This window comes from Gymnogyps californianus, chromosome 20 (genome assembly GCF_018139145.2).
Source record: "Gymnogyps californianus isolate 813 chromosome 20, ASM1813914v2, whole genome shotgun sequence".
NCBI classification, from domain to species: Eukaryota; Metazoa; Chordata; class Aves; order Accipitriformes; family Cathartidae; genus Gymnogyps; species Gymnogyps californianus.
This window is the reverse complement of record NC_059490.1, coordinates 6,506,508-6,647,525: the sequence shown is the minus strand read 5'-3', so window position 1 is coordinate 6,647,525 and position 141,018 is coordinate 6,506,508. Positions and strand designations below refer to the sequence as shown.

General features: G+C 41.6%; 4 protein-coding genes, 1 long non-coding RNA gene and 2 other non-coding genes across 11 annotated transcripts; 5 read left to right on the top strand and 2 right to left on the bottom strand.

Moving 5' to 3' along the window:
• Positions 1–26,313: 26,313 nt before the first annotated feature.
• On the top strand, positions 26,314–59,163 carry MYO1C (myosin IC). Its single transcript, XM_050908850.1, has 32 exons — positions 26,314–26,358; positions 35,567–35,722; positions 36,350–36,465; positions 39,878–40,076; positions 41,004–41,084; positions 41,860–42,039; positions 42,240–42,338; positions 42,573–42,686; positions 43,234–43,305; positions 43,597–43,716; positions 43,949–44,031; positions 44,746–44,851; positions 45,239–45,319; positions 45,717–45,808; positions 46,881–46,975; positions 47,202–47,248; positions 47,531–47,611; positions 47,798–47,903; positions 48,439–48,556; positions 48,779–48,892; positions 49,073–49,149; positions 49,315–49,383; positions 49,820–49,904; positions 50,117–50,276; positions 51,058–51,141; positions 52,889–52,982; positions 53,091–53,146; positions 53,648–53,783; positions 55,349–55,419; positions 55,856–55,953; positions 56,234–56,333; positions 57,463–59,163. The coding sequence occupies exons 1-32, from the start codon at positions 26,341–26,343 to the stop codon at positions 57,487–57,489; spliced, it is 3,135 nt and encodes a 1,044-aa protein (XP_050764807.1). The 5' UTR covers positions 26,314–26,340; the 3' UTR covers positions 57,490–59,163.
• Positions 59,164–59,755: 592 nt separating this feature from the next.
• YWHAE (tyrosine 3-monooxygenase/tryptophan 5-monooxygenase activation protein epsilon) lies at positions 59,756–85,476 on the bottom strand. 2 transcript variants are annotated; one of them, XM_050908870.1, is made up of 6 exons: positions 85,321–85,476; positions 72,513–72,712; positions 66,744–66,850; positions 65,707–65,913; positions 64,744–64,880; positions 59,756–60,670 (listed from the first exon to the last, which is right to left on the bottom strand). In XM_050908870.1, the coding sequence occupies exons 1-6, from the start codon at positions 85,382–85,384 to the stop codon at positions 60,618–60,620; spliced, it is 768 nt and encodes a 255-aa protein (XP_050764827.1). In that variant the 5' UTR covers positions 85,385–85,476; the 3' UTR covers positions 59,756–60,617. The 2 variants fall into 2 exon arrangements, with proteins under 2 accessions (XP_050764827.1, XP_050764828.1); XM_050908871.1 differs by lacking the exon at positions 85,321–85,476 and adding an exon at positions 78,944–78,962.
• A 2,761-nt stretch (positions 85,477–88,237) lies between these two features.
• CRK (CRK proto-oncogene, adaptor protein) lies at positions 88,238–106,183 on the bottom strand. 4 transcript variants are annotated; one of them, XR_007767545.1, is made up of 4 exons: positions 105,940–106,183; positions 97,467–98,002; positions 94,404–94,569; positions 91,553–91,602 (listed from the first exon to the last, which is right to left on the bottom strand). XR_007767545.1 is itself a non-coding variant. In XM_050908861.1 (3 exons), the coding sequence occupies exons 1-3, from the start codon at positions 106,181–106,183 to the stop codon at positions 91,465–91,467; spliced, it is 918 nt and encodes a 305-aa protein (XP_050764818.1). In that variant the 3' UTR covers positions 88,238–91,464. The 4 variants fall into 4 exon arrangements, 3 of the variants coding, with proteins under 3 accessions (XP_050764818.1, XP_050764819.1, XP_050764820.1); XM_050908861.1 differs by lacking the exon at positions 94,404–94,569 and having other exon boundaries at positions 88,238–91,602; XM_050908862.1 differs by lacking the exon at positions 94,404–94,569 and having other exon boundaries at positions 88,238–91,602; positions 105,955–106,183.
• A 4,353-nt stretch (positions 106,184–110,536) lies between these two features.
• Positions 110,537–131,261, top strand: NCBP3 (nuclear cap binding subunit 3). Its single transcript, XM_050909103.1, has 13 exons — positions 110,537–110,689; positions 112,446–112,511; positions 114,763–114,868; positions 115,857–115,982; positions 118,319–118,447; positions 120,710–120,783; positions 121,704–121,812; positions 122,576–122,675; positions 123,002–123,108; positions 124,233–124,518; positions 125,312–125,469; positions 127,277–127,441; positions 127,966–131,261. Exons 1-13 carry the CDS (start codon positions 110,537–110,539, stop codon positions 128,199–128,201), a joined length of 1,815 nt encoding a protein of 604 aa, XP_050765060.1. The 3' UTR covers positions 128,202–131,261.
• A 798-nt stretch (positions 131,262–132,059) lies between these two features.
• On the top strand, positions 132,060–134,471 carry LOC127024469 (uncharacterized). Its single transcript, XR_007767557.1, has 5 exons — positions 132,060–132,192; positions 132,918–132,941; positions 133,450–133,527; positions 133,780–133,834; positions 134,280–134,471. It is a non-coding gene; the product is annotated as an uncharacterized LOC127024469 (long non-coding RNA).
• On the top strand, positions 133,235–133,309 carry LOC127024626 (small nucleolar RNA SNORD49). The gene has a single exon (XR_007767574.1). It is a non-coding gene; the product is annotated as a small nucleolar RNA SNORD49 (small nucleolar RNA).
• Positions 134,133–134,206, top strand: LOC127024630 (small nucleolar RNA SNORD65). Its single transcript, XR_007767578.1, has one exon. It is a non-coding gene; the product is annotated as a small nucleolar RNA SNORD65 (small nucleolar RNA).
• Positions 134,472–141,018: the final 6,547 nt, after the last annotated feature.

Genomic DNA, 141,018 nt, shown 5'->3' with positions numbered 1-141,018 from the left:
TGCAGAATTTCCTGGGGCTCCTGGCTAGTCTGCCTCCGGTATTTCACATGTACGTGAGATGAACTAAGATGCGTGTTGCTGCACGGAGTGGATGGTTACCTGAGTTCACTCTGGCTTTGGGGAATCACTCCAGAGTTGGAACTTCACCCTGCGTCCTTCTCGGAAAGACAGGCTTTTGATGATTCCCACAAAGAGGCGTCGGTGGGGAGGGGATGGTAAAATTATCATCAGTGTCCGAGGTTTATCTGTTGTGCGTCTGGAGGAGACAGGTGCGTCTGTAATTCTAAGCAACAGGAACGCCAACCGATTTGGTAGAGAAGCTTATCAGCAGGATGCTGTTGTCCTGAACAATGTAATCAGTGCGAGCGGGTTCCTGCCTCCAGCGCCGTGCGCTCCGGGACGGGCGGAGGGGGCGAGGATGGGTCACGGTGCTCCGGAGCCCGGCGCCCCCTCTCCCACCCTCCCCGCCGCCGGCCTGCGCGGCGCCGAGGCGGGAGACGGCGAGGAGGGAGGGAGGGAGCTGCCGGGCTCCGCGGCCGCGGCCCGCCCCGCGGAGCTGACGGCAGGTGAGGGCGGAGGCAGGGCCGCGGCCTCACCGCCCGCACTCCGCATGCCCGGCGCTCGGACATGCTCACTAGCGGCGCGGCGCGGGCTCCCGTGGGCAGTCGGCGCCGAGGCGCTCGCGGAGCCGCCGCAGGGCCCCGAGCCGCGCGTCCCGGGGTTGGGGGGGGCGCGGAGCGCAGGTGAGCGGGGCGGCGAGCCGGGGGGGGGGGGGGTTGGAGCGGCGTGCCCGGGGGAGGGCAGGGCCGGGCCGGCCGCTGCCCGACGGAGGGGTGACGGCGGCCGCGATCCGCCGCCCCGTGCCCGCCGAGAAGACGCCGGGGCTGGGGCCACATGGCCGCGGGCTGCCGGGCGCGCGCTGCCGGCTCGGGGGCTGCGCCGGGAGGCGAGGGCGGCACCGGACGGCGCCCCGAGGAGGGGCGGACAGCCGCGGCTTAGCCGTTCCCCCGAAGTCAGCGACCTTCCCGGAAACTCTAAATTTCCACGCTCGGAACAAATGACCCTTTCACAGCAGCCGGCATCCTGGCGGCTGCACGGCGTGTCTCCGGCAGCCCGGAGGAGTCCCTCCCCTTCCGTAACGTTACTAAATACACTCCAGTAACGCTTCCCTCCCAAAGGCAGCGAGCTCCCCGCGGGCTCCTGCCTGGGACGGGGTGAATCCTGCCGAGGCTCGCGTGGGGAGCCGGAGCTGGAGTGAGAAAGGGTGTGGCTGGGCGTGGGGGCAAGAGAAAGACTGCTCCTGAGCTGAAACGTGGCCGTGTCAGGGAGGTCTGCCTTATTCCTCTAAAGAATGGCTTTCTGTACATACCTCACTTGTTTTATATGTTCTCGTGCTGTTGTGTGCTTCCTGGTGATACGTCCTGCCGTGGATAGCATTTATGTTTATACTGGAATGATTCTTCCTTGTTTGCCGGTGCTTGCACAGGTGCCTAAAAGCACTTCATGAAGAAAGCTCGGTATTTTTAGTCCTCTCTTATAGGTGGAGATGTTGTGAAACACTGTAAGTTCTCCAGCTTAGAACACAGGTCTGCATTCCCGCTAACACTCGAGAGTCCCCATTTATTGTGCTACTTTCTATGCCAGTTTTCCCCTTTTCTAATATACCTGGAGTTAATTGCTTTAAGTGACAGTGATTTATGGAAGGAATCTGACTCTGCTGAATGAGTGTCTCATTCTAGTCACTTGAACTTTCCAAGTAAGCTGGCTTGATTTGCATCCTCGTGTTTGGGAGGATTATAGAAGAAAAATTATTCTGAAATACAATACAGAGATTATTCTGGTATTTATTCTTTCTGTGACAGTTGCTTGAGGTGGAAGGCTTCTCTGGAACTACTTGTAGATGGCAGCTGCCTAGTTTTAGAAAGTGATAAATGAGAAAATTTGCTTGGTTGGTGGGACAAGCCATGAAAGCAGAACCACATCTTAGAGTAGTTGGGAAGAAAGGCATTTTTCTTTCATCTCCTTTTGGAGCAATAGACAATTACCAGTTGTCAGCACCTTTTCAAAACTCTTTTAGAAACTGCCTCAGGCTTGCAGAACTGATGAGTTCTTCATTTTTACAGTAGGCCCTGATACGGCAACCACTGTCATAACACTTAAGGATTTTCAGTTTTGATACTGCATATAATCCTGTGTTTTAGGGAGGGCTTGTGTAAATATAAATCTTGTCTTTTGTTCTGCCTGGGAGGGACCAATGGAGTGCTAGACTGTACGCGTGCTATCCCAATTTATCATAACATAAAGGATAGATTTTTTTTTTTAAAGAAAGTCTGAATCGTAATATACTAAGGGAATGAGAGATCCCATGTGAGTCAGGATCCAGAGTGTGCAATTTCTGTTCTTTTTTGCATAAGCAAATAGCAAAGAAACTTGTGGTTTACGATACATCTTCAGAATTTATAATATCTGTAAGAGAAAAATTATTCAAAATTATCTATAAGACAAAATTATTCAAGCTAGGTATAAGACTTTTTTCTTTTTTTTTTTTCTTTTTTTTTTTTAAATTTGATCTAAGCCCACTGGAGGAAGAACAGTAAAAAACCTGGGGGCCAAGAATGCTTAATAACAGATTAAATATGGTGTTTCTTTCTGCGAAGAAGCTCAAACTCTGTGGATGCCTTTATGCAAAGGGAAGATAGCCTTAATCTTTTTCCAGTAGTATTCAGACGTTTGGCATTTTTCTATTGTTTGTAGTGTCGTGTTGCTTATAGGACCTAGCCTTACTGTGTTGGGAACTGCATGCTTTCTGGGAACTGTACAAATTCCCCTACCCCTGTCAAAATAGTCTGCACCAAACGCAGGAGAAACAAGCTGCAGCAGCTGGCCACAGTCACAGAGCAACGTATAAACTATAGCTCCTGTGCGTTTCAGTCCATTGCCCCCCCCGCCTCGGCCGAGTGCTCTTTCCTGGCAGTTTTGAATAGTTCCAGCATGCAAAATGTAGAGGATCACTAGGCTAGAGCACTTTGCCTCCCAGTTTGAAGGAGTAACGGGTGAGGACTGTTCACAGGGTGCTTTTGAATAACTGATGCCTTCTGTAGGACAAATTTATATTTGGAAAATGCAATGTGTTACTGGTGCTGCAGAAAAGGAGGCGGAGAGAACTTAAAGTACGGCGGATTTTCCTAAGGATGGTGTGTCCGACTGCCCTTTGTAAGTGATGCAAATGTAACTAAATCACTTGCCCTTTCATACAAGCTAAAGAACCATTTAGAAGGGCATATTTGTATGTTTCTAAAACGTTGCTTTGGGGAAAACCATTTGTATTGTGCTTTGGCTTACCTGTATTGATGACAGTCAAATGTGGTTAACTTTTCAGAACTGATCCCGGTTAAAACTGAGTAGGCAAAACAAATAGGTAATTTGTCTGGAGCAGCTTCCCAGCTCAGCTCTCATTGTGTGAGCACATGAACATCTCCGCCTGCACAAAGAATACGATGGCACAGGAAGAAGTGGCTGGGATCAGGTGGGGACTGCTCCGTTGGTAGCAGCAATGCTTTGTACTGGCATAAAGCGGTTGCAGTTATAGCATGTGTTTGTTATATACTGCTTTACTGCTTTATAACCAACTCGTGAGTGATGTGGTTGGCTTTGACTAGGATTACTATCCCTGAGTTCGACAAAAACCATCCATCTAACCTTCTCTCATCTTTTCTAGTGGATGAGGTTTGCATGGGTTGTCTTTCTGTGAGATTATAACACAGTTATTTTTCTGCCCGGAGGGAGCCACTTTTACTGTACCTCTGTCTGGATTGAATGATCTCTCTGCTGGAAAATATCCTGCTATGTATTTTGTGCCCTCCTCTGCATACTTTACTCCTTGTTGATGCATTAGTGAGGAAGGTGGCCAGCTCTTCCCAGAAAGCATTAATAAAGATGTAAGCAAGCAGTATAAGTAATGTGAAAGGGTAACAAAGCTTGTTATGACAGAAGGTTCTGAGTGGACAAATCTCAAGTCGTTTGTTGCAACTGAGTCATGTTCTGTGGGGGTGGAAGGTCTAGTATTCTTTAAAGCCCTGCCCTGGATTGTTTAAATACTCTTTAATACAATAAGGAGCAGCAGGGCCAGTACCTTTTCTGTTAATATATGTCTTCAGTGTAGTCTATCCTATATTAAATTCCTGTACTGGAAGGCGATAAAGGTTAGTATTTAGAACTCCTGTGACATTCATGCATGCATGGATAGCTCTCCCTGGCAGCTTTTTTCTTTAGGAAAGCACTTGGTCGCATGTGAATGACCAGCTAGCTGTTCTTCCCTGGGACACTTGCAGCCCTTTAACCAGTACGTTGACCTAGGTCCAGCTTGGCCACCGCCCTTCCTGTAATTCATTTTAGCAGCTGATAATAAATGGACATAGATTTTTAGCATTTGGCAGTACCTTTGGAGTGCTACAGTGTTTGCCTTCTAGGCAGTAAGGTCCTGGAGCTGGAAGATATGGCAGCCTACAGTTACTGGAAAGTTTTGTTACCAAATGGGCAGTGTCATTGCTGGTGGCAGAGAATGTTACGTCAAAACGTGTTCTGATTTTTGCCAGGAATGGATAGTCTATGAATGACAAAGAAATCCTCCATCCATGCGGTCCTAAACAGATTTTTTTTTTTTTTCTTTCTCCATAAAAGAGCTTTCTAAAATCGCTGCTAAGCAAAAAGATACATGTGGACAAAAACACAGTTATGATGGCATTCAGCCTGCTGTTTGGATGCAGACTGGACCTTATAAGCTATAGCTGCTTTAAAAGGCCATGCCTTTAAATTTATTTTGGTAATTTTTTCTGGAGGCACTTTTCTAGTAAAAGTTTACCATGGATATTTGACTCTCTATTTCCTTGCAGTGTTCTTACATCTGACCAGAGATTTCACCCTTACAAAAAAGTAATATAGAGATGTGGTCCTAATCTTTGAGACGGTGCATACTCGTAGCTGGAGAACAGCCTTTGTAGTGGTTTTAAGACTTCAGGGAAACCTTTGCGTCTTAGCAGCTGAGGTTGCATTTCATTAGTTAGAGTGATCTGTGGTGCCTTATGCCAGCTGACAATCACCAGGTGTATTTGGCCATTTTACTAATGAAGAGGAGGATTATTGAAGGAGCTGTAATTCAACTAGAGAACAATGTTTGTCAGAGGATTTCGGTGAGCTTACAATTGCATTTTTTTCTTCATTACCATATACTCAATATTTTATGGTTGTCTTTATGTCTGTTCTCATTACCACCTGCTGCCTGGTCTAGTTGGGATATTCCTGTCCAAGAGAGAATCATCTTTACTTCAGAGTTATAACGACAAACTGAGAACAGAAAAGAGGGTAAACTCAGCTCTCTCGCTGTGCTTATTGTTCATGGCTGAAGGGTCCAGTTAAGTCAACGTCCAGTTATATAATGAGGAGATAGTGATCTGTTTAGCTTTTTAGAAAATTAAATTCCACTGAAACAGTATAACTGGAACCGTAGAAGTAGGAGGAAAACTATTTTCCATTCTGAAGTATGTCTTTGTATAGTGTTGTGAGTTTGGTTTTTTAAACTTGCTAACAGTAACTAATAACTTCTACATTATACAGTCCACACTGAGTCATTGTTTACTCAGGGAAATGACTTTCAACAGCCAGACTTGTTTGCTAACTTTAATAACTAAAATATGCAGTTCCACGCATTACAAGGCAGCACACTATAATCAACATTTTTAAAAAACAAAACCCGATACATATTTGCAACACTACACAATGTTGCATTATAAGTAGTATTTCTGCAGTTCAGGTTTTGATCTGCAGCAGAGGCTGATGTGTCCAATGGCGCAGTTTTGAGAAGAGGGAAGATTATTGCACAAAATTGTTGTTGCTTTTTTCTAGAGTTTTATTGAACCTTCCAAATTAGAGACCAGAAAGCCTTGTTCTCTGTCCACACATCTTGTTGTTTTAAATAACAGGTTGTCTTATACTCTTAGGATTTTTGGAGTCTGTTCAGAATTGCCTCTTCTGCATCTTGGGAGGGAAAGCCACACCTTTGCACCAGGAAGCCAGGAATTCTCTCTCTGACAGAATTGGAACTTAGACAGCAAAACAGGTGTTTCTTTTGCCTTATTTTATGTGAGCACTGAAGTTCAGTTGTGAGCAGTTTTCTGCCTTTTCTTGACTGTTTGTCTGCTGTTTTGTGTTAGTACATTATTTTCTCATGGATGTTACGGGTAGCTTTCCTGCCCACCCCTTACGTCTATTAAGATTTTAGTAACAACCAGGGTTTGTATACCTGATTGTTTTTTAGTGTACTGAACAAGCAATGCCAAGTGCACACAATGCAATATAATAGGGTTTCTCCATCGGTTTGTTCATGCGGGAATGAAGCGGGGGCGGCTAAGCGTGCCTGACTCGCGTGGGAAGGGACAGTGTGGGAAGAGTTCTTGGACTGTTAAAATGTAACTTTTGAAGATATTTCAGATCTTCCTTTTGAATTTATGCGTTTCTGAATTTTGTGGTCAGTTCTCTTTTGCTTTGCTTCAGAGCTACTAAGTACCACGTAATTAAAAAGATATTGCACTTTGGAAGAGAAGATTCAGAGCAATATGATTACTGGAAAAGCATAGTAATGTATAATGAAGAACTGCTTTTATATCTGTTGCACCTTTCCAAAAACAACAAACAAAAAAAAGTACCTATCACATTTCTCAAGTAAACCAAACACTGCATTCTGGATAGTGTATTCAGAATGTATATTTTTGATTTCTCCTAAAGTCACAAGCTTTTTTGGCCACAATTTTGTTTGAAAATAGAAAGGAAAACTTAAGGTCTGGTGTGAAAATGAGGGCAAATACAAAATCTGTGACGTCCAAAATCCCCACTTTATTTGTGCATGGATTTGTTGCTCTTGAAGCTGGGGGAGGGGATCAAAAGCAAGTTCCGCAGAGAAGTACAGAGTGTGTTTTTGTGTGCCTGATCTGTGGGAATGCAGATGATTTCTAACTTTAATCTTGCTGATATTCTGTTCAGAAAGCTGGTGGATAGGAACTGGTAACAGCAGCTTATGGAGCCGTTATCAAAGCTAGAACATCTATTATTTGTTTAAACAAGCATGGTGGGGGTTTGCATCACCCCTAAACCTTATGGAAGCGTTGCTCTGAAACTCTGATTTTTACTGTCTCAGAATTTCTCATGTTTTATTTTTGTACCTCCATGAACACAATTAACTGTACAGTCCTATGAGAGTCCTAGCAGGATTTGGAGTTACTGAGAGAGCCAGCATGTTTCCTTGGGCATAAAATCATGCTGTTATGACTGCAGGATGTCTAGATGGATAGCTTGTTTCTGGTCAGCTAGGGTGTAGAAGGAGAAGTCAAAGTATGGATGCACATATCAAGGTGAGACACTGTTGATTGGGTAGCGAATGTACAGATTCGTAACCGTAAGGGGATTTGAATATTATGTGCTGGCTGAAGGGGTGGGAGTCTGAAAGAAAACTAGAGGCTGAAAATGTGTGGGAGGCCAGAAGGAAAAGTGGAGGCTGAAAAGGAGTGGGAGACCACAATGGTGTGGGAGGTCAGCAAGAAAAGTAGAGGCCAAGAAGAAGGGGAGGCTGGAAAGTTTGAGGGGGATAAAAAGGTGTGGGAGGCAGAAAAGGTTGGGTGGCCAAAATAAGCCTGTATCATAGATCCGACCGATCTTATTTTGCTCTCCTTTTTGTCTCTGTATCCTCCTGAAGTAGTGGATCCACAGACTATTTAGCTGAAGAAAATTAAAGCTCAGCCTTATGAAATAACTTAGGAACAAATGCCTATTATCTTGGCTCTCCTATTTCAGTTGGTGCTTAGTTTCAGCACTTACAATTTTGGTTTCCAGCAGAAAGCATTTCTTTAAATTGTTTGAAATCTTGGTTGTTACAGAAGTACAGATGAGCAGTAGCGCTGCCTGTCAGTTAGATGTTGGCTACCTTAAAATACTATCCTTTAAGATCACCAAAAAGATGTCTCCTCAATTCACGGAAGAAACAGTGCTCTCATGACTGCTTATGCAGGGATTGGAGAAAGCTAGGAGCAATTTGGGATAATGGAAGGGATAACTTATATACTTTTATGAGGTATTTCTAAAACAGGTGTGTTAGAGTCCCTAGAACATTTAAGAAAAACATGTGATGACATAATGATGCAAGCAAGGTATCTTTTCTTTTTGCCTGATATAATTAAAGAATACATGGGTTGATGGTTATGGGCCATTTATATATTTGGGTAAAGCTTTCAGACATTGTTTGTCTCAAGTATAAACTAATCTGGTTTGAGATAATTGTGTCCTGATACAAGGAAGAAGTATAAAGGGAGAGCAAACCAAAAAAGAGTCAAAGATGAGCTGCTTTTCCCAGAGGTTACAGTAGACAGTGACCACCTTGAAACCTTTCTCTGCTGCGTTGGTGAGAGCTACCAGAACAGGGGACGTCTGGTGCTGAGAGCCTGGCAGGTACTGAGTGTTGGGAGTGAGGGCTTCTGTGCTGCTCTGGCAGCTTGGTCATGAGGGCACCATGTGAAGACGAAATGTTGCAAGAGATGTGGAGTTCTGTATGTGAAAAACTTGCAGAATGAAAGGGGGTGTTTGATCTCTCTCTTTAAACTGAAACCTGACCGGTTGCCAAGTGTCTGTTTCTGCTCTGATGATTCCGTGTCTAGGCGGGGACATAGGGGAGCTCCTTCCAACCTTAAGCCTTGAATATATTTACCTGGCAACTGCTGCTATCCAAACCACTTCCTTAGTTCAGCTTGCGATGGGAGGAAAATCCTGCAAAGTGGCTCCGTGTAGGATGAGAATGTGAACTATGTCCAGGCTGAAGTCCATGGAACTCAAAAGCTGCGCTCATGTAACTGTTTACTTTTTTCTAGAGGCTTCAGTTAAGTTGGCTGTTTGTCATTGAACGCGTTTTGCTGAAATACTGTCTGCCATCACATTGCCACCTGAGTGGAAATGGGGAGTGGAAGAAAATCAGTGTTGCTGCAGGTTGAGTGCATGTGTCCGGAAAGAAATCTTTTCCCAGCATTGTACAAGCATAACTATATGCTATAACTTTCCAAGGAAAAGTTTTGTTGTGACGAATTTTGCTTTTTATTTTGGATAGGCTGGAAAGGTAAATTCTGGTATAAAGGTCTAAAAGTAGCTGTCAGCTTGGTACCTGGCCTTCTGTTTTGAGCAGTGAATTTCTCTGGTTAATCTCTCTAGCGCTGTGCTGAACTCTCGAAAGTGCTTTTCAGGCCATACTTTGACTGGCCCCAAACCAAATTAACTTAATTGCAAACCACTTACCTGAACTGATGGTCAGTCAACACAAATGTGACGCAGTGCTCGTTAGAGTAGAAAATCGATCCGTGTTTAGTGTGGGCTGGATTGAGATTTGCAGGTTGATAGGGAATGGGAAGGTTCATTTGGGTCAGTAACTGGCAGAGTGATCAGTGTGTGAAGTGAGCTTCCCCCCTCCTGCCCTCCTGTGTGCTTGCAATCGGAGTCCAGCATCATCAGCCCTCATTTCTAAGGCATCTGCCAAAAAGTGTCAGTTGTTCACAATCTTGTTGAACAGCAGACCAGTGTATTAGCTAGGCATATTTCTGCTGGCAAATCTGGTGCGACATATATACCCACGTGCGTCAGGTTAGGTAATTTATATTGCTGATTTCCTGATCATGGAACGCTACAGCTGACAGTCTGTAGCCTCTAGTGTCGTTCCTGGGCTTGTCCTGGAGGCTGCTGGTGGTGATAATATACGTCTGTCACTTCTCAAGGTTTTAAACGTTTGGAGGCATGTATATGTGTAAAGGGTAGGGGACAAAGCAAGCGGCCAGAGAGTCTTAGAGCTTCATCTGCGTCACTCTCAGTGAAATGCCCTTTCTTTACTTGTCTGCCAGGAGGATGTATTCCCCCCGTATCTAAGATAAGCTTATACTGACACGAAGTTCTGTTTAAGTTGGTTTCGCTGTAGTTCTCCACTCCCTGCCTTGTACCTAGCATCCATTTGACCCTTTGGTGAATCAATTGAAACAAAGTTTGGAGAACAATGATGAAGGAAAAAAAAGTTTTCTGTTTGTTTAGTTCCCTGAACTGTCTCATCACAGAGCTGAACAGATCCCAGTCCCAGTACAGAGAAGGGAGAGGGCCAGGACAAGCATAGCTGGGGACAGAGGATGGGCTGCATCACGGTAATGTCAGCTGTCTAGGTCAACTTAGAGCAGCCTGGGACTGCACTCTGGCACCTCGGAGGACACTTTCTGTGCTCTTTTCACCTTGGAGAAGTGTCTGTAATGTAATGCTGTGGGAACGATGGCTTGTGTAGCCATTCTCTTCTTAGGCTACTGGTTTTTGATCCTTTAAGTCAGTGGTAGTGAGGAGAAGTTTGAGTTTGCTAGAAGGTTCTGCAGTCATACTGGGGGACTTTTGTGCCCTGGTGTGTGGGCTGATTGGCACTAAAACCTCCCAGCCTGTGGATGTGGAGCTAGGCCAGCTGTTTGGAACATAAATGGTAATTAGTTGTCTTCTAAATGTTGGCTTTATTAAGATTTACAAATAGAATACACTATCTCCACTTCTTGTAATGGGGAATCCCAAGCTATAATACTTATTATAGCTCCTAAGCAGTACAGTAACCATCTGCCAATGCAGGAGTGCCTGCGTTGCTGTTGCCCATTAACGTGGTATCAGGTCAGGAATAGAGAAGCACTGATAAATCCTGGTACAGACAGCCAGGGTAAACACGCTTAGACACTGAGCCAAGAGAAGCTGGTGTCTGTTCTGCTTCTTGTCTAAGCAGCACGCGGAGTGGCTGGGGTTCAAAGCGGGGAGCATAGCCCGAGTAAGAGGGGGCCAGTCAGGCACTGATGTCTGGTGTGTTTTACTCTCTCTGGAGCAGATATACCTCTGCCGCTTCCGAGAGCATTGCTGTTTGTGGAGGGAGGTTGGGAGAGCCAGTGCAAGACAGGGAGGCAGGGAGGACACCCTGCCCAGCTGAGGATGCAGAGATGCCCACTTTTGCACTGCTTTTCAACAGGTGTAAAGGTTCAAAGGACTTTTGGGCCCTGTGGGACTCTTCAGCAAGGTGTATGTGTGGGGTAGTAGGACAAGGTTACTGTGTTGTGGTATCTGAGCATGATGTTGTGATCGACACAGGCAGAAAGGGTAAGGGAGAAGGAATTCATTTTGCTGCCAAAACCTTTCGTGCGAGAGGTTGGATCTGGATGTGTGCCCTTTCTGGGCATACATGCTGGTTCCTCCAATTTGTAGCTGCTATTGCTGTCACCACCAGTAGTGGCACCCAAGTAAACAAAATTTAGGAATGCCATCCTGCAATAGAAACTTCAAGAGGCTATTTCTAGATGGAATTGAAGCTCCATGTGATTTAGTGGACTGTAGCCTCATTGTGAGGGTAGAAGGCAACCGAAAGTGATTTGAACTGGAATTCTTTAGAGTATTGTTGCTAACGCTGTAGTGGGCAGCTGGATTAAACTATTTTGGAGCTTTACTCCTTTTTGATACCTTACTAGCTCTCTTGTTAAAGAGGCTTCATAACAAGCTAAAAAAGCTTGTCAGTTGCTAGTGCAAGCCCCTATTTTTACATGCTCTATTGATATTTTTTTTTCCCCAGAAAAGAGATATTCTGGCAAAAGACAATTAAAGAAACAACTTTAAAATGTGTATACTAAACACAAAGATTATCACCCAGCAGGTAAGCTGGAGCAGCAGAGGCAGTAATGGGTTAGCACTTGGATTAGTGAATTTTGCAATAGTGGGGTTCAGCTTTGCAGGGAAAGGTAGTACCTGCATGTAGCCACTCCTGTGACCCATCAGCTGTTCCAGTAATTCTCCAGAACGTGGAATTTGTCAGATCACCAGACAAGTGTGTGCTGCCTATCACAGACACCAGGAATCCTGAGAATGTGAAGGACTCTCAAATTCCAGTTCTGTGTGCTCGCCTTTCCCCTCCTCCTCTAGGGGCTAGTGGAAGCAGGAAGGGAGGTCAGGCTTGAAATACAAAGTCAAAGAAGAGGAATTGGTGAATATATAGCAGATAACGCCCATCACTCACTGTACTTTGCCACTCCCCCCTCCCCCCCATTGTGGAAAGTATGATTAAAGTCAGCCGCTCCGCCCTGACTGTCTGAACCATACATACATGCACAAATGCCAGATTCTCTTCATTCCAGGCTGCTGACTTCAAGAAGGACTTGCTCTGACAAGCTGGAAATGAGGGCTGGCAGCTTCGTCTGCAGCTCAAAGGCTTTATCTCTCTTAAACACTCTTCCTAACATTTCCCACAAATACTGTTCTGCTGGTAGGAGCTGTTGTATACGCAGGACGCCATCAGGCACTTATGAATAAAGCCTTACGTTGTGTAACTCTCCTTAGAACAGGCAAGGAAAACTTCATAGAGCAATTGGCATCAGGCCCACAGCAGAGCTTGCTCTCCCTGTGCTTCAGCCTCATTATTTGGGGAGTGGTAGGGAGAGTCAGCTCAGCCTTTTGATTCTCTTGTCCCCCTACCAAGAGCTGGTGTTCTTTCCTTCACAAAAATTCTACTGTCCAGCCTTCATCTCCCACTTTGAATATTTCCATCAGCTGATGATGCATTCATCTCCAGCTTCCACAGCATATTCCTGCGCTTCATCACCTTGGCCTCTTTCTTTCCTCTCTGAACTGAACTCCCACCTGGGTATCCCTTCACTTCTTCCCCACTTCACCATGGCAAGCACAAGTTGTCTGACTTCTAGGATCATTCTGGCCCCACCTTCAACTTCTGTTTCTCTGATCTTGCCTCCTAGCATTATTGCTTCACTGCTGCTTCTGCTCAGTGAAGGATGCCAACTGTGTCCACCTGTTAAGGTTTTTTTGCATGCGCTTTTAAGCTGTCTGCTTATGCTGCATATGCAGTCTTTCACTTAGAGTGTTTGTACTCCCTGACCTATCTCAATCAATTGATGAACTCAGCCTTCCATAAATGCTTTCCCAGGGCGAAATCTATTTAAGAGATGTAATAATGGTTCTAGAAGGCATTTGTGCCAGTAATTGCAAGATGGCCGAGCTCTTCTTTGGATGTTGTTTTTATTTCAAAATGAGTATTAGAGCAAGTATATTTTTACATTTGTATAATATTTAACACGTGAAACTGAGATAGCTTTTAGCTTGATGCAGTAAGGCATGCGCCCTGATATAAAAATTTACCGTGAATCAAATTTGAGTAGTCATTATGGTTGTGACATGATTTCTGCTTAAAAAGGTATCTTTGATGTCATCATCATATTGCTTCAGAAGCAGCTTGCCAGTGTTATTTCAGGTTGTGGAGGGTGTGTACATGTATATATTTTCTAAAAACCGTAAGACCTACCAGTATGAAATGTCTGCTCAGTACTTCACAGATTTCATAACTGACTGTTAGTAGACAAAACTTTTTTTTTTGGTCTGATTTTTGAGGGAGGGCTGTTTTCACAGGGGCTGTGGCCTTGACTTATGGCCATATAACTAATCCTGTTCAGCAGCAAAGGGATCCCACCAGTCTCAGCTTCAAATCTTCTCTCCTGACTGCGGGACTGTGCTTTCTGGACATAGTGTGAAAAAGATAGGTGAAACAAAAACTCTCATTTCCCCTTATCTAGCTTAGTATGTGCAAAGAGCATGCAGCTCTGAAGCAGCGAAATAAGAGAATTAGAATCAGTGTTGTAGTGAGGATTTTGAACATGAAGCTGTCATGAAGAAGTACCCATAGCATTTAACCTCTGTGTTTTATTCATCCTGGAGCAAGTGTAATTTAAAGTGACACCTCTATAATTGATGAAGTATCTTTTTACCATTTGTTTAATTACCAGTTTCAATGCCTAGAAAGCAGTGGATCAATAATTTACAGGCATGAACTTCCCTGTGTCCCTCTGTTTTTCTAGTTCAGCCATGCAAACAATAGGTCCTGAAACAAACCCTCAGGTTTTGAGGCTTTTCTTTTTCTTTAGGTGATTTAAAAGAGCTTAACCTTTTTTCCTGCTGCAGGTATACTCCAATGCAACTGAAGCTGATGGCAGAGCTCCCACTCACCTCGGTGAGGCACGGTTAATCTAGGGCTTGCCATGCACACTGTATCAGCTCTCATCTTTTTGCAGTCTCCTCTCATTATTGTAGAGTGGCTAAGGCTGGGCTCATGTTGTTGCTACAATAGCAAATGGTGCTGCCCTGGCAGTATGAGAGCTGTTAGAACAGAAAATTTAAGCAAAGGAACCAAAGCTGCTGCCTGCATTTTGTATGTATTTCTTACCTTAGAGTCTTTGGTAACATGTGCTGATTTTCTATGGGAGATACCTATTCTTGAGACTCTTGGACCCTTCTTTCAGGGAAGAGCTCAGATGCCCTCATGGCCCTGGTTCTCTCACTTTCCCCAGGGGGGACTTAGAGAATCTATGCCTGTCGAATCAGAGGAAGGACAGTGTTTACCTCCCAGCGGGATGAGACTTCTGACAGTTCCTGTTGTTGTCCTAGCTACCATGGACAGTGGGATTTGCTCAGACAGCATCAGAACAAAAGATATCCAACTTCCATGACATCTCCAAATCCGTGCACTTCTAGGAGGATGTGGCCTTATGTGGAAAGGACTCCCACCTACGCACTGGTAGCCTCAAGGTAGCAGGATACCTTTCACTTTTTTGAGGATGTGCTCATTATCTGCATCAGCACAAGTGGATGCTTCCCCTTTCCTGTCTCATTCTTAGGGGTGCTGGTCGTCATCTTCTGATGGAGAACATGATGCTGTGGGACAGTTGCTATTTCTGTTAATGTCACAACTGTCACAACCAGCTGATTATACCCAAGTAACAGGAGCTGTGGGAATTCCTTCAGGATCTCTCGTTTGAGTTGGAGATCACAGCCCAGAAGTTTTTGTTTATATGGTAGATGTAAAGGGTCAATAAGAAGATTGGTGGGCCTGCTTGTGACTACCTATTTTGTCTGCCTCAGCAGGATTTATGCAGTTTTTCAACCATGCAATGTAGGACTATAAGTAAATCAGAGAGAGAGAAAGGCTTTGGACCTAGCCACAGCTGGGGAATGAATGTTTCCATTCACTGCACAGGCCCATGTTTATCCAGATGTGGAACATGCATTCCTGAGAACCACAAAGGAATGGGCTTCTTGATTATTCTTTAGTGTGTATTTTGTCTTTGTTTTTGATTAAATCTGTGTCCCTGATAATACAGGAAAATCTTCAAAATGCTGTGAGCAGGATAGTGGTGTTCTCCTGAGTGAGCAGGAAGTTGAAACCATGTCTTGGAGATGAGATATTCCTCACACTTCAGAGGGTGCCTACTAAGTTGCAAGCCAGTGATTTTTTTTTTTTTTTTTTAACATCATTGTGATTACTTCTTCTTTTACTTTAAAAAATCTTGATTTAATGTAGTTTTGATTCAATAGGAGTATCAATTTTTGAAATGTTGGAAAACAATATTCTGGATCATTTGATGCGTGTTAGGTGATGCCGGTAGATGTGGGATGTCCTTCTGAAATGATGTCTGTATTCTCCAGGCATCCTGGAATACTTTTGCCAACACGATGGCAACTCATCATTCCCTGTTTACTGAGGATGTATCTATTTTAGGATAAAAATGCTCGCAATTCACAAAAACATTAAAGACTTTGTTCACTGTGGGATCTTTGGGGTACTGTCAGACTGGTCAGAAGGAGATTACCTCAGACGATACCCTTCATCTGGTGGCTTTTACCCTCCTTTTCAGAAGCAACAGAATAGGCAGGGTAAAGGGAAGCAGTTCAGACATAAGCCAGCTGCAATATCATCTGCCCACGTGCTCCTGTTGGTTGCCAGGCCTCAAGCCTGACACGCTGCCAGATAGCCAGTCTGCACTGTGTGTCTACTTTTCTTTCGTCTGCTTTTGGAAACTGCTTAGGCCATTTCTTTTAGCATAATCTGGAATTTCTACAGATCATTGGATATTTTTATTTTGGGTTCATGATCTAGTTTTACTCCAGACTGTTGTTGAAACTCTTTCCTTAAACTTTTCATAGGGGACTTATGCCATCACAATAAATGTAAAATGCTCCTTGTTCCCTTACAAAGAAGGGTTTGAAAGAAGTTCAGTACCATATGTGTTCCTGATAGTTTTATTAGAATTTATTTATAACTTTTCACTGTCCCAAAATAACTGCCTGCCTTAGGCCAACAAAGTCAGTTTGGGACAGAGGAAAAAAAATGGTGGAAGTACAAATTGTGCCTGTAAACTCTACACTTATAAATCATCAATTAAAAACTACTCGTTTGAATGTCTAAAGCATTGAATGTGCCCTTTTTCTGGGCTCACAGAACTTGGCTCCACTTGGTAGTTTGCTTACAGCATTGTGAAGTTTGCATTAAAAAAGTGTCACACCCAGAAGGAAAATAAGACCTTGTTTCTCCCAGGTATCACCTGCTTCTGGCATCAGAATGAAATGTCTCAAGAATGCTTGCAGGTTGGCGTGGTGGTTTTTTTTTTCCTTAAGGAACCTATAGACATTACATGGAACAAACCTGTGACAGATGCCATTGTACCAATACAAAATGTTGCTCATAGCAACATTTCCCTAAATCTGGGGTACAAATTGTACTGATATATACATCTTTACGTGACTATAAACTTTCCATACTAGGGATTTTATTATTACGCTACCAGGAGTGGGGAGTAGCAGTAGTGGTTGGGGCATCACTCATGTACAAACTATTTTATAAAAACCCTAGAATTTCAGGAAATATATTCCATATGTGATCTTCTCTCCTGTGCTTTTCAGGAAGGTTTTAGCCATTTGGCCTTTATTTTTCTGACATTGGAAGCTTGAATATACTCATATAATCTAGATATTACCTGTGCTCCAGTCTCCACGTAGCAGAAAAGTTCATGGTTTTGACAGCAAACTAGGAGTTCAACAATAGCTTTATTCAGACTTCACGAAAGGGAAAAGCTTCACGTTAACTAAAAGAAACAATTTCATTTGGCTATTTTGGAGGGAGGTATTTCCTTTTTAAACTATTTTTCACAGTACCAAATGGTCTGGGTTTGGGTGTGGTTTGTTTTAATGCAAAACTGCATTGATGAAAGTTGTGAATTAAAAGAAAAAAGGACAGCATAGGACAAGTCAGTCAAGTTTAGTTGTTTCCTGTAAAGCAGTCTGATATAGTAGATAAATCTGTTATTTGGATTTCTGTAAAATGATATGTGTTGACACAATTAAGATTAATGTCATTCAGATAGCTTTCCCTAGGTTTCAGAGTTAACCCACTAAGGAAAATAAAGCAGCTTAAACTTACTGTTTTGGTGTCAGCAGTACTAAACAGACAATTCCTATATTTAGAGAAGAATTTTACGATTATCATTGGTGGCATGGGGGGAACTTGGGATCCTGTCAATATAACATTAGTAGGGATGGTTGATCTCTGCTTCCAGACTCCTAGTCTCATACCTGCGATTCTTCTCACTTTTTAGAGCCAAGACAAATATCTTATTTCTCCTGGAGCAGACTTTTTGAAACTGAACAAACAACTTACTGCATCCTTTGACTTGGCATGTAAAATAAGTAGAGAAGACAACAGCGTTAGGGCCCAGGTTTAAAGTTGAGACTTTGTACTGACTTAAATGCACAGGGAGGTAGTTCACAAAACGTTGTTTTTTCCAAAATTAATTAACTTTCAGATACTACTGATCACAAGCAATACCAGCACAGACCATCTTTCTGAATTGCTTTATAATTGTTATGGAGCAGTTATTACATGAGAAAAGAAGCATTAGGGTATTTAATATAAATGCTTTCTTGTAGTTGGTTTTCTCTAAGAGTCATAGCCGCTTATGTTAACTGGTTCTGAAAAAAACCTGCCTGTTGCCTGCACTTGTTTTCCCCCTCACTGTGCAGGCAAGTGAAGTATTTAACTGGACAAAAATTAAAGGTCAGTTTAAAAATCTTCAGAAATCAAGATGTCCCTAAAGATAAGTCAAATATGAAACATCCTCTTGGGACAGAATTGCTATATGCCCTGGAAAGCTTAACACGCCCTGGAAAGCTTAACACACCCTTGAGTGCACACCCTTTTCTGGCCAGGTAGTATGGGGACAAGGGCAAGGTATTGAGCAACTGGTGAAGAAGGTACCTGAGAGCCTGGTTACACTGGAGCAATCCTCTGGAACAGTATAGGGAATTGTAAATCTCAGCCATGTTCTCATCGGGACTGTGAAGCTCCTGATGCTGTGACGTAGAAGAGTGCTTCTGCTGTCAAAACTCTGTCTTACTGTCTCATCAATTAGTCCTTCATAAGGGTAGCCTAGCTTGCTTTTTTTACGGCTCCCAGCCTAACTTTTCTGTGGCAAACTGACCGTTTCAGCTCAAGGAGGTCTTACCAGCTAACACATTGAAAATCTTGGCTGGGATTTGGCCTCGAGTTCCTCTAGAAGCTGTGCAACTCTGCAGGGGCTGCATTTGTAGACAGAAGGGAGAGAGGATGTAGCAGGCTACAGATACAAAATTATTTGCACATTTTGTCACAAACATCTATTGCTGTCAGAAAAAAAGTCTGGGTGATAAACCTGTCTAGGAATTTATATTGTACTCATTTCCGTGGCAGCTGTAGGACTGTGTCAGACTGTGTGTGCTCAGCAAGCTTCTCTGCACTGGGAGCTGAGAGCTTCTGGCCTTATCCAAAGACAAAGCAGAGATGGAAAGATACCCCTCACTGGGGATCACAGGGAAATGTTCCAGTTACATCACTTTATCCAAACGAGGTCTTTGTGAGCATTGTTGTAGGAACTCCCTCTCATTTGTATAAGGAGGAGGAAAATGTGTCTTTAACTGGGCTTGCAGGTTTTGTGTCTGCTGAAGTGATAGTAAAAAGTGTGCATTGGAGCTACAATTACAGCTCCAGACAGAAGTCAGTCTGACAGTTTTGCTGAGACGTACACAGCTTGTTGTAGCTATATGCAACTGTTTGCTGCTGAAACGTTGGCCTGCGAGACATTAATGCATACAATTATGTGGGAACACTTTGAAAATTAAGTGAAATGGCTCCTTCCACAGGTGCCCAACATCTTTACAGTTTAAAACAAAATGAGTAAGAGAGAGCTGTCCAGTTCACAAAACGCAGCAGCAAACCATTGTGCTCCATGGATCTAGTGCCCAGGAAGGGCAGGCAGGGGAGCTGTCAGCCTTCCTTCTGCATTAGGACTGGCCACGTCATGCTTTAGGACGTGGCTTTGTCTTTTCCTGCCCTTTCCGCATCAGAGACGTGCTCAGCCTTGCTTTTTAGGCACTATTTTGTAGATTTTAAAGTCTATTCTTTTTCCTCCCATGAAGAAAAGCAAGGGCATGATAGAAAAAGGACATAGCAGCTCTAATTTGTACACTTAGTTTTCTGTTTTGGGCTGTGGGAGAGGCCCCTCTCTGCTCAGGAGAGAACAGTCACAGGTTAAATGCTGTCCATCTCTATGGAGGGGAACCTTAGGTTACTGCATGCTGCATTCCCGGAGAATACTGATGTGTGAACAGCCCTGCTCTGCCAGTTGTGTCCCTCCTCAGTGCTCTTCTATGTTCTTCTTTTCCAGACTGCAAACAGTTTAGTGCTGATCTGGCCTTATATAGCAATTTCCTATTATTAGAAACATTTCCTTGGGATCTTGCTCAGGGAGTAGCAGAGGGAAATCCTGTTTCCTTCATCTAACATGCAGGCAAAGCACCAGTGTTCACTCTTTCCTTATCTGGTGTCGATAGAACAAGGAGTTTTTGTTATGATATGCTTTCCAGTCTTAATCCCTTTCTAACACTAAGCCTCTTTTCAGAAATGCAGGAAAAGAAATTTGAAGGAGTAGGAACTGTCAGCCACCAATGTGAGCTGTAAAGCATTGTCTATAGCCTGTAAGTTCTGCCTGTTCTTTCTCAGCCATGTTTTTCTCTCTCAGATTTAGTTGTCGTAATGCTTTGGAAAACCAATTCTCTTTTTCATGTTGGCTTGTGTGAAAAATAGTATGACGGGATGTTTCACCTGAGTCTGCCAGGGTATCGATAGAAAGCTAATGGCTGTGTTAAAAAAGAGGAACAACTTTATATTAAGGAGGGAGAAGGTTTTGTTTTGCATGCAATGAGAACGTGTTTTTAAAGGAGAGATTGGTCACTGAAAGCACAGAGATATGCACGGGCTTTGAACACTTAATTTTTCCTGTGAAAACATTTTTTCCCCTTAAAAGGAAGATGTAGGTCCTGCCACTGGGAGTGACTGTTTAGAAAGTCAGTTGGGAGGAATGCGCATCAGCTGAACTGAGTCAGGCTGTTTGTATTAACAGCTCCGTCAAAACGGCTCTTCTTGTTCTTGCCACAGACTCTGCAGGGGAGCTGCTTAAAATGATTGTATCAAAGTAAGGGCAAAGCGATCAAACTGAATTAACTGTTGTTTTTAAACTCTTTGCTATTGAAGTTAGTTCAACAATTACTGGTGGATTCAGAACGGGTAGAGTGTGTTTGTAAAATCAGCTGAAGAGGCAAGTGTCTTGCAGTCCTGTAAAACAACAAGCAGAGCCATAACACAGGGCAGCATGTGAGTGGGACAGAGTGAGGGTAGCCACATGCATGAGACAAACTGGCATCATATTAAGGGCATCTGGTAACTATAAAGTGGGACTTTGTTCTGATGGTCGCTGTCAAAGCCAGTCATCCATTTCTGTTTCACTGGTTCAGCAGAGAGCAACAACAAGGAAAATTTATCTTAATTTGTTAGATTAACCCAGTTTCGGTTTGCACTCACGTCATAAACCCGGAATTATTGTGTGTGTGCGGGAGCCATAACTAAATACAAATGCTGCATGCGTGCTTTTTAATCTGCCATTTCTCAAAACACATCTGTCATCAGAGGTATCCAAATAGTGAATACCACTTACAGAGAAAGTGTAGGAGTCCAAGGAGAGGTGTGCATTTCCATCTTCATTTTTTGTAATATTCCATTTTTTTGTAATATTCTTGTTTATTTGTGAAAGATTGAGCTTGAGAAGAAAACAAGTTTAGTGTTCTCACTGTTGAAGCTTTCTTGAAACAAACAAAACCAGTATTGACAGTTTTAGGCATTACAAAGCATAAATTAGAATCCAAAATAATAATTTAAATATTCTTTGTCTTCTGGTTTTTGAACCCTTTTGGCCACACCTAAGATTTTGAAGCTTTTGTCTATAATCGTGCAAACACATTCACACAGAATCGGAGAATTCGGAGAACTCGTGATGTCATGAAGTTTGCAGTAAAGTTAAGGAACTTTACCATCTTGAGGCACCTTTTGAGTGAGTATATTGGGCTTTTGATTTTACCTTTATAGGTCTGTAGTTTCATAACTGACCAGGAATGTTGTGTCCCCAGGGACCAATGTCCTATGTCCAGGCTTCTGTTCCTAACTACTTGTATGGGGGACAGCTGGCTACTCTCTGCATGGGGAAAGACAAGATGCATTAATACAAACAAAAAGAGGGTAGAAACCAGACAATTCTTAGCAGAGCTAATGGCATGGGGAAGAGGTTCTGCCTCGTTATCAAGCCTGTTACGATATGTAGGGTTGGTTCTTTGGCAGGGCATTGATTTATCCAGTTATCGTGCAGTCAAATGTTCATCCTCTGCTGGAACAGGGCTTTTTTCCTAAGCAGTGGGCCAAATGTCCATCAGAACCTCCAGTTTCTGCTATAGGATGTCTTACGAATGCAAGGCATTTTAATCAGTTTTAGATCAGTATAGTCTGGACAGCAGGACACGTGATAGCTTAAAGAAATTTCTATTTTTTGTTTGAGACGTTCCTCTGACCTGTAAGAGGAAAGGCTCTCAAATTCCTGGTCTGTTTAGGGTGGTTTGTTTCCCATGGTATCTTTGCCAAGTGCTTTCTAATTATGGACTGTGTGTTATTCCGTAGTTCTTTTGCAAGGCAGGAATAATGAATATTATAAAAATCCAGAAAAAAGATACGCATTGATAGATGAACTTGACATCTTTTGCTTTTGAAATAATGCAGATGTGATCCACGTTGATTTTTTGAATAGCATAAACCCAAGCCAGCATCTCTTACCTCCAGATTTATATTGTGCAGTGGAATCTGCACAGCAGAGGAGAAGACTGGTTTGCTGATGCCGGTTTCATGGGGCCAAACTCTTTTTTTCAGGAGGGCCACTGCTTGCGGGCGTAGCTTAGCAAGTCACGCACTGCTCTGTGAGCCTGCCGGAGCAGGGCTGACAGGAAAGCTTTCCAGTCCCCTTGCTTTGAATGTGAAATTGTGTGCAGGGAATCAGCTGCTTATCAGCAACGAGCAGAGCAATCCCTGTGCTCTAATCCAGGGTTTGTATGAGTCACTTCTAACTGGTGAGGCCTGGAAAACTTGATTCATACCTCTGCCTGTAGTTGCCTGTAGTAGTGATACAGACCTAGCCAGCCATCCTCAGCAGAAATCACAGACAAGGGCTGGGCTCTGTTGCTGGAAAGGAAGAGCCTGGTTTTATCACCTTAATAGTCTGGGATCAAGATCTTTTAAATGAAAATTATGTTGGTTATCTCTGCTTTCCAATTTTTATTTTTTTTTTTTGCCTCCCAATTTAGGCTAACCCACATGCAGGAATGTTTTCCTCGCCAACAAGAGCTGGGCAGTAGTTTGACTACAGAAAAAAAACGTTTTGAGTAAAGGTCTTCCCAGTGAAAAAATAAATAAAAGGGTTCTCCTGCATAAAAAAGCCAAGGGAAATGTGTAAAAAAAGTACTTCTGAATATTGGGCTCTTGTATATTCTCCTCTTACGTGGCATTTTCAGTGATGAGATGTGTTCTGAGAAGTGTTAGGAGGTGTAAACTAGGGCAAAGGTGAAGTTGTTAATGTGAAGATAACTCTGTGCTAATACATAACTTAAAATTGTAACATGAGTTTTATTTACTCTGTTGTTTGGGTACAACTAGACTGATTTGAGAAATTATGATGGAGAACTGACATTCTCCTCCTGAAGAATTAGAGCCGCCAGGCTACAGCTCTATTTATACTTGGAAAACTGGCTCAGGGCTTGCCGTTGTGATTCAGTAACAGCTAATGTGGCTCAATCTGGGAAATGTAGCTTAGATTACCTTTGATCTTACCTGTGCTCCTGCACTGAGCAGGGCTTTGGAGTATTGTCTATTTCTTTCAATGCTCTGAAATAGACCAATGCTGAACCCACCTCTGAAATATGTCCTGAGGCTGCCTCCATTAATAATTCACCTAACTCCTCAGTTCGTTGGCGATAAGAAGTGAATAAAAATCATGCCAAGTAGTTGTGCAAGAATTGAGAGGTACTACGAATAATTTTTCAAAATGGGATCTAATGAGGGCAGAAGAGCTGCTGGCACCACAGCTCTCTTCAGAAGCATTATCCAAGCTTCATGACAAATCCTTGTAACCACTGGCACCTTCTTCCTGTGACGAATGACATCCACCACAGCGCAGGATCTCGGGGATCAATGCCTTGGGTTAGAGCTAATTAGAGAGGAGTGCTGCACCGAACCACTGACAACATCTGCTACATTTCTTGGGTTTTAAATAGCTTCCTATCTGAGTAGTGGCCGTGCACAGGCTTGTTTTACTTTAAAAAGCTTTAAAGCAAGTAGCTTTTTTATTTAAATCTTTTTACTTTAAAGCTTGACTTTACCCTTTCTGTAATAGAATTTGAAAAGTATGCGTTTTGATAAGAAAAAAACAAAAAGCAACAACCTTCTTTAAGCAGAGCTCACTCCAGATAGTGCCGGTCATGAAATACCAGCAGTCGAGCTTGGGAATGATTTCATGGCTCTGCGTGTTCAATGGTTAGAGAACCTGCCTTTTGGTGCTGCAAAACTTGGGTGATGACTGCCACGAGGGACCACTTTAAATGGATTCCAACAACTGAGATGCTTGTAAATGTTGGTTCTGGGCAGATACGTAGAGTAGGGCTTACTCAGTAGTGCTGCATGCTGCCTGGGATGCTGCAGTCATATCTGATCTGAGACTAATACACCTAAAAAGGCTCTTTGGCCCTTAGAGAAAGAGAATTGGTTTATTTCCGCTTTCTTCTGTTATCCTATGATCATGAGAAAAGCCTTCCCCACTTAAGAAAAGAAAAATAATATCCTCCAAAAGAATTTTATGATGACAAAAGGGCATTATTCAGTTTGCCACCTCTGTTCACCTGCGTATGGTAGTGAACTGGTGATGATAGCTGACATTCAGTGTGATAGTGACTTCAGTGTGATACCTAAATTTCAGAAGTATTTGAACAGATGCAAGAGAGAGTCTGCAGTAGTCTCTTTTCAGAAGATGATGCACAGCAGGAAAGATTATGTTCCCATTAATTTTGATAAGGTTCTCGTGGAAAATTAGGTGTTGTTTGGATCAGGCTGTTGTTTGCTCAGTGCAGATGTGGCTGCATGCGTTTAGAGCAAATGACCTCTGAAAATTCATCTGATGAGTTTGTCGTGTTAGACTAAGTTTGAGACCTCCTAACTGCAGGTGCAAGTTAGGTGTTTTGCCTTGTGTGTGTGGGCAGACCCTTGCACGCTGTGGATAAACCTGCATCTAGTTTGTAGCCATTCGCCGTGCTCTTGGGTAATTGTAGAGTCCCATATTACGGATCACTTGGAGAGGGGTCCGTTAGGAGGGTGGTATAAAGGAGAAATGGGTGGCAATATGCTTTGTGCAGATTGTGATTATCTGTGTCGGGAGACTTGCAGACAGAAACCCATCATCTTCGTTAGCTGCTATGAGTCAGATCAAATGGCTGACTAATTTTTTAGTCACTGATGCTTGGAAATGGAAGGCCCTCTGGCTCAGGGCAGAACTCATTTGCTTCAGGGGTCTGCCTGGCCTCCTGTGCAGCTGCCAGACAGCAGCTTTGTATGCTCTTAGGTGAACTACTTGTGACCTGAAATACCTGAAGGGTGGTATACTTTGGCTGGGCCCTGTGCTATCTGTAACAGATACGTAGCTTTATTTGCTATACCTGTAATTAATTTTAGGATGGACACAGCTTAGACCATTGAGGAGCAAAATCATTAATAGAATCATAGAATAATTTTAGGTTGGAAGGGACCTGTGGAGATCTCTGGTCCAACCTCACTTCCAAGCAGGGCCAATTTAGATCAGGTTGCTCAGGCATTGTCTGGTTGAGTCTTGAATAACTCCAAGGATGGAGTTTCACAACTTCTTGGGGCCCCTGTTCCAGTATTTGACAACGCTCATTGTGAAAAAAATTTCCTAATCTCTCATTGGAATTTCCCTTCTTCCAGCTTGTGTCCATTGCCTCTCGTCCTTTCACTTTCCACCTAATGTTAGCGAAGGCTGCATATACATTTTGATTTTTGTCAGAATGCCCTTATCTCTGGGTGGTGGTGGTTTTTCACACTCTTGGTGTAGCTATGGCCATTGATTTTTTTTTTTTTTTTTTTTTTTTTTTGAGAGACCAAACCCTGATGGCCTCACAGACAGCTAAACATGCTACTTCTCTTTGCAAGGGCTGGAGGCTAAGGGCAACAGTGACTTGACTGTGTCCTACTAGGAAGGGTCTTACTTGGTAGCGCAGGTTATTTTGTGATAAGCACCTCAGGGACCTCCATATAGAATGGGTGTTTTGAGGGTGGATGTCTCAAAACGTTTCAGGAATAAAATACTGCTGAGCCACTCTGCTAAGTCCTTGCAAAGGCAGAGAAGGCAAACTACATCTTACCCCTGGACTCTTTGTGCTCCTCGGATTTGCTGAGAGAGTGACTACAAGTGTAATTGTAAGCCCAGGAGATTCTGCTGTGGTTGGGGTGAGTTGGGAGTGGGTTCGGGGAGCCCTCTTGATGCTGCTGCTGCTGCTGTTTCAGTGCAAAAACTTGCCATAATGGAGCATATCGCTTCCTGTCCTGTTTGCTGTGGTTTTGCGTGTTGGGCTCTGTACCAGGTTTTCCAGCGCCTGTGATTACTTTTCTTTCCATTTTTCCCTGTCATTGGGCAGCGGGGACTCCGCAGGCAGGCTGCAGGCAGAGGACAGCTGACTTCTTTTCTCTTGGACTGCCTCTCATGATCTGTGCAAGTCGGTCTCTCCTCGTTGGGAGGCGAGGAGTGTTCCTCTCCCTCTCCTTGGAAAACGCCCTCTCCAGGATGCTCCAGTAGGAGCTGGTGGGAGGGAGGGAGTTCTGACTGCACCGAAAATGTCGTGGAAAAAAAAAAAAAAAGGGCAACTGACAGAAGAGAGAACTTGTCCTCAGATTCCTGCTTTTTCCAGCAGCGTAAACTAAGTCTCTGCAAGTGCTGCGGGAGCTGGCAGGAGGCAGAAATGAAGTTCAGAGGCGCGGTAAGATTTATTCAACTATTTTGGTGGTTTTGCAGCTTTCAGATGTGTATCTAGTCTGAGAAGAAGGGAGATAAGTTTTCAGGGTTTCAGCAGGAAAGTGAAATGTTTCTGCCTGCTTTGCGAAAGACCCCTTCATTGGAAAGCTATGTGAAAGGGGTTGAAATAGGATAAAAAAACCCCAGGAAATACATGTTTTGAGGAGGAAGCCAAGGTGGGAGTTGAGAAAGTGGGAAGAGAGGGGGAAAGCTGTGCTCTGCGTTAGGGGAGAAGAAAGGGTGGAGCTTTTGCTTGGGTAGAAGGGGCATGAGGATGTGAATGTACCGTACTGGTGCTGGGCTCTGCTTGTGTCCTTCCCAGGGACGTGGGCTTCTTTCTCTGTTACTGCCACCCTAGGGAATGGCAGGAAATACCTGCTTAAGGACTCATTGCCACTCAGTTCCTCCAGGGTGTATTTACTTTAGCAAAACTTTGTCCATGTTTTAGCGGCAACCAGAAAGCCTGGGTCTGCGTACTGCATAGCAGGACAACCACCGGGAGCTGAGAAAAATGAGTATGTGGCAAAAGATAGAGAGGACTAGGATTGTTACCTGGAAAAAGAGATGAGTAAGAGAGGAGGAAAAAAAATATATATACAGTAGTGCTACAGAGAAGACAGATCGTGAGCTCCCTTTTTCTATGTTGTAACATAGGAAGAGGGACATTCAGTTAAGTTGCCAAAGAGATGCAAAGATTATTTTCATACAATGCATAATTGGGCCACGGAATTCACTGACGCTGGAAGATGTGGAGGTCAAGAATGAGGGAACGTTGTAAAAAAGTGTATGTGGGCTTTTGACTGGATAAGAATGTTCAAGGCTTTAATTGGTAAACTTACCAAATTTAGGAAGAGAAGGATTGAAAACATCGTGTCTGTAGACTTAAGCAATTCTCTGACTGTTGAAGAAGAGTTAGCATGGGGCTGGAATATCCCATAGCTGCTCAATCTAGAGATCCTTGCATGTTTTCCCGAATAGTCTAGTGTTGACCACTGTCTGAGAAAGGGTCTTAGTGATGAAGGGAAGCGCAGAGCTTCTGGAGGACCTGCCTAGTCCCTCCCTGTGGCAGCACATTTGAAGGTGGAGATATTAGTGCTCGAGAGGCTTGTGCTTGGTTTTCTGTTGGCGTGGAGGATGGTGGAGCCAGCAAACCTCTGTACAGCAGTGGATATAGAGAAAGGTTTTTAGATGTGATACGTGAGAGTGTGATAAGCAGTGATGTTGTCTAGGGTGGTGCTTGATACTCTCTGAGAACATGTGGGTGTGGAAGTGCCCTTCGCGTGCCCTGGGAATGCACTGGAGTGCTTGTTCTGTTTGGAAAGTTTTACTATCTTTGAAAGACATAATGGTCTGAAATGGTTGTGTGGGGCGTGTGGAATCCAGCGGAGAAGGTGGGAACGTATGGTGTGGGGAAGGGCAGAGTGCTGCAAGAGTAAGAGTGTGAGACCCGCAGTATTGGTAGTGAGAGAGGCGAAAGGATGCGTGCGTTTAGACGGCACTACAGCAGCAGTTATCAAAGAACGGTGAAGAAGGGCGCAGGGTCAGCGCCCCATTGCTGCAAGCGGGGAGGCAGGGGGAGCAAGTGCATGCCATGATTCTTACCTGTAGGCCAGTGTTTGAGATTCTGCTCCCCTCTCACATGCTCAGTCTGATCTGGAAGTCAGTGGCAAAACTTACTTGGAAGGGCAGTGATCTGAGTTTTTGCTTTTTATGCCATCTGTTTGCCTTCTGAAGCTACTGTGGGATGCGCAGGCCTGTGACCTGAGGTCACAGGTGGTACTGCTGTGTATACTGTGATCAGCAACATCTTTTAACTAGCAACAGCTTGTGTCGTCCGCTCAGGAGCAAAAATGTCAGCTCCCTAAATATAGAAATTCAGTGTATTTACTTTTCCAGCCTTGGTGATCTTTCTGGTTTGCGTAGTTCATTTTTATTACTGCTATTTTATATTTAGCTTGTTGATTGAAATATCAGCATCCCCTCTTAGGGCTAAACATTTTTCTTCTCCTTCAAATCAGTTCTTGTAATTACTTTTTGTTTTCACTACTAATTGCCTCTCTTTTTTCCTAACTTACCCCCCCCCAAAGTAAAGTCTAGAAAATATAATTATGTTATAAACATTGGACAAATGATATTACCTGCTTGCCATGCAAATCTCCATGGCTTTCTTTGGTTTCTGGTCCATCATAATTTGCATTTCTAATTTACATTTGAGCTCCTTAGATATGGATTCTTACTATTCTAAATGTTGCAAGTGTCAAATGTCATTGATTATTGAGTCATAATTAATTGCAGCAACATCCACACCCTGCATTATGGTTTTTCAAAAGATTAAATTTTTGCTTTCACAGTTCTAACTCCCCATGACCTACATACATTAATAGATACTTAAAATAATGCACACAGTGTGATACATTGCTCACATTTCCCATTCTACTTTGCATTTTAGGGTGGGAGATTAAATGGTTCTGTAGCTTGGAAAGTGAGGGAGGCAGAACTTTAACTTCTAGGCAATTTGCTAGTGGGGACATACCAAATCTTTGTGAGAGCAGAATAAGCTTGCTTACCCTATATTTCCGATTATTTCATGTTTTAATGTATTCTGGTTTGTCCCTGCTTAAAATATGGAAGACTTCAAAATAAATTGTTTACAGAAATTAGTCAAGGAAGTAGCAATTCTCTCTCCTTAATAATTTTTTGAATAGTGTATTCTATAGTTAAATCCATTCAACATGTGTTTTAGGATCGGGAGGGAAGTATCAGAGAGGGAGAACCAGGTTCTGAGCATGGGCAAGTGCTCCCTGACTCCGGACATTCCTTTGCTGGCGATGTATTGCTCTAAAAGAAGCAAGAATAAAAACTGATTCTGCTATAAATGGTCCTTGAGTGGCAGCTGCTGACATGGTAACTTTTTTGCAAGTTGAAGTTGTTCCCTTTAACTCTACTAGTCTGTGTCATCAGAGTTGTTATCTGGTTCTGATCCCGTTCGATCTGACAGTTCTGATTTTTCTCAAGTTGTCTGCTCAGAACAGCTTACCACCTTGTGGGACGTACTGGATTCTTCATTGGGCTTACATAATTAAAAGCAAAATAAAACATTTCATTTTGTTACTACATTTTTTCATTAAACAAGTCCAATACATGAGATTTGGGTCTTGTAAATTATTGTCTGAGCTCAGATGGCTTCAGAAAGCGCAGATAAATCCATGTGGTTGGTTGCAGAGGATTTTTATGTGAGATATGGAGCTGCCTCTCAGGGAACCCTCTTTCCAACCCAGCTGTTGACTAACAGAGTTTTCTGTGTCCAAAATGTGCAGCTAACTTTCAGTGTGGCAAAAGGGAGGAGCATCCTAAGTGGCTGCAACTTCAATCCGTCAGGGATTCGCTGGCAGGCGGCAAGTGCTTGACTAAGATCCCTTGGTCCAGGTCCACCTCAGTTGTTTTCATTATTGCTTTCTCCATGTAAAAGGAAAGAGGAGCTATCCCATTCTGCACCTCAGGAATTGAGGCCCTGGATAAAATATTTGATTTTGTCTGCTCTGCTGTCTAGCCCATGCCGTGTCCAAACCCTTTCCCAGGCTGTAGAGTGGAGTAGAAATCAGAGGAATTTTTTTTCCTTCCTGCAGCTTTGGCATGGCAGTGAAGAATGTCATACTGTCCAGGAGACAAATGTGTTTTAAGAGCCACCTCCCCACAAGAAGTTCGTTCTTCGTTCAGACTTCTTATTGTCTTCCAGAATCTAATCTGAATTTCCCTTCCCACTCGCATTTGATTCTTGCCTGTTCTTCCGTTCCCGGCTTTGTAACTATTTCTGGAACCCACAGATCAATCATCTTTCACTTGATACTGAGATAAAGATGCCTCCTTCTTTCCATATGGCACCCACTTCCTGCGGTCATTTTAGTGCAAGTCTCCTGGTCTACTGAATGGATGCTAGCTAATTTGTAAAAATGCATTGTCAGAGGAAAATACTAAAACATACATTTTAGATGTAGACTCAGAAATCTTGTTTACATTGTGTGACTTTTCTTTCTAAATGAGATGATTATAAAGCTTCCCTGCTCCATATGATACCATTCACTTTGAGAGCTCCAGGTGTTTTAACATGCATCACTCATGGGTGCTCCAGGAAGGAGTGAGAGTTGCCTGAGCTGCCAGGCGCTGCCTGTTCTCTCAGCAGTCAGCTGCATTTGTGTGTCTGGAATTGCTGTGCCAACACGGACCACTCAGGTACCCCTCTGGGAAAATCAAGACTGGGAAATTTTGGTGTAAAAGACTCCTTCCTACACACATGTTGGGCTACTGGGTATTGCATGGCCATAGACCAGCCGATGGACAAAGCAGTGGTGAGAGTTTCTTACTCAGTTCACATCAGCCCTGAACTCCCGTGCTTGTTTCAGAGTTGCCCTCCATCTTCTGTCACAAAAGAAAATTTCCCTGATGTGCTCAGACTGACTGACTCAAGTACTTTGGATTTTGTTGTGCAGAGAAAAAAGTCTTGGTTTTCAATTTTGAGGTGTACTAGATCTCCAAGTCCTAAGCAGAGGAAAGTCTTTATCATACTTTGGCGCTTAGCATCATTTAAAAGAAAAATATTTGTTTACGTCTTCACAATAGCATGTCAGAGACTTAGCAGCTCAGTTTAGGAAACTCTTTGGTATAGTCTTGAGTGCTTTTGTACTCCAAGGAGCTGTTTGTGAAGGGCATTTTCTGGTCTTGTTGACTCTGTTGTATGAATACAAAGGAAGGCAGGAACCTCAGCCAATATAAACCTGGCTCTGCAGGCTGCATTCAGCAGCACCAATTTACACCAGCTGAAAGTCTTTCCCAAAATTTAATCACACGGAAGAAAAAGGCATGTGGAAGTAGTACTGCATTGGTAATTGCACTGGCTTGGTCCCCACCATTCAGGAGTGATGGCTTTTCCTTTCCTGGCAGCGAGCCACTGTTGTGCTGACGGCTCTGGAGAAGAGATTAAAAGCAAAGAGTGGGTTAAAATAGTGTGGGAACGAGTCCCTTGGACCTGTACCTTGGGGTGGGTTTGAGAAACGCAGTGGCGAAAGTCAGCCTGTACTCTCTCAAGCAAGAGTGACCATTAGGACAGTGATTTTAGTATGGGATGAAAGGCAAGTTTGAGAGAGAAGGCACAGGCACCCCTAAGCCCACAGGCACCAAGATCAGATGGAGATTGCTCAGATTTTTGTAATTCCCTGTTTGCAGCCTGTGCTGGGTGTGGCATTAGCATGGTATATCCTACAAAGATTGGGATCCTTAGCCTGGTCCTCCTTTTGATTCCTATAGGCAGGGTGAAGTTGCACATGGCAGAGCTAACCTACCTACCTGTTCCTGTCAGAAGGGCACCCATGCTCCCTTTCCTCCTTGCCCTGGGTCTGACACTCACCTTGATCCCGTGGTAAGGTGATTCAGCTCACTATGTTGACAGAAAACTACCAGCTCCTTTTTTCCTGGTCATTGTTTTGCTGGCTTAGTGAGTTGCATTGGTTCAGCTTAGAGACAGGTAATTGCTTGCATTAACACGTGCCAGGGAGGCAAAGTCCAAAGGAGGGGACGTGTTCCAGTTTGGTGGTGTTGAGCCGTTAGACTTGCCTCTTAGGTGGTAGTTTCACAAGCACTTAAAAACGGCAGGAACTGGGCCTGCTACTGAAATGCTTGCTCCTCCCCATCTCCGCTGGGGTTCCCAATCTTGTGCCGCCGTATCTGTCGGCCATTGTGAGTGATTATGTGTGGAACCAGTGTGGGAAAATGACCTGGATTAAAATAATAAAAAAGAAAAAAATCTGAGTTAGTGTTAATCCGTGTCAGGTTTCCAGTCTAGTTTATTGCACAAGTACTAGAGCCACTTCGAGCCAAAGGATGCAGCTGCACAGAGGGCCGGTGGGACAGCCCTTTCGCCCGTGTTCTCACTGTCAGAATGGCTTGTCTACCACTGTGCTCTCTTAGCAGCTTCAGGAAAAACTGATTTTCACAAGGAAGGGTCTAATCAGACCCTCACAGCCTGTATTCTCCTAATTACCTGGAATACATACTCCCTGCCACAGGGCTTTCAGAGCTGTCCAAGCTGATCTCTTGCATAGCACAGAGCAGAGGATGTCGTAAATGAACTATACGTCAGCCGGAGGCGTTTTGGCAGAGATAAATCTATCCACTGCAAAGACGCTAAGGGAGCCAGTCCTGTCCATGGGCAAACTGCTTTTATGTTTAATAAGCTTCACTGTAACATATTTAAACCCCCAGACTGGGTTTTCTAGTGTTAATTTACAGCCACCAGATTTGATGTCTGCCTGCTAACACAAAATAACTAACATTTTAGTTATTTTAATTTATTCAGTGCCTTACTGTCACACTCATCATTCAGTAGGAACATACGGTCATCATTGTGATGATTTTTTTTTTAAATAGTGTCTTCTTTCCCCACTTTCTTCCTTCTGCGTTACTGTTGTTTCCATTTTGCAAAAAGGACTTATTTTCACCTCCTTTTACGTTGTATCTGTTGAAGTTACTGGCAGTCAAATAGTTAATGTTGACATTTCAAGTTGGTGGTAGACTTGGACATAAGCAATAAAGCAAATGAGCAAATACTGGCACAGAGAAGTGCATATTGCTCAGCTGTGGTTTATGACTGACATTTATATTCGCATTGAACTTAGGCTTGGGAGGGTATAACACTGATTAAAGTTTATATTCTGGAGAATCTTGACTGCATCACGTCGACTAGGTAATGTAGTCACATTTAATTATTGCTGAAAAGTTGCAGTTAGTTTGTTTGGTTTGGTGTTTGTTTTTTTTTTTTTAAACTGACTGAAAATTTCAGGTAGTTATTTTGTCCTCACGGAGAGAGCTTGGAGTTGAATGAGAAGAAAAAAGCGTGGAGGAAACTGAAAGCTACTTAGCCTTAAATGCCTGTCCCAGAGGAGGTGGCTGAAGTGCAATTTTCTGTGTTGTAAGTAGGATAGATTGCTTCTTCCTTAGGCTGGATCTGTACAGCTGGGATCAGTTTGTCCTGAGCTGGAGGGAGTGGCTGATGAAAGAGCTGCTGAAACTGCTAAGTGACGTTTTCTGTGAAAGTCTTTAGGATTATATAAACTTGGATTAACTGTGCGAGGGTGGAAGTTTCTCCTCAGTCATTTTTGAGACAGCTGTGTTTTAAAACTGTATTCATAAACTTACCCACTTGAAAACTAGTTATTTTCTTTTGATTTTGCCTTTGTTCCCATTAGCTTGTCCAAAACCTGCTCCAGGATTGCACTGCTCTGATAGAAGGATTCTAATTTCTAGGCAGAGTTTATTTGTATGTGATTTATCTCCATTTCTTTTGCCAGTGTTGTCCTTTATCTCACCACCTTCCTTCTCCAGGGCTTCTCCCTTTCTCCTTCACCTTGGTAAGGAGGGTGGGAGAAGACAACAAAGCACTTTGCTGAAGGTGTGGAGGAATTGGCTTGGAAAGTTTTGGGCATTTTAAAAAGATTACTTAATGACAGTATCTGCAGAATTCCTCCCAAACTGGATCATTCAAAGATTAGAAATCAGGCCTTCCAGACCATGAGACTAATTGGAAAAAATAACAAGGGAAATTAAAATGATGTTTCTTTGTGATGTTTGAGCCATTAGAGTGGATGTGGATTTCAGATTTCCAGGAGGAACTAATTTTTCTTTCTGAAAGCTGGTAGTTTCATGCAATCACTTATGCCCAGGCACTGGGCTTTTGGGAAGGAAGCCAATTACAACTTGCAGAAATAGGCAAAACTGCATTTGTAAATGATTGGTAAGTCTAAACAACTGCAGACTGAGGGAATTTGCACCCGTTTGGGCCCAAATTTATGCTTCAATGGGTCTTGCCTTTATTACTACTTAAAAAAACTTAAGGTAAATTTTCTTCTGACCAAGGTTGTACTTATTTTTTTTCCCTGCACGCCATCAGTCCCTGTGCTCTGACTACTATTATAGCTTGAGAAGGAGCAGAAAGGAACTACCTGACAATGTGAGTCAGCAAAAATCATCTACATCATTGTGCAGGGTTTTTGGGCTGGACGACAGTGTTGCAGCAGGGGTCCGGCATTCCCGGTTTGTAACACTGCTGCAGGAGAGAGTGCCTGGGTATTGCTATTAGTGCGTGAGCCTGTTTAGGAACAAGCACCAGTGGTGTTTGTGTCTGTGATGGCAACATCGCAGAATATAACAACAGATTCTCTGAAATGCATTAGTGCTTTAGGGAAGGGATTTAGGAGAAGGGTGCTTGCTGTGAGGAGTTTGCAAAGTAAGAAGAATTTAAGAATATGATAAGGAAATGCAGACAGATGTGAGGCAAATGGTTTAATACGTTGTCTCTCCGGTCTCTGATTTCTGTAGTGTCTCTCATCTTATATGCCTTGTACATTGTCTGTCCGTTGTGTAGAAATTTTCCCTCCAAGTAGCGACTGAGTCACTTGGTGCACATTTCCTCTCTCTGTTTTAGTACGTGAGGTTGAGTGAAGTAAGAAGTCAGCAGACCTGGTTTTCCAAAGATGGTTGTGTCTGAACCACATCACATTGGAAAAGTAACCTTTAAAAGAGGGTCAGGGAATAGAAATTGCTTGATGCATGGGACAGATGTTAGTGGCACAGTCTAAATTCAGTGGCATGGGCTGCAGAAATGCCCACTTCTCATTAGTTCTGAATTTTCCCAGAATTTTCCCATTGGGTATCTTGCTAAAGCTTTTAAATTGGTCAGCAGTGTGAAGCTGTTTGCTCATGAGATGAATCATCATTAGTCATAAAAGATTCCTTACCTCGAAACGACTTCCCGTTAAGAGAGAGAAAAGTAGAGAGAACACATTTCAGTCTCACTCCTGCTAAAGGATGCCTAGGAAAGGAAATCCAAGTTTTATTCTCTTTACGAAATGCTTGTTTGATTGATTGATTGAAAGTTATTGGAAATTCAGCAATAACTTTTCCCTAATGCTGGCTTGTCTTCTATCAAAGCAATTAGTACAAACCAATTGATAAAGTGTTAGTATACAATGACTAGCGTTTTCAACAGCAGTAGTGGGGTTATTCTGATATCCTCTCCTGTTTATAGGTTGTCCATGGGTGATTGTGGTTAATGGTTCTTGTGGACTCAGTGAGCTGCGTACAAAACCACAGATATCTCAACCTTCCTCTGCTTCTGGTTGCAGGGAGCGGGGACTAACGGTATTCGGCTGACCATGGAGAGTGCTCTGACAGCCCGCGACCGTGTGGGGGTGCAGGATTTTGTCCTGCTTGAGAACTTCACCAGCGAAGCGGCATTTATTGAAAATCTACGTAAGCGCTTCAAGGAGAATCTGATCTATGTGAGTAGCAAAGTGACAGACGCCAAAGTGTTCATCGGTGACCTGAATTTGAGTGTTTGCTGCAAAAGGCATACCATAGCTTTGCTCTGCAGTTGGATTTGGAGATGGTGGTATCAACTTTAACAGACCATAGTTGCTTGTGTCAGAACTAGTCTGGGATACTGTCATGTTAACAGATGTAGGGACTCATTGCAGTGCTCCAGTTGAGGTCTGCTGCCATTCATAGGTCTTGCCAGCACTGACAATCCAACTCACACCACATTCTTCCATTTCATGAATTCACTCTGTGGTGGGCTTTCAGCGACCCCAGGCTTGAACTTGATCCTAAATGGTATATCAGAAATAATCCAGTATTCTTGCTTGTTGGAAGCATTAAAACCATTTGCAAGTGCTGTATATCCAGCAAGGATAACATGTCTAGCGTAACTCCCGCAATGTCATTCTCACTGTGTGAAGAGGTCGCTTCTTCAGCGCCCTTGGCCTCTTTGGAAGCCCTCAGCAGCATCCCCAGTACACCGGGGCAGGCAGCCCTTGTCAACAACATATGGCCTTCAGAGCCATCTGGGCTCTCGGAGAATCTGCTGCCAGACCTTCTGTAACCTCTCTGCTTTGTGTTCTCTTTTTCAGACGTACATTGGCTCAGTTCTGGTGTCTGTTAATCCATACAAGGAACTGGAAATCTACAGTAAACAGAACATGGAGCGATACCGTGGTGTCAGCTTCTATGAAGTTTCTCCTCACCTGTGAGTGGCCTGTGGGTAAACAGTGCAGTTTGTGCCATTCCCACACAGGCGTGTGCAATAATGACATGTGAAAACAAGCACATAGGACTTTGCTTTGTCCCAGATGCAGCACTAAAAATCATAGGGATATAAAGGATCCTTCGGAGGGTGTGGTGTATGGCTCTTTCTATTCCTGTTCCTCTCTCCAAAGAGGATGAGTTGCCTTTGCAAGAGCAGTATTTGGAAAGGGAGTTGGTTCCTTCCTGGCTGGAGGAACAGAGCTGCTTACCCAGCCCTGGCAGGACAGGAGTTCATTGTTCCAGGGTTACTTGGGGTCTGCGTGTCCGGGCTGTGAGTTTCCCCTGCTGCTACATCGCTCATTCAGCGTAGGGCTAACTAGGGGAAAGAGTGTGTCTATATGTGTGGTGGTTTCTTTCCTACCTCTGCTGTTACTGCCTGACCAATGTTTATCTGGTATTTCCCTTGTTGCTAAGATACCGTCAGCCTGTTGGAACAAGGAATGTATTTATTTACATGGTCTGGCCTGGTGAGCATTCCCAATTTCCCATTTTAAAAAAAAAAAAAAAAAGTTTGAGGTTTAAAGTTATTTTTGAAAGCATTTGAATTTTTTTGTCAGACTGAAAGAGAAAGACGACTGAGAGCTGAGGACATTTGGCTCCAAAATGTTTTCTTTCAGGACTAAGGGCCAAATTCTGAGCACCTCTTGAAGTTTTTCTTTTTTTTTTTTTTTTTTTTTTAAAGAGGTCTTGGAAGAGTAACTGATATTATTTTTGAGCGAACTATTTGGATTGTTTCTTATTACTGGCACATAGCCCAGGAGAGTAAGCAAAACAGAATGCGCTGCAAGCACAGAGAGGGAGAGAAACACCGTTACTTGGGAAAGTCTGAACACTTGAAGTTGTATTTGTTATGACAAAAATGTGATCTTTACAGTGTTTCAGGCTTTTTGTGTGGACCTATATGGGGGACGATTAAACCTGAAAAAACCTGCATTCAGACCTGCTAAATTCTCCCCTTGATCTCGATGCGTCAATACATCGTGTCTGTCTGCCCCAACTAAGAGATCTGCCCCAAGAAAGTAACTGGCAGTGGCTTAAATCGGCATCAGGCAGCTCCTGGTGAAGCAACTGAGAGGGTGCAGAGGTAGCAGCTCCGGCCGCAGGCTGTCCGGCCTCGCCCCCAGCCTTAACTCCGCTCTCAACTTCTTACTTGCAAATTGTTGTTGCTGCATAGGTTACCTTCAGTCCTGCCTTCCAGGCAGAGACCTGGCCTAGATGCAGCCACTTTGGCCTGTGATCAGGGCACTCTTAAGAGCTTCGTTGTCCTTAGATTAGAATTTTGTGACTCTGGAAAATCGTTGGGACTGTGGCTATCTTTTTATTCGTGTGCAGTAGGTACAGGACTGAGCATGATGGCAGTGCTCACGTATAACATGAAGCGCTAAGCAGGCATGCTTCAATTCCTGTATGTTCTACACAAAGTGACTTAAATCACAAAGTAGCTGATTATTTCTTAGGCTGTTCTCTTTTCTTGTTTTAACTGGTCCCGTAAGAAATTGTAAAACCTGCAGCTCTTAACTAAACCCTTGAGAACTGCGGTACCAAATACCACTGCTGCTCCAACTGGGAAAACAGTATTTTTTTGTTAACTGTTTTTATCATTCCATTAAAAACCATTACATTATTTTATTATTTATATTACATTATTTTATTATTTATGCATTTAAAAATGTTCTGAGGAGCACTGAAATGCTCTGTAGTGTAGTGCTCTGTGCTTCTCCTTTTACAGTATTTCAGGTGTCTTTTTTCCTCTTTCTCTTATTCTAAACTGATTCTAGAAAGCCAAAATACTTCAAGATTGCTATTCCAGTGTCGAAATAGTTTAAGGCTAGGCCTGAGCGCTGGGTTCTCTGGGAAGTGCGTCACATGTGGTCATTCAAAGGAGAGGAGTTATCCCTATGGGCTTGAAACACAGCATACTTCCCAGAGTGATCTGTCACATCCTGTCCTATTTATAGCCTGCCAAGGGGTTCGGAGATGGTGACTGCAAATGGGACCATAAACGTCTTTAAGTAAAGTGATTCTGTATGTGGTATGCATGACTGCTAGCTTTCTGCTTGAACTTACGGTACTATAAAATCACCCAATAAAGGCATGCAGTCTGGAGGTAGTTCTTAAAATTTAAACTAAATTTACATTTATTCAACTGTTTTCAAAATACTCCAGAGACAGAATTGGATGGGAAGAGAAGGACTTGATGACTTTAGTGGGGTAGCATGCAGTTGTGTTGCTAGGTTGCTCATTGGTGTTGCCTTAGCACCAAGTATTAATAGACTTGAGAAGGCCATGGCTGTTATTTTCATGTGATTATTTCTAATTAATTTCACAGCATGAGAGTTAAAAAAAAAAAGCAAAGCTACTAAAAGCTTGTCAAATGTACAAAGACAGGATATCTGGTTGATCACCACATGTAAGACGGCTGAAAATATTGTTATGGAGGTCGTCTTGAATGAGTGCATTTTGGAGGGCTAACGCTCCTCTTTTATCCTCTTCCATTGCATCTATGTGGTCCTTCTTTTCCTCTTTCCCTCTGTAAGCAGTTGCCAGCATTGTCAGACTCATCCTCCTGCTCTCTGGTGTTGCAAAAATGCGTGTGATTCTTGGTGTAAGATCCTGTCTGGTCTATCGCAGGGAGGAAAAGAGAAGAGAAAGAAAAAGCAGGAAAGGAAGAAGCAGGGCTCCAGAGCCAGCAGCAATAAACCCGGGCTGTATGCAGGCAGGAGGAACCATCTGGTATTTTGGGTAGCGGTTGGCCTAAGTTGGATGGTGGCTTAAGTAGCCTGCAGAATGCTTATCAGTTTGTGCTGGCTTATCTCGTTCTTTCTGCGATCCAAGAGAAGCTGTGAGAGGTTGGGCTATTCTGGAGCCGCCTTATAGGAGCCACCCAGATAGCAAAGTGCAGTTGTAACCTTCTGAGTGTGTCATCACTTAAAAGATAAGCTAGAATAAAGATCGATGGAAAACAAGACGTTTCCTGAATGTAAAGCTTTTTTGTCCCGCGGGACCAATGTTGAGAGATCATGTATATTTAGAAAAGTAAGTTTATTTGCACCATTTAGTCATCTTCTACAGAAACTCTTCTCGTCAGAGAGAGTCAAAAGAAAAGTTTTTAAAGGAATTTAATAGATTTGGGCTATCACCACTTGGCTTGCTGGTTAAGATGTGTATAGAGATGTCAGCAATCTCCTGTGTCATCACCAGCGTGCAGAAGCAATATGCTCTTACCCAGCCCATAGACACATACATCTTTTTGAGGTGTCTCTGGAGTTCACACTGTGGGATAGTCTTAGCTGAGGAGCCTCTGCCCTTCACTCGTGGAAACAAACTAACTCCTGGTTATCGTTGTCCCTTAGCTACGCTATTGCAGACAATTCATACCGCTCCCTGCGCACGGAGAGGAAGGATCAGTGTATTCTGATCTCTGGGGAGAGCGGGGCTGGCAAAACGGAGGCCACCAAGAAGATCCTGCAGTACTACGCCGTGACCTGTCCAGCCAGTCAGCAGGTCGAAACCGTGAAGGACCGCCTGCTACAATCCAATCCCGTCCTGGAGGTAACTCTAGAGCCTGCAGCACGGAAACTTGACGTTGAGTCATACCAGCAGCACTCGCATTTTCCAGCTGAGGGGACGGGGGCAGCTGGATCCCCCAGGCATGACTGAGCTGTCTGCGCAGAGCAGATAGCGTATCCTGGGAACACTGGTTCACGGCATGTGGGCAGATCGTTTGCACTGCACACAGGGGAATCCCGGTCTGCTTCCAAGCCAAAGAAATGGCCATCTGCTGCTGAACTCACTTGGCCCTTTCCAGTCCACCAGCAGCAATTCTGGAGTGGCTGGGCTGCAGGGAGAGAGAGGCGTTTGGCGTGGGAAGAGTTCTGGTGCGCTGCAGAAGTTTGCAAAGCCAGAAGCGGATGCATCCGCTGTGGGCAGCGTTGCCCTCTGATAAATGCATTTGTGGGTGCGTTTTCTAGTGCTGTGGTGTCCTCTAGTGTCCAGTCCCGAGCTGTCTTTGTAGTCTCCTTTGGTAGTTCCGCTCTGTACTCAAACGTGTGCTGGGCGCCCGGGAAAGGTGTGCTCCCCGTGAGAGGGGAAAGCCTGGCCGGCCTAGGCCTGTTAGGATAGTGCCTGCTGTGAGCGGAGCTGCAGGTGACTGTAAGCAAATAGCTGTGATGAAAGAGGAAGCTTTGAAAAGACTGTCAGACATAACATATGTTGTCAGCAGTGAACTGGCATTAAAATAAGCTTGCTGGGGGGGATGGAAATGTTTTCAGAGGCATGCTCCATCTGCAGTGCTTGCACTGGGTATAAAGATCAGCATTAAAGTTTGGGTAGCAATCTGTTTCCTTCTTGGTTTCTGTTGCAAAAAGGAAAAACCTAGGCTTTAATGGCTGTAAATAAACAACTGGCAGCTTCACCAAAGTGTTTATAAATAATCTTATTTGATACTTATTTATTTTTCTCTAATCGTTTTCATTTCAGGCCTTTGGAAATGCAAAAACCCTTCGGAATGACAACTCCAGCCGATTTGGGAAATACATGGATGTGCAGTTTGATTACAGGGTAATTTAAAATCTGTTTTATACTTCCGAACTGGTCCCGGTCATAGTAGGTCTCTGTTGCCTGTGCTTTCTTGTACTGATGGTGGGCGTGGAGTGATCGTTTTGCATTTCCTTGACGACAGTGCCAGCAGAGGCTATGGTAGCAAAGTTTGGTTCCGGAGGATTTTATAGAACACGCTTCCCTTTCTTTCTTCCCTCATTTCTCTATATAAGGAGACAGTGAGATTAAATCCTCTTATTTCTGTGGTATGTGTGCACCATGCAAATGGATACTCCCAAACTAAATCCACATAAGCCGCTGTGATCTGAAGATAATCTCTGTCCTGTGGAACTTTGCATAGTGTTTGTTTTGATTCTGATCCAAATTGCCCCACACTGTGAAGATGAACGTAGTGCAAGAACTGAGTAGCTCGGCATACTGCAGTCTTTTAAACGGCTCAGTATGTAATCCCTCCACACTCACAGTTTTGTTGCTTTGAATTCCTTCTGAGAAGGCATTTTACACAAGTCAAGATCCTCTTCAGTATGTGCTGTAGCTGTGATCTGCATAATGGCATGTTATTGTCACTTGACAGCTCGTTTTGCATACACTTCAAAACTCAAATTGCCGCTATGTTTTAGCTGAAATAGAGATTGTGATCCAAAACGACAGATAATTTTCTGTCTTTTTGTGGGCTATCATTTCGTATCCTATTTGTCTTTGAATAGACCACCAAGAGGCAGAAATATTTTCCTCTGTGTTGATGAACTATTTCAGTGTATCTGGTTTGATTTAGGGGGCTCCTGTCGGGGGCCACATCTTGAACTACCTCCTGGAGAAATCCCGAGTTGTGCACCAGAATCACGGCGAGAGGAACTTCCACATTTTCTACCAGCTGCTAGAAGGAGGGGAAGAGGACTTACTGCGAAGGCTTGGCCTCGAAAAGAGCCCACAGCAGTATCACTATTTAGTAAAGGTGTGCATTAACTAGTAATTCTTGTAATATCGTTGTATTATAGGACCAATATATTCTCAGTTGACTTTGTAGTTTCCTTCCCTCACTTCAAAAATAACACTGAGATGACTGCTATAAAAAGAAACACATGGCAGAAGTGTATTGAGCATGTCAATCTTTCACAATTATTTACTTACTTATATCAAACTGTGTCTTTTTAGGGTCACTGTGCAAGGGTCAGTTCCATAAATGATAAAAATGATTGGAAGATTGTGCGAAGAGCCCTGTCCATTATAAGCTTCAATGACAACGAGGTGGAGGTAAGACGTGTTTAACAGCACAGCTGATTTTCCTACTCTTAAGGAATTTTTCGGCTTTGATTTGTTATTTCTGACCAAAGGCAGCCTTCAGAGTCAATGTATTCTCTGCAAAAATCCTGAAAAAAAAATACAAAAAGTTCTTATAAAACGCTAATTAACACAAAAATCTCACTGCCTTTTCTCGCTGTGCGTTCATGTAATCGTCCTGGTTTCCACCTGTTGCTTCCATCCTAGGATTTGCTGAGCATTGTGGCTAGCGTTCTGCATCTGGGGAACGTGCAGTTTGCTGCTGATGAGCAAGGAAATGCTCAAGTCACTACAGAGAATCAGATTAAATATCTGGCTAGGGTGAGTATCACCAGTTAGAGATATATTACATTAAAGATGACTTAGAGAGGTTTCCTTATTTTGAACTTGGTACCATCGTATCATTTTAGAATCTGATTTAGAAGTTTTCATAAACTTACTTTTATTTGACCTAAATAAAATGCAAATATTAACATCAAAACCCTTTAATTGACAACTTCTCTGTGTACCACTTGATCCACCGCTGACTTGAGGTTTTCGCCTTCAGGCAGTGGGATAGGAGTAGACCTACTTCGGAGAAGAGTTTTAAAGAAAGAAGAACCCTGGTGGCTTTGCTTCGGTGGTTCTTTGAGCCAGAACAATCAAGCCAATTTATTTGTTAGGTCATATCACTGCCAGAAAGGAGGTGGTGTGTGGGAGGGAAGGGAAGGATTGACGTTGCAAGGAGTCTTGCAGTACAAATGGGAAAAGAAAGGGTTGTTTCACTGGCCTGTGCTTTTGAGACTAGCCTGTCTGATCTCTTAAAACTATTACTGATAAATTGAACGTACTGCTTCATAAATTAATTTAATATTCTGCTGCTTTGCAGCTTCTAGCAGTTGAAGGCTCTGTTCTTCGAGATGCATTGATCCACAAGAAGATCATAGCAAAAGGGGAAGAGGTAAGAACATGAACTGGGGATCTAGGGGACACGGGAAATTAAATCAAGCTAGCAATACACCGTCAGCTCACTTACCAGAACTAAACAGTTCGCTTCTCACTTGTCAAAAGAGGTTGTCGCTGCAGGAGTCCCACAACCTCATGGTGACTTGCAGCCTGTACGGCTGGGAGGCAGTGATGTGAGCTGAGCCCAGGCAGGACGCCGTTGAGTGGCTGTTCATTAACAGTGAACTAGGGAAACGTAATCCCTCAGTGGAATGGCAGTTCAATGGCTTTCTTCTTCTGCATGCAGCTTATCAGTCCTCTGAACCTGGAGCAGGCAGCCTACGCAAGGGATGCGCTTGCTAAGGCAATATACGGACGCACTTTCTCCTGGCTGGTGAACAAGGTTAACAAGTCTCTTGCTTACAAGGTAAATGAACCTTTTGTTTGTTGATATCCAACCAAGTGTGAAAGGAAGTTTCAAATCTTGTAGCTGCAAAGCAGAGAAATGGTAAGCTCCATGCTGTACAGTGATTTCTAAATGAATTTGTTTTCCATTAAGAAGAGGGTAAGGAGTAAATGCTGTAACTAAATGGGTAAGATCCAGTGATGGATCGTAGCTGTGAGTACATACCAACATTTATTTTTTTGCCCTGTTGCAGGAAGGAGAGTTTCCGGGCTGGAGAAGTACAACAGTTCTAGGATTGCTTGATATCTATGGATTTGAGGTTTTCCAGCACAACAGGTTTGTTTTGATCAGTGTCTTTGAGTTTTGAGTAAACTCTGCATGATTTCATTCATTATAGTGTTTTCCTTCTGTTGTGAAATAAGATACCATTCCATCTCTGGTTCTCTTAGTAAGAGAGAAAGAGATGACGTTTCAACTTTAGGAAATCAGCTGAATAACTGATAATCACAGGGCTTCTAACGCTTGGGGCATCCAGCTAATATTTAGCGTTTACAGCTGTTAATGTTCCTGGTATATTAAAGAGACCGTTGTCTTTTGGGGGCGTATTCATGCGATAGCTTGAACTATGCCTTTGTCCAGCTCTCTGGCACAGCGGTGGCTGTTGTGGCGTCTTTCCACGGTGGTGTGCATGGGAAGACACAGCTATAAAACTCCGACTCTGTCGGAGTCTGGAACCTGGCTCTGGCAGATAGCAATGAGCTGAGACTCTCAAATTTGCAGTGTTATTGGACCCTTCTTAAAAGTTTTTGTGTTCGTCTGTGTTGCACCCTTCATGTCCGTTTTTCCCTCCTTCTGGAACTCTTTCATGAGATCCACTAAATAATAAACTTACTAAATTTATACATTCAGTAAAAAAACACATTTCACAAAATCTTTTCTATTTCTCTTGATTTACACAGAGATATATTCATGCTGCTGCCCGCTAATTATAGCTTCTTTTACTTGTGGTACAGTGTTAGTGATTATTTTTCTGATTTTTTTTGTTTGCAGCTTTGAGCAATTTTGTATTAATTATTGTAATGAAAAATTGCAGCAGCTCTTCATAGAGCTCACGTTAAAGTCAGAACAAGAGGAATACGAGTCAGAAGGCATAGCGGTAAGAGCCAATCTCATCGCTTCCACTGTCTCCTTTGTAGCACCTCCTGCAGGCCAGAGGACAGATTAGAAAAGGAGCTGCTAATGATGGTCTGCAAAGTCAATGAATTAAAGAACTTTCCTTTTTCATTTCTTTTTGAAACGCTTTGGTAACTCTTGTGTGATACAGCTAGAAGTGAGTAATGCCGTTCCAATCTTTTACTCTGATAGAAAAACATGCTTTTTAAAGGGAATGTTAGGAAAACAAATTTGATGAGTGAAAAAGCTTTGTTTCAAATTTGACAGAAAGATTATCTAAGTCAGGTGCTGTCTGAAATGTTCTGAAATTTTCATGGTTTTTCCCAGTCTAGAATTGTTTTCACCCAAGTGTGATTTCTTGTCTTTGTAGTGGGAACCAGTTCAGTATTTCAATAACAAAATAATTTGTGATTTGGTGGAAGAGAAATTCAAAGGCATCATTTCTATTCTGGTGAGTTGACAACACCTTTTTAAATTAAAAATTTGGGGCAGTGTAGTGGAAAATAAGGGGAAGAACACAGGAAAAAAAAAAGGTCTAAGCTTATTTTAGGATTATTTGGGCAGGTGGGAAGAGCTACGATACACTGAACAGTGACACCATTAAAAGTCGTATTGTATCACCTCCATCTGCTCTCGGGAAGGAAGCTTCCAATCCAGGCGGTCTGGAAGGAGGAAAGCGTTTTCCTTCTCAGCTCAACGATTCTTCATTTGTTGAACTAAGAGCTGGCCTACTTGTTAAAAGGCCAAAGGGTCAAACTGGGGCAGCGTTTCAGTGAGACAGAATTAGAGCCGGCCTGTGTGCTGACAAGCACAGAAGGAAATCAATACTAGAATGCGTGTGTTTGTAGGATGAAGAGTGTCTGAGACCTGGGGATGCCACAGATACAACATTCTTGGAGAAACTGGAGGAAACTGTGAAGAACCACCCGCATTTTCTCACGTGAGTGTTCACGTAGCTGAGGGCAGTTACCCTGGTAGGATGCAAGTGTGTGATAGAGCCTAGAGCTTCAGTTATCCCTAGATAGCATTGGAACTCATTGTGTGTATGGCAGTAGCATCCTAGGTATCCTGGGTCCCACATAAAAGATGATCGTGTTTTCTTTTGCAAAGAGATTAGGTTGTTGAGTTAAGGTAATATAGAATAAGCAAGTGTATCTCTTCCTGGCATCCTACTGCTAATACGTCCAAGGAATTTGCAGGCTTGCAGCTTCTTGGCTCTTCCAAGATCTGGCCCAATACTTCAGGTGTGACAAACTCTCTGGTTTGGAGTATTAGGGCAGATCATTCCCCAGCACTGATGGCTTCCTGGGGGAAGATGACTGAATACTCAAGTCGGGCCTAGGAATAACTAGAACGTGGAGCAGAATTCTACTGGTAAAAATAGTGTTCAGAGGTGTGTGTGCATCAGAATGACTTAAGCAGGGTTGGTGCTTTTGAAATTGAGAGGTTTATATGGCACTAACGCACCTTTGCGCCCATCTGCTTCCCAGAGGATGCTGATATCCTCCTTTGACTTTGGTAACCTGTCCGTACTGCCGCCACTCCCCTTCAATGGGTGTGAATTCCGTGTTTCACCTTTCAGATTGCTTACTTCGGTTTTGGAGCTCCGAATGTCTTTTTATTCTTACGGAATGTTCTGCTTATGCTCAGATCAGGATCTGTATGGCATCTCCTGAGCATGCCAGCCTGCTGCCAGCATCTTCACTGCCCTCTCGCCTGCTGCCTCTACTCTAATTTCATGTGCATGCAGAACCACTCTGCAGCCTCGCCAGGAAGCTGAAAGTTCATCCATTTGAAATAAACACAAATGCATTTTATGACATTTTTATGATTTGCTGGTTGATAACTATTTACTTTTGGTCTTGAAAATCAGCAAGTCAGATTTATTCCCTGCTCCCCTTCTGTGCTCACATAGTCCCACTGGGGGATCAAATGCCACAGTGCTTTTTGAAGCGAATCCCCCCATGAAACAAGTATTTGTTTTTCATGAAGCTTCTTGGCTTTCTCACCAGGCACAAGCTCGCTGACCAAAAGACTCGCAAGTCACTGGGGCGGGAGGAGTTTCGGCTTTTGCACTATGCTGGAGAGGTCACCTACAGTGTTGCAGGTAAGCGTGTGCATCATCTCCGCTGTCTCTCGCTCTTTTCTCCTCCTCCCATCCTCTGCCCTTTGAACTAAACCAGCTTCACTATATAGTAAAGAAAAATCTGGGCATAGAATACGTCCACGTGCCATTTGATTAACCAGATTAATTTCCCATCTCAAATTCCTGCCTTGTTGTGAAGTTCCTGTGGAACAGCGGTGGCAGCCTGAGCGGTTTCTTTTTCTTCCAGGTTTTCTAGATAAAAACAATGACCTTCTCTTTCGGAACCTGAAGGAGGTGAGTGTGGATAGAGGACGTTTCCAATACTCAGCAGAATGAGGAGCTGGGTTTAAAATGGGGTGGCACCTGAGGGAAAAGATTCTTCTAGACTCCAGACTGGAGAATGCGTGTTCATAGGGCTGCACCATGAAAAGACAAATTGAGGTGCCCAAAGTTCATTTTATTATTAAAAAGCAAAACAGAACAAAACCCCCAAACAAACAGTTTTGTCCCATGTTTCTTTGATAGTTCTCCGAAGAATACTCTGTACTTTCTCTCTGAAAATGTCTCTCTCTGCAGACCATGTGCAACTCTGAGAATCCTATCATAAATCAGTGTTTTGACAGGACAGAGCTGACAGACAAAAAGAGACCTGAAACGGTAAGAACACAGAGCTGGATGGAAGTGAGACTATTTCCTCTCTTTAAAAGACATGTCCTGTCTAACATGGTAATCTAAATGCAAACCTCGTACATTTAAAGCTGGGAGACTGAGGTTTGTTCTGCAGTCACAAGTGCTAGCCTGTAAGTCATCGCTTCATACATAGTTCTCTTTCTTTTCTCCTAGGCAGCAACTCAGTTTAAAAACAGCCTCTCCAAACTCATGGAAATTCTGATGTCCAAAGAACCCTCCTACATTCGTTGCATTAAACCTAACGATGCTAAACAGGCTGGTATGACCCTGGTGACTCTTCCTCTTTTTTTCCTACGACAGCTATATATAGACCAGTAGATCCCCGGCAGTGAGGCACAGAAAGGAGCTCAAATGAAGAAGTCCTGCAAGACTTTGTCATTGTGGGTCTGTGCCAGAGCTGCTTGTAGGGAGGTGGTGGCAGTGCCGGCAGCCAGGGCTCAGAATGGGAGCGCTGGTCTTGGGTGGAATAGGGTCATGTTTAAAGTGAAGAATTCTTAACCTATGTAACTTCCTTTTAATGACCTTTATTCTCCCTCATTTATTCCTCCTGTATGCATAGAACATCCTAAAGGAGAACTTCTTTTTGGAACTAAATATAAATGTATATTAAGGGGGGGGGGGGGGACGGGACATAGGAGACACAAAGTAAGTTGTGCGGGACTTGCACCGTGAGGACGGGTTAGAGGTTAAAGATAACTGTGTAAAGATATAACCAAGAACTGAGCATTCCCCTTCTCCAGATGAAGGGACAGCTACACATTAATCACGTTTCTCTGTTTTCATGCTCTCCCAAGATCGATTCGATGAAGTTCTAATCCGACATCAAGTGAAATACCTAGGGTTGATGGAGAACCTCAGAGTGCGCAGAGCTGGGTTTGCATATCGAAGAAAATATGAAGTTTTCCTGCAGAGGTAGGATTACCTTGGGCTTCTCTCCCTGCTGCTCCCCCCTCCCTGGTCTTGGTCCCACAGATGTTTGAGGCTGGGGAGCTGTTCTAAACAGCAGAGAGGCAGCCCTTACACCTGAAAGACTTATTTTCTTGAGGGAGCGAGAAGCATGGCCTCTCTGCCTTTCCATTGCCCTGTGTGGACTGGACTTCTCTCCCTAAGATTTCTTCTGCTGTCAATTTACAGGTACAAATCACTTTGTCCAGAAACATGGCCTACGTGGGACGGCCGGCCCCATGACGGGGTGGCTGTGCTGGTGAAGCATCTTGGCTACAAACAGGAAGAATACAAAATGGGACGGTTAGTTCTTCTATTTTCTTAATTTGAGATTATGAATCATTGGACATCCATGTCATTGCTTTTAAATAAGGCTTCTCTATCTAATGGGTGAGGAAAAGATTAGAGATCCCAAAGGGGATGCTAGGGGCAGGAAGCAAACTTCTCCGCATGTTAAACGTAATTCTGCATTTCTATTTCTAGAACAAAGATATTTATCCGCTTTCCCAAGACCTTGTTTGCAACGGAAGATGCTCTGGAAGTGAGGAAGCAGAGTCTGGGTGAGTCACACACTGCAGTAGCTTCGTGGACAGTTAGCTGTCTGTTTTCTGATTATTTTTTTTGCTGTTTGTTCAGGGAGGGATTTTTGTTTAAAAAGTTGAGCCATTTTCTACCACAATCTGCTTGGGCAAAATTTCAAATTGCTGTTTTTCTTGCAATTTCAGCAACAAAAATGCAGGCCACATGGAGAGGTTTCTACCGTCGAAAGAAATTCCTGCACATGAAACACTCAGGTATGAGAGAGAGAGGAAACTGCAGCGCTGGGTAATTGTGTGGTTTGAAGTGGCCGTTGTTGTCGGAGGTGACTTGAGTGTGATGTGCAAGAAGGAACATCCCCAGAGCCTCGCTGGAGTAGAACGGAAGATGTTGGTGTGGTACCCAGTCCTTCCACCTTTAGTCTGTGAGACTCTGAGCAAGAGAAACAGACTTAACTCATGTTCACGCAGCAGCCCCCATAGAGCAGTTCCTGCCTGCCCGTGCTTTTTATTGACATTTATCCATTGTATCATATTGTTAAGAACTTGAATTATATTCTTTCCCATATGCCACGTTTAAGGCTGTTTATTTCTAGAGCGGGCTTTCTTGAGCACTCTTTGTTGCCGGTTTTGTACGGAGTCAATGTTGGTATGAAGGAGCTCACTTAGTGCAAAATCTTCCTATTATTTTTAGCAATAGCTATCCAGTCCTGGTGGCGGGGAACCTTGGGACGCCGAAAAGCTGCCAAGAAGAAGTGGGCAGTAGAGACTATCAGAAGGTGCGTAAAGACTAACCCAAGCCATCAAATGGGTACTTCTTAACAATAGGATGATAGAATAAACTTTCTTGTCACGACAGTATCAGGTTTTTTTTAAATAAATTACAACTATTAAGTAAATCCCAGAAAATGGTTTGGTTGGAAGAGACCTCTAAATATCTCCCATTTTGATCACTTTTCTCATTTTCTAATACAATTTTCTTCTTCCTCAGGTTCATTAAAGGCTTTATTTACCGGAACCACCCTCGCTGCCCAGAGAATGAGTATTTCCTTGATTACATCCGCTTCTCCTTCCTGATGAACCTCAAGCGTAACTTACCAAAAAATGTTTTGGACAAATCATGGCCGACTCCTCCTCCGTCACTCTGCGAGGTAGGCACAACTGCACCGGGGTGAGGTGAATGACACGCGGGATGGAGGAGACTAATGGCGGTATTGAAGACCACGGGCCACCAAAGGCCTGAGGGGACCCTCCTGCTATCAGAGAAGAACGAACCAGGTTCTCGCTCAAGTTCTGCGTTGCGTTAGCATCTCTACTAGTAGAATTAACCCAAATGTCATCACATGGGTGTTATCAGCATATCTGTGAAGTTATTAGAGCTATAGTATTGAAAGTTCTTCAGAGTGTGGTGCTGTTGCCACACCACTTTCTACTGGTTTTCTCATCCGTTTCTGAAATTTTCTTCCCTTTTTCTCTGAACAAATTAAGTTCCCTCTGGACAGTTAAGCTGGCTGCAGTGGCAATGTAGTTGCCTGGGAAGAACATATTAAACTTCCTCTGTTGCCATTATTATTCTGCATCTGGCAGAATTGGGGTTTTTATCTGATCGAAACAAAATATTGCAGAAAGTCCCAGTTTATCTTCTCCAAAGGTCTTTGTTTGTTTGGATTGCAGGAGGAAGGGCACAGCAGTGTGAAGTGCAGTGCTCCTGGTATTCATTCTCCAGTTGGAGAATGTTGCAGGGCAAACTCTCTTAGAAAGGTGGAAAACAAACTTTCTATTATTTAATTCTAAACACAACTCTCAGTAATGAAACAGTATTTTAATTCAGCAGTGCATGTTCTGCAGTTGCTTCTCATCTGTCTTCACTGTTTGAACTAGTTTGGCAGTAATTTTGAGCTATTTTTGTTTACTGTGCCATTTCTTCTTCAGGCATCCCAGCTCCTACGACAGCTATGCATGCAGAACATGGTCTGGACCTACTGCAAGAGAATCAGCCCGGAGTGGAAGCAGCAGGTACGAGACAACTTTACGTTATTTCACAAACCGCGCTGATGTTCCGAAGAACAGGAGGGGGTTCGCAGCATTATTTATTCTAAGAAAGGAAGGAGGGGAGCAGCTGGCTGGGAGGGACAAGGGTACTGCTACAGCGGGAGTCACAGAAGCAGTGGGGAGGTGGAGGAACTCTTGAATCACTGCGTTCTTCGGTGGTTGGTTAACAGTTCCACAAGAACATTCTGATTTTTTTTTTTTTTTTAAGGTTAGAGACAAAAAACTAGACTAGAATGTGTATAAAGTAAAAGAAAAACCATTATATACATATTTCAATGCATACTATTTAAACAGTGTTGTATATCCATGCCCCTATGTAATTTCTATACTGAAAGGCCCTGTTATTCTTCCCATGGAAGATAAAAATCTTAAGAAGCTGCATTATTCTGGTTGTACCATATGAAGTAGAGAGTAAGAATTCTGCAGACACAAAGCTAGTCATTTTCCAAACAGAGAAGTTACGTGAACAGTTATAGCTGCTGTTCTAGTGAGAAAGAATAAAAATGATACTGAGATTTGATTCATCTTAGTCGTGGAAAGGTTGGGGGAGGGAATTTTTTGTTTTATATTCCAACAAAGGCTCAGTAAAGGGATATAATAGGAAATGTATACAGTAAACAATTTAGATGTAACTTAGGAGATGATAGTAATAGTTGCCATTAAGCTTTTTTTAATTGCATAGTATATCATACTGCTTATGAAGGCCTGCCCAGTATTAAGCCCATGTAATGGCACGCTGTAGATTAGTTAGTGGCTGAGCCTGTGATTAAGGACACAGGATTAATACCAGCCATTACTGAGCTGGAGACTCAGCAGAACACTTTCTTTTCCCCAGCAAACCAGACTCACTAATAATGAGTATCTTTTATCCACATTTTTACCTGTAAATCATCTCAGGTACTTTTATACTGTGTAATAGCACCCATAACATGCATTTGCCCTAAATAATTTTCCTGTTTCCTCGTTCAGTGGTTTTCTTCTTACTCTGAAGGAGCATGAGTTAGAAGCTAAGAGCACAGGTCATATTTACAGTGCGGGGTGACTCAATCCTGGAGTACTGCCACTGTGAAAGGGACCAAAGGTTTATGGTGACTAATCATCTAAACAGGAACTCCCAGGGCACCGTGGTAGCTAATTGAATGGTACTATTTGTCAGAGGATAAGGTAGAGAATACTGAGTAGATCAGAGAGCTGTAATGAGCATGTTACACAGTGCTAGTGAGTACTTCAAGTAAAGATGTTGGCTAGCTGAAAGGCTTTGGGGCAGGGGGGCTGGAAATAATCTGAAACATGAAGAAAGTTGTATGAGGTAGAGCAGGAGAACAAACTGTTTAGCTTAAGGAGGAAGAGGTTAAGAGAAACTCTGCAGTGGGAGAGTTCTGAGACTTCTTAAACATGGGCATTATCAAAACCCAGAGCCTAGATGCCATGTCCAGATAAATTCAAACAGGAAATAGAATACATACTTTTGAGAGGAAAGAGAAAGGAAAAAAAAAATAGTATTTTCTGCCCTAAGGATAGGGTAGCTGTTGAAAAGGTGCAGGATGTATGGAATATTTTGTGTAATTTTGTGACTAGTATGATTCAGGAGGTCAGAACTAGATGATGACTGCTAAAAAACCAAAAAGGGAACATCTCTTTTAAGACAAATTTATCTTTTTATTAAGGAGATGTTTGATACTAAACAAGAACACATCTTTTGTCGTTGCAGTTGGAACAAAAAGTAATTGCCAGTGAGATTTTTAAGGGTAAAAAAGACAATTACCCTCAGAGTGTTCCTAGACTCTTCATCAACACTCGACTTGGTGAGTAGGTGTTGAAGTTGAACAGGAAGAAGAAAAGGGGGGGATTAATCTACTCTTTTCTTGCTAGAAATTTCTCTTTCTGACACCACCTCTTTGATTTTAATACAGGTAATGAAGAGATAAATGCTAAAGTCCTTCAGGCTTTAGAAAATGAAGCAATTAAGGTGAGATATGTGTCCTAATACTTTTGTCAAGCTTCTAGAGTTATTCAGCAGAATATCAGAAGATTAGATTTCTGAAGAAAATACAGGAAGAATTTAACATTACATCATGCTTGTAATACCTTAGGAGATAGTCTATGGGAAGAGCTGATGGCTCAGAAATATGATTTGGAGATTTGGGCAGGTTTAATTATGTCAGTTAAGAACTGAAAGGCTTGCAGCTGGCATGGCTGGAGAGGAAAGGAGAAACCTACACAGACTGAAACTAAACCTGGATTTTTCAAGCCCGCAGGCAGACAGCTGTAGTCATCAAGTTATTGTTCAGAACTGCCCTAGGTCAACAAGGAAGTCTGGGGCAGAACTGAGAATAGGACTCAAAAGAATGGTCTCCACTCCCAGTTTACCAGCCGCTGGTCAGCGCCTCCGGCAAGCTCTCTAGGCTAGAGGGAAGGTAGCTGACAATTAAACAAATTGCATTTTTAGCACTGTTAACACTTATTTCAGTATGCAGTTCCTGTGATCAAGTATGACCGGAAAGGATACAAAGCAAGAGCACGGCAGCTGCTGCTTACCCAAAACGCAGTCGTCATAGTTGAAGAATCCAAAATCAAACAACGGATCGACTATGCCAATCTGACCGGTGAGAACGGTAACATAAATGGGGTTTGGCTCACTTCACTGAAGTCAGACTTCACCTTGGCTACAGTTAAATAAGTAATAATAACATAACCTATTTGTCTTTGTCCTGGACACAAATGGAATTATCCAATAGTGACAAGCATTTTAAATCTGTAATATCTTGAAACTGAGTTTTTCTAAAATTGAACTCCAGAAAATGTCATAAAAATTACTCAATTCACCTCCCCCAAGCCCCCTCCTAAGTCATTTCCCAATTGCATGTCCCTACCGCAGGGGAGTTGCACCATTATTACACAGCAGCTGCTTGGGACACTGCTACAGCTTTCAGCCCCCTAAATATTTGACACAGACTTGATACTTTTAGAGGGGGGAACTTGGTCAGAGAGAGAAAAGGGCTGAGTCTGTCCGGTGCACTGTAGTCATTACTTGGCTTTGTCTGAAACCTTTCACTTCACAGCCTCAGCTCCAGCTCAGCTCCAGTTCCTCTTCACAACCAATTTTGGTGCTAATCATTTCAATGTTAGCCTGCTGCAACCATCTACTGCATTTGTAACTGTCACCATTTGAAGTGGTTTCCAAGGGCAACACTAATTTGGGGTTCTGTGACTCCTGTAAGACGCTATTATGGCAGAGATGTATGCTCATCTCTGCTGGGTTTGGGCTAGCTCCATTTAAATAGCTAATCCAGTTTGTATCTAGTGCCAAGATATTAAACAAAGTCCAAAAATAAACTATGAAGAAACAGACACTCCTGAGACACAGCGCAGTGCTCCTTAACTAATCCCTACCCACCTACCCCCGGGAAAGGATTTTTTTCATTTAGCAAATACGAGCAACTCATGGCAGAGGCTAAGCCTCTTGCTTGCTGTACGGTCAGAAGGCACTGCTGGCTGCCTGAGCAGAAACGCTGAATTCAGAGCCCAAGTCGGTCACAGTGCAGCACGACAAGAACCTGCAGCAGCTCAGGACTGGATCTGCAAGGACCAATACGCCAGCAAGCGGGTGCGGGTTCAGCCTGCCCCCGAGCCTAGCCGCAGGGCGAGCAAGGAATTCACAGCAAAGACAGCTTTCTGGAGCCAAGCTCCTCCAGCAGCTCTGGCCTTTCTTACCCGGCGTTGGCAGTGGGGGGAAGACAACAGTGACCACGTTGTTCCAATTGTCCCTCTCCTCCTTAGTACCCCAGTAATTACCCCTCTTCCACCTACTGGGCTAGAATGGAATACCTGTCCAGCGGGTGCTGAGAAGTAAAATTTTGGTCATAGGTCCCTTAACCGGCCCAAGTAGCTCTTTGTCAAGTCCGTGAAGGCCATGACAGTTTGTAAACAGGCATTCTTCCTACTTCTGATGGACAGAGGCATCTGAAAGTCTCTTTTCCATCTTAAAGAGCACAGTTTAAGCTGATTGTCACCTTGCAGCCTCTCTGCTGACACATTAGCGCAGCTTCTCAGCTGTCAGGTTTCTTGGTGTGGGAACAACAGTTGCTGCATTCCTGGGAGAGGTTCTGAAACACGTGCGAGAATCCTGGTAGTGTTGTGTTGGGTGTCAAATGGCCGTTCTCTATTGCAGGCATCTCCGTCAGCAGCCTGAGCGATAACTTGTTTGTGCTGCACGTGCACTGTGAGGATAACAAACAGAAGGTAGTGGGACTCATCCATCATTTCTCCAACCCCCTCTAGAAAAAGTTTTAAAGGCACAAAGAGCAGAAGATCCAGCTGGGGGGGGGGGGCACACATCATGATGTGTGTGTAGCTAACTTTGTGCCAGCTCTAAGTAGCATTTCACTTATATTTATTTGTGCTCACAGATGGGGTTCACCAGTGACTTGTTCACCAGCAGGACTGGTGCTGTCCCTTGCCCCCATTACTGATTCCTTGTAAATAAATTAACTGCCATAGGTGCAGCGTGACCTGCAACAGAGGCCCCAGAGATCCACACCAAGCCTGGTCCACTTGAAGTGTTTTTCCATGCTAACCTATGGAGATAGTTCTGTCCCTGTTAATTGCAGCATAATCATTTTGGTATACTGACACTGTAAAGCCACGATCATCACCCATTGTCTCTCTTTCCTCCCAGGGAGACGTTGTACTTCAAAGTGACCACGTGATCGAGACACTAACCAAAACAGCCATGCAGGCGGACAAGGTCAATAACGTCAACATCAACCAGGGCAGGTGAGTGAAGCCAGGCCCCTCTCAGGAGCTGCCTTGGTTTTCTTGTGTTGGTTCTGAAGAGAGCTCTGCTTCAGCATTAAAGGGCTACAGAAACATACCTATACAACATCAAAGTGTACCTAATACATCCTCACTAAGGCTCCGTTTCCTTGAACAAGCAGATCTATTGCAGCTAAGCATCAATACAGAGCAGCCACTTCCACAGGAAAAGGGTAAAATGACGCTAGTGGAGAGGTCACAAATACTCATCAAATCTGTTCTCACCTCTTTCTCTTTGCAGCATAAAATTTACAGTTGGGCAAGGCAAAGAAGGCATAATTGACTTTATATCAGGATCAGAACTGCTTATAGCCAAAGCCAAGAACGGCCATCTAACAGTGGTGAGTACAGGCTGAGGGGGGTAAGAAAGAGTACTTCACTTACAGTGGATCCAAACCCAGATTTTGGCATTAAAGTGCACCTGCAGCAGATGGATGCAATCCACGTGACTTCCTTGCTGCATGCACAGCCCTGGTCTACCAGCCTTTTCCCCAGGCGGAGCTGTGCATTGTATTTCTCTTCCTGCAGTCTTGAGAGACTGCCAGGCTTACTCACACTCATCAAGTGATTGTCCTATCAGTCACTTTTTTTTCCCTCCCCAAGATTCACGCTTTAATGCTATACTCCATTGCAAATCAAATTTTAGAAAGAGGATTTAAACACACAGGAAGCAAAAAAAAAAAAAAAAATCCTCTTCCCTTCTCAGATTGTTTGCAGTCTTCCTGCTACTCAGATACAGTCATGCAACTGATTTATGCATTGTCAGATTAAAGGTTGTTAAGAAATAAATCCAGAACATGTCCAGACTGCCCTCACTCCCTTCCAGCATCAGAGCTAAAAGAGCGAGCTCCTCTGTCCTACCGCAGGCTGACAAGCCTCAGAACAGCAATCACCATTTCCACTTCGCTCTTCACTGCGGCAGTCCATCCTATAAAAAGCCACAAATGTAGCACTGCCGAAGGATTTCCTCACTCTATGGAATGCCTATAGCCTGTACGCAGGAAAAAGAGATTAAATTTGCACAAGCATGCTGAAGTGAGGATCAGGCTGCTTTATTTGCTATCAGTAACAGCAAACCAAGTAAATTCTTAAACTATGAAGAAATACATCCCATAGTTTTTTTCCCCAGCCTTTTCAAACCATCCCTAGGAACAGTTTTCCAATTTTGCCCCTCCCTCCTTGGCAAAGGAAAGCCTTCTTGTACTGCTGGCCTAGGGAGAAGTTCTTAATATAACCACAGGCACTGGGGCATCGGAGCGCTGCGGACTCCTCTGACTTACTGACTTGCCAATATCTGCTTTGGCTTCCTGCCGAGACCACGACTTCACAGTAGAGCAAGCTTTACGTGCTGTGGCGTAACAGCTTAATTCTACAAGCCGGTCTTTGGGGCACTTTAAAGATGTTTAGGAGCTAAGAGTGTTGCATCTTTGTTTTCAACACACTTGCTAGCTTGTCCTTCTTCTCCTGCAGGTTGCTCCTCGTTTGAATTCTCGATGATAAAACGTGCCACCAGGATGGGACCCTTTCCTCCATCAGTCTGACTGCACCCTATAGAATCAGCTGGACATTGCTCCCAGCAAAATCCCCCCTCCTGCCTCGCTTTGCTCATTTTGTTTATTGTTACCAAAGACCTGCACTTTCAGAAAAACCACAAAATACATCTTGCTTTCTTGTCTTAATATGAAAGTTCCAAAAGAAAGGCCTTCTCTTCCTTACCTTAGTGGCAAACGCGTGGGTCCAACGCAGTGTCCGTGAAACCGTGGCTCATGAAACATATTCAGCTGGGCTTTGAGGGAGAGGTAGCTCTGACTCTATTAGAGTTTAAGCCCTGATGGAAACGACCAAAATTTTGTGCTTGTCATCATCAAAAAGCACAATGAGAAAACAAAATAACTCTGCTGCTTTGTCAGCCAAATCAATGAAATGCCAAACTTTATATTCAGAAAGAATGTTTTATGAAGAATTTTGCTCTGAGATGTTTTGATGCTTTGTGTTACAATATATTAAAGCCATATTGTGTAAATGAGTAAAACCCTGTAAATACTTTATAGCTGAGAGATGCACTACAAGAAATGGAGTTGATGTGGAAACTTTTATGGTTTAGATTTGGAATTTTTGTTGTTTTTAGTTTATAAGGTATTAACCTGAGAAACCCATCATGTAACTTCTTCACCAATCTGGAGCCAGAGACTCTTACCTTTTTTTGAAGTCACCTGTCCCATTTCTTGCTCTATAGTGATATTTTTATACTGTAGTAACTTTTCCGTATCCACACATCCAAACAAAAAAGTGTGATACAAACTGCAGAGGTTACCACTTCTCTATGCCGCTCTAGGCTGGAAATGAAACCTGTAGTCCTTGGCCACAGGATGTGCACATGAGCTTTCCCTCCCACCTTGTACCTGTCTGGGAGTCACCACTGCCCTTCCCCCACACGGCTAATCAGGCTCAGAGCAGCACCTTCCGAAAAAATTGCTTTTCCTCTTGTTTTTAGCAATAACTGGAAGTTTGAGGTCCCACAATAAAGCTCCCCACTGTTTATATAAAACACTTCTCAGTACTGCCTTAAAGAGGAAGAGATGGCTAGTTCAGCACTGCTGGCATTACTGACCCAGCCGGCTGGCAGCTCCTTTGCATGGAAGCATCTTCCCAGGCGAGCTGTGTCACTGCAGTTCTAACCCAATGCTAGAAGGGATACGTGTTCTGAACGCTAGCTGCTCTCAGACTGCGTCACAGAGGCTCATACTAAGCACCTTCATTTAACAAAACCCAAATGGCTACGGGGTGGACAGCTATGTGTCAGGTACCTGCTGACTGCAAATCACAGCTCCAGCTTCCATTTCAAGTTTAGACCTCAAACAGTGCATTTTGCACTCTACTTGCCTTAGAAATCCTTCACGTTCCACCTCTATCCTGATGCAGTAGCAACACCAGTTAAGCCCTGAATAAAATATAACCAAACATCTTGCCACTCACATACGATCGGCTCAGTCTCCTACTTTTTGGTTTCTGACATTATGCAGTTACCAAACACTGCCCCAGGCCTGGAATGCTGTATACACTGTAGTACATATACACCGTACCACTGTATATGCTAGAGTGTATATACTATACAATGCTGTATACGCTATTATATAACCTCTTCAAGACTACGCTAAATAAATTTTTACAAAAACCACACCTTGTCTTTGTTGTAGAAACTGTTTCATCACATTTCATCATTTTTTGAGAGGGAGGGCATGATTTTTTCCCCCCCTTCATTTGTCCCAGAGCCCCACTGAATCTCTCTGGTTCTTGGGCCCAGTCTGCGTAGACGGAGGGTAGCCCTGCTACCGTCTATTGCAAGGAGCAGATTATTCCTAGAAAGAGATTTCTAGGACATCAGCTAAGCAGGGTGGACATGAAGATAACGGGTTTCCCTTCTCTCCATCCACATAACTAGACTGGATGAGGAGCGCTGTAAGGGCAAGAGAGAGGAATGCACCAACCTTTTGTGCATTCAGGCAGGGAAAGACTGAATAAATGGTGTGGAAAAGCTTCTGCCTCCTCCCGAGGCAAAGCAGGCTGTCTTCTAGGAGGCCGCTCTCACAGCTACACTACTTACGAGTAAGACCGGGATCTTACTTTATCTCATGTCTGAAGAACAATGCTGTTACTTCTCTCTCTCTCTCCCCCTCCAAACGTTCCTACCACAAGCAACAAAGGAAAGTTATTCTTGCTGAAAGAACTAAGATATAAAAGAAAGTCATAGTAATATTTGGCATTTTTAATTTAGGTTTGTTTTATTTAAGTTTAATGTTAATTCCATGCTGTGTTTCAGTAAGAACAATACAGATTCTGTATCTGTGGCTCCAGTCAGATATCCAGTAGTACAAATTAGCTTCAAGTTACACATACTGAACAAAAGAGGTTGAGCGAGCGAAGGGAGATGGGGAAAGGGGAGGGAGAAAGAAAAAATATTGAACACGCATGCAGGCTTATCAATGCCACCTTCAATGCTAACCTGCTTTGAGGAAAAGTAAAGAATAGGCAAGAATGAGCAGCCACGGATTGTTGAACTGTTACCAGCACCATGATTTTCAGCAACATTTCAGCAGTTTGGAAACTTTTGTTTTTATACAGTAAAACCACTACAATATATGTCCCAATGCAACCTGTAACTTCCAAGCTAAACACCCAATTAAGTTTAAACATTGGTATAAAATTCAGTTTAAACAGTTATAAAAAAAAAGAAAAATGCCACCACATGCGCACTACCTTGCCATAACAAATCTCTCCCCTACAAGTCTAACGGCCTTCAGGTGTAACATCCACTTCTAATGGCAACCTCGCCACAGCTGGCGGAGACAATACAGTAATGCTGAAAGAGCCTTTACGCAGTCCTGTTAGTGTCTTAAAGAACCTAAAAGCTGGCACCAGTAAAATCCACAGAAATTCACTCTTGCCTTTAAGAACTTTTAAACTGTGTAAAAAAAATAAAAATAAAGAAACCCAACGGGGCAGGAACCTAAATTCTGAGACCCAATGTAAAAGTCAGATTTGGTGGTTCTCAGAGTGACACTGAGGGTTTTTGTGGGGAAGGGGAAGGGTGGTCAGAGATGGGTTCTCTTGTTGGCCTTTGTGTCTCACTGGTTTTCATCTTCCACATCCTGCAGCGCTTCTTTATTCTGTTCTTCACCTATGAAAGTGTTTAAAAGTAAGGAAGATGTTAACTTTTAACAATGAGACCTGCAGAATGGCTTAACAAGCACCCAGAGATTAATAGTTTCATGCAAGCACACACGCTCCCTCACACACTTGCGTAAATGACACACACGCACTCATAACAGCCAGTTCTGGAGTGAAGCGTTTCCATGGAAATTAAGCCTTATCATCACCTCCTCACGTTTCATACAGAGCTGCCGCACAGGCTGTTAGAAGACGTACTCTGTCATAAGGACACACAACAAACCACCACTTCTGAAAACTGAGACTGCGCGTGTGATCAGTCCTGTTGATCAAGAGGTGAACAGCCAAGACAAAAGTCATCAGAATGGCCGTAGACCAGCATCCTTAAATCAGACAATACCTTCCCCAAAACCTCTTCTCTACTCCAGAGAGCGCTAAGGACATCTATTCACTAGCTACGGAATAGAGACCAAAACAGTTTTTAGTAATTAAAACTTTTCTGCCCAAGTCCACTCAAGTCTCAACAACAGCAAAGTACTGCAGTCAATTTTGTAACGCTGATGGCATGTATTATTAAAGGTACCAAAAGAAGTACGAAAAAATGTCCCTACTTCACGTACTTTCATGACAAGAAACCCTAGGCTTGAGGTTAAAGGGAAACATTTTGTGGAAATTAGTATCTCTCTAAAAACAGCCAGTTTGGACCTATTCAACCAGGCTGCGACATGCAGTGAAATGGAAGTCTCTCCATAAAGACCCTTGCAGTTTATACTTCAGTTGCCCCTGGGTGAGACGCATGCAATGCCTTCCGCACATCTTTGCCCGATTTCTACTGCAACAGGAAAAAGTTTAACGTACTTCAGCTAGTGCCAGAACACATGCACGATTAAGTTAATTGATAAGAGAAACTGAAAAATGTTTTCTTTACAATTACCCTTAACCGTGTGAGATGGTATTCTCTCAAGGGCAATAAACAAAACCTACCCATTCAAAAAAATTAATTTGCAATAAAATCCAATCAAATGAGACTAACGACTTTCAGCATATAATCAGAATGCCTGCTCAGAGCATGTCCAGATTCAGAATTATCACCAGGTACAATACAAGGTAGATTTTGGAAGAGGTGGCCTAGGAACACAAGACAGCTGACACTCAACAACAATAAAATTTACATTTAAAATTGCGTAACAGATCATTTAAGAAAGGAAAGCGGAGGCCCTAACCCAGGAAGATGATTAAAAGAAGATCTGAGCATGCTCTAGCCAACGCACTGAAGCAAATACTCCTGTAACAGGCGATTGTGAAAGTACTTTTCATGCCCAAATAGTCTTAATATCCATCCAGGTATGCAGCTCAATTCCCAAACATGTAAGTTACTTTGGATCTTAGTCAAGCGTATTGGACCTGGGGAGGGGTAACAGGTCACAAAGTGGTAGAACATTGCTTAGCCCTGGAATGGAGGCAAAGATACAAGCAATTTATCAGCAGCAAGAGAGTGAGAGGCAAGCACGATTAGTGATCGGAAGAAAACTGACGCTGAAAAGTTCATTAAGCCATGACAAAGACTTACAAAGTAGAGTTTTTAGGAAATGAACAGTTGGACTTTCCTTTAGGAATCTATACAGCAGGAAAGAAGGGGAAAACAGGAATCATATGAAGACGACATTACAAGCGTGAAAATAAACTAAACGGCTCATCTATGACATGGGTAAACGAGATGGAAAAGTGTAGCAGCTCAGTAACACCTGATTTCAGAAAGTCATTCCCTACACCTACACAACTGAAATCAAAACAGGCAAAAGCTTAATGCAAAAGAACAAGCCTTTTTCAAGTCTTGCCCCCCCCAAACTGGTAATGGTGATTATCTCTCTCAGTGCCACTATTAACTTTTACCAATCTTCAAAGGCTCTGCCCATTTTGGAAATACGGAGTTCTGGAAGCAACAGTTTTAAATGCACTCAGTCAGCGTATTAACATGGTATGAGGAAATGAGAAAACTTCACTTTGCACCTATGTCTAAACCTTATGCATAAACACTGTATTTTTCGTGGACCTGAAGAACTGCACCACAATTTTAAGCAGTTCTGTGGTATTTTAAATTTTGTAACCATTATCCTTCTGGCATGCATCATAAACAGTAACTAGGATAATCTGAAATATTTCAGGAAGAAGAAAAATGTCTATTTTCTATGCTACGGAGCTAATTATGAAACAAGAAATTTGAATCTAGATTATGCAAAAAGAAATACAAAGAGCCTCTGTAAATACTCTTCTTGAACTTCTACAATATACAAGATACGTGAGACACGTTAGTCAGCTCACATGCAAATAAAGATAGCTTTTGGAAGATGTTCTGATGCTATACTATCTCACAACAGGAATCCAGCCTTGTTACTTCACTGAAATGGCTTCCTCAGTGTTCCCACAGAGCACCAGGATATTTGGCTCCATTAAAAAACATAAAATAAAAGGTCGTATCTTAATTGTGGGAACAAATTTCTTTTTCCAATGCCTAACCATGGCAAGAAAGGCATCTAATACCTGCAGTATTTAGAGCAGAGTCTGTACAGATCCATCCGGGATACATACATATGCTTCTGCACCATTAGATAATCTTACATCTTTGAAAGCAAGGTGTGGTCCCTTGCAAGAGACTAAAGCACTAGGATGTAGGGTAACCTAGGAGCCAAGACCCCGCACATTTACACTTTTCCCAGTTCTGTCAAAAGCCCAAAGAAATAGGGGTAAAACGTGACCTGCAACATTCAATACTCATGATCTATGCAAAGAGCTAGAAGCTGTCAAGTAACAATACTTCTTTAAAACAAACCCATCAATCCTACACAAAAACAGGTAGTCAGTAAAAAGTTAAGAGATTCTACAATTGCTTTCAAACAGACACTACACCAATAAGGTACACCAAAGCAATGCTCTATGGCTATCACCATGCTTCAAGTAACATCTTACAAAAAGAATTTAAGACATTTATTTATCTGAAGTTAAGCAGCAATGTTGTTTCAAACCTCTGTGCATTTCTAAGTACCTAACATACTTTAAACAGGACTGACTTTTTTTTCCCCTCCAAGGTAAAAGTAAAGAAAAGTCAGCTCTTTCCACTTGTCTGTCCAGGACATAATTTTTGCAGAAGAAAACAGGAGTTTAGTCTTTCTAGATAGAGAATGTTTAATTCACTACCAATAATCAGTGAAACAGAAGGCATAACTCAAAAAACTAAACAAGAGTAAATTTATACTTAGCATTGTATGCGAAAGCATAAGAGGATGAAGTCCCTTCAGTATGCCAAAAACCACACTTTTAAAAATTTAAATAACTATCAGATGTTAGTAAAAACAATCAATGTCCCACCCTCTGGTACCGCCAGGGGATATATTCGGCATTTACTCTGGCAATAGCCCACTTCAGGAGTCGCAACCTAGCATTTCTGCGAGTATTAAAGTACTTCAAACATCTCAAATAGCAAATTAGATTTCCCCAAGATTTTTTTTTCCTGGTAACATAGTATTTTACAAAATCCCTTTTCCTTTTTCCTCTTCTCTTCGTACTCAATTCTTCATAAGAGTAAAAGATACAGAAGGGGCTGTAAGGTGAAGTGATTAGTATGATGGCAGTAAGTCTTCCACTAAAATGCCAACAGAAATATTGAGTGACCTGAAAAGAAGGGGAACTAGATCATTTGCAATACTTCCTCCTGCACTGGAAATTCACATCTGGTTGGAATGACAACCGTAGATGAACATGACAAGCCGTAAGAAAGAAAAGCTGAATTAAATGAAGTCACTGCTTTTAAAATAATCACAGATGCCTAAACAGCCAGGTGCGGAGAAAAAAAAAATTAATGTTACTAATTCCACACCTCCTTCCTTCAAGCGAGAGCTGAAAAGCTCCTCAAAAGAAGCTAGTGTCATCCCATCAACTTATCCAGTGTTAAGAAAGGACAGAAGTTCAGCAGCGTCAATTATTAGGAAAGACAGAAGTAAAACACCAAACCAATCGACATTTCCATGCTCTGTTTTCTGGGCAGAAGTCAGGGGACAGCAGCATGTTAGAGCAGAGTGTACTTACCATCACCCTGCATGTCTGAAGTCCATAGTGTCAGATTATCACGTAACAACTGCATGATAAGTGTAGAGTCCTTATAGCTTTCTTCACTCAGTGTATCCAGTTCTGCAATAGCATCATCGAAAGCTGCTTTTGCCAACCTGTAAGCACAGAATAAATCAGATTTAACACATATTGCTAAACAGAATCCAGAAGCACACACATTAAACCTGTGCCTCAGAACACCTATCTTCTAGTTTGGCTACGTGACATCCATAGCTTCTGTAACAAATTTTTGTACTATTTAATGGTGCTTAGATGTTCATCCAAGTATCTCCCATCCAAAACCAGTCACTTTGTGTGCTTAAGAATCTTCTTACTCAAGAATATCGGTTTTATTAAACATTTCTACATCTTGCGGTACAACTGATCAAGGTCTGCTAAAAGCTTAAAAGGAAGTATATTACATAACCTGCAATGACAGGAATAGAAGACAAACAGTATTTGCTTCAATCATCACTTTTATGCTCATACAAGCTGAACCCCTACAGATCGATGAGCTATTGTCATTCTATACATGCTGACAGTTCACAGAAATTAGTAACATGATCCCTCTTACCTTGTATAATAGCCAACCGCAAGAGAGGCAAGTTAAATCACCTCACACTTTTTGCAGGATAAGGGCCTGCACAGAGTTAACATGGCAAGCTGTTAAACTGCCATTAGTCAACAAATCCAAGGTTATCACTATTCTGCTTCTCATACATGATCTACTCCCAGATAAACAAATGGGTCTGGACTCAAAAGAAAATGGCAAAGTTGAAAACCTTTCCAATGAATTGGCCTCAAACAGAGCAAGTCATCAACTACTAGCAGGAAGAAGGCCAGCCCAGTGTTGCCATTGAGGAAAAGCAGTTACCCAAGTAGCAACCACTTCTGGCTTGTTTGGTATTCACATAACATTTCATCTTCCCAGTCACTACCTACCTGCAGGCACGATCAGGAGAATTAAGAATTTCATAGTAGAATACAGAGAAGTTGAGCGCAAGTCCTAAGCGGATAGGATGTGTTGGCGGGAGTTCTGTCATTGCAATATCACTAGCAGCTTTATAAGCCACCAAGCTATTCTCTGCAGCCTCCTTCCTGTCATTTCCTGTGGCGAACTCAGCCAGATACCTATGGTAGTCCCCCTTCCTGAAAACAGAAACAGTAAGAAGTCAGTAGTCCTTATTTCCCCACCAGCCACTAAATTAACAGCTTAGTTCTGAAACTGATGTTTATATATTCACACACAAAGGACACTGCTGCTCAATTACTGTCTAGACAACAGTGCATTAGTACTTGAGTGAATTTTAAACCATCAGGCGGGAAAAAGTTTGGGTTCACTTACTTTCTTGCATTAGTACATGAAATCATAGTATTACCTTCTCCATTACCAAACTGTCTCTGTGCAATTGCATCTCATCTAAACTAGACAAGTTTTTGATCTGAAGGATAGAGATAATTCAACTACAGGGGAAAACACTCTCCGATCATTTCAAGATTTAAACTATGCTTCAGAAAGTACAAAATATGCATCAAACTAGTGACTACAGCAACATACTCCAAGGCCAAGTTTAATTTAACAATGGAATGTGGAAGTTGACACTACATGACAGTTATCTGTCTACCCAATTTTCTTCTCTTTATGAGTGTACAGCTCATGCAAGAAAACACTGAAGCAGGGATGCAACTTCTACATTATCAGCTCAATTAAAGAAAATGGTTGTTTCTTACATCTAAGAGCTGCACAAGAGCTTAAGTTCTCATGACCTTATTCCAAACAACATCTATCTGAAACCACACAATCAGGACACTAACACCTCAAAGGCAGCCAAAAAGGGATATTATTTAGACATGACTGAACTGCCCTCTTTCTAGAAGTTACTGTGGTTGAGTGGGCAGAACATGCATGTATAGCTACTTTATTTCTGTCTCTAGTTCAGATACAGTAAGAGGTCCTTGCCTCACAAGAAGATACTTACATTTTGTAATAGAAAACCTTGGACTCGCCAGTGTTAGCTGCTGGAATGAGGTGTTTGTCCAGTACATCCAGAATGTCACAACAGATTAACTTCAGTTCAGTCTCAACCTATTTAAAAAAAAAAAAAAAACAACCACAAAATGAAAAGAGGAGGCGAGGTTAGCACATAAGACTAAGAGCCATTTCAAAAACATCCAAATATCAAACAGGCAACATCATAAAAATCCAAAGAAGGGGAGGACAGAAGAAAAAAATTCAGCTGCTCCACATGTGCATTAAGCAAAACAGTTCTGCATAATTAGCTGGCACACAAAACAGGCAAGGACTGACATATGATGAAATGCATAACTGAATAATGGAATTATGAATTCCCTGGAAGACATCTTGCTAGACAGTTGCATTCTCAAGATACAATTCCTTACTGCAAGGCTTGCACAACTCCCAATTCCTTACATTTTTGATCCTGGAAGGCTGCCCTAGAAGTAGGAATGGTGAAGGGGACAATTTGAAGGTAAATAATACAAATCAGCTACACTCCATTACACCCCAGATTTAAATGGCACCTTCAGAACAAGTTTTAGTGACTACTTGGGAGGCAAAGCTCTAACAAGAGCCTTGAGACAAAAATCATGGAGTAGCAGAACAGAACAAAGATGTGCCACACAAACAAAAAGGTCAGATACAAGAGGAAAACAAACTCCAGAAAACAGACTTCAGAAGCAGGCAAAAAAGGCAAAGCGCAGCAACTCAGAGAACAAGCAGAAATCATCAACACTAACAGCGACATCTGTGGCCACAGAAAACCAATATATAAAGCCTTATTTAAAAAACAGATATTGGATTTTAATAGCCGAAGTTGAAAACGTGGTCACATCACCTTCAATTTTTCTAATTTAGAATATAAAGCAAGGTCTATGAGGTTAGGTTTTACCACAGAAAGTTTCACACCTGAAAGCAAAGAAACTCAGCGTACCCAAAAAAGCTAAAAATTGTCTTTTGACATCAACATTGCCAAAACCAGACTTGCTCTGAGCATCCCATGTCATTCACAGTAGGAGTGGTTGGTTAAGTGCAGATAGTAACCTATTGCTGCTCTTTCATGATTTCGCAGTAACTTTCATAGCTACAGCTGAAGACATCTCTGGCTCAAGCTACTTTTATGTACTATAAAGTAGAGATTTTCAAGCAAAGGCATCAACATCAGTTACAAGAAACTACAAGAAACTGCGTGTCTTGGATCACAAGAGCAGCCCCACTTAGTCCACTATCCCTTCCTATCCTCCCACCCATGCAGTTTTCTTTCCTTCTTTCTTTAAGCGTTTTTCTTGCCATGTAATATTTTTATCACCATATAGCTCCCAAACCATTAGGGTTTGTAACCACAACATGTATCCTCAAAAGTTGTTAAAATTATAGATTCAAAATAAATGTTAAACTGGCACATACATACACATACTGATTTATAAAAAATGACTTAACAGATTTGCAAGAGTTCCTTTAGAGAAATTAATCTACAGCAAATTTCATGTACAATGTCAGAATGCCCTAACAATCAGAGGAAGAGTTAGATGCTATACTTAAAGTTATGTGACAAATGCTTAAGGAAGTTGCTGAAATATGGTCACTTGAGAAGAATCTACTTCATATATTCTTGGGCTACAAGAGCTATAAAACCTTTGGCCAGCAGTCAGTTCCTGCAAACTTCTTTCCTCTTGATCCTCTTTTTCAATGACTTCTTTTGCAGAGAGATCTTCAGCAAAACTGCAAAGAATTAAATCAGTTTCTAATCCTCTTTTGTTAAATAACCATACATGTACAAAATTCTATTTCATCTCAGACAGACCTTTTTCAGCTTTGCTTAAAGGATCAGTCACACAAGCTATCAGAGATCAGCTGCTGTCCAGGGCAATGTAAATGTCCTGACCAAGCTTAGTTTAAAAAAATATAATACAAATCAAGTTGATCAAGAACAAAAAACCCCACCCCCAACAAAACCCTAAAAGCTCTTTTATGAAAAGGATCTGTTCTAGACAGAGTGGCTCAATGAGCTCTGCAAAGCAGCAAACCAGCACAAGAGCCCACACTAAGCCTGTTCAGAGCATTCAAAAAAGGTAGCTTTAGGGTCTATCGCCATTCCAGCTCCAAATACAACATGGTACTACAGGCTCTGACCGGCAAGGAAAGACTGCTCACCCCTACGGGTGCGTTAGAAGCCCCCACAATCCACCCTGCCTCTCTTTTAGTGGTAGTGCTGGCTTAATCAGATTCCGGACTGTGTTCTTAGCTCTGCAGATACAAAAGCTTGTAAACCACCTGGTGATCTAAATAAGGAAACTTAATAGAAGCAACCAGGGGAAGGGTAGCCTGTACTAGTTCTTTGACCTGTTTTAGTATGTAGCCCCCAAAATAGCTGCACCTCACAACTGAGATGCAACATGGAACTAGAACCGTAGGAAACAGTTGCTAAAGCCTGGAACCTCCCTCCCTCCCACCCCTGCCAAAACAAACAGACAGACCACCCACAGTTATGCCAATTCATAGCCTAACCTTTCTAAGAAGAGGGGAAGAAGAGAGCCTTGCAGCTGCCCCAGAATACAACCCAGGTTGTAAGTCAGAGCACTAGAAACACACATTCTCGTATGCCACAAATACAGACCAGTAAGAGGAAGATGAATACTTGTCCTATACTATTAGGGAAGGGATTTGGTTTTACCGCAAGGAAGTGAACTGCATTATGTGCAGACATACACCACTTCATCCTCTCAAGGATGAAGAACGCAAGCCTCAGTGTGTTCTCATCTACAGAGATGCAGTCAGATGAGAAAGCCAGGGGCTCTACTTTTGTGTATCCAAATGGCCACAGGACCCAGAAAGCAGCCTGTCTACAAAGCAAGCAAAGTAAGTGGCATTTTCCCCCATGGCTACGTATGTGTTTTGCTACATTTAGCTTAAGTGGTCTGGGTAAAGGCACAGCCTGGCATCTTCCATCATCTCTCAGTATTGCCTAGCGTATGCCTCAGATAAAACCAGCCCAGCCCTACTCTGACATCATCATCATCCCTTGAGTTCTGCCCAAAGTCACACTGGCTAGTAGCTCAAACTCCAAACATTTTTAAGAGCCATGTGCTAAATTATAGTAAATACTGATGTAGACCAAAACCGTCAAATAATTTCTTTCACACAAACTACACTTTCCATTTAAACTCGAGCAGCACTCTCTAGCTGAGCAAGCTCACACCTGGTTCTGGTGGTAGGTGAGAGATGTGTTTTTCTAGAGATGCTGGTTCTCTCCAATGTTCCAGTGCTTTAAACTTGTCAGTCCCCAGACAAGTGTTTTGGTTTTGGGTTTTTTTTTTTTCTTCTTCAGAGCCTTTCAAGCCTGGGAAGGGTCTCCCAACAACACTGAACTTACTCTGAAAAATGCTACAACAGTGGGTATTTGTTGACAAGGTAAGCATAATAACCAGAACTCTGCTGAGTCTGCACTGGACCTTATCTCTTCAGAGAAGCACTGAAGATGACAACAGGGCAGCTGTGCTACTGTTCCAGTAGCGACAGTGAGAAGCATCATCCAAACCTCTGCAACGTTCTTCAGGCCCTTACTGCTCCCATGCCATCCTGCCAAACCCATTAACACTCTCTTTATAGCAGATGCTAACTCACAGTAAGTCTCCCAGCAGCTACAAACAGGATCTGGTCTTCAGCTACAGACAATACGTAAAAGCCTCTTCAAAAACTCAGGCTAGAGTTGAGTAGACACAGCTAGTCTTCCTCCAGTACAGAACTATACTACAGTTATCCACAGCACTCTTCCACCTAAAGCAACTGTGATAGCTATTCCCTTTAAGGGTTTAACAGCTGAAGATACCATTGGCATGGCACTGCACTTCATGTGGCCTCTCTCTATCGATAGATATTTCAGGGACTACATACGTGGATTACTTGCACACCAGTCTGTTCTGCATGGTACTTGCTCTCTTTACAAAGAGAGACAGAGAACAACGCCTTTTTTACAGTCCTTTAAAAAACAAGAAAAAAGTCTTTTCACTACTAAAGGATCTTTGGCAGAAGATAGTAACCGCCCACAAAACATTGTGCAAAAAAACTGGAAGCACACAGTATAAGACAAATTTAAACAATCATCAGATAGCTATTGTCTTATTTTAGATGTTCTGGTAGAAAGATTTTAGACACCCATCAAGAAATGGTATTTGGGACTGTATGTAACTGGCAGAGCCTCATCCCATCAGCATGCCAGCATAAAATTAGAAACTCACAACTTTAACAATTCCATGGAGCAACAGAAACCCCGTGAGTCAACAGAAAGTAGTCCAGAGCCATTCCTGAGAAAAGATTTCCAAGCCAACATCATTTCCATCAGTGGTATATGAATCAGTGCCAGGTGATATAATAGACTCCACTGTTTCTCTGGAAGTGAAGATCTGAACCATGTGGAGGCACTTGTCCTCAAATAATGGAGATTAAGTCTCTGCAGAAATGTGTGGGATTTAAATAGTATGGGAGCATGCCTGCTCCGTGCTAAACCATCATTTAAGGAAGGGGGGGAGGAGGGGAACAACAACTCACTGTTCTAATAGCTGAAGGTTTCATTAGCCCTTACCGATGAAAGTCAAAGCTTGCTCCAAGTTCTCCATTTTAGGTAAAGTTCCACAGACTGACTAGACTCAGCATGAAGTTATGTGGATCAATTTTTCCCTCTCTCAAGAGAGGGAACAGCAAGGCCCTAGAGGTTATTACACATGCAAGTTTCACAGCTGAGATGACCGTGACATCTTAGCATCCCCCATCCCCAGGATCATGGAGTGCTTTACCTCAAACTGATTGCTTTAATTGCTATCAGTGTAGTTGACCAGTTTAGGGACAAAAAAAAATTAAAATCTACGTTAAGAACTAGATGCTGTCAGAGAAGCCATACTATTTCAGCACTCATTTCAACACAGGTATAGCTGTCTGAGCTAATAATAGGTCTGCCAGTTCAATTGTACAAGACTAACGAGGCAACTATTCTTCACTGTCACCGAACTGCTAAGCACTTAGTTTACAGCAACTCCTGCCAAGTTTTCATCTGGGGGAAAAAAAGTAACAAAACAAGGCCAACGTAACACTGATAAAAGACAAGGCAAAGGAGTCAAAGAAAGCGGCCATTTGGCTTTACACTGCCTGTCTTTATGCCAAGAACGACACTAAAGATCCTTCCCCATTGGTATTTCAACTAACAGTGTTAATATTTTGAACTCTGTAGGACAGAGTACTGCAACAGCATCAAGTGTCAAAGTCTGCATGACCCAAAGCAACTTTTATCAGAAGTAGAAGCTTAACAGCCAAACATCTCCTTTGACATGGTTAGTTTTCAAAAAAAAGTCGCTTGGGACAAGTCAGGTTGGAGGGGAAAGAATAAGGCCTCCTGAGCACGTGCAGCCTCACACTTGAGTTAAGTAGGGAAGAAGTAAAGTGCCAGCACAGCTCAAATGCTTAGCAGTAATGTAGATGCACTGAAAGAAAAGCCCTCCCTTTCTCCTTCTGAGTCTACTGCCCTTTTGAGTGCTTACACAAAACCACCCAACCTCTCCCCTTCACTAAGTATATTTATTCTCCAGACAAGGAACAAACTTCATCCTTTCAAGACTGTCACCTTATTACAGGTCACCACACTGCAGGCAATCTAGAATACCAGGGCAGTTTATGGCAAGGGTAACAAAACTGGACCTTAACTAAATGGCATTATGCCATAACACCAACTACATCTTACCATTTGCCGATATTCCCGAATCATTTTTAATTTATCTTCTCCACCTTTGTTTTCTTCTTTCTGTTCAATGCTGCTGATTATTCTCCAGGAAGCTCTTCTGGCTCCAATCACGTTTTTATATGCAACAGAAAGCAGGTTTCTTTCTTCCACTGTTAACTCCACATCCATTCCGGCCACTTTCTTCATTGATTCAACCATTTCTAGGAGGAAAAGGTCAAACAATTATTCTCATAGCTAAAGCATCTTTCAAACCATTCAACAGAAGTTGTATGTTAATGATAGCTTATGAAAATAGGCTCCCTCCTCCTTTCATACACAGTTATTCCTCGCTTTTATACTGCGGTGTTCCAAACAAATCAATGAGCATGTACACAAAGGAAGTATCTGATGTACTTTTAAATGCATTTGACAAGGGTCCCAAAAAATTCTTTAAAGATAGTTGTTTTGTTTTTAAGAGACAGACAAAAAGGATTTAGCATTAGCAGCAAGCACGTTTTTCCACAGTGGATAATAGTTATCAGTACAATCCTACAGGAACGAGTGTTCTTCAAAGTGCTTCAGGAAAGGCAGTGAATAGTGAGAAAAGCATGAGCAAATGTAACCTGGCTTCCAGCATGCTAAGGATAAACTGAAGAATTACAGAATGCTCCACTGATTTGTCAACTGGAATACAGTATAACATGGTAATTAACCAAAAAATAAAATCCAGATTTGAATAGATGTAGAGAAGTTGAGTACTGTTATTAGGGAAGCAAGTCAAAATTCCAAGAGGAACCACCCAAAGAAAAATTAGGTGCTTGGAGAAGTAACAAAAAAGTCATCCTGAGGATACCCAGAGCAACCATATCTACTCACGCCAAGCAACTATTTACACTGAAAAGTAACACACAAAATATAAACTGATTGGTACTTCCAGTTTAAACCTTTTCAAAAGGACTCTAAACCTGAGGTTAAAACAATTATCACTAAACATAGCTTTCCTATACTTAAGTGGAAGCAAAAGCTTGAACTACTTAAGGAAGGTTATAATCCTTTCATTACCTAACCACATGACGATTGCTTGTGACATATTAGAAAAATAAAAGCCAAAAATGTTAAACACACACTAATTTAGAGCATAGTATGAGACAGCCAGGAATCATAGGTTTTGTCCTGCCACACAGTGCTTCAGTTCGTTCACCATTTACCTTCCAGCTTCTAGAACTAGTGGGAATCCCACAGACAGAAAACAAGACCATTAATGAATGAGACTAAGCCCCAACTATCCCATCCACTCAACAGGACAACCGTTTCATAGCTATCTGCCAGGTAGAGGGACACCAGAATGACATACTCAGCTTCTACGAAAAGCAGGATGATGTGATTAAGCTATGCCTCCTCTAATATGATGCCTTACTGTTCTGTGGCCTATTTACCTTGCCCACTCATCATCCCTCCCCCATCATTTTACCTCCTTATGTTCTGCTGTGTCATGGCAGCACAAGCAATGGGAAACTAATGAAGCTTAACTGTCAATTTTTTCCTTGGGTGCCAAAACTCATAATCTTAACAGGCATAAGCTATTTCAGCAATGGGAAACTGTAGGCTCAATCTTTTTACCCAGCAGGAACAGTGTTATCACTCCAACAGGTCTCCACAGGTATAGGACAAAATTTTATAGTGGCTCTAATCTTACCAGAGGCGGGGAAAAAAAAAATCCCTACCTCTACCAGTGGATTTTGCTTCTCCAGATCACCGAAACCAACAAAAAATCCACCAAGGATTTGATAAAACTTCTACAAAACACCACCCTACTATGGTAAAAGGGTGAACTGTTTTTGCTGAAGACTTCAAGAGTTGCCCTAACACTCCACACACATACAATCAGTATTAATATAAGCATGCAGTCTTGTAATTTAAGCTAGCTAAGTTAAAGGTAATGTGATATAGTTACAATACGCAACTTGAATAATGGAAGCACTATGACTTATTTCCTGAAGGATGACCCTACTATCTATACAAACAATTTACTTCAAAGCTGTAAATTTTTTAAATTATGCGAGTTAAGTCATCTCATATTTTGAAGTTTCTTAGAACAGCAGAGCTACACCCAAGATAACATGCCTGACAGTGTTAATTTTTGTCAACAAAGATGACAAACGGGAATTAAGACTTGCAGTCTCTGCAACTTGGGTACCTTTGCCAAGCTCCATCAAGAAACACAGGGCTTGTCTTTAAGCTTAATGTTTAACTGCCCTCAGATAAGAGGAGTAATTGAAACTGCACTACACCTGCAGTTTAAGAAATTAACCTGTACTTGTGAATGCACAGCCCTCCCTTCAGCCATTAGTTGTAGAAGTTCATGAGCTGAAGAGATATCCTCGATGTAAATACAAATAATTGAAGCGTAAAAGAAGGAGGGGGTAGTCATGCTCATTCCCAGGCATCCACCATCACTCTGAAGATCTTTGGTCTGACCCAGTATGACCATTATGCTTTAATCAAACATGCATGGTTTTAGATGTGTGGCAAGCTTAACTAACAAAGATTGCATTAACTTTGTCCCATTAGATCTTCTCTGAAGTTATGAAAGCCAGAAGAAACTGAATAACGCTTAATACCTTCTCTGGAACTGGCAGGTTTCTGAAGTACACCATGTCTTTTTCAATTAGACTTGGAACCTTGTGCACCCTACAGGTAGTCTCTAACTGTCATACTGCAACACACAGATTACAGAAGATCTAGCTTTTCTTTAAAACAGAGTTCATATTCTTCTGTGCTTTACCAATTGGGATTAACTACAGAGCACTTCAGTCATACTACAGTATGTACTACAACACTTCTATAGAAAACCTGCTTCTTTATGAAGTAAGAATTCACACCTCTCTCTCATATAATAAACGATACCCATGTAATAATTACTCCAGAAGTGTGGAGACTGAGAAACACGTACAGTAACAGTTTCCAAGATCTTCTGGCCTGTATCAGGAAATTGCAACAACTGGGGAAAAAACGGGCAAGCTTTATCAACCGTACTACAGGTTTCCTCCACAATCTCTTCCCTAGAAGCAGATTTGCCTAACGTGGAAATTTAGAAGAAAAAGCTATACACAAGACTTGCTGTTCCCTGTAAGTGAGTATCTGATTCTCAGAATACACTCAAACATATCATTACAAATTTAATCAATTACTTAGCTTCTGCAGGATTTCATCCATTGCCAGCCCCAACATCTACAAGCCCTTGAAAGAGAGGTCCAACATCTCTGTGCACTGGAGGACAAATCAAACTTAAGCTGAGCAATAGCTTTTACAGAGGCATACCTACGACACAGTCCAACCAAGAAGTACAGCCTCTGTTGGTACATATTAGCCCTGTTGCATCTCCTCAGTCTTCTGCAAAGAAGGTCATTAACTACCATCTTGTAAAACCACCATAACCATGGAAACAATGGTGCCAAAACAAAACAGTCAACTGCTCAGAACTACTACCAGAAAACAGGCCTTGTGACCCCAAGATTTTTACGACCATGAGTTGTTAACAAGCCAAATATTCTTGATGGCTATCACTTGGCAAAAAGTCTAAGATGCTGGGGGGTCACGGGGGAGCACCTGAGGTTTTCTTCATTTGTGCTGAAGCACAAAACTCTCAAGCTTCACCAACTCTTATTACTAAGTACATAATCTCTCTTAATACACTGATGAAAGGAACTGAAAGGTCTTCTCTTCAAAATCTTAATCCTGTTACTAGTTAAATACACAACCACAGATTAGAATCCCACCCATAAACAAGTATCTTACCCAAAAGAAGACTTATCAGCCTAACTACAAAGCTGTTGGAGAAAAAGGTTTCTAATTTAGTAAAGCGCCCAATTTTACTTACAATACAAAAATCCAGGCTGGTATTTCGACTAAATAATATTATGCATATATCTTTGTCTTCCACGGTAAAGCTATAATCCAGACCTGAAAGTTTAAGCCTGATGAATAATCTTAAGAACTCATACAATACAAAAGCAAGAGGACAGCATATCTGTATCTTCTCCAATAGAAAACTAATTCTATACAAAAATAAAGCCATCTATGCCTGCCAACAGAACAAATACTTTATATTCTAAGTGCAGCTTTACCTATCTGAAAGATTCCACAAGGAGGTGAAAAGCTCAGACACCATTCAAGACAAAATGCAAGTCTGAGATTACATTTCAGTAAGAAGGATTACGGCAGTAATGACAACTCACTGTATACGCAATCCGGAGATGCTCACACTGCATTATGGAAAAAGTAGTGTTATGCAGATTCAAAAAGACGGAGATTGTAGTTTAAGTGGTTAAGTTCCAGCCTTTCAGTTGATTGTGGCTGTCACCTTATTATGCTATGTCAGATCATGCCACCACCAGAGCAGGAAATCCCAAAAATGTAAAATGTGGAAGGATAGGGAAATATTCTGGAGAATGACACACTTGCCCTAGATTTATATCCTTCCCCGGGCATTTGCTGTTGGTTGTTTTAAGAAATATCACAATAGACAGACATCTGGTCTGATCAGGTTTGTACATTCTTATGGAATAAAGGCATTTAACTGAGACTCAGAACAACTGCCTAAGATACTACAAAACTACAATAATGCCCATGCCATTTTTTAAGTTCCTACATTCTACTACTATGATTAAGATGCTTGGCTCCTCATTGCAAACATTGCTGACTCACCTCCAGCCACTGTGGAGTAACAGTAGGGACACACATGCATAGCTTGTAAAGCACAAAGGGTTTGGACAGTGGTTGCCAGTACACCGAGTGCTACCTACAAAAGATTTTTAAAACAGCCTATGTGGCTTGGGATTGGGTTTTTTGTTATAATATGAAAGACAAATATTATGCCTTTAAGCTAAAAAGTAATGGGGAAGTTTACAACTGTTGAGAAGCATGCTTGATAACCATCTACTGGGGCCAACCCACAGAATTTGTACAAAGGGCACAGCTGATAAGGAAACTTACTAGGTCACAAAATAATGAATGCCTCTCTACCAGATAAAGATGAGAAACTTTTAAGTATTTGTTGCTTCTCAAACTCTAGAAACCCAAGCAACTTGAGGGAACTGGAATGTCCCTGTGTAAGGAAATACGGAAACAGGTGATCTACAGCAAATTTAGTGGAAAGACTAAAAACCTTCCCAATATAGGATACAAAACTTAAGAAACAGTAGACCATACCAAAGGAGTAGCACTATGTATCAAACATCAGTATCTGACAGTTCTATCAAAGTCTGCGCTTGTAACAGAAAACCACTTGGCCTAAACAAGGGCTGATGCACTAAAGAAGACAACCTGTTGGGGCAAAACTACAGTATTTGCAACCTCTAGTTCAGGTATCATATAGCGCTTAAGTCTCCCACTAACCAAGATGCTAGTATCTGATTTTTTATTTGTTCTATGAAGCATCTAGTTATATAGCGTATGACGGGGAACTCCTAATCTGATTTTCACAATACACAGAATCTACTTCAACCTTACTGCTGAAGTAACCATTCCTTTCCAGTGCACACACTGGTTCAACATTACTGCAGGAAAAACAAGAGCTAGAAAATCTATTAGTGGTGTGCTTAACTTCCAAAAGAGGAACTACTTAAGTGAGGAAGCTTTTTAAAATAAGAACAGAAGAGCTTGTTGAGTAAAGGTGGGATGGAGATGACTTGATGGTCATCATGATGAAGGCTCAAATCAAAATGAACCTTTAGGAAAACCCAGAAGGTGGCATTCTTAAATACTATGAAGTTCATAGTAGCAAAAGCACAGCACTTCAGAAAACTGAAGTTGTGTTTTAAGTTTAATCCTTTCTGTTCCCCTTATCCAAGGGGAATAAAACAGACCAAGATCTTCAAGCTTCTAAGCTGCTGCTCAGTATCTATTTCAACATTTCAGGAGCTAAAAGCTGCAAATGAGCATCCAGTGTGACATAAGGATGTCAAGAATACAGCAGAAAAAATGAGTCTTCCCACGTGTTCACCATAGAAGATTGTACACCATAACCAGCATTCAGAGAAGACTGAGTACTAGTCTTGTACTTGTTCATTCCAAGAATGAACAAAAGATGATCAGTAGCAAGTCACAAGAACTCAAAATAAAGTATCTGATCCTAAACTGTTGTGTATAACCTCTCAGTTAAGACTTTAGTAGCAGCAGCAGCAAACACAAAGTGGCTAACACTATGTCAATTTTCAAGAAGGGTTCCAGCAGACACTCAGGAGGAACTACAGACCCATTAACCTAACACTCACAAGGGGTCAAGTTAACAGGAATTACATTAAAAAAACCCTAAATGAGTGGGTATATGCACAAACACTATATTGTAGAGCATGGCCTTCTGTAAACGCAAGTAATGCCTCACAAATCTACTGTGATGCTTTGAATGAGTCAAGCATATGGACAAGGAAGACATGATTGATATAGTCTACCTGGATTTCTCAAAGGCATTTGACAAGGTCCCTCACCCACGGTTCTTTAAGGAACTCAACTGCCATGGGATAGGAAGGAAAGTCCTCACATGGATAAACACTTGGCTGAAAGACAGGAAACAGGGTATGAATATAAGACTCAAGTGTTCAGAACTGAGAAGGATCACCAGTGGAATCACACAGTGATCTGTGCTGGGAAGCATGCGAATATTTGTAAGTGATCCAGAAAAATGGAAGCAAATACTAAGTACTAACTTAGTAGTAGCAGCAAACTGCTAAGAACAAACACAAAGACAAAAAAGAGCTCAAGAAATAGGGGCAAGCGTATTTGCTTCATTAAGTGATGAGTGTAACTGTGAAGACTAATGCCCATAGATTGCATTTTCCCTAGAACTGCAGGCCTCTACCTGGCATCAGTGGGCACCACCCTATTCACTACAATGATTAGCTCCAAATTCAAGCCAAGAGAAGGCAGGGCTCATCCATTAGGAACTCTTCTCAGCACACTATTACACTGCCCGCATTAGGTTTTTCTGTTCTCTTAAGAAATCCTGCATTTAGCAAGTAAGACTTAAGAGATAGCTAAACCAGTCCAGCAGCTTGCAGGGAGGTATGCAGGTGGCTTTCCCCTCTATCCCTATCAATTCCGTCATGCCAGCTCAACACTTCTTTGACCTCTCAACTGGCTGATTCAGGTCACCAGCTCAGAAAACAACTACCCGAGGGAAAAAAAGAAATCTTGCTTATAATGTAGAGAACTGAACTGGCTCTCAGGGTCAGACTAGAATCCAAGTAAACATGAGAAACAGCCATGGAAGAGAGGACATCCCTCTTTCAACAGTGAGTTGTCAGACTAGCTTACCCTGCTTTGCAGCACTGCACCTTTAGTTTCTAAAAGCATAAAATGAACACAACATTTACCCTTACACACTACATAAGTTTCCGCAATTTTTCTTCGAGGTCTTCACATGCTTGAAGCACCCTGAGTAGATTATTACAGGCAATTAAAAGCAGGGTGCAACTACTGAGGTACTAAAAATTGACAATCCTATCTTAAGCTCCCTATCTAGAGCATGCCACACTTATCACGATGCACAAGTTTTATACAAATGAGTATAAAAGAACCTAACAACTATATTCCCAGAAGTTAAGACAACCAACAGGCAGAGGGGGAAAAAAATACCGAAGAATAGCCATCCTGCAGTGGCTTAGACTATCATTTTGTGGAGTGTTCTGGTTTTGGCTGGGGTAGAGTTAATTTTCCTCATAGTAGCTAGTATGGGACTATGTTTTAGATTTGTGCTGAAAACAGGGTTGATAATACAGGGGTGTTTTTGTTATTGCTGAGCGGTGCTTACACAGAGTCAAGGCCTTTTCTGCTCCTCATACCACCCTGCCAGCAAGTAGGCTGGGGGTGCACAAAAAGTTGGGAGTAGACACAGCCGGGACAGCTGATCCCAACTGACCAAAAGGATATTCCATATCATATCACATCATGCTCAGCATATAAAGCTGGGGGAAGAAGTGGGGGGGGGGCCAATATGTTTGGAGGGATGGCGCTTGTCTTCCTAAGTAACCGTTACGCATGATGAAGCTCTGCTTTCCTGGAGATGGCTGAACACCTGCCCGCCGATGGGAAGTAGTGAATTAATTCCTTGTTTTGCTTTGCTTGCGTGCACAGCTTTTGCTTTACCTATTAAACTGTCTTTATCTCAACCCATGAGTTTTCTCACTTTTACTCTTCTAATTCTCTCCCTCATCCCACCAGGGGGGAGTAAGCAAGTGGCTGTGTAGTGCTTAACTGCACAGCTGGGGTTAAATCACACCACGGAGAAAGCAGCAGCTTATACTGCTATTCCTTGTGTAAGGTTTATAACGGCTGGTGCAGCCAAGACACTTCCAATATTTGATTGCATGACTCTGCAATACGCAGTTCTACAAAGCATACTTGTACCTTTATACACTCTGAGAAACAGATGGGTTAAGGCCAAATTATCCAAGCAACAGTGGTATTTTCTGCATAATCAATCCTATGGACTGTCACAAGCCTTTCTTGCAACAAGAACATGACTTCTAAGTCATCACTATCATGTCTTCAAGCTGTGAACATACACTTTTCTAAATAAGAGAGGGTTTCTCCAGTATTTGTAACAAAAATTTCAGTTTGAAAGCAAACACAGGCAAATCGCAAGACTTGAGCCTCATCATACATTTCTCTGCTTGACTGCGATCTGCTACTAAGCAATCTTCTAATACAAGTACTCAAGTGTACTGGACACCAAGTCAGCTTCTGGACTCCTTGCAGAGAACCAAACCACCTAATTATGGAGGTTTGTCTCCTTTGGTGGCTCTTGGTACCTCAGGAAATTCAAGAACGCCATTACAGAAAAAGGCCCCCTCTCACACAACTCCTCATGATCAGAAATCAATTTTTATGGCCCAGTATATAAACAATTATCACTTAAAAAAATTAACAATCTAACTCCTCCAACATTGTCTTGGACATACTCTATCTACCTCTTAGACTCCTACATTTCTTAGGGATATGCTGAGATTTTTCTACCTTTTAGCACTTTCACATCTACCCAATTCAGAGACAAAGAGAGCAGTCACACCCCATGTCACTAGAACAGTAAGACCTTTGACATACAGGTATAAGTACCAACCATTAATGTGGGGGGAAGGGGGGGGGGAACCCACAACCCGAAACAAAAACACTTAAGTGTGCTTGACATTTGCTTGAAAGAGACAGGTCCTCTGCAAACTGAAATTAATATGCAACTTAAATTCTAATTTGTGACTTAGTTTATTGATTGATTCTTCCTTAAGCTGTAACTTCAAGACCTGTTACTATGAGACAATTCTTTCTAAAATGGGTTCAAATCTTGAACTCAGTCCACTGCTGCACACCTTACTGCCTTCGTAACAAAGACGCATTTCCCTGATAGACAATTTATAAAAACATAGGAGTCAGTTGTTAGCTTGCTGTATTGGGAGAGTTGTCAAATAGGTTTCTTCTTCCTTCTTACCTGTACCTTGACCTACAATCTGGTTTTGCAGAAGAAAAAAACGAACACCTATTTCACCTCACCTAAGTTATACCATATGTAAATTTGAAGTCATATACTTCAAGACCTGTAGTACAAAACTGCTGTTTAGAGTTTAAGTATCTGCTTACAGTCTACCTTGTGTCATAGCATGTTTCTCACCTGATTAAAAGAAAGATGTTACCTAGCTTCCACAATGAATTGGTTTCGACATTCAGCAGCACTCTACAGGAATGCAGATACACACATTCTCTTAATATAAAGAACTCAAATATTAGTAAGGTAATTTCACAAACAAACACAATGTTACCTACTCCAATTGTTTGGGGTTTTTTTAAAAGACAATTTATAGTTATATATTATTCTATTAATAATAGTCTTCGAAGAAACAGCAGTTAAGTGAGATTTCTCACAAAGCTTCCTGTATTGTAAGTAAGCTTCCTGGCATTTTGTGATTTGTCATGACATGCCTAAGCAGATCTGTGAAGATAGTCAGACACCCAAATCTCTTAATATCTCTAGAGATCAGGGCTTAAGTGCTACTTACACTGCAGAACTACCTAGAAAGTTGTCCCCTTAATCTGGGCCAATATACTGAGGACAGTACAGATACAGGCCTAGATTGCCAGCAATTCACAAGTATAGCTTCCAAGCCTTCATAAATTCCTAAGTAGGTCAGGTAAGTAACACCAGAGAAGCTACAGTTAGATGCCCACCATAAGTGCTGCTATAAATGCCATGAAACATACATAAAAAACAACCTACCACACATCACTCAAAGTCTCAAGGACAAAGAAGATGGGACAGAACTTAATGCTATCCTACCATTAAACATAAAAAATTGTCATTCCACATTCATATTCAAGTTACACAAGAGATTTGTATTATTTGTAGGCAGTACTTACCATCACACCATTTTATATGTGCCAACTAATAACTGTGACCTTATGCTCATGTATCTCAAAGATCAAATTGAAGAGCAAAATTAAGAATAACTTACACTTTCATCATACTAGTTCCCAAACAATTTTGTGCACAGAATTATTCAGCAGTCTCAGCTATGATCTTGGCAGAACTGCAGTATTTCATATAAACAAGAACAAATTATGCCAATAATTTTTAATTGTTTCAGCTGAACTAGAATACAGAATTAGATGCTAAAGGAGTATCTACAGTACATATTCTTCCAGGCCACGGACATGAGATACATAAAGATACATTTCAAACAGCTAGCAGAATTAAAGGGTGCACCTTAAATGTTTACCCAATTTGATTCCAACAAACTTTGCAAGTTTAAAAACCACAGCATTGATTTAAACATGACAACTTTAAGTTTAGTGCTCCCTCTAAACAATAACAGTCTCATGACCATTCAGAAGCAATATAGCATAAGAAGTTCTTCACATTTTGATCTAGCCAGCTTGTTTTGCAAACATCCATGATACTGGTAGAATAGAAAGTCCATCGAGGGAAATGCTGCACCAAGGCAATCCCTACTAATCAATTTTTATTAGTTGACAGGAAGACTGATTGTTTTGCATTGCAGATCTCTATAATGGGGTAGAGTCTGATTACTTTCTAAAGAACTGATTTACCGATGACTTAAGAAAACACCAGAAAGACAGTCATGCCTCAAAAGCTCCCAAAGATGATGAATCCTCCAGGATGTTGGCCAAGCATCCAACTTGGGTTTCCACTCAAACCAAAGCCAACACTTTCAGTTGTACTGACTCATCCATACCAGGTGGAGAACCCTCTCCTCCCTACTCACCAAACCAACCCCAGGAATGCTGCTGGAATTGGAACTGGGGGTTAAGGGCAAGGAATTGCATCTTCCCATCTCACACCCTTTAGGGTAGGCAACAAGACACCGGAAAAAAAACCCCAAAATCCCCAGCAGAAGTTGCACACTTACTGTGGAATATGGAATTGCATGCTTCCCTCCAAGTCAATTAAGTTGTACCCCAACACCTAGTTTTCTGGGGGGTATTTTTTCTCTAAGTCCTTACAGTTATTGTGGAGGCTGACTCCTCTCATTGAGTGGAATTCTTAGTTCTACCTTATTTGCCTACCAGAACTGTCACAGAAGGCAGGCCTAAATAAGACTCCCTTTTTTGTTGCAGTTTCTATTTTCCTGCCTAAAACATGCATTTTTCAGATATTTTGCAACAGTGCTATCAGAAGCTTTCTAAGCACAACTCAGTAAAAATATGTCATTTGGTGAGAACCTGGTCATGTAGTCTATGCAAATTATGAACAGAAAGTATCTGGAGTGTCTTCCTACCTCTTCATGAGGTGTAACTGCATTCACACTTTTTACATACAAGGGTATTTATTTCACTTTAAATGAATAACCATATGGTCTTAAGGCAAAAGTAACAGTCCTAGAAGAGTAACATCATCAAGAAAATTAAAGGCCCTATCTATTACATGCAAGGAAAACATGTTTAAAGAAACAGTCACAAGACAGACATTTTTGGGGCAAGAGACACCATCCAGGGTTGCCAGTTCCTCCTCTTTACCACTTTTTCCCCAGATATGAAACGATCAGGCATAGCGCACAAACTTACAGGAGAAAACGGATGAAAAGACGATGCTGGAAAAGTAAAATGATCTGTAATAATTCCTACCACATAATGAAAGCACATACATTTTCTTTAGGCAATGAAGTATCATGTACTCAATCCCTCCAGGGTGAGAGCTCGCTCTCTCTGGGTTTGTCAGGGGCAGCAGTATCTCCAACCGAAGGTAAAGGAAGAGAAAGAAGGGTGCTAGCCCTCTCCCCCGGGACCCAATACGGCGAGCAAGCCTCTCCCCTGCATCGCCTCCTGAGGGGCCGAGAGAGCCGGGCACCCACCTTCCGGAGAGCACGGCACTGGGCGTTGTCTGCGGCGAGCCGACCTCAGTCCCACACCGCCGAGCTCGGCGAGGCCCAGCCCAAAGGTAAGCAAAGCCCGGGCCGAACAGAACCACCTCAAGCCGCGCCAGTTAGAGGTACGATGAGGGGCAGTGGGGGTCTCTTTGTCGGACCCCCCGAGGCGGGGGCGGCTCCCCTGCCCCCCCCGGGACTCGCCCTTCGCGGCCGCCATTTTATTCCCGGCTTCTGCCGCCACCGCCCCCCGAACCGGGCCCCGCCCAGGCCCAAGCCACCCACTCGTTCAGGCCCCCCATCCCCAACTCCACCAGCCCCTTGGGGCGCTCCCAGTCGCCATTTTGTCTGTGCCCCCCTCCTCCGCCCCTGCCCCCCTCCCCCGCCCAGCCGCCATTTTGTGGCCGCTCCCTCCCTCCCTCTCCCCTTGGCCTTGCACGGCCTTCCTAGCCAGCGCTCACCATCGTAGCGCTCAGCCTGCTCAGCCAACTTGGCCTGATAGACGAGGTCCTCCCGATCGTCCATGTCGTGCAGGCGGGGCGGCGTCGGGGACTGCACGGGGCGGATGGAAGCCGATGGGTCTGGGGGGCCTCAGCAGCTACCAGCTCCCTGCTCTCCGAGCAAATATGGCGGCAGCGCCTCCTCCCGCTGCATCCGGGCACTTCCGCCAGTGCGCGCATGCGCCCTGCGGCCTCCCATGGCAACGGCGGCTCCTTGGCAACGGGCGTGAGGCGGCAGCCCAGGGGTGGCGGGGCCGGAGCCGCCCGTTCCCCCGCCCGGTTGTGGCGGGGCCGCGACCGAGAGGGCGCCGTTGTTCTAGGGAAGCGGAGGGGCGAAGTGCGGGGCCACCGATGGCGGGGTGGGGCCGGCCGGCGGGTCCCCGCCGGGCTGCTGGCAGGGGGCCCTCTCTCGCGTGAGGGCGGGCCGCCAGCCAGGCCCCGCGCCGCGGGCTGGGGGTGCTCGGGGAGAATGGCATTTCCCTCAATGCATCTCTTTCTCTCAGGGAACGTGTTTCTGCTGCCCTCAAACGCTGACAATACTATTTGAATACCTCTCTGTGTATTTTTGTACAGATCACCGGGTATGCTCCGTACATACTTAATGGTGAATCTAGAAATGAGTGAAAGGCAGAAGGTCTGATTTAGCAGGTTTCTGCAATCTCTCCAGGGTGTTTACTCAAGTGAAGTATCACCTATGTCTGACATAGGATATGATAATTTCACAGTTTTAAGAGGCTAGAAGAACTAGAACTTAAAATTGACTGTTTCACAAGTTCCTCACAGAGTACTTCTGAAAAAATGGAGCATACGCTTAAATAATTGAGATAAAGCCTCAATTTCTGAAATCAGAATGGTGTGAGAAAACTAAAAGGGATTATGCTTGGCTGGCATAAATTTAATCTTCAAAGATTTGCTCAGGGTAGCTGTGAATGAAGTCTCTTATCTCTCTTTTTCCAGTGTCTCCTAGGATGAGCAGGCTAAAGACTCTCAGCCTTCCTGAGGTGTAGAAGTGCACAAAGACCTTTGCAGTTTTTGATACACAGCAGACATTGAGCAGGCCCCGGCACCTCTTGGACACAGTGTCAGGTATTCTTCGATTTACTCTATTGTATTGTGCCCACTGAAATGGGCTCCTCATGTGTGACTGAAGGCATGCACCTAAAGCACCATTTAAAGCACATTTTTTTGAATAGTTTATTGTTTCCTGATTCATTTTGACACAATATTTCAGTTGGTGAACAAGAGCTTTTTAAAATTAACATAACCTTATGGTTTTCTTACAAATAAATCTAAAAATATAACAGAATTATTTTTATATCACTGTTTGCCTACCTAGAAAATCAATGGTCTGTTTCCATGGGACGTTTTGGGCCCCAACTCTTTTTCAAATCTCAGGATTATCTAATCAGAATTCCATAAAAGAAAAAACAGACATTAGCGTGTCTGAACTAAGGTGAAAATCAGGTCTCAAGTCCAGAAAAAAATTGCTATTTTCAATTTAGTCAAATTATGATCAGAAAAGGCTGATTTTGTTGAAATTGGGAATCATTATATACATTTACCTCTGAATTGTTTGTAAATACACGGTACCATTACCAAGGCAGTTCTGGTAGGCACCCAAAAGATCCCAGCAGTATACAGTCACCATATATTTGCGTAAATATACTAAAACTTCGTTGTGAGACTTGCAAATCACCTCTGCACTTCATAAATCTTGACCATAAAAGTCTATTTTTCAGCAGCTGAGGCTTAGTTTCGTATGAAAGCTGTGCACAAAATAGGAGATTTGCATCAATTTAGGAACTTTTCTGTGATCCTCATGTTCAGCAGGTACTCAAGTTGTAGAGAGCTCAACAATATAAATAAACCAGGCCACTTTAAGCATACTTCCTTGCCAAAAGTGAGGTGCATGCTTGATAAAGTTGCTGAATTATAGCATAATGTCTAAACACTTCAAATATTTTTGAATGCACTTGTTACAGATGGCATGCAAATATTTGGAAATTGGTCAGGGATTTGGCAAAGCATGAGGACTGAACAGTCTAATGCAGGAAATACTCGAAGCATAATTTGCTGATGCAATCCTTGCTTGTCCCTTGCACCGTCAACTTTTACTTGAGTTGATTCAACCACTACTGCAGCCGAAAAATCAGTATTGGAAGGAGGGGCAATATGTTTCTGCATGAGCCCTGTGTTACATTAGCTCACAGAGAATTTCTGCAAATACCAGTCTGAGGTTAAGTAGCAGGAGGGCATGGCTGTCAGGGCAGTGTGGAAAGGCATACAGAACCTCTTCCTTTTGGCTGCAGTGAGCTCTTAAATTATCTCGGGTAATCTCATTAGAAGGCACTCTTGGATTGCAGCTCTGCTGCAGCCAAGTTGTATGAACACTGGAGCAAAGCTGGGGGCAGTACTTTTAGCTATGAAAATTTAATTTTTTCCATCTGAAGCTGATAGAATAATCTTTATTGTGTGGAGACATAACAGGAAAACTTGGCTGGCATCTCAGTACACTTAAGGCCATTAAGGCCAAGTCACTCATTTATCAAGTAACATCCCACTTGAAGACTCCATGAAACAGTATTGACCAAGAAAGTTATCTGTAGCAGCCAGCCAACTGAATACTTGTCAACTAAAATATGAGGAGCCATCACTGTAATGGAGTGACTAAAACAAATGCTGTCCTTGCCAGTAAGGGCAAGGAAAATTTAGTATAAACTAACAAGTAGTTATTTTAGTTACCTTCGTTTGTCTTACTTCTGCAGGTGTTATGTTGAATTGTTTTCATATGAGTATGGCCAATGAAAAATGGCCATACCCACAGCTCTTTTATTAAATGCAAATATTCCAATGACAGCTGATTGAGAATGACACCAAGTCAAAGTTTTGGCTATACTTTATTTACTTCACGTACTATGAACATATACATTACATGCTACAAAAAAATAAAAAAAGACTTTAACTGTCAAGAAAGTGGATAGTGTTATAATACAATGGCACATGTTCATATTTTTCTTCAAACTGGTTTGGTTAGAATCCTTCCCCAAAACCATTAACAAAACCAAAGTGTTTTACTCTTAAGATGATTAGAAATATTTGCATTATTAACAAATACAATTCAAACAGATTAACAAGATTTAACCAGGTCAAATATTAGTAAAAAGGCTGGGGGTTACCAAAATGAAATATATATTAAAAAACCATAGCAGCCAGTTGTACTTTTTAGTGTGATATAATGTGTAAATGCACCAGAAGAACACAGTGTAATTGAGCATTCTGCTTTCACGGTGTATTTCTAGAAATGATTATTCTAGTTCTAACACCTGCCTATGCACAAGAGACCAAAAACACAGCCAAGTAGAGACAAAAGATTGTGACCAACGTTCTTAGCAATGATTTTTTTGCACGCATCAGGGAGAAGGGAGGGAACAAGTAGAAGAGGATAAACAAAGGCCACAAAAGGATTTAATCTACATGTTCATGAACATATGTTCTACCTATTTTCCTTTAAGAGCTTGATAAGTTGAAATGTCTATTTCGTCCAAATGCAAACATACTCATTTCTATCACCTATGAAACAAAATCACATTTCGGCTTAGAACTGAATAGTGGAAAACAGTTGCATTAATGTATTAGTTGACTAAGAAAAACTGCTTGACAAGAACTTAGGATTCTAGTGCAACAGCAGCTATTAAGACTCCTCTAGTTTCTTTTTTTTGCTCTTTCAAAGTGTACAAATATTCGCAATTTATACAGTCTTAAAAACACATCTACAAAGTTTGCAGGGTATTTGCTAGTTAATTCAATTTATGTCTTTCATATTAAAAAGGCAAGATTTGCATAATACAACTCCTTTCAAAAAAATGTTCTTTTGGTATCTTAAAATAATTGCTGATTGGAAAGGTACAAACATATGGGCTTTCGTTAACTGCAATTGGAAAAAATACTTCAGAACAAACTGTGTTACTCTAAGAACACACAGATCATTATGTTTCTTTCACAATACCTGAAGAAAAATATAAGCATATATGGACAAATGATAAACTCAGTATTAAGTCTGTTATTTAGAGTGCAGCTATTGGAAAAAAAAAAAAATCAGTCATAGTAAATATCAAGGTCAGAGGAAAAATACAAATTAGCCTTAAAGAAACCAATGTGTTACAGAACCTAGTTTCTCAATTTTTCTCCTCAATTTTGTACTAAGCTAGAAGAGATCCCACAATCACTGGCATATCACCCTAACCAGAATAGCAATCCAAGCTAGAATAGTACTGCAATTCCTTTGTTACCATTCTTCTTACACCACTGTCAACAACTGTCAGTTTTCTAATAATCATCAGTAGTGCTTATGAGATTGGTGATGGAAAAGTATGATTAATGTACATTGGCGTTAGTCTACAGAATTAATGAGTGCCCGTTACCTGAAAATTAGTCAGACTTGCTGATGGATTAGTTTTGAAGTAAAACAACTAGTACTTAAATATAACAGAAATATTATAATTTCCAGCATGTTACACAGTTCTGAGGTAAAGTGTTACCAGTATTCTGTTGTACGGGTTGGTGCCTTGCAGCAATAGCCTCTGCAGTGGGAACTAGCCCTCGCAGCATTTACAACCAATGAGCCATTCTAGTCACATGGTTTGTATCAACCAAAATAACATTTTCAGTTTGATACTACTTAGAAAAACTGTTCTGTACGGATTACACTGTAGTCAAAGTTACAAAATTTGTTTGCTTAAGTTTGGTCACTAGAGTGCTCTGCTTGGAAAACAATCCAGGGTACAGGCAAAGGATAGTTACTTCAGTGTTTAATTTCAGTTTACAAAACTTACTGAATCCATTCTGATTTATGTTAGAGAAAACCAGATAATTAGAAGAACAGACTAAAAAAAAAAAAAACCAAAAACCAAGCAGTGCATAAAACCACCTATTCAATGCACTGATTTTCATTATGAGCTAGGAAGCCATATTTACTCTATTATGCCTTTTGATAATCAATCCAGAAGCACACAAGTATTTTCCATTAGTTTATTAAAAATAAAATCCTCATGAATTCACTATCAAATATTTTACAGATGGGAATTAAACCAGAAGAGTCCCCCGAGTAACTTTAAAATAAAAGTAATATTTGGTTTGTCAGTTCACCATGTTCGACACTGATTTGTACTGTAAGAGTATTGTACAATAGGAGTACTGAAGAATTCTAGAAAAATTAATCTGGCCCTATATAATTTAATTTTATTGGAAAGCAGTGTCAATATTTTAGTATATTTAGTGAATCAAACACTGCTTTAAAGCTATGCATTAAAGTGCTACGCACGTATTTTTCAGCACTGATATGGATGTTTACACTTCCATAAGCCTTATATTTGTGGATAAAAAGAGATATTGGTGTGTTAATATAAATTTTAATTTAAAATCAGCTGCTATGTTTGAAGCATCAACAGTACTGAAGAAATCGATCTAGTGTCCACAAACTTCTAGAATTCCGAGGTTGATTTGATCTGTCATTTACCATTAAAATGGTAAGCATCTGTAAATCATAAGGCTGTCCCCAATGGGCTCTACATAAGTCTGTACTGTGCATAGTTAACTGACCACGCAAAGTACTATATAGCCTTTCTAGGACAGAGAATTCAGGATGGAAAAAAAAAAAAATATGGAGAAAGCTCCAGGATAAAGTTGTGAAATTTCTATCTATTGAATTGTCTAAGGTTGATGTTCATTGCCTGAGGAAGAAGCAACATAAGCAATAGGACCGGAGAGAGCTATAAATATTATCGTAACATCTACAGGACTGCTTTCTCCAACTGCTGCTGCTGGCAAGGTCCAGTCTGCTGTGCACATGGACATAAGCAGGCATTACAACCTATAATCATGTACTAGTTCTGCCACTTGACACACAAGTTATCTACTGTCGTACCCTGAATTACATGACCCTTGATTAAGGAATGGTGGTGTTCAGTCCCAGGGGTTTGCAGGTTATCAGAATGCTTATACAAGCAATACCGCTTTCAACATCTGTCGGAACATAGTCTTGATGGCATCTGCAATAAAAACAAGTTGAGATTGTTCCCATCTGTAAGCGCAACTGTTGAGCCACACTCAGCTGAAGTCCTCGTCAGGATTCTGTTGATCCAGCAGGCGGACATGTGTGAATGGAAAGTGACCACGTCTGCCATTACACTCTCCTTCCCACTGACCGCTCACGTTAATCTTTGTGACCTTTACCAGCTCACCGACCTGCAGGATAAGAAATAAGGAAGTGTTACAATTCATAAAAACACGGAGGATGAGCTGCTACCCCTCCCCTTTGGTGTCATATCACCCAAGTGTACCAGATACACTTCTATAAAAAGTAGTTTTAGTCTTGAGCATTTTTGATACACCAGCCTACCACCCAACGTTTTTCACTCCTGAAGAAAGTATAGAGAGAAAGAAGGTACCTAGATTAGGTGAGAAGTACCTAAACTGAAGAGCCTGCAATCCAATACCAATCTTTCAGAGCACTCTTGGGACTTGACATCAGCTGCTATCACAATAAATGCATCTTGCTGAATTGACAGAGGCTTGCACTCTGCTTGTACTCCATCAACAACCTCATTAAGGGAGGGAAGGCTTGCGGGTGTACAAAGAGAACACTAATCTCCAAGCTAATTAATTTTGAAATTCCACTAAGTGCTTTTCAGGTAGCATTGAAAAAGTTCTGGATAAGTGGGGGCTATATATCTCTATCTATAGCCACAGATTATAAAACACTAGGAGAATATGCAGGGGAGTAAGAAGTAGTGCCGTAAGGCTGCTCTGTTCTTACTCGGAGCATCCACAACTAGCCACTACCAGACACAAGGCCAGGTGATATTTCAGTCTCACCCACCATGGATTTCTCATATAAATAAATTCCATGGGTATAGTAAAGACAATTGATGCCCTCTCCCTCTTATACCCAAATTGTTTGGCTAGAAAAATAAAAGAATGGTTACTATGGACCGATGAAACAACATGCTCTAGTTTTTAAGTATCCAGTTCTAATGTACTACACTAAATAAAAGCACAGTAATAGATTTCATATTCTAATCTCCAACCTAATATTCACATAACCAATTCTAAAGGTATTGTCTCCCTTTGACAAAGGTGGAAAACTGCACAGCAGTCACGTTCCCAAGGCTGTGCAGTCAGGTAGTTCAAGTCAGGGCCACAAGTCTAGGTCTAATCAGTCCCCAACTCTGTTGAATCTTGAAGGGTGATTTAAGTAGCACTTACACAACCTAAGAAAGCACAATTTACCTGGTAAAGACAGTCACTGGAGAGTTAATAAATGCAACATTGAAAAGCTGTCTACCCATTTCTACCCCTCTGTGTAGAATTTTATCAATAATCTTGTTTACAAGTAACATACAACGGTTTTCAGAATTCCTCCCAGGTCACAGATGGAGAATGCTTTTGGGACAGATATACTCTATTTTCTTTCACTAATACTGTAAATGAACTCTCAAGGCACGGCCACAAGCCTTACTGCATTTCATCCAGAAATTCACTGAATATACAGTTACTAGTTTACACAGATGCTCATCACCGTGTTCTAAATTCATTCAAAACAGAATCTCATTATTCTCACTTTCCAGGCAGTGAATGAAGAACAAGGAAAACAATTTAAGATGTTACCAATCTCCATTAACTTCACAGGTTTTAATCACTTGCAATCTTTTGCCAGAACAGCTTTTAACAGTTCATAAATTCAAACTACTACATGGACATTTAATTAAGCTTCCCATACCTCTGATGATTACTTATCTGGTAATGAGAGGCACACTTGGGACTCTTGCTGTAGCTTTATTTTTGCCTTCTGTAGTCATTAGTATAGACATTTTAATGAATCATATTTTGAAGAAAATCCTCTTATGTATTTGCTACAGGCAAAAAGGAAACCTTCCTCAACTACTGAATGCTAGTTTCAGCTCTTTAGGAATTTAATCACGCAGTATGTATAATTTTGCTACTGCTAATAATCACTGGGGGGTTGTACAAATAAAAATACTCTGTTGACCAAAACAATACATCAGCTACAATTTAACAAGGATAAGATTAAATGTGACAATACTAGAAGCAGAAAATCTTATTTCCTAATCACAACTATTACAAGAACACTATCCTAGATAGTGTTGCTTCAGACCTGGATATAATCTACGTATCAGCCTTCAACCAAAAAGTATATAACCTCCAACCCACTAGGAAAGAAAAAGCACGAGTGGCACTTAAGCTTGCTATCTGTAAGATATTTTTCTTAGACTGCTGGCCTCTGCTCTTATTGAATATCACACACTACTTTATGTTCATATAGAGTTATCTTGGATACCTTATGACAAACTCACCTGCAAAAGGTGGGTTCAACAGTGCAATGATAGTGAGTTAGAATATGGAATGCTTGTGACATTCCCTCACTCCCAGAGCATCCTGTAGCTGTTCGTTTGGTTTTCAGGGGTGTTTCAGGGTCATTGCAGCAAAGGGACACCCATTTATGAATTCTCCATACTATAAGGAGCTACACTCCAAATCTGCATTTCAATAATTGTTGAAAGAGGAAAGACCTCTGAGCTTAAACACTCCTTTTTTACCATTACGGTAATTTCATTTAGCAACCACTCTCTCTTTCTGATACAATATTTCATTCACATTTCATTTATCTATACGTCTATCTTCTCATTTCATTTTTATATATATATATATCTTTACACCTATCAAAGCAGGACTGACTTGAAGTAAGCATGGGTCATTTCACAAATGCTAGCTTAATAAAATGGCTCCATTAGTTCCTTAACTTATAGATCTTTCTAGATCTGCTTTGAAACTCTGCATATTAATCCATAGTTCAAATACTCTCCTGAAGACAATACTCATTATTACAAGTGCTGGAATTTTAAAACATTTAGACTAGAAGTGGATGTTCTCTCTGAATTCTCCTCCCTTTTAACGTTGACTTATGGTATCATTAGTCTATTGTGCATCATCCCACCAAACACAGCACCTCAAGAACAACACTGTACCCTGCTATAAAGCCAGATTTGTCTCAGTCTTCATCAGAAGTTTTAAAACTAAATATATCCCATATGCTTCAAAGCAAAAATGAAGGTTCATGTGAAGACTTCTGTATGCTGTGGTTTTATTCCAAGTACTCCTCTTTGGTAAGGTCAAGATGGCAGAGTTCTGCTACTGTTACAAAGAAAAAAAATAAATCGATCGATCTCAGATTCATTCACCACATAGATCTTCCCTTTTTCTCCTCTCCCTTCTCTTAATTAATATAGACTGACAACTCCTTGAATAGGTCCAAGTTACAAGCAAAATAAAAGTTATCTTCTGCTGAATCTTTTTTCCGTAATACAGCACAGCCTTTATTAGAACATCATTTGCTCTGATCCTCCTTCTTTGAGCTCTTCAAAACCATGTCAGTTTTAAAATAATAGAACAGTACAGATATCCTGTTTGCAGTCTGTAAAAATGTTTGATGTTAAGAATCTATTTTCCTAAGAGAAACAGTGGGATCCACCCCCACCCGTGAATATTGCCAGATTTAAGGATAAAAGTTTTCATTTGGAAAGAATCCCACTTTCTATATTTATAGTTTTTAAGAGGTCTGGGCAAAAATGGACTGATAGGATTTACATAATGCTTTCTACTAAGTTATCTAAGAAAGAGATCTCTAAATAAACAGAGAAGGAACACCATGAAGTGAAAGGGAATGTGAAAAAAGGAGACAACAAGAAACTGTACTTTGATAGACAGGATGAAGAAAAACTTGCAGAAAGTGAAGTGCATATTGCTATTTTTTTTCTGTACAGACATTGAAAGCAACTCAGTAACATTGTGATTCAAAATGGTAAGAGCTGCAAAGAAGCTAGGAAGGCCCACTAGAAGCAGTGATAAATGGCTCACATTTTAAAACTAAAATTTCCCAATATTATATACAGAATAAAGAACCGTCACTATTATTGCATTTCTTAAATGTAGAGCTGTAGCAGGACAGGAATACATCATCCTAACCAAGAGGTTCAACACGTCAACTAGTAAGCATTTAAATAAGTTTACAAGGCCTACAAAGGCCATTGTTCTAATCTAAAGGTAGAAAGACACTATAAATCTTAATTACATCCTCACACAGACGAGCTGAGCCTACACACTTCTCAGTTCCCCCCTGCCAAACACTTCAGCTATCTAGCCTGTTATCATAAGTTAGTAAAAGACACTAGTGGTGCAAGCTAGCTCAGAAGAGAGAGAGATTCTCCATGAAACTACACTTTCTAAAGCACAAACATACTTGACAGATCATGTGAGTTTTAGCGAAGAGAATTGAACTAACATAAGATCAGCCATGGCACTCACAAGCTGTTCTTCAGCGTGTAAAGGATTTTGCTTTCACTCAATGTTGCTTATGATGGCCTGGATTATCAGTACTTTCTCACTCTCTCTCTTTCACTCCGTGCTACCAAACTGTGAGTTGGGCACTGTTGTGGGGTTCTGCTTTAAGTGAAATAAAAAGTAAAGTTAAGCTTAAGAGAACACTAGTAGCACACTAATAAATAAAAGCTTAAAAACAAAATCCAAAAGGCAAACCAAAAGGTTTTGATAAATATGCCACAACATAATATCCAGTGGCTCAAAGAAAATGTAACATCTGGTAATTGCAACAGTCCACAATGACATTCAGGAATATTTCCAAGCTCCAGGAGGTGGCTGGGTGGAGAGAGTGAGAAAAAGAGGGAAAGAGACAGCATTTTAGGCTGTATGCAAGTCTGAAGGCTAAAATCTTTGCATGTTTCCCCAAACTCTGGTGAGCTGGCATAAATTTCTATACATGCTTCTCAACCTAATTTATGTTCTGCATCCTGGCTCTCCTTTGATTCAGAAATATAACGGAACGTGTAGTAACTCAAGAGTGTATTTACATTGCTTCTCTGTACAAATTTTTGCCTACAACAGGGAAAAATTTCACATCTCCCAGGTTGTACATCAATTATCAGATCTGCATTTGCCAATTCTGTACTAAAGACACATACCTATCTATAGTTGCCACATCACTGAAGTACTGAAGTGCCTTTTGTGCTATGCACGATTAAACGAAGTATTTGAGAGTGAAGAGGAGATGCTCTGACTCAGCACAGAAACTGTTTTTTCCCAAGTACTTAAAATGTTATATAAACAGGAAGTCAATTAGGTATCAGGAAATTCCAGAGCCTTTAGCTCAAAGAAAGCCTAGATTAAAGGATACAATTTACATATCATCCTAAGGCAAAGGTCTGCCACTGAAAATACCTTAGTCTCAATTTCCTCAAATGTAACTTGGGGGATAACTATCTGATGTTTACAGATAGAGCACTCTAGTCTCCTTTTTAAGAGGAAAAAAGATCAAAAAGGGCATGTACAAGTATTTGATCATATCAGGAAGTGAATCCACCTTAGGGAAACTCACTGCTTTATTACAAATCATACTCCATCAATCACTGCTTTACATGAGACCTCCCTAATGAATTGTAATGTACATTCCTGCTTCATAAACTAAAAACCAAAGTCATCTGCTTGAGGTCAAGATGTTACAATAAAACCCTATGTGTGATCATCATCATCTCACTCTGTGTAATTTTAAAGTGACTATCAATGTTTCCACTGATTGCTTTTAAACTGCTGACAGATTGGGGGAAAAAAAAACCCAAACAACCCAGGACACCTTTTAAAGATTGGGCTGAGGCAAGCAACAGTGAACACAGGTTCAGACACACAACTGATGAACCGCTCCCTCTCCCTCCCCCCTAAAATAAAGACTTCAGAAGTGAAAACATGGATGGGGAAACACTTATGTTAGTGATGTTTGACAAAAGACATGATACTGGTTCAGTAACCTAAACATGCTATAATAATCAAACTCTAGTCTACAAGTGACTCTAGTCACTTACTCAATTAAAAAAAAAAGCCTTTATCCATAACTTATTAATCACGACGTAAAACGAGTATTAAAATGCTTTTCCCTTTCTTATTCCTACAAAACTATAACGTGAGTGAAAGGGAAATCCCTTGAACAGATCTCTTCTTTCTAAATTTTGCCCATTATGTACCTCCAAAGCCAAGGCTGTCTTGTCGTAGGCATTAGGGACTCGCTTCTGGATAACCCGGGCATAAATAGGGCCATTCTGAAGGTTAGGGAGCGGAGTGTTGATGCTGGGCTGGGCATAGGGCCCTGGCTCCGGCCCACCCAGTGGTTGTGGGTGGGAACTATCCTGGTTACCTCCAATCAGAGTAGATACTGAAGCAGAGGAAGGTCTATACTTCTCGACGTAAGGAACAGGTATCATTCCCCTCTTTCCTTCGCTGTCTTCTGCATTCCACCATTGCTCTTCAGGTTTATCCCGGATTCTCAGTATGTCTCCTTTCTTAAATGGAAGATCTTCTTCATCGTTTCCATTAAAGTCAAAGAGAGCTCGCACATATTCAGCTTCCTCCTGCCTGAGGATAACGCCACTATTCTGCCTGGATCGGGAAACTGGTTCTATCAAGGTTGTAGTGTCCAAATAGTGTATTTTGTAGAATTCCAGTAAAGATGGCAAAGAATCAAACTCTTGGTCACCTATTCGAAATCTGGTGGGATTCAACCCTGAAAGAAGAAGGCAATATATCAAAGAGAGCATACAACAGTTAAAACTGTAAATTAAACATGAGAAGACAAATACATTTACAGATAAGTAATTTCATATTGAATTTGGTCATCTTTAGATCAACATTCATCTTATTTGGCTCTTCTGTGTATTTCTAATCAAAGACAGTACTATCATAATCGTGAGGATAGAGTTTTATTTTGAAAGATTTTGTCAAAGAAGGAAAAAAGAAGTTGTTTGGCACTGCCAAACTTCCCGAATTAGGATAAAAATATCTTGTTTCCTTGAATGTTATACGGACCCAACAGATAAAAATGTTCAGTACATCCGAGTTTCTCAGGAGCCCATACAATTTTCAGTAACAGACAATTCCCCTTTTCCTGTTTTATACTCTAAATCTACGAAGCAAATGAAATTTTGGTACAATTTCAAGGAAGTGATTTTTTCTTTTAACTCTCTTTTGCAGTTCAAAGTTATTTCAAAAAGACAACGCTGCAATTATGGTTATTTACCTGTTATAATGTATCTTGGATTAAAGGCATGGACACTACAGACAACTGCTTAGCTAAGAAGCAAACAATTTATGCAAATGAGCAAATGAAGTTATTTTTCATTTTGATAAAAGGTACCATTAGAGAAAATTATGTATATTTTACGCAATGCAAAGCAACAACATGTTTTCATAACGGGTATAATTCAGTCTTTTAATCTCAAGTCTTGTAGTTTCTTTGCCATATTTGTCAGAGGGAGCCTAAGCTATAAATCTGAACATCAAATACATTAAAATACAGATGATGTTCATATTCAAGGCATTAGAAGTATCAAAGTGCAGATACCCATTCCAGTTTTCAATCTGTGCTGCACTTTTTTTCCGTTTTATGTTCTTCAGGCTCAGCTGGGGAAAAACACACGCATGATGTTCTATTTCCACCATGCACCATACACTGTGTAATCAGTTATGGGAAGAATTGTGGAAGGCTGGGGGAGGGTAGTAGAAAGGAAAAGATTTATGCTTTAATGAGTAACTCTTTTAGCAAGAAAGAGATGCTTACTTTGCAAGTCTGTTTCTCTGCAGGGAATATCTAACAGTTCCAAGACTTAGCTCTCTCGAGTACAAAGCTAGCAGAATTCTTCAAGCTGTCACTGATCCAAAACCCCCTTCAAAGTAGCACTGTCAGCATGGAAAGCTAACATTACAAGAAGTTCTTTCAAGAGAGCAAAAAGGGGTTCTAATAGAGAAAAGGGCAGATTCAATAACATCAACATAGACAAACACCCAATAAATAAGTTTTGAAGTATCCTGAAGGAACATAAACATTAGTGAAGCTGGTTACAGGAAATTCAAAGAAGCAGAACTAAGTCATCAGAAAATGCACATTTGCATGCATTAACAGCCCTGAAAGACTTTCAAAAGAAATGAGCACAAATAAAATGAGCCAAAACCCAAAAGCAATACGCTCAAAAAAATTACAAAAAACAAAACACAAACTGGCATCACCAAGAGATAAGGAAGCTAATGTAAATATCAGTAAGAAATATGAACCCGGCATGGAAAGACAAGTAAGATTCCACCTTATCCTCCCAAAGTGTAATGCTGGAAAGATGCAAAACCCTCTCAACTTTTGCTGGTGAGATGTAACTTACAGCTCTAGACTTAGCAAGAACTCTGGAATTTCATCTCAGTGGCAGTTCTTAGCTCTGTGGTCTCACAGATGACTTCTGGCTGGACAGGCAGCATCCCTACACCACTTCAAAACAGCTTAAGTTCACTACATAAGCATATAATATGATCTGGGAATGCTGCACTTCCGCTGGCATTGGAAGTGGGAAACCATGCTTTGTAACAACTGGTAGAGACATCAAGTTTCAGACAAACCTGGTGACAGAAACATGAGCATGTATCTGCTACCATTTTAGATGTGAAGCTTTAAGGATCAAGGCTTATGTAGACACTTAGGTCAAAAGAAGAAGTCATAGAAACTTTAAGAGGGCCAGGGCAGCAAAGATCTTTGAAGTCATATGGAGAAGACGGAATCTCAGTTAAGTTCACTGACATGGAACTTATTTCACGTGACAGAAATCTAAAGCCTGAAACACTAATTTACACCTCTAAAACCTGCTCCAAACTGACTCAGTCAGGAGCCTGAGATCTCTGTCTCCAGCAAAGTAAGAGTACACAGAAAAATCTTAAAACTCATAGGAAATGAGCAGTTCATCAGTAACATTCATCAGCCTTGTCAGCACCAAAATCATCACTAGGATGAACAAGGTTTTTTGGGGTGTCTTTTTTTTTTTTGTCTTTTTTCTTTTGAACAGGTTCACCCTCTTGAATTAATGTATAACAGCCTGAAATAGCTGCCAAATGTACCTGAATAAAACCAAAGTTGGACTCTAAGAGGAAAGTCCACTGGAACCTTATGTCTGGGGAAGGAGTGACTGAAATCAGTGTACTGTATCCTGGAAAAATCATATTCTAAAAGACATTTTGCACAATTGAAGAAGAGTGAGAGAACACAGACCCTCCAAACACATTCTAGGATCTGAAAGATCAATGCAATCCTTGAAGGGACAAACAGATAGGCAGCAGAAAGGAGACACATTATCTTCACAAAGAGAACACTCCCAGAATACCACACGCACTTCTGATGCTTTTGTTTAAAAAAAACCAAACCATAAAGCAGATACAAAAATCTGAGGTCTGGAAAACCCCTTTGCAACAAGAAATCTACAAGCTTAATCCAAATTAATTACCAAAGAATACAAAGGCAGCAACCTGGTCACTGTCTGGACAGTTTAAATAGAAAACTTCTAAATTCAGCTAAAATAGGCATAAAAAGGACAAAATAGTGGAAAGTCACAGCTGGAAAAACGCAGGTTGGAAATAAAATACAACTACACCTTACCAAGCAAGTGGTAAACTTTCCATCAGTTTAAGTCTTTTGTGTATACTCCTGTTCAGCTACAAGGTAATGAGCTGAATGATGCTCACTTATGTAGCAGGGAAATAATTTTATTCACTATGGGCTTCAAAGTTTTGTCATTCCCTGGTATAAAGAAATTCAAAGATTAAGAGATTTCAGGCTCAGAGGAATTCTTCAGCTTCTTGTTTGAACTGCAACACTTCTCATACCTGTAGGCCAATGGAAAAATTAAGGCAAGATCTACCATAAGAAAAAGTTACAGCAACAAGGCAAGTGTTTTTTGGAGAAGTAGAGCTGTTTTCCTTCATGATTCTGGGACAGTTTTCTTGAAGGCACAAGTTTGAGCAGCACATTGTCCACATCTTCTGAGGGCTCTCAGGAAGAGGAGAAGGCGTGTAAAGGTAAATCTAGCTACCGGAGGAACTTTAGTCACTTCCTATTAAAGTTGGACAACTGGAGTACTAGAAATTATCTTCCCTTCTCCCCAGCTCTGCACAGCCGAAGGAAGAATAGCCGTTCAGCTTGCAGCTCTACCAGCAGCACCACTCAGCTCTGTAAGATGACTCCTTTGAATCAGAAGCACAAAGGGCTGAGTATCATCTTTCTTACTTATTCCATCCTAGCTCCATCTGTGCTAGGATTTAACCTGATTCCATCCATTTCAGCATGTCAGAACAGCTAGCGAAACCTCTGCTCTCAGGAAGGTGAGGAAAGAGTTAAAATCCAAAGTGTCCCAGAATTAAAGAAAGTTTCAAATCTGGACCCTGTCAGTTCTCTGTTTATGACACACATTCCCCCCTGACAAAACACTTTCACACTGTGTTGGCTTCAGGTGAGTCTGGAAAAGATTGCTTATATATGTTTTAAATATTGTACAGATACTGGGGAAGTAGAGGTATAAAACACCTAATATTCTGCTTCTTGAGAGTGCGGGCAGGTGGCGTAACCACAAAGCAACTTCTCACTTTCTCAAATGTCTCAGGGGTTTTACATTTTTCTCCTCACTCCAATTGTGTTAGTGCCACTAGGCAATTTTCTCTTTATTCCTAAGCTTTGGTAAGCTTTCCTTTTCAGCGCAGGGAAGACCTCACAGAAATATAGGTTTTCATTTTTGTTTCTAGATCTAGTGTGTAAGGGTGCCCCTCCTCTCTCCTCAACTTATAATGCATATTTTGGGCAAGAAAAGCTGTTCTTATCATGCAGGGTACTGAGACACAAGGCTCTCATTTCAAAGTAAGACATCACAGTGATGTAAGCCAGTTTCCTCCCAGAGCGTATGGGAACTCTGCTATGAAGGCATCACATTCCAGCCTGCGTGTTTCCCCCACTGCCTTATGGGCACCTTTTTTCCTTGTTCTTAAGCACCTCCGCGCTCACGCCTGAGCAAAACAAGTAAGTACCCATGAACGCTCTACAAAACCAGTAAAACCCCACTCACTGGCTCCTGAGAAGAGCTCTAAGCACATCAGGAGAATATTCTTACGTAAGTTACATATTGTCATTTCTGCAGATAATCAGAGGATGAGAGAAAAGTAGATGTCCAAGGCATACACTTTCCAAGCTTCCAACAGTTTGCATTTTAAGACCTTAATACAGCAAAAAGCAAAACCAACCAAACAAAAAAACCCCACAAAACCCACAAAAAAAACCCAAAACCCCAAGTCTCAGAGTCATACTGCTCACACGTATCTAAAACCATTTCCTATAGAGCTGAGTATGGATATCATTATGTAAACATTATACGATTCCAGGAAGTACAGTCTGAATTTTTTAAAATCACAATGGAAGTGATTTAGGAGTGTAAGTTAAGCAGCATGTTCTTAAAATGCATACTTAGTGAAAACATCACCTTCTACACTATATGTCATACCTTCCTACTTTAGAGAGACAAATGTTACAACACTATAAGGGTTTTGGCTTTATTACCTTGTACTTTCAATAGAAAGCATCTCTTTCTTTAGATATTTTAGGCATTTTGGTTTAGTGCATATCATACATTTTTACCCGGGACTCATATGTCAAATTGCAAACATATGATGTATTTAAATATTTCCTCTATTGTCCATTACCATGCTAATGCCTGCATGGAGTACTTTGTCTTGTTTGGGATTTCTTTAGCCCGTGACTGTGATATTTCATCACAAATGATACCCTAATTCCGATTCAGTTAATCTCCATCTCCACTGGAAACAGAGTGTTTTTCTTTCCCATAATTCAGTGACTTATCCTATTTTCTTTTAACAGCGTTAAAAGATTTCAGGAAGACATAGCTATTTTGAGAAGTTCTGTTAAATTCTTTTTTCCTTATGCTGAAAAATCACCTGCAAGAAGTTAGAAACTGCAGCATATCAGGCAACAGGTGAATTTAACAAAAAGTTAGCAAGTTTATTTTATACTTTAGAAATGGAAGAAAGTATCACATTTTCGTGACACTATGGCTTTTTATATTAGGGAAGCCAAAGCTCCTCATCTCATTCATTCTGTATTGAAGCTAGGTTCCAGGTATCCCCTGAATCAACACAGCAGTGTTGAAGCAGTCATGAACTGCACACACACTTACTGAGACTAACAAAAATCAACCTAAGAACCTGACCTGGCATATTCAGATTTCCCAGTGAGAAGTGTGCATTTGCCAAACAATCAATTGCTAAAAAACCCCTATACTATACAATTAATATAGTAAAGTTGTTCTTCCTAACGTTTTAGCCTGACCATAATAAATAAGCATGACAATTCGCATTTACCTCATTTTACTGCATTAGTCTCCCTATCCAAACATGAAACCATCTTCAATCTTCTACCAATGTTTCCATCTCCCTCCCACTGCAGAACATCCCCCCACTTACTTTTTTCTGAAAGAAAACCTTAATTACATTTTAAGTGTAATTTAATATACACACATCCCTGCACATGCTTTGGTTTGAGTGTGAAAAGAGAACAATATCAGCACGGAGGCATGATTTATTTAAAACTACTAAAATCTCAGCATAGGGGTATCTGTGGTGTAGGAGTGATGCATCACCGCCCTCATAACATTGGGGGGGGAGGGGGAGGAGAAAAAAAAAAAAGAGACCAATCAAAACATAATTATACTTTTTAACATATATTAAGCCTACTGTGCCAACAGCCTACACAGCTACAATAGCAGCTACTTTTCTAAAACAAATAAACATTTAAAATGGAAGAGAATTACCTAAGCGGAATTTAGTGATTTTTAAAAAGAACACCAGAACTCCAGAATATTTTAACACCCATAATATAAGCGAGCCCATGGAATGCCACAAAACATTACTGAGCTTAAGAATGTAACACAATAAAAAAGTTAGGATGGCTATGTACTAAAGTGATACCACAATAACATGAAAAACAGTTTTTCCAGAGGTGAGCTGCTCTCCAGAAGACAACTGCCCAGAAGTGACAGGCATACATACTCCAGTGTTTTTCATCACCACTGTCTTTAAAATCCTATTAGGCTGGATTCCACAACAAACCATCCTGGTGCCTTGTTCTGCTCTACGTAACACCAGTCATGCATTTCAACGATTCACCCACCAAGCCTCCACAAACCTATGGCAATAAACCTCTGTCTTCACAGACATGAAGCAATGGGGAATCCACCACATTTTGTGGCAAACCATTTTACTACCCACAGCAGTAATGACTTCCACTTTACTTCCAGCTGAATTCAGCCACCTTTAACTTCTACCTTGTGGAGCTTTTTGTGACTTGAGCGCGCTTCGCAGCTGTAGTAGGTTCCTGGGATAAACACGATGACTTCAGGCTTTCCCAAATTTGCCAATTTGAAATGTTCCCCTGAGCAGGGGAAATTACTGTATAACAGTGCAAATTTACTGGCAACAGTTTTGTTTTTTCTTAGATTATCTCCTTCTTAGTCAGCTACAGTCTGTGCAGAGACTGAAAAATCCTTTCCATAACAAGTATTGTTGCATCTTCCCAATATAGGTCTCTTATTCCAACCATAGATCTACATCAGAAAGAGACTGTCTCTGTAGCAATTCATATACTGTTTACTTTCTGCCAGATAAGTTCACCAAATCTCTTGTTACATAGGTTTACTACACTTCAAAATTAGGTAGTGGTTCCTTTCTGAGATGCTAGCAATACACTCACATCATTTTGCAAGCATTAATATCCAAACTTGAGCAGTTCCGCTACCAACTTCAGTAATGTCCCCAGCATGGATACTGCTGCCTTTGTATTACACATTCTTACACATCCAAGGACAGTGCATTGCTGGGGGTTCTTGTTCACTTAGTTACACTTGTACTTGCAGAAATGCTGCTTCTCATGTACTGCGATGTGTTTTTACGGTTTTCCCTCTGACACAATCAGTATCTTCTGCTCTATAAGCGTTACGCTTAATCACATTGTTTTCATATTAGATATCAGGCTGATGAGGAATAATATCAAACCTTCCCTTTCAACACACAGTGGAAAAAAAATTGAACTTCACATCTGATTTAAAGGAACAATTGCCTTTACATTCCTGAAGAGTTCTCACTACTTAAACTACCCACATAATACTTTGAGTCTTGACTTGAAATTTAGCTTCACAGTCTGCCTTCTAATGCAAAACTATCTTGTCAGAATTCAGACTTTTAGATGACACTTCCACAGAACCATCCCCCGGCTGAGATGACATGCAAAATCTATTAACTATGGTTAACTGGTTTATGAAAACAAAAGAACGTGCGAGGGCTACAGCTGTAGGATCTTTCAGGAGGGCTGCAACAAGCGCTCAACTCCAGTGTATGTTTAACTATGATACTAGGTCGTTGGAAGGCAGGTGCAGACAGACGGCTCAGCTCGGTCAGTAGCCCCAGCTGCAAAACACGACTTAATTCCACTACAAAGAGCTTCACGAGTCGAAACACCGCCCGGGAGGAGAGTGGAGCCGCCCGTGGGGAGGCGCACACCGGGGCTCGGCTGCCCCAGTTACCCTCCCCGCGGCGGCAGGGGGCTGGGGGGCACCACCAGCCCTGGGGGTCACTCACCCGGGGCCCCAGGGCCCTCGCCGCCGGCCCGCCGGCCTCCCGCCGGCCCCAGGCTGTTGACGATGTAGTGCGAGACGCGGGAGCTCTCGGACACCGAGAGCACGAAGTCGCCGGGGATGGTGCCCGAGTCGCGCACCAGGAAGGTCCCATGGCGCTGCCCCTGCAGCAGCGACACCGCCTCGGCCCGGCTCAGCCGCCCCCAGTACCAGCTCGCCCGGTCCTCGGAGTCGAACTGCCCGGCCATGGGGGCCGCCCGCCCGCAGGCCGCACTCGCTCCCTCCCCACCGCGGGCTGCCGCCGCCCGCGGTGCCCCGCTCCGCGCCCAGCCCTGCCACCCAAAATGGCGGCCCCTGCCCTGACCTCACCTACCGGATGTGACCGCACGCGGGAGACGCGGGGAAGGCGCGGCGTCATCTCCCCGCGCGGCCCGAAGGCGGGAGGGGGAGGGGGCGTGTGTGGTGGTTGGCGCGCTGCGCATGCGCTGTGAGGGAGTGGGCGGGTGCGCGCGCAGAGCGGGCTCAAGGGGGAGGCGGGAACGCGGCGCTGAGGGGAGCGGTGGAGCTGTGGGGTGTTTTTGTTTGCTGTGTAGGTACCGGCGAGGTCTACTCGGGGTATCTGGGAGCAGCAGCGACCGTCTCCAGGGCTGGTCTCTCCTCACGCCTTGCCGGTGCTCTCATATCGGCTTCTCTGTCACGGGCCGGCGGGAGGAGGGTCCGGGACGCCGGTGTAGCTCGGCCCTTGCCCCAGGAGGGCGGCCAGGACTTGTCTCTGCAGTTGGTACATCCCGTTAGGAGGGCTGCAGGGTAGTCCCCTGAGTGTCCCAATTCCCCGATGGCTTCCCAGCTTCTGCAGCTCGCTGTGGTAGTTTGTGTGAAGCCAGGCTTGTCTGCACGTCAAGGGTGCAGCTCACTGTGCTTTTTCCTCCAGAGCTGTACCAGCAGTTCCTGCCCTCATCTTCCCTGCCAGCTGCGCATTCCCACCCCATGGTTGTGCCAGCACAGCTGTTTTCATGGGACTACTTGCTGAATTGGGCCAATGAGCTGTTCTGGGTTAAAAATAGCCCTGCAAAAGAAAAAGTTTATTTTTATGCAGGGCAGTTCACCGACTGTGTTACTGCAGGACCCTGCAGACAGGGAAGAGCTTAAGTTCTGCCAGTGTCACAGAGGAATGTGTGTGTGTGTGCATGCACAAATTAAGAGTGATGTCTGTAAGAATGGAGCAATATTTACCATTTTTAGATTGTTCTCCAAGATCTCTTAAATTCCTGAGTAATGTCTATAGAGCCTGGATAAATGTGTATTGAATTCTATTCCAGCTCTGCTCAATTCTGTGAGCTTTTTCCAGAAAGGAGTGTGCTTTTTCAACTGTGTGGTCTCCATGTGGCAGCGCTTGCATAAACATAATGTTAGAGCACAGCTGTCCTTAACTGTGAGGGTGCTGTGTTCGTGCCTGGCTGGCAGCATCTCTGCTTTCTTGTAGGGCACTTTGGAGCACTGTAACTGTCTCATGGATGGGACTTTGTCATTGTGTCAGGTAACTAGGGATGTATTAACCTTCACAATATCCCAGTGAGAAAATATTTTGTCTTACAGGTGGGAGCCTGTGGTTCACCAAATATATGAGAAAACACCAGGTGCTTGATTTCAGCTTATCCAATGGTTTAACAAATGAACATCCTTCCTCTGCTGATCCTGTTCTCTCTCCAGATGGACTGTAGGTAGGAGCCAGTCATAATCTATTTGGAAGCTAGAGTCCCAGTTTCCCTGGTAATGTGTGGAGTTTGCTAGCCAGTTGCAGAAATAGCACACTTCCATGCCTAGGTCTTTCACAGATTTGAAAAGCTGCACATCCTTGTTGAGAGCCCAGGACACTAGGAAGGTTAAATCACAGCAGCAAGAAAAGATGTCCATTCTGTTCAGTCATTCACAGACTTCAAACAAACAAACCAGGACTTTCTTACAATGGCAAAACTTACCATTTTTCAGACTCCTGCCAGACCACTGTAAAAAAGTCTCCTTTTGACTGAGGGCCCACAGACTGCTTTTTTTCCCCCTCCCTTTCCAGTCCCCACCATTGCACCCCATCTCCCCCTGTTTTCAGCTGAACCACAAAACTACAGGAGTTTGGTGGTGGTGGTTTTCATCAGGTTTGGTTTTCTCTGCTGCAAGCAGTTGGGAATCTTGTTGCAAGAGTTCCCTCTGGTGGTCGGGGATGGGGAAATGAGTAACGCTCCTGTAGTAAGACGCTCCTTTTGATACTTTTATGCTGGAATGATTTCTTGTTCAGTCCCTCTCTGACCTTCATTATTTGTAACAGCCTTTCCTTACTTAGGGCTTCTCCTGAGAATGACTGGTAACCTTTTCCAAATTCCTTTTTCCTCCCATATTTAACCCCTGCACGCCTCAGTAGTTTACTACCCTTGACCCATCCTTTCTGCACAAAGACTACAAGAACGGTGGAGCCCTTCTGCCCGAACCTGCTTCCTACACTGGTCTTTCACAGGCAGAGGGATTGCAGCCCGAGGTGAATGTGAAAGCAAAACAAAGCTCTTGGCCACAGTCTCAGAAGAATAAAACTAAATCAGCTTGTAATTCTGAAGAATTCACTGTTAATAACGAGATTCTGAAAGAAGTTGTAAAATACCGAGAGAATATTCCATTCACCTACCTGGCAGTAAAAGCCCCACTGGCACCCAGGCCTGATTTTTGTCTCTCACAGCCTGGTTTTCCTCTCCTGATTTTATTGTCCCTACCAGTCAGCCTGGAGATGATTTTTTCCTAAGGAGCTGTAAAACTTTGGCAACCGATCTAAAGCCCCAGTTAATCGGCAGAAAGTTTCTTGCTGAGTTCAATGAGCGAGTCTTGAAATTGTGCCAAGCGGAGAGCGCTGTCGTATAGCAGTGTTCTGTCCTAGGCGACATTCAAGGATGTTAACACAAAATAAGGAAACATCTGAGTTAATTGAAGGCTTCGTCTGCTAATGACAGCAGTGCAAGGCAACCCGGTGTCACACAATCCTGCCCCAACCATTACTTTGAAGGGTTAGGCTTTGCAAATCTGGTCTAGATTGCATACGTCAATACTGTGTCCTACTTAAAAAATTAAAACTGAAGGAGGAAAAGGTGCATCTTTTGGCTTCTTTTCCCTGTGACCTCAAAAATAGTGTTTCTGCCACAGAAATGTGTTTCCTCTTGCAATTATTTTGGAATCTGCTCCTCGCAGGGGGTGTCTATGTCCTGTTTACTACTCATATGTTCATGTTATGTGTGTGTGTGGCCTCGGCCACAACCGTTCACATCTGGCTTGGAAGTATCGCCTGTGTTGGAGGTTCCTGCCAGATGCTGGCTACGTGATGTCACCACCAAATATAGCACTTTTGGTGAATGCAGGTGACGTTAGCTATTGTGTAAAGAGCTCTGCGCAGAGACTGTTAAAAATAAATAAGCTTGGAGCGTGTGATGGCTAGCAAGAAGATCTGTTAGTCCCGCTGGATTATGTGTAAGGGGAGGAGCCGTTCTGTTGCCAGCTGCAAAATTTCTTCATGATAAAGTCAGAACTTGCTACTGAATTTTGCTGGCAAGTACAGTCAATTCGGAGGGAAAGTGACATATCGCAGGGGATGGGCTGGAGGGTTTTGGTTTGAAAAACGTGCAGAACTGAGGAATGGAGCAGCCGGAGAAATATTAGGAATTCTTCATGAAATTGGCTGGGTGTGACAGAAGGGGGGGGGGGGGGGGGGGGGGGGGGGGGGGGGTGATAATTCCTGGTGACGATGATGAGATGCGGCTGTGGAGCCTGTCAGTTGTGTTACACACCACGTGTGTGTAAAATAAGGATGCCAGGGCAGGAGCAAGCCGTCGGCCAGCATGCGGTTTCTGGTCCATCGTGTGTGAGGGGAGCAGAGTGATTAGCGTCGTTAGGGGAATGAAGAACTTGTCTCACGGGGACAGATAAAACCAGTATGGGTTACTGAGGGCACGGGGAGGTAGGGCTTCTCTCTCGAAACGGCCTCCACACCTTGGGTGGGAAAAGAATTCTTGACAAAGAGAGTAACTGAGCCCGAGAACAATAGGATACAGGCTCACTGCAGAGAACTTTAAGCTGAAAATCAGCTTTATTTTATCAGAGATGTAAAATTCCGGAGGGCTCTTCCTATAGTATGGAGGGAAGGAAAGAAAATGAACATTTTAACACTTTTATAAAAATCACTGTAGGAAGCAGAGCCTGCTATAACAGGGTCTGGACCTTACAGCCCCCCACCTCATCAGGCTCTGTGGTTCTACGCACACTGTGTATTTTTCCCCGGTGACGCGGCCCCGATCCCCGCCGCCTCGCTCCCGCGGCGCGGCTGGGGGTGCCTGGGGAAAATGGCGGTGCCGCCCTCTCGCCCTCCGTAGCCCTGGAGGACCGGCGGCGCCGCGCTCTCCCCGTGTCTCTATGGCCGTGATGTGCGCCTGAGCGTCTTGGCCCCCAACCGGCTCCAGCTGCGGGTGGCGCCCTATCCGTCCTGACGTCTCGGTGGTGGTTCGGGGCGGCGGCGCTCTGTGCCGCGGCGGTGCCGTCTCGCTGGCCGGGCGGAGGGCGGGCCTGGCGGAGCCATGGCGGCTGTGCGGGGCCTGCGGATCTCAGTGAAGGCGGAGGCAACGGCGACAACAGCGGAGCCTCGCGGCCCGGAGCCTGAGCCTATGGAAGTGGAAGAGGGCGAGCTGGAGACCATCCCTGTGAGGCGCTCGCTCCGGGAGCTTATTCCGGTGAGGGGAGTGCGGTGGGGTCACGGGCAGGGGGGACGAAGGAAGGACCAGCTCCTGAGGGCGGGCAGGGTATGTAGGGGGGGTTGAGGGTGGCGGGGTAGGGGTCTGCGGGGATCTGTAAGGGCATTTGGGGGTACATGCGTGGGAAAAGGGGCGACATGGGGTGGGGGGTGCCTGCGGGGAAGCGATGGGGTGAGGTGGCCGGGAGTGGGGGCATGAGGGGGCTTAAGGGTGTATGAGGGGAATGTGGGAAAAAGTCGTAAGAGGAAGCAGCCAGGATGTGCTTGGGAACGAAGGGAATAAAGGAGGTGGTGGAGAAGAGGATTTGGGGTGTAGGGGTAGATTGTAGAGGAAGGCTGTGAGTGGGAGAGTGTAAAAGGAGGGAACATAGGGAATACCTAGAGCAGAGGGGTGACCGTGGGAGAAATGAGTTGGAGGCGCTGGGAATGTGGGCTCTAATGAGTGGGGTTTGAGGGTTTCCTTTCTATTTTTTTTCCGTTTTTCATTTTTGCTAATTGTTGCTGTACAAGTTTTAGTAGGATCAGGTTTAATGCATAAAAATGGGTTAGAGTTCTTCTAACCTCCTAAGTAGTCTTTTGCTCTCAAAACTTGTGTGGAAATTACTTCAGAAACTAATCTCTAATTAGCTGATTTACCAACATGCTTGAGCTTCTACCAAATACGTGGCCTAAGAGACAGCATTCTACTGTACTTCCTTGTGCTCCATGAGTCAACCTTAGACAGTGGGGGTCTTTAACTTTAAAAATAATACTTATTTTGCTTTTCTTTTTCTTTTTAATAACTCTAAACATTTGGCAGCTTTAGAGAAACGTTGACACTGTTACTAAGAAAAGCAGTTAGATTCTGTGTACTTCGTTATTTCTAAACTGAGACTGGCCTACTTTCTAGAAAAAGTCCTTTAGCCAAAATAACTATTGCAGCACAAGTGTAAACAACACATTTATCCCTAGAGAAAGCAAGGCGTGTTCTTGCAGCTCCAGAGTTTTGCCAGATGATGGTCCTGAGGGTGCCAGAATGAAGAGGTGCCATTGTTGCATATGCAAACCATGGAAGGGACGGAATTGGGTCATTGGTCCAGGGTCTGTGTGGTTTAGTGCAGTCTTGTGAATTCAGCAGTCCTGATTGATGGAAATGAAACCTGTAATTTTTTTTTTTCTACATCAATCTCCATTTTTATTCTTTATTACTAGGGTTGTATGAAAACAGTAATGCTTCACCTTGCTGGTATTTGGAAGTTGGATTTGAAGTATTGATAGGAATAGGGGTAAAAGTTACTTGTTTAATTGTGGATATGACTTTTGAGACAAAAAGTTGCAAATTGACACTTCAGGAGACAGGTATAACTGTTAAATCTGTTCATAATTTACAAGGAAATTATATCCAAAACCAAAATTATGGAAATTTTAGTTGGGAAAGGTGTCTGATGACTTTCTCTGTATTGCTGAGAGAGAGTAAGTAAAAACCATAGCAGTGGCAGACACAGAAACTAAATTTTGCCAAAGGAAAGAATGCTTATAGTAAAGGAATTTTTGTTCAGTTCATATGCTTTTATCTTCAGTGACATCAGTGAGAGTTATTGCTTGTGTACCTGTCTATCAAGGGATATAGCTTGGAGTAAGGATCAAGGAAAAGAGGATGTATTTCTCGTAGAAATGGCCAGATGTTTTTTTCAGCATAGCAAGTATGTTGCTTTCAGTGTTCATTGAGATTTCACCACCATTTTGCTTTGTTTCAGGACACTAGTAGGAGATATGAAAACAAAGCTGGAAGTTTCATTACTGGAATAGATGTAACCTCCAAGGTAATTTTTGTGCTATGGTTCTTCAACATATTCTAATTATTGCTACTAGAAAGGAGGAACAGTTTCATTTATTTGTTCCCCAATATGCACAGAAACTTAGCCTCATGTTCAGATAGCTGGCATTTTTCAACAACTAGGGAATTCTCCTTTTGTTGGTAGTGGCCTGCATCGGGACAGGATATCTCTTGTAAATTGTAAGAATTATAATTTTTAAGTTACAAAAATTTGTGTGCCAAAACCTGAAAATGTTTCTGTTGAAATTGCCTTGTGTCGTGGTTTAACCCCAGCCAGCAACTAAACACCACGCAGCCTCTCGCTCACTCCTTGCCCCACCCTGCAGTGGGATGGGGAGGAGAATCAAAAACAAGTGAAACTCGTGGGCTGAGATAAGAACAGTTTAATAATTGAAATAAAAAATAAAATATTATAATAATAATAATAGTAATGAAAAGGAAGATAACAAAAAGAGAGTGAAATATAGCCCAAGAAAGACAAGTGATGCACAATGCAATTGTTCACCACCCACTGACCGATGCTCAGCCAGTCCCTGAGCAGCGATCCACCCCTGCAGGCCAACTCCCCCCAGTTTATATACTGGACATGACATCACATGGCATGGAATATTCCTTTGGCCAGTTTGGGTCAGCTGTCCTGGCAGTGTCCCCTCCCAGCTTCTTGTGCCCCTCCAGCCTTCTTGCTGGCTGGGCATGAGAAGCTGAAAAATCTTTGACTTAGTATAAACACTACTTAGCAACAACTAAAAACATCAGTGTGTTATCAACATTATTCTCATACTAAATCCAAACCACAACATTATAGCAGCTACTAGGAAGAAAATTAACTCTATCCCAGCTGAAACCAGGACACCTTGGTGCCACTCAATATTGCAAAACAAAGCCCTTTGAGACAAGACAGCTGCGTTTTTTCCTCTGAGGTGAGTGACGGAAGGAAGAACAAGTGCTTGGCAGGAAAATCTAGTTTCATTGCCTGGTATTTTCCAAGGACATCTTATTGTTTAATTATTTAAGACATAGTTTGAAGAATGTGAACAGCTGTAACTTAAAGTTACATAATTCTGTGGAACTTCAGAAACTTAATCCTACAGCTCATCTCTGTATATTTAATACCGAATTGGCTGTTGTTTCATATTGCACAGTTGACCACTATGTCTAGCATTTGGTAGTGGAGAAAAACCATTTAGTCATACTTTGTAGGACTGATACGATTTTACACGTTCATGTGAATCCCCACCACACAGCGTGCTGACAAATCACATATTCCCATTTTGCATTAGTGAAGCTCAGAAGATTGTGCTTGTCAAAGAGTACAAAAAGGCTTCCAGATGAAGACTGAAAATCAGCTTTTTGGCTTCAATATCTAGCTTGTGTGTTTTGTAATTTGGTAAAGAATTTGAAGTTCCCTTAGTCAGGGGAAAGCTGTCATCTTTTGTTATGTTCTTTAGGGATGCAACTCTGAAAAACTTTAAGAAAAGTGGCCAAAGATGTTTTGGCAATCTTTAAAAACTAGTAAAAAGCCCATGTTTATTTGGATATCATTGGTGACAGTTTTTGCTTAATCACAGTTTGTGTTCCAAATTTGACTTTGGCTACTAAGATCCAAAAATCTATAATGCTTCCTAATAAATTCTATAGAATAAGGAGCTTCTCAGTCAGTTTCAGAAATTGCACAAGATCCACATAAGCTGTTGCTCATGAGCTACTTAAAAACAGCTTGAATTGCCAGTCTAAATAAGATCTCTATAGTCAGCACTCCAGCTAGTGTTGTTAAATTCATGCTCAGAGAAACAAGTTTACATTTTTGTATATATTTAAAAAACAGATAGGGGAAAAATCTCTATACTCTTGAAAGACGAATTTTCCATGTGGTGGAAATGCTTGTTTTAAGAGAGCTCTTTTTTTGAGCACAGCCTCTGTACATTTGTTAGGAAGGAAAAGATAATGTTACTGTGCCATCATGGAGTCTGAGCATGGTCCGAGATACCTTGTTTTCCATGCATCTTGATTCCCATTGTGTTGCTGGACCTACATTAAAACTATCATGTGGCACAGAAATGTTTCAGTGAAGAATTTCTATATTCTGAAACTTACAGGTCTCTTCAGAATTAATAGAATTATTAATATAGATTGTTGCTGTCTGGTAGATTTTATTTTAAATATCTGGTCTTTCAGTGCAACTTGTTGGGAATGCTGCTGTGATTCCTGTTTTGACTGCATTGTTTTGTGTTTTGCAGGAAGCAATTGAGAAAAAGGAACAAAGAGCAAAACGCTTTCATTTTCGAGCTGAAGTGAATCTCGCCCAAAGGAATGTGGCACTGGATCGGGACATGATGAAGAAAGGTACAAGTTTATCCAACAGTTAAGAAGAAAAGATAACTTTGTTTACTTTCTCACAGTTCCTTTACTTGATTTATCCTATAATATTTCCTGCATCCCCAGAGGTTTTCCCAGATCATTGCCAAAATAAATCACTTCGGGTTTTTTTACCTTTTTATTTTAATTTCATTACTTTTTAAACTACTTGACAGTTATCATTTCACTCCTTGTTTTACCAACCCCGGAAAGAAGAAAACATTTTTTGTGTACCTTATTACTATTTGGCAATGGCACCTAGTGCTGCATGTCCAAGATTCATCTTCTGGATCAGTGCTGCTTTAAGAATCTTTAGTTTCTTTGAAAAGACCAGACCTTGAGCACTGTTTGTGTACAAGTGGAGGACTCTGTGTCCCATGCACGGTGAGATCAGATTCTGTGCTGTACGCACAGTGAAGCTGGACTGATTGCGCATGTGCTTTTAGATGGCAAGCTGGGCATATTGGAATGTAAGCAGATCAGCCGGGAGATATGTGCACAACGGATTGGCGCTTTTGGCATCCAGTTAGTTCTCCAGGCTTTTTTTCCAACTGGCAGCTTGGACCCACTAAGCCGTGGCCTATAACAGCTCTCCATCAGAGGATGCAAGTGGAAGTGCTTTGTACCCATGTCCTGGTCACAGGCCTCATTAGTATTCTGGCTCTTTAGTACTTAATGGTAGTACTTGGGCAGCATTTAAAAAAAAATGTTTTTAAGGCAATTTGATTGCTCTGCAGTACCTGCATCTACCAACGCTTGTAATGTTACCTCTTTTTAATTCTCAATTTATTAAAGTTTTGCATTGTGGAATAATAATTCAAGTTATGGCATTTTAGAATGGTGTACATCATATGTTGCTTTAATTAGCTTCCCTTTACCTTATTTAAAATGTTTGCTTTATAAGCCCATATGTTACTAATATAAAAGCTTGCTCTATAGAAATAAGTACCATTTTTGTATCTCTTCCTCTTTATAGCAATTCCTAAAGTGAGATTGGACACAATTTACATTTGTGGAGTGGATGAGATGAGTACACAGGACATCTTTGCCTATTTCAAAGAGTATCCTCCTGCTCATATTGAGTGGTTGGATGATACGTCATGTAAGTAAATGGAGTCTTTTGTCTGTAATTCTTAGTCTTTTTTTTAATATTGGTCATAGCTGCACTTCAGATGTTTTAGTGGCTTTCAAAGTCACTGATCTTTGTCTGTCTCAGTTTCCCTGTCATTTGCCTTGGTCAAAAGAGATTTAGAAGGAAAGAATTCATAGCATATGGTGAAAATCAAACCCACTATCGGTTGAGTATTTATTAGTGGAAAGAGATAGCATAGAGTAACTTGGGGGTCTCTAAGTGGGAAATAAAAAAAGTCTAAAATTTTATGCTGCTTACTTCTTGACATAAATAGTATACCTGCTTGTGAGTGTCACAAAAGATGACATTCTGAGAGAAGGTTATTGAGCCGTGTGCAGTTAGGCAGGTTGGTATGGTTTTGTGCTGCGAAGGAGCAGAGTTGTTGCCATGTTTATTTAGTGCATTCTCAGGGAGAAATTAGTGGGTGGAAGAAGGTAGTAGCTGAATGTGGTTTACATAGATTGGAAAAGGAATGTAAATTCACATTGCAAGGGCTGTTTCGGGGAGTAAGCATGCATTGAGATTGCCAGAAAGATATAAGGTTGTCGATAGTCATGCTTTCTTCAGTGATACTAAAGACTGTACAAGAGCTGTTTGCTACAGTTGGGCGCTGGATCATGGAACTGGAAGGCTCTGAGATTGTCAGGTGGCTAGAAACCCCGTAACTGAACATATAAAAAGAAGTAGGAGCCAGTGCAGGTTTTCCAATTGAATTGGGATTGCTGGAAGCTGGTTTATTGACAAGCATGGCTAAGACCTGAGAATTAGGAGCGTGATTCCCTGGAATGACCCTGAAGGAATTACATTCCGGTGCGAGACAAAAGATACGGTATACTACAAAATATTGGTAACCTTGAAGTCACTGTGTATGACAGCTTGATATACTGCCACAAGCTGACAGAAAATGTGAAACGCAGTGAGCCCTGGGTGGACAATTGCAGTAAAGAGCTGCTAGATGAACCTGTGGTGATGCATAAGCTAGCAAGTGCACAGCTTAACTCTGTATCTGAGGCTGCATTTCTAAGATTGTCTGATTATCCTTTTTCTTAAATGTTACATGAGTAAATTTAGTGTGGAACCAGAGTGAACTTTCAGTGCAAAAATGCAGGCTTCAAAGTCATAACAGTACTTGACCCAGTTATAGTTAAACCACGTATTTTTTAGTGATTAATTTTTATGCTGTATCCGAGTTAGCATGCCAACTACACTTGGTGAAAATATCAAGCAAGAGCATTGTCTTTTCAGCATAGATTTGCATCACAGCATGGCAAAAATTTTAACGTTCCCAACTGAATTACATCTCAAGGTGTCTTAGTGCAAAGGTAAATTTAGACAGTGCTCAGTGTTTCAAACTGATGAACATAAAAGGATAAAGGCTTTGAAAATTTGGAGATGTGAAGAGCAGGTAGGCATACCTAAGTGAAAAGTTATTAGCCAGTCATTGAAGTTAGTATCTGGGTGTTCTTCACCTTGTAAATCTTGTCTGTTCAAGTAATTTAAGAGAGAATCTTTCATTTTGGGACACTGTATAGTTTTCTTGATATCTGAATACACTCTGCTTAATGGCAGAGCAGTAAATGACATTTGTTGCTGTATTTGCACTGAATGCATCCATGCAGAAAGCTTTTGTTCAAAACCTGTTTCTAAGCAGTTTTAGCTCTTTCAATTTCAACATCTACGAAATGCTTTTAATTGGCCTAATAAGTTATATTTTAGTACCATCTGCTGATACTTAAGGCATGTACAAGGCATATACTGAATCATATTGTTAACCTGTGTACACAATAATCTGTGCAAAGTGCTTGAGCAGTCTGTCCTATTTTCCCCTATTTTCCTACTTTTTGGAAAAGATTAACAGAATTCCACAGTAAAGTCCAAGGTTCTGTTAAATTGCCAAAGGGAAAAAAATCAAGGCTTCTGTCTTCTCCGCCCTCCCACCCCCTTAATCGCATTTATGTGCTAACACATTTAAGAAATACACTGACCCTGATTCAATATCCTCATTTGCTGCGCTCAGGAAGCAGTCTCTAATATATATGGTTGTGCATTTCAGTGATTTTGGTTTTGATCAGTTGTTGTGTGTGTTTTTTGTAATGTGGTGAAAGTTGTGTGTCCTCCAGCTTACCAAGTGTGTTAAAGAATATGACTTTCCCTGCAAGAAGTAATCTGATCACTTTTTTGTCGTGTCACTATATAAGAGCATTTCTGAACTTTTGTTCGTAATTTCCCTCCAGTAAGGCAGTGTATGTGACTGCTTGATTATACAAACTGCATTTTGTTTTTGTGTGTGTTTATATATGTCATAGGTAATGTGGTCTGGCTTGATGAAGTAACAGCAACACGGGCTCTAATAAATATGAGTTCCTTGCCTGATCAGGAGAAAACAAAAAGCAGAGAAAACAATGAAGAGAAGACAGCTGAAAAACCCAAGAAAGGTAGATTGAGATATGCATATATAGACATCATCTAGTTAAATCAATGAAACTTTAAACTTGTGCTTGGGTACTGCATAATCTAAATTACTGAAGGAGCTTCTATCATATAGTTTCAGGTAAATGTATTCTGCCGCTTTAAAAAAGGCTTTCATCTTGGAAACCTTTTGAAGAAGCTGCTTCTTAAAAGGTGGGTTGGAGCTAGACCAAAAGCAGTAATTCGGTCGATACTGAACATGTTAGATGCAGGGTCATATTCAGATATGATATTTATAGTGGTACATGTTGCACAGAAATAAGTCTGTGTGATGTGCGTACAAAGGCAGTAAAAGGATGGATTCTAAGTGTGGAAAAAGCAGGTGTAAGAAAATGTCCTATTTTTGAAATACCACAGTTGATTCCTTTCTTGATACACCACCATTCTTTATCGTTCACACTGATGTGACATTGTGTCACTTCACCGCTGTATATAATCTCTAAATTTCACCATTATACTTTCAAGGAAGAAGCACACTCAAAGGTCAGTTATAAAAGAGCAAAGCAGCGAAAGTGCATCTTAATGTTGTGACAAATCTGGTACCTGAATGCCTTAATTGTAAATTTATTTTACTTTTATGGGTGTAAATTAAAAACCAGGCTTTTGCTACCTTAGGACTGTTTTGCTGTTAGGCTGGCGTGATAAATTGCTGCGGTTCAAAGTACTGTACCACACAGTACCAAGCAAGGAGAGATGTTGTATTTATTAACTCTTCCGTAGATTTTGCTTAAATATGCTATATGAACAAAATACAAATAGCCAATCTCTCTATTAGATATTTGCAGTGCTATCAAAAGCCTTTCCAGAAAGTTTGGGGTTTAGAGCTTTGTCAAACTTGTGGATCCTTTTAACTCATCCCCTTTTCTTCTTGTTGCTTTTCTCCACAACGCAGTGGCTCCTCAACCATCCATGTGACTTTAATTTTTGGGCAAATGTTGATAATGCTTCAAGTAAGACTCGTTATGAAGTTTTTGGAGATTAGTGACTGTCTTGTTTTAATGGAGCATAAATATATGTATTTAATCTTGTTGGCTACAAATTACATATTACATCATCGTTACACCAAATCTCAAAATAAAAACTGTCATCTAAATTACTCCTGTTCGTCTGGAAAAGTGGGATATTAGATAAAGTACAAACTGTTCAATTACATCTTAAGGTGTGAGATGCATGTAGATACACTGGAGTAATCTGGCTTAGTTGCATTCCTTTTTTAGATAGGAATTTGAGGGTTGTTTAGGCATTTAGGGAAGCAAGAGACTAGTCTTTACTGTGAGAAGCTTATCATTTGGGGAAAAAAAAAGTGCTTGAATGCTGTCCCTGATGGAACTTAATTATTCAGGTTTGAATTTGGCTCATTTGTTTACCTAAATTCTCTCTTTGGTTTCAGTTTGGTTAATTGTGCTTTACTCTTTTCTTTGAACTTGGGTATATTTTCAGGATCTTTCGAACAGCTACTCCTCTCTATTTTAAGTTTTCAAGTCTATTGTTGGATGAAATTAAGATAAGGAACTCTGAAATGTAAAAGAGGGGGTTTTTTTAGTCTTATGTCTGTGAAGTACTTTCAGATCTTTGCAAATAATATTGGTATATGTTGATAGCTGTCCACATTCACTACTTCCCCCCGAGGACTGTTTAAAAAAAAAAATCCAATTTTCTTACTCCAAGCTGAAAAGAACCCTGAAAAATCTATGCAAGCACCTCACAATTTTAGTACTTCTGGAAGCGTGCACTCTTCTGTTAGTTATTTCACTTCGAAATTAAGTCACTTATGGTTTTTTTTCTCATACTCTCTCTCAGAAACTTCTAAGCTTTTGAATAATAACCTGTTTTACATTGTTAGTATTGGATACTTGTAGGTACTTGCAGCGTTTTAAAGGGAGGCTGAAGGAAATAGACTTTTTTATGCGTTTTACAGTCTTGGCCTTGCTGATCTCTGTCATACCCTGAAATGCAGTGCAATTTCATTTGCTTTCAAAGAATTAATAATCCATGTGTGCTGCTGCAGGCAGTTATCTGCACGGAGGCTGTCTAGTTAATGTTATTTTGTGCTCATGCGTGCTTCAAATTTCTGTAGACATTTACTGTTTTGATTATTCTCTAGGCTGCACAGAAGAAAGGATAACACCTTCAGTTTGATTTCAGAGAATGTAGGTAATAATCAAATGTGACTGACACACTAAAATGGAGGTTATTTTTTTTTCCCCCCCAATTATTTTCCTTCTTAGAAAAACAGGAGGAAAGTTCTGATGATGAGACAGAAGAAGGCGAGGTTGAGGATGACAATCCAAGTGATGTTGAGGTCAGTACAGAAGGAAAGTGAAAACACTATTATGGAAGTTTTCCTCTGACTGGTGTAAAGTCTTCATAACATTATAGTTTTAACCATATATATTTGCAATTCACAATTTAATTATCAAAGTAAATTAGATGAGGAAATGACAGGAAGTGCAAATATGCTGGTGGTGAGAATAGCTATGTAAGTGTTTTGTGAGAGTAGATTTTGAAGAGTGCTAGGGCATCCAGCATGTAAGAGCTAGACTGGCTGCTCTTTTCTGCTGAGAGGAGGCAATGAAAGAACAATAATGGAAGGCAGCGGCCTTTCAGCAGTGAAGGCAGTGCTTAAAGAGACCAGTAGGATTTAGGCTGTCCATAGAGATCTGTGGGAATCAGCATACACATTGATGTTGTGTAAGTAATTTAATCTTCACTGGCTGAATATATAATAGGTGTGATTAGTATTTTCTTTAGGAATGGCTCAGTGAACACTCATACATCATGGAATTCTGAATTTTACTTTCTATAAAGCAGATATAAATGAAAAAAAAAGCCTTTTAGTCATTGTGTGAGGGCATGAGAACCTGTTAGTAAAACCATTTCGATATGAAACAAGCAAAAAAATCAAATAGTTGTTTTTCAGTGTCCAAGTTGTGCTATTTATTTTCTGTATTTCAGTTAGTAGTATAGTGTCATTTGAAAATTACTGGATTTAATAATCTGAGATAATGTTATGAAGGAAGAGAAGGAAATATTTAAAATCTTTAGGGCAAATTACTTTAAAAATTCACATTAGTTTGTCAAGAAAACAAGCAGAGTTCATTTGAACATAGTTTGAAAAGTAAGTTTCTCAATAATTAGTTGATCGCTTCTCTGTAAGCAATCCATTTTCATTCAACAGTAATTTTATTTTTGAGTCCAAAATACCTTTTTTGCCCCCCAAAGTTGGATGCCCTCTCCCAGGTAGAAGAGGATTCTCTCCTGCGTAATGATCTTCGCCCTGCCAATAAACTGGCTAAAGGAAACAAGCTATTCATGAGATTTGCTACTAAAGGTAAGTGAACAGCTTAACAAGCATAATGAATTAATCGCTTGTTGTAGTTTTATTTGTTGACTAATTAATGACTTGAAGTACCTAATTTTTATTTGCAAAATTGTTAGGTTTTTTGCTAATCATTAGGTATTAAGATTTTGCAATAAATCCACATTTAATGTGTGAATTAAATCCAGTTCAAGTTATATAAAAATCATTGTACATAAAAGTTTTATCTTGGGCTCAGGGCATTCTTTCCAATACCATAGAACAGGTTTTATTGATGCCCTTCTCCACAGAGGTAAATTTCATGTTTTATAAATATGAAAATCATTTGAGATGCTGATGAGGTATTAGTGGAAATTATTGCTAAATACAGTTGAGATATTAAATTATATTTATCAGTAAAATGAAAATCCATATCATTTCTGGGCCATGTGGGAAGTGACACATCCGTAAAGAAAAGAAAGGTCATGAATAAGGTAAGTATAGCCTCCAGCAGTTACAGTGGGATGTAATGCTCTGTTAAGCTGATACGTAGAAACTCAGTCTCCCTAGATTTAAGTTTCTAGACACAAATAAAACTGTGGTGGTAGGAGAAATTTCAGAAGTGTCAGCAAAATTGTATCCTTCATGAAGGAGATTGAAGTTATGCTGATATGTAAGACATATTCGGTCTTACTTTCACTCTCTGTGTCTTTGACTGGATGGTTATTTATTTTTATGCTAGTGCTGTAAGATATATTCTAAGAGGGAAATATTCCTTTAATTCATGTTTTTCCAGATGACAAAAAAGAGCTGGGAGCTGCAAGGCGAAGCCAGTATTACATGAAATACGGCAATCCGAATTACGGAGGCATGAAGGGGATTCTTAGCAATTCTTGGTGAGTATTGGATAGAGGAATTGCAACATTGCAGGTAATTGGACAAGATAGTCTAAAACTGTTCTAATTTGTGGATTTTCTTTCTATTTGGTTTATGTAGATGCTTCTTATGCATAAATAATGTTTTTGCAATGTGAATATGAATTTGCAAAGGGAGTATTTTCTCATGAAAATAAAGAATGTTTATATTCAGAACAGATCTCTGACAAAAACATGTCTGCTATTAAACTGAGTGATAATTGCGTATGCTTAATCCAGGACTGAATATCGCTCATTCATGATGCCTTTTCTGTGACAGGAATGTCATTCTTTTTATGGTGTTTCAGGAAACGAAGATACCATTCACGTCGAATCCATCGGGACGTGATAAAGAAAAGGACACTTATTGGGGATGATGTCGGCTTGACTCCTCCTTATAAACATCGTCATTCAGGTAATTGATGCCAATATGTCGACCCTGTAAGAACACAACTGGGGAATGGAGGGCTGGAAAGGACCTTAAACAATGCCTCATGTAATCCCCTGTGGTGCGTGGAAGTGAAGTGTACTTTTAAAAAATATATGTGTAAATGAATCACATTTTAAGAGTTTGTTGCAGGAACAACTGAGGCAGAAACTTCACGCTGCTCATTGGCTTACCAAAATAGCTGCTACTTCTTATGCAATATTTTTCTTTTACAAATTTAGGACGTGGGGGCGATAGCATCAAGGGCAAAAAGAAGAGATAACTTCTTTACACTTCTTGGCAATTTGTCGTACTTGCTATGTCAATTCTTCCGTTCTATGAAAAAGCAAGCTCTAGGTGTAGAACAATAAAGATTAGAAAATTCTATTAATTAGGCTTGAATATCTTCATCTACTCCCTAAGGTAGGGGTGTGCATTAGAAAAATAATTGGTGTAAAAATCTTTGACAAGAGACAAATACAGTGTCAAAGTTTCATATGAGTGGCCTGTTAAAAATACAGCCATGGATGTATCGAATCTCATGGAAGATTTTGCATGTTGATAATGTGCTGCTTTCTGAAAAGATGCTTGCGCACTGCTGATGACTAAATGGAAGTTGTTGATTTATATTTAAATCAGTATATGTGATAAATTCATACTAGTGATACGTGTGTTCTTTTTGGCATTACTGCTTACGGGACTTGAAAGGATAATTGCGGAGCCAGCAGTTGTCGCATTAAGCGCGGCAAGATCATAGGAATTGTTATGCTTCGTTCAGGAAGTACGAACTGCACCTACTACAAGAGGCAGTTGTACTTTATATATTCAGTCCAGCTTTGTGCTTGAGCAGGCTTCTGAGATAGTGAACACCATGGACTTTTTTTCTCCTGTGGCGATTTTCTTCCACTTAGGCTATTCTGTAATATAGATTCCACTTAGAATATGTTGCAAAATATTCTCTCTCTTTAGCCTTAGAGAACTACAAAGACTCGTTTGTAGTGGATCATTAATTACAGTGATTTTTTTTTTTTTTTTTTTTTTTGCCTTGGTTTTAAGGTACCTTATATGAATGATAAACTTCAGTTTATCAGAATCAGTTTGTTTTGCTACAGGCTTAGTAAATGTTCCTGAGGAGCCTATTGAGGAGGAAGAAGAGGAGGAAGAAGATCAGGATATGGATGAAGATGACAGAGTTGTGGTAGAGTACCGTGATGAACTGCAAGCTTTCAAACAGTCCCGAGACCGCAGTGCAGCAAGACGATCGAGTGCTAGTGCATCTGATTCTGATGAAATGGACTATGATCTTGAACTGAAAATGATATCAACACCCTCTCCCAAAAAGAGCATGAAAATGACAATGTATGCAGATGAGGTGGAATCACAACTGAAAAATATTAGGTACAAGTTTCTTATTCTTTAAAAGTATCAGTGAAAAGGCATTCTAAATTTTAATTAGTGACAGAGCTGTCAAAGCTTAAAGACAAACTGTTGAAGCTACTTTTTCAATTCTTAACATAATTTTGTAGTGGATATTTTAAAAAGAAATACAAAATACAGAAAACACTGATACAGGCTTTTAATTACAATTAACATTTTTTAAATATAGCTTCCTTTGCAGATTTCTGTAACCCTGCTTATTGATAATAACAAAGCTCAAAGTGGAATCAATAGAAATGGATGCAAGCAAGCACAATTAACTTCTTGCGTTTCATAGCTAGGCCAAGGAGAAATAACTTTTCTTTCTCTTTTCCCTTTACCCCTTCCTCTTTTCTCAGAAAGAAGACTAACCCTTAAGTGTTGATGACAAAAAGGAACTTACGTTCATTATGGGCATATTAACCAAAATTGCAATATTATAAATTATTAAAATAACTTTAACATGCGTACCTTCAGTAGTATGATTATACTTCATTATAATGTCAAGTCTCTTAACGATTTTGAGGTTGCTTATCTGCTCTGAATTTTGACCCAGAGGCACAGCCTTAAGGAGACAAACTCGATACCTGCCTTGAAATGGATACTAGGATTCTGACTGAGACTGCTCTTCTAAGTAATGTTTTTACCTCTGTTTCTTAGTAGAGAAATCCTGATATTACTGTTTTCTATGATGTAATTTTACATACAAGAAGACCTAAGAACTATACTAGATTTCATTTCATTTAAGGGACGTTATATCTATTTTTTTTTTTAGGAATTCCATGCGAGCAGATAGCATAGCAACCAGTAACATCAAAAATCGGATTGGCAGTAAACTATCATCAGAGAAAGTTGCAGATGTAAGACTACTGTTAGAAGAAAAACGTCAGAATAATACTGGGCCACGTCAGCCAAACAGCACTGTAAAGTCAGGTAATTTTAGAATCTTACATTGCGCAGAATTGCGACTGGCTCATTAAAATGGATATATTCATTTCACGTCTGTGGTCCACTGCAAATAACAAACCTGAGGGAATTCTGTTCAGCAGCAGTTTCTGCATCCATACGGTTAATTTTTCCTCACTAAGAGACTGAGTTGGGGATTGCTTTGGGGAAAAATGAAGTACATTTGAGTGAAAGAGTGACATTTATTTTTATCCAATTTACTTGCCTGTTTCTATTTCCCCCCATTTTGTCCTTTTTGATTTGCTCACTCCTCGAGGCAGAGATTCTGTACAACTCTGAGAAACATAGTATGTGGGGAAGCTCATGCAAACTGAAACGTGAAACACTAGCTACTTACATGAAAGAACATGTATTACATGAATATGGACGTATTTTTCAATTGGCAGAGTTTATTTTGGGCCTTAATTGACTGTTGCTTTTTTGACTCAGGTATGTGTAATTTCAGCTACTTCCGTACATAGTATCTAGAGGATTATCTGACTGATAAGTGAAAGATACTCTTTTGTATCAATGTACTGTAGAAGTTACGTTGGTGTATTTTACCCCTCCTGCACATTCTGGGGCTCTGACTAGTTGGCACATAAATCCTTTTCGTGGTTTAACCCCAGCTGGCAACTAAGCACCACACAGCTGCTTGCTCACTCCCCCCAGTGGGATGGGGGAGAGAATCGGAAAAAAAGTAAAACTCATGGGTTGAGATAAAGACAGTTTTAATAGGTAAAGCAAAAGCTGCACACGCAAGCAAAGCAAAACAAGGAATTAATTCACTACTCCCCATCGGCAGGCAGGTGTTCAGCCATCTCCAGGAAAGCAGGGCTCCATTGTGCGTAACAGTTATTTCGGAAGACAAATGCCATCACTCCAAACGCCCACCCCTTTCTTCTTCTTCCCCCAGCTTTATATGCTGAGCATGATGTCATATGGTATGGAATATTCCTTTGGTCAGCTGGGGTCAGCTGTCCCGGCTGAGTCCCCTCCCAGCTTCTCATGCACCCCCAGCCTCCTCGCTGGTGGGGTGGGCTGAGGAGCAGAAAAGGCCTTGACTCTGTGTAAGCACTGCTCAGCAACAACGAAAACATCCCTGTATTATCAACCCTGTTTTCAGCACAAATCCAAAACATAGCCCTGTACTAGCTACTGTGAAGAAAATTAACTCTACCCCAGCCAAAACCAGCACAATCCTATAACTTCCTTTGCCTTTATGTTTTTGTTTGAACCTTCTTTAAGACTAGGAATATCTACCTAAACCAGACAAACTTCAGAATGTAAGACTTGCATCATGGGTTAAGTATCAATGTATTTAGGATTCTTATATTCTGGTTTTCATTTTATTCTGCAAAATATCAAGCAGTATTAGAATTATAAAGCAAGGTATCTATTATCTGAAAAGAGTTGTTGAAGGCATACCAATTTTCGTATAATCGTACCTCACGCTGGATACATACACGCTGTGCTGCTAAAACAGAAATGCAGCAAGCTGTGCAATAACTTACTTTTTTGATCTTCTGGACAGAGCACAACCTGAAAACATTAAATGTCAAATTTATTGCCAAAAAAAAAGAAAAATTAAATCTGGATAAATTGTATTGCAGACATTGCCAGGACTGAAATTTGAGCATGAAAGACTTAAATGAAAAGACTACAGAAGAGATAAAAACAGAGAATCTGTCTAGTTTCAAGTTGTACAAATTGTGAACAAGCATAAAACTAGCTGGCAGAACTAGAGTAAATGCAACATGATTTTTGTCATTTTAACTACTGAAAATATCCCTAGATGTGCGGCAAAGACTGGGAAAAAGACCACATTCTCCAGAAATTAAACCTCCAAGTAGTACCTCTGCTCCTCGTCGAGAACCAATATCAGATGTACACAGCCGGTTAGGAATCCCCAAACAAGATGTAAAAGGCCTCTACTCTGATACCAGAGAGAAGAAATCAGGTTGGTTTTATGGAGAAAATGTAATACTGCAGTTCCTTTGATTTTAGAATATAAGAGAAATTTCAGCAGAAAATCATGAAGGATGTTCAGTTGAGTGAAATTAAAGATGAATTAGCAAATGTTTGTTCAGAGCTTTGAAATTTAAATACATGTGGGTAGGTTGAGCTGAGCATTTTTATGAGCAATATTTTTATATAGGTATGCTTAAAAGCAGAGGACTGCCTTAAAGCTGTGGTCAAAACAGGGCACTAAAACAAGTGTAATGAATGCAATAGCACTTCAGACCTGTGCGTAGCATTCTCTGCAAATGGGAAACAGTGAACAAGACTGCATTGAGCCTCCCATATTTTAATTTCAACTACTGCTTCAAAGCATAGTAAGTTCCATGCCAAACATTAAGGTGAGAGGAGTATGAGGAGTTTAAACAGATGAAATGAATTTAAGACTAGGTTCCTCAGACTTCCTCCAGAATTCCTCTTAGTCCTGTCTTTTTTTTTAAAAATGTTTGTTTTTCATCTGATTAGGTAATTTATGGACCCGATTAGGGTCTGCTCCGAAGACACAAGAAAAGACTTCAGATAAACCTGAAAACTCTGTGGCATCTCCAGAGGAAGATGATTCAGAGCTTCAGCGGGTTTGGGGTGCTCTCATTAAGGAAAAAGAACAGTCTCGGCAAAAAAAGAGTCGATTGGATAATTTACCATCTCTACAAATTGAAATCAGCCGAGAAAGCAGTTCTGGATCGGACACTGAATCATGATTGTTTTTGCATTCTGATCCTCAAGATTGTGACTCTGCAGTGTGGCAAGATTTCCTTTGCCCAAAAGCTGGACACTGGCAAAGACTCTGCAGTGAAGGTTCCCGAAGTGTCTCTGTTCCTTTTATACGAAAATAGAGATGCGTATACCACTTGAAACCTAAAGCAATCACGTTTGTCTGGAGTCTGTGGTTGGCCCTGTGTTACGTAGGGCATTGTCATATATGTTTATTACAGCAAACCCGTAGTTAATTCTAGCAAAACACTTTTCCCCAAGCTTTGAACTTAAAAGAAGAGGCAGAAATGCTCTGTATTTTTAAGAAGATCTTTTTGTTCTTAATATTTTTAACATGGAGCCTTTTAACAAAATATTTTACACAGTTCATCCAAAGAACAGGGCATTTCATAATCAACATCATTGCCTTGCCCTTCTGGCTCTTACCAGCACCTGTCCTTTCCTCTTGAAGTAATAACAATAATGCTTCCTGGGTAGGCAGCCAGCAAGGATAAAGCATGAAGGGACTATCACGTTCCCTTCCTCCAAAATACTGAATGTAAATCCAAGTTAAACATTTTAGTACAGTGAAATTTCACATAGTATCCAAGTAGCATCACTGCTCTCAAGGAATTCTGCTCATTTATTTTGGTGGTACCATGTTCTGCTGTAGTAGGGATTGAGATGTTCAAGACTGCAAAGTTGGATGTTTGAGAATTGTGTAAATCCCAAGGGTTTAATATTTTTTTTTTTTGTTACATGATGAGAAATTCTGTTTCTTTCATTTCATCTATATTATGTTTTGAAGAAATCTAACAATTTAAAAGCATACATTTTTATATTTGTGAGAATTTTCCTGTTGGCCACAGTGAAAGCTATAGTGGTGTTTTCCAATGTGCTGTTTAACTATATATATATATAACTGAAAGAGAAAAGGAAAACTCTAGGATCACTGTCTCATGTCAATATTTTTGAATGTTCTTATTGTGTAGTACATGTGGATGTGGACGCGGTTGACTTGTTACATTCAGCTTTTTTACCCGCATACCCTCTCTAGGTAGGAAAAAGGTTTGATCAGCGTGCAACTGCAATTTTTTCTTGTTGCCTATGGCATTTGATTGCCAATAATTCTAAATAAGGAATAATGCTAGCATGTCACATTCTGGTAAACGGAACAGGTAGGAAAAACATTGTCTGCTACATTTTGATAGTCTGAAAATTTGTTTGCGTTGTCCCTATTTCCTAGGTTCTGTCAGTCCAAAATGTCTATGAATATCTCTTCCCCTTTCTGCTTTTTAACAAACGTTTTATCTTTTTTTCCCCTATTTTTGTACTAAGTTGAAGTAGGTTTGAGGCTTCACAAAAGCAAGGAATCTGCAATTAACTTCTCTTATTGCTTTATTATGTGTAAGAATAGCAGCATGTAAAATTAAAGGTAAAATGAAAGGTACAGTGACTAGAAGGGTAATCTGGGGACTGACTGGGCTTCAAGCCTTATTATTTCCTTGTTTTGTGACACTCATCCTTGATTTTATATTTAATTATTGAATATATAAATATGTCTCATAAAAGTACTGTTGAGAGTAAATGACTGCAATGTCTGATCACTGTAATAATTCATTTTAATGTGTGCTTTCATTAATATCCCTTCCAAAGCTTTCAAATAGAATCATACCCATACCATACCCATTTCTCAAGATCCTGATAAAATTTATTTAACCAGTGTCTTTTTGCCAGTAAACCTTTGTGTTGTGTTACTGCTTTGAATCCATTATGACCTTTCCTTTTCCTGAAAGGAGTTGGTAGATGTGAATCGTGCACCTGGCCTATGAAGACAGGCTTCTGCATTCTTGTGAACCCTTGCATGTGTTTAACCTCAGCAACTGGTTGTGCTCTGCTGTTAATGTTACTGATAACCGCTGTGTTTCCGTGTAAATACTCGTAACTTGAGCCTGGTGAAGGACAGACTAACTGGTATGAAGGGCGGAACGGGAATAGAGAATCTCTTCAAGTGATACAAAAGACCTGAACTAATGGGCGTGTGAAATCAAGAAAAGCGATGTAGGCAAAGGCTTGCATTCGAGGAAGAGGAGCCATTAACACCGGTTCCGTCTTCCAGGTAGTCATAAATACGCCTTACAAATGCCTCCACGTTTGTCGGGTCTGTTGTGTTCATGGTTTTGGGGGGAGGGCTATGTGTGTTAATGAGACCATGGTAGCTTAGCTGCAAGAAAAATAGAGGTTTACTGTTGAAAGGACCTACAGAGAGGTTTTTTTGTAACTGAGTGTTTGCCTGGTTTTGCTTTTTGATGGTGTACAGAGAAGCCTTGAAAAGTGTGTGCTGGTATCAGAAATTCTAGCTTTGGTCTTCCTTAGTCACCTGAACATGAACTGCTGGGTTTTGAGAATTAAAAATGAGCACTGAATCTTTAGTGAATGCTTTTTCCTCAACATGGTTAGCTTAAATCTGTTTGACCTAGAGAGAGATTGCATAGAGAATTTTGTTGTAAGTCCCCTTCTCTTTGTGGTCGGCTGTTTTGCTCTTAGCTAATGTGTTCTTGATCTTTCACTGAACTCCCAGATATTATCACCTTCAAGGAATTTGATGCAGAAATTAATGTTCTGATGCTGAGACGTGCAACCTATGTATTTTACTGAAATGAACTTATGTTGAAAATTGCAAGGAGGGGTAGTTCGGCTTTGGCTTTTGCTGGCAGATCTATGCCTCGGAGGAAAAAATGATTCTGAATTTTAGGTGACTTGTTATAGGACCACACTAGTCCTTCTTCTAGGAAGATTTTGCTGTTTTGAAAAGGTGGTTTTTTGGTAAGTGGTTCAGGCGACTGTTACACTGTGCAAAAAAAACTGTCTTGGGGGCTGCGGGCTCTGTGCCTGCAGCTGTCCTCAGGCAGACTCTGAACATGTGGCGTTGATGGCGAGACTTGAAAGTGAGGGCTTTTTTTTTTTTTTAAGATGGCCGATGTGTTTAACAGGGAAAAGGAAAGCAAAGAAGCCCTTTTCAGTTCAAGATGACATTATAATGTGAAAATAATGGAACTTTTATTGAAGCAGCTGTTCTGTTCCAAATAAAAGTGGTCTGAAATCACACTGACCTATCCAGTTTTGCTGGAACATACATAATAAAGGACAGTGCTGCATCTCTTCTTGGTGAAGGGCCTGGGGATGCTCCCTTGGCTGCCCTGAGCAGGGCTTGTGCCTTCCTGGCGGCAAGATGAGGGTCCTTGCTTCGAGGTGTAGCCTGTCCCAGCCCAGTCTTAATGGAACCCACTTTCCTGCTTTCAACCGAATACAGGGGTGCCTAAAATTGGGGTCCTGCCGGCCTAGCCAGGCGGAGACAAGCCGCAAGGCCCGGCTCCCGGCCGCTCCCTCCCGCGCCGCCCTGTAGGAAATGGTCGCTTCCGCCCACTCCCGCCTTGCGGGAGCAGTGGCACGGCCCGCCCCCCCGCCGCGGGGTGGTACGTCCCAAGCCTTTATAAGCGGCCGCCGCCACTCTTCCTGCCTTTTCGTTCTGCGTGCGTGGTAGTGGGTGAGTCGGGGTGCACGGGCCTCCCGCGGGGGGCTGGGGCCGGCTGGGCGTCGTGGAGGGCGGGCAGGGAGGAGGCAGAGGCCCGGTGTGCGGAGCGAGGCGCTCTTCTCTTTTAGCGGGGGCCTTTTCGCCGCGGAGTTGAGATGAGGGCCTCTACCCCCCCCCCCCCCCCCCCCGGCAGTGGTGGCGTCCGCCGTGCTTCGCCGTCCCCAGGGCCGCTCGGGCTCGGCCCGACCATTCGAGGCAGCGCGGGGGGGGGGGGGCGCCGTTAGTGACGTGCGGCCCGAGTGCCGCGCGCAGGGGAGGGGTGTGGCCTCGGAGCACGTGGCGCCTGACTCCCCTTGTCCCCTCAGGCCGGCCATGGAGGCGGGCATCGGCACCGGCCGCTCCCGGCCGCCGGGACCCCGGGAGCGGGGCAGGAACTGCGCTGGGGCTGCTGAAACGGCTGCCCGGTAAGTTAAAAGGGGCTCGGTTGGGTTGGGAGGCCTGGGAGCTTGCTGGGTGTGTGAGGTAACGCCAGGTACTGCTGCTGTTCGCTGCCTGAGCCGCGGCCGGGGTGGTGTTGCTTTTGGCGGGCTCGTGGAGCTTGCGGTGAAAAGCTCGGGAGGGTGAAGCCTATTCGCATTCGGTTACTTCCTCACGAGCCTCCTGACTGCTTTCAGGCTGGTCCCTTGCTGCTCACAGCGTCACCTGTGCTGGGGCAGAGTACTGCCAAGCTCAGAGCTCCCTAAGGGCTGTGGAGGTAACGCTTCTGTGCTTAGAGCTCGGCATTCGTAGGCCTTCTATGGATTTTTATTTTTATGGTGCTGTTTTTAGAAAACAGGTCACTTCTTCGGTTGTTCGATGCGCCAGACCCTTTCTGTGCAATGAACGTGACAACCTTAGAATTGGCCTTGTGTGGAATTTCAGTTTAAAAATTGCCCTTACGGTAAACGCAGTCTGGCAAGCTGCTTAAGGGAGATTCTAAGTTTCCTGACTAAAAACAGTTCAGAGAGGATTGTTGACTAAAGGTATCTGATATAAATATTTTGGTGATTCATGATATCAGTACAAACATGGGTGGAATTACAAGCAGACTGTTGGTGGTGAGATTCTGGTTTTTGTGTGGTTTTATAATTTCCTAAAATTACTGCTGAAGAGTGTTCTAGTAATGCTTCTTTCGCTTTTATTCCCACAGCAGAAAGATGTCTTGATGTAAAGAGTAAGTTTAAAGTTTATTTTATACTAAGGTGTGCAGAGTTGTTAAGGAAGTTCCGGGCCTTTACTTACATGCTAATGATGTAAAGCTGTTAAATACAGGACCATTAGTCGAAAATAACCTGTAAAAATTACATCTTAAAGCCAATTAAATAAAACCTAATTCTAACTAATTTTACGTACCATTAAGTTAACAGAGCTAATGCTTTTTATAAACAAAGGGGAAAACGTACAACTGTTGGTTCAAGATGAAACAATTACTGTGTTTTAAGTAATCAAATGCAAAACTTCTTGGCTGTTGATGATGATAACCCTGAATAGGAAGTGCCGTCAGATGCGAGAACTGACGATAACCTTCTTATTTGTCTGAAATACAGCTACATGCATGCACAGTTTGAGTTCTAGAAATTTGTCTTCTAGAACTAATCGGGCAACTTTTATTTATACTTGCTTTCTGTGAAAAGTGCTCTTGTAATATAGCTTCACATCCATTTGTTTCACTTTATCTGCAGAGCCTGGTCTTTCCACGTAAATGTGACACAATTAGGACTGGGAGCAGGTCGCTCTTTGGAGATGGCCCTAATGTGAAGGTAAGTGATGAATTTCTACCAGGTGGAATCTAAGTTGAGAATAAATGAGGTGTATAGGCTGCCAAAAACTTGAGAGGCATATTTTGTAGGTCCAAACTTTATAGCTTGAATCAGTCTGCTTTCCCTCCTCTCTTCCTCAAAATTTAAAGCCCTGTGATACTTATTTCCTGGTATCTCTGTATTTAGGTATAGCTTGCAGGTCTCTGCTGCCATGTACTAATTGTTACTAATGTCTACCAATTGATGTTACAGCTCTTCACAAGTCCTGTGGAAGGCAATGAGACAGCAAGAGCAGGAGATCTTCTGGGTGAGTTTAATATTTGGTGTGCTGTTAGTTTAACGTGGTGTTTTTTGGCTACAGTCTCAGAAACATTACCCAGTTGAGAATATTCTCATTGGCTGTGTTTCTATTTCTGTATATTCTTAGCTCTAAAAGTATAATTAATGAAGTTCTAGGCCAAAAAATACTTTATTAGACTAAAATACAGGCAGTAAATGTGTAAGAGCAGCTGTCTTCTGCACTACAGTTTTGCTGACAGCACTGTAGAGCAAAGGGATAAAGGTCTTGCTTCTGCTAGAAATGTATCGGTTTACCTAAAGATATCATATGATGAAACTAACCAAAAATTGCTGGAATTACCGGCAGATTGACTGGTGGTGAGCAAAGGTTTTTCTGATGATATCCCTTACATTAACAAATGGGTTAATACTTAGTGTTGAATGGTTAACTTATCCATGCTGTTGTATTACAGGTGTTTATGCTGAAAAGATCTTGTCTGAGGAAGAAGGAATCCAATAAAACGTGCGTGAGCTTGGGAACTAGTGTTTGTAAAGACTACATATTTTTCTGCCCTAAGATGTTAAGAAATGGTAACGGTTACACCATTTTGATTACACATATATTAAAATTCTCTCAAAAAAACCCAACTGGGTCTGGTTTTTGTCACTTTACTGCATTAAGGAATGACTTTCCATTATGCAACACATTTTTAATAAGCATGCTGAGCACTCCTATAATTTGCTGAAATATGATAAAGTAGATGTATACACACTGCAGTATAATTACTGCGGATAATGTAAATGGGTTTTAGTTGTGTAAGCGTTCTATCTGGTGTTTGGTAATTTACTTGCTTTAAACAGTTTAAACAAGTGATACCAATACTGCTGCTGTAATTACTGGAGAGATTAGGCCTTAAATACCCCTAACACCAAGAAGAGTAAATGCAACTTTCTATAGCTTGTTCCAGGCTTGCTATTTCTTCATTATTTTGGCCTCAACCTTTCTTAAAGTCTGCTACAGAGGTAGCAGAATCTGTTCCTGCAGCAACAGCATTCTAGCCAATGTTCTGCATCTCTTTAAATAATGGTCCAAATGTGTGAATCTAAAATTAAATGTGGAGAAAGGGAAAAGAGACTCATACTCTGTAACTTGTCAGCGTTCTTCAGTGTTGCTAGTAAGAGTAAAAAAGGCTGCTTTTGTGTTAATGGCTCATTCTAAGGATTTGTCTACAGTGGAGGTTGATAAACAGAAGTTAAAGGGTTTTGGGGAAATCTTGGGGACTTAAAATGGAGGTGCTTAAGTGAGAAAAATGGCATCTGAGGCTGAAACTCCCAATTAGATTCATTATGTCAGTATAACTGGCAGGCTATAACACTTCAATGCTCTTTTTATATTTATAGAAGTGTGGAATAAAAGAGTCTCATCAAACCTAGAGTGACTGAGCATACCCACTGAGACAGACTTAACAATGCAGATGTTGCTGATGGTTCTGCCCACATGGTGTCACCAAGTGAAAGATTTTAGTATAGTCTTTAGACAGAAACCTTTTTTGAACAAGGTAAACATTATTAATAAAGTAATTCCTTGTGAGCGCATGCTCGTTCTCTGCTAACAAGAATCGAAGTAATGTTAACTGTACAGCTCCGAGTAGAAGATACCTTGGTTTTGCTTCTGAAAGTGATGAAACTTTCACTCAATTGGAAATGTTGCCGGAGGGGGTGTGGCTAGGAAAAAGCCCTTCAGCACAGCCAACAAAACAGTTAAAAATGGTAGTTTGTGATGAGTAATATTTTTCCTGTAGTAATTCAGGTGAACAGTTCTTGGTTGCCATAAAATAAAAAGCAGGATACAGCTTTACTCAGGAGTTCATAGTCCATAAAACCACAGTCACAGTGCGAGCTTGCTTGTTTTCATGATGGGACAAGGGAAAAAGTGGTGACAGCGGAACATAAATTTTATTGCAGTCCTGGGTCACACCCCAGCTGTGGCTGCACTTCCCTGTGTAGTTTAGGTAAAGACCCAAATCTGTTTTCTTGACTTTCACCTCCTGACTGATTAGCTGAAGGAAAGAAGGTGCTGTGACTTCTTGCTGCCCACCTGGCATCACAGGGCAGTGTCCCCATCCCTTGAATAGCACCGGTGAGCTGTGCTGTCTGATGGCTCTGGAACTAGTACCTGCATCTGTGCTTGGGGCATAAATTGTATGAAATGTGGGATTTCACAGAGGTTTCTCTCATTGAAAAGTCAGAGTTACGTACTTCAATCACAGAACAGGTTTAACCTTTTTCAGAGAAATACCAAAAAGCAGTAGAGTGCCTGATACTATAATGTGCAGGTAAATTAATCTGGATTTTTGCTAGGAACATTGCTGTGATACATGCAGGGTTTAACATAGACATTCAACTTGGGTAATGGGAGTATGCAAAACTTCTTTGGAACTAATTCGTTTCTTTTTATCTGAATGTGTATTTGAGCAGTATGAAGAACAGGTTGCTCCAATGTTAATTTTTAAGGTAGACTTGCATTCTGTTCCAAGTGTTTAATGAAACAAAACTATTTTTGCCTGATCTTAAGAGCTTGCATATTAGAACGTGTTGAGAGAAGACATTTCTTAGCTGATATGATATGCATTGGAAATAAAAATGGTTTTACAGGCTTCAGAAAGAGCACAAGGAATCCGCCTTCTTTTTTTAAATGAGATTCTGTACACCATTAATGATAATGGAGGTAAGTGTAGCCACATGCCCTCAGTAAACAGAAACAACTCAGCAAATTTTTGCTTGACTGTTTATTCTGCTGTTTAATTTGCTCAAGATAGGTTTGCTGCAACTTGTTTTTGTAATTGTTCTTTCTTTCTAGTATGTATCAGAATTATCTCATTAAAATAGAGAAGAGTTGATCTGGGAATACTTATATAAACAGGAAACAGTTTATCTGGGTTTATTGAGGTTACAAGTTGGTGGTATCTTATAGTTAACTATTCATGAGTTTCATTTTAGTATTACTTGTTTATTGTTTTCATCAAAACCAAAGTTGCTCAGCAGGGATCCTCTAACAGGCTGTTTTTTTCTAAGATGAATGGATGGAAAAGTGTTGTTCCTATTAGAATATGGTGCCTTTTGAACAAAATAGGTGTCCTAAACACATTACTGTGATCTTACATGGGAGCATATATAATCTTACTATTTATCTTACAGTGCTTGGGGGGAGGGGAGAATAAAATCCTTCTGTTTTGATTACATTTGGAGCACATCAACTTTACAGCGTTGGGGAATAAGCAACAGAAAAAAATCCTGATTTTAAAATACAATTATTTTGGATTTTCTAAAGGTTTAAGAGAACAGTTGGCAGGAGTCCCTGGCACTTAACAACAGCCAACAACCACGGATAAATCTAAAATAGATGAAAGGATTAAAGCAGAAAGAAAAAAAAAATACCTTGTGCAGCGAAGCTTAAGAATGGCTGAGTGCCAGCTTTTAGCAATAAGAGAGATGGCAATGTCATGTAGTAATTCATTTGTGAGAGAAAACACAGTGATTACATATTATCTGCAAAATACGTGCTGTGACTGCTGACCTGATGGAGGGTGGCTGCTCTGGGTAATAGTTTTCCCGTTTGCGTCTTCTCTACTGAGATGGTGTTGAGGATGCCAACTGCAAAAATCACTTCTGTGATGTGAATGTGCGTTTAGTAGTAACTAGACTCAAATCCTCAGGCTCCTTTTTATATAGGGCACTAAAGATGGGATGGGACTGACCTGTAATCTCTGTTCCAGGAATTTGTCGTGTGACTATGGTAAGAGGCACGAACTGCAGGCAGCTCATCGCACGTCACGTTTGAGGTAGAATGAGTTAGAATGGACGTTGTGCAGATGGTTTCCTTGCATGTGCCAGGGAAGGTGCGCTGGTTTCATCCCTTCTTCCCAATGTTGCATGAAAAGGATGAAGGACAGGAAAGCAAGCGTGGTGTGGGTCGTGTCATCGGGAGGAGAGACATTAACGTGGGGAAATGGCTGCCTTGCGAGTACTCGGTTTCCTTTTTGTAAATTGCAAGCTTCACATCTCGTATAAATGCTGGTTATCATCATTATTTCTTGATTAGTATTATAAAGCAATCATATCTACATCAGCATTAAAATAATCACTCATGCAAAACCATAAATTACTATAATATATCCCAGCTATTAACTAAAATCTAAAGATGTGTTCTTTCTTGGCTTGGTAGCTGCTGTTTCAGCTGGATCAGTTTTAGCTGGCTGTATCCACTTAATGAGAAGGGAGGAAGGGATATACTGCATATCTTACCTTTTCAGAATGAAACGGGTCCTAAATTTTGAACCTTCACTCCTTTTCTCTTGAAGGCAGATGGAAGAGCAGTTAATTTTTCAACTCTTCTCTCCCTCACTTCAAATCAGTGAAAGAGAAGGAAGGCACTGTCAAAGGAGTTGCTGTTTTCTAGCAAGGAACAACTAAGATGATACTAGTGTCGTGCAAGGAAAATTTATGGGTTTGTTTTCTTCCAACTGCCACAATAGCAAAAGCTTTGTCTGTTATAATTTCTCAGATGCTACAGGCAGCGACTCTTGAGTTCCTCTGAGTAAAGAGTGAAGGCTCAAAATAGCCGGGGGGTGTTTGGCCTTTCTCATGCTCACCCAGGGCTCAGGCACAGCAACGTTTGTAGCACCCGATTGACTTTGTGCTGCCAAAGCTTTATCACATTTCAAGTGTTCCTGTAAAGAAGGACAAGGTCAACACATCGTTTAGTAGGCTGGTAGGACAAACATGCACCTTATTTTGTCAGTTCACGTAATTTAGTGTCTCAATTTTATGCTTAAAATCAATTTTAGCCCAAATGTTATGAACTGATCCTAATACTGCTTAAAATTGTGAGAATTTAACAGGTGGAATTTGATTTAGAGCATGCAAGGAGGACATATTTAAAAACCAGTAAGCATTGTGTGCTCCTGTGCTCTAATTCAGGAAGAGGGAGAATAACATTTGCCCTGTTTTACCTCCTGATGCTCGAGCCCACAAGATGGTGCAGTGATCGAGTTCAGAGCATTTATTGTAGAGAAAGATTTTGCAGCCTTGGAAGGTGCTTGTTTGGGGAAACATGGTTTTGCTGCTAGTTCCTTCCCGGTTGTCTAATAAGATTTGCAACTTCCATTAACATGCAGAGAATCCCCTGCACAGCGAAAATATCACTCTTTAATTGGCTATTAATAATGTTTCTTGGTGTAGGAGCAGCAAAGGCTGAGCCTCCATTTTCTTTGACACTATGCAAACCCGTTGGAGTAACGGTCCCAGCCCCAAAGCAGGCAGCAGTGACATGAGAGTGGATGAATAAACAGCGTGATGAGGAGCCAAAGGAGTCAAAATTTTGTTTCCTTTAGTAAAAATAAAAATACTACATGAAGAATTATTTGCCTTTCATTTCCTTACACTCAGATACACGCAGCCTCAGGACTTGCAAGCCTGGCTGCTTGCTAAAGCCTGCGAGCCCCGCAGCAAAGCCCTGCTGTGTCTCCTTGGTGGTGGGTGTTGAGCTTCAGCTCAGCTGAAGTCAATAACCACCTCGCAGCCTGGCACCTGCGTGTGGAACTGTAAAACCTGAACAAAATCCAAATGAGAAAATCATTTGTACGATGGAGACTGAATTTGAAATCCCTGCTGTTTTAATCAACTTGAAATGTAAAAGTTTCATCTCCAATAATTAAGACCTTTCCTGTACATGTTTGGTTTTTGGGTTTTTTTTTTTTGGTTAGACTCCTGTTAGTTTTTGCAAGTCAATACTTAGATTTTTTTTTCGTAACAGGGTTTTTATTTGTAATGGTTTGTGGTAAAATAATTGCATAGCACAGCTGCAGCATGAACTCTCGAAACAAATGAAATAATGATCCATATTTCTAAAGCTGCCTATGGCTTTCTGGTGGGCTGCCCTTGGTTTTTTTAATCATTTTAATTTATTTTCTAGATTTTTGCATGAATTCCTTGCTTTTGCTTTTCCAGATCCTGTAGGAGGATAGTTTCTTCAGGTTTGGTTGTCTTTGTTTTTCTCGTATTGGGTACGCATGCTAACTGCATTTGATGACTTGTTTGTGTTGGCTCTAAGTTTGTATTGGGTGCCATTATTAACTGAACAGTGGAATAGGTTGAAGGTTTGATAGCATAGAGACAAACTTCCTAGCTAAGTCTAAGCTTATAACCCAGATAATAAATTTTCCTGAACAGCTTAAACTTTATTAATAAATACCTGGGTCAAGATACTAGTGGTATCAAATACTTCCTATAGTCATTCGGTTATCAGAGCCCTTATCTGACAGCAAATGCAATACTGGTGTTCAGATGATGAATATGGCCAGTTGTTTAATGTGGCCCACAACGACAGCAGATGAAATGCCTAATACAATGCTTTACATCTCTTGTGCCTCCATCAGATAATCTTGAAATGGCCTGACAGCGTTCCTGTGAAGCCATATTATCTCCTCATTACAGATGAAGAAACTGGAGATCAGAGCCTTGCTGGGGTGGGTGAGAAAAGGCAAGGCCAATTTGGTCAGTTGTTGGATAAAGCAATTTTACTTAACTGTATCAAATCAGGTATTTATTACCTTCAACCGTAGCAGTAAATAATAAAATCTCTGTGCCGAGTGCTCCTCGGGATGTGAAATATATAGGATACCTGCTGTGACGATGATGAGAATTGTTTCAAAGCAAGGTGCGAACTGGGAGCTTTGAAATGCACAGTGATTTCACAAGGTAATGGGAAGATGCTGTACCAAGGTACGTGCACTTTGCATTTGATTTAATATGTATCCAGTCATCTCTAAGCCTGTACGCTTCTGTACTGGGGGAGGAAGATGCTCTGTGTTTGCAGGAGGCGATATAAAGCTTTTGTGTCAGCACCAGGCTGTTTGGTAGTCCAAAACGGGAGACCACATCAAGGAGAAGGTATTTCAAAGCTACCGCTTTTAAGCTTCAAAAAGGTCTTTGGAGATGACAGCAACACCGTGTCACTTGGCAGCGCATCAGCAGCTCAGAGGCTAAAGCCGAGGAAAAAGAAGGGTTTCGGGGAGGAGAGCAGGACTGAGGTAACGGCAATGACACCAAAATTGTTTGCAGAACTGATGCGATTCCTGGAGCTGGTTACATGGATGAAGGGACAGCTCTGGTCTGATGGCTGCCCTGGCTCTGGGTGGTTGTTGGTAAAAA

What these genes read in the sequence shown, in the direction of transcription:
- MYO1C (XM_050908850.1), top strand. An exon ending in TAACGATGCTAAACAGGCTG is followed by an intron (nt 47,904 to 48,438) that starts GTATGACCCTGG and finishes TGCTCTCCCAAG; the next exon opens with ATCGATTCGATGAAGTTCTA. An exon ending in CGACTATGCCAATCTGACCG is followed by an intron (nt 53,784 to 55,348) that starts GTGAGAACGGTA and finishes TCTCTATTGCAG; the next exon opens with GCATCTCCGTCAGCAGCCTG.
- YWHAE (XM_050908870.1), bottom strand. Translation starts at nt 85,384, where the DNA reads ATGGACGATCGGGAGGACCTCGTCTATCAGGCCAAGTTGGCTGAGCAG. An exon ending in TTCGGGAATATCGGCAAATG is followed by an intron (nt 66,851 to 72,512) that starts GTAAGATGTAGT and finishes TTTTTTAAATAG; the next exon opens with GTTGAGACTGAACTGAAGTT. An exon ending in AAGGTTTTCTATTACAAAAT is followed by an intron (nt 65,914 to 66,743) that starts GTAAGTATCTTC and finishes TTCTGTTTTCAG; the next exon opens with GAAGGGGGACTACCATAGGT.
- CRK (XM_050908861.1), bottom strand. Translation starts at nt 106,183, where the DNA reads ATGGCCGGGCAGTTCGACTCCGAGGACCGGGCGAGCTGGTACTGGGGG. An exon ending in CGAGGGCCCTGGGGCCCCGG is followed by an intron (nt 98,003 to 105,939) that starts GTGAGTGACCCC and finishes TTCTTCTTTCAG; the next exon opens with GGTTGAATCCCACCAGATTT. An exon ending in AGACAGCCTTGGCTTTGGAG is followed by an intron (nt 91,603 to 97,466) that starts GTACATAATGGG and finishes CTTATCCTGCAG; the next exon opens with GTCGGTGAGCTGGTAAAGGT.
- NCBP3 (XM_050909103.1), top strand. Translation starts at nt 110,537, where the DNA reads ATGGCGGCTGTGCGGGGCCTGCGGATCTCAGTGAAGGCGGAGGCAACG. An exon ending in GAATAGATGTAACCTCCAAG is followed by an intron (nt 112,512 to 114,762) that starts GTAATTTTTGTG and finishes TGTGTTTTGCAG; the next exon opens with GAAGCAATTGAGAAAAAGGA. An exon ending in CATGAGATTTGCTACTAAAG is followed by an intron (nt 121,813 to 122,575) that starts GTAAGTGAACAG and finishes ATGTTTTTCCAG; the next exon opens with ATGACAAAAAAGAGCTGGGA.